Source organism: Alligator mississippiensis, chromosome 1, assembly GCF_030867095.1.
Source record: "Alligator mississippiensis isolate rAllMis1 chromosome 1, rAllMis1, whole genome shotgun sequence".
Classification (NCBI taxonomy): Eukaryota; Metazoa; Chordata; order Crocodylia; family Alligatoridae; genus Alligator; species Alligator mississippiensis.
In genome coordinates this window covers 387,641,915-387,786,093 of record NC_081824.1, presented here as the reverse complement: position 1 = coordinate 387,786,093, position 144,179 = coordinate 387,641,915, and the positions used below count along the sequence as shown (strand labels likewise).

Sequence of the window (144,179 nt, the reverse complement as noted above, 5' to 3'; positions counted from 1 at the left end):
CTCACAGTAGGCTCCCGGTGCAGGCTGCCCCAGCACAAACGGGTAGGGCATGGACCCATGCGGAGTGCTGCAGGGCCAGCCACAGGCTGGATATAGTCACTTGGCAGGCCAGATTCAGCCTGCAGACCATATTTTGCCCACCACTGCTCTAACGCTACCAAAGTGGTGTAGTCATTTTAAACTCATATTGGCCAATCAGTGTGGTATTCCAACATTTTACAACCTCTTGATTTAATCGTCACAATTTCCCTATTTTAAAAGTGAGGAACTGGGGCACTGTGGACTTCAATGACTTGCCTACAGTTACACAGGAACAGTAGCATAACAAGGGAAGGGCAAATGGGGCACCAGCCTTGGGCATTGGCTTAGAGGGGGCACCCAAATGGCAGGCCTCCAAGTCCATGCCACAGCAGCAGTCGCTACAGCTTCAAGTGTGCAGGCTTCACTGCAGAAGCAACCCCCAAGGCACGTAAGGCCCTTGTCACATGGTAATTTTGGGTGGCTCCTGGAGCTCTTAGCACCTGGACTGTCGACATGTTAACACCTGAAACTAATTTTAAGCACATTTTAGGCGGCTAAAAGTAACACTATTCCAGAGATTATCTCTGATCCAAGTTACCCACCCACCTCCTGTTACACTAAGATGTAACAACTCCAGGCTACACCTCTGTGTAAACACCCTACCCACCCCCTCTCCTGCTGACTCAGATAGCACCCATTGCCTCCACCCCACCCTCCCTAGAACCCCAGATCCCTGCTCATGGCCCCTCTGGGGCACCCCATCCTCCATTTACTTGTGGCCTCTACTGTCTGTCCCAGGGGAGCAGGCAGGGAAGAACTAACCCGCTTGCTTGGTTGCTGCTGCTGTTGCTGATCTCTGGGCAGGCTCATTCCAGAAAAGAGCAGCAGCTTGGCAGTAGCAGCAGCAGGGATTTGGCAGGCAGGTTAACCCTTCCCTGACTGTTCCCTTGGGATAAATAGCTCAGGCCACTACAAATAAGCAGCTTGGTTAGCTCCCGTGATGATGGAGGGGAGCAGGGGGGAACCCTGAAGGGTAGGCGGAGAACTACAGGGGAAGAGGGGGGAGAAGTGTGTGTGTGTGTGGGGCGGGGGGGAAGCCTGGAATAGGGGACACTTACCTTTCAGTCCCCCAGGCCCCTGTTTGCTTGAAGTGCAACTGCTCCAAACTTGAGTTAGCACTAATATCAGTCAACGTTTGTGCAACTCGCCACAAAAGGTGGGAGCTACGGGGGCATGGGTGCTAAGGTGCATGGTTGACAGCCCAGAAGTCACAAGTTTAAGGCCATAGCAGAAGTGCTTATGGTGCAGCCATGTCAGATTCAAACAAATCTGCAAATTCTGCTCAATAGCTTGTCATCTGCTGCTCTCCTATACTCTCTGGCATTCAGTGGCTCTCCCACTCAGGGTGCAAAACTTGCTAGTTATGCCTCTGCACAGGAAGGCTTGGCTTGACAGGGCAGAAAATGGACTTAAACAATGTCTGTTAAGACTCAGATTGGTACTGAACTCACTGAAGAGCCAGACTAATTAATCCATTTCAAGAGGCCTGTACTGAATTGTGATCAAAGTTCTTTCTTTCCTTTGATCCTTTGCTTCCTTAAATAAATTTTGCCCTGTGTCTAGAACTATGTAAGGAATAAGGCAAGAGCCATAGAACCGTAGGCACAATGTTACAAATCTACATATTCAATGGAAGCACAAATATAGCTAGATGTTAAAATTGCCCCCAATCATATAGAAACAGGCAATACTAAGGCTTGCTCAAACATGTGACAGAACATGCTTCAAACTCCTTCGAGTAGGTCTGCAGGTACCTCTAACACCCTTCATGAAACCCATCCTGGGACCATGCTAGGGCCCTCCTCCTTCTCATGACCTCAGCCTTTCCTCATTTCCTCTTGAATACACTCTGAATACAGGCCTTAACCCACAGCTACTAACTTTTGTTTTAGCCATGTCTATCCTTACCATTTTAACCTTCCTCTCATTCAGAATCACCTACTTTCCTCCACTTTCCAAAGTTCCCTTCCTTTCCCCCTCACTACACATACACTCGGTGAAGGAAGTCTCATCCTGTCTTGGCTTTACTAAGTAGCGGGCCCATCTACACATTCATTAATGCACCATTGTTACTGAACATTACATTTAATACCTGTATTAGCAGGTACTAAATCAATGCACAATAAGTAGCACATGGTCTTTTTGTGATGCTAATGGCAGTAGACTCATTCTACTGCGCATTAGCACATTGGCATGGCTGGAGCAAATGTAAAATTTTGTAAAGTCTTCCTGTGGGTAACTTCTGTTTGGGCATTTCCAAAGCCTTAACCATTTTTTCTAGATAAATTCATGCAGAAGTCTAAACTCAAGGCTAACTTTGCCTTGAGCGTTAAATGATTGAGAGCCATTAGTCTAAAAGAACTACATCCCCTTTTAGGAAATTAGCCGTGGGATTTGATGGATGGGGAGCACTTCTGAGGATCTGATGCCCTTACATGAGCACTGAGGGCTCTACCACCTATTCTCTTACCAATTCTGGTTTTTGCTCATTTGTTGCTGTTTTTCTTTATTTATAATCTTTTGAGTTAATCTTTTTAAATGGACTCTATCACAGCCCACACTTCTATTTGGGACAGGTCCTGGTGGTGTGATTCTGTTGGATTTGACTATTCTTTAATACTTGATTTCACTGTTTCTGCTTTTAATTTCTTTGGTAAACTTGCTACAGCTTTAGAAAATTATGTATGCTGTCACTAACTTATTCTTTAGTGTTACGGTTATAAACAGAGAATGTGCAAGAAGCCCTCTCATATGTAGTACTGTTCAGGGGACTGTCAAATATGCATTAAGCAGAAGTAAATGTCATTCACAGAAAATGAAAGATCTGTGCAATGTTGGAATATGAGCAAGGTGCAGCGTATAGTTGGCATGCTCAGTACCAAGTGAAAAACCTACAGTAATTCTTGGCAGCAGACTTGCGTGATAGCTGTAAGCCTTTAGCTGACTGAAATTATAGATACCTTTGGATGCTTTAGTCCCTATTTAAAGGGACCAATCACAAACCAGTGCTCTGATCTAATACTATTTTTTCCTAAATATTTCATTGGATGTCCAAGAGGCAGAAGCCAACTGCATATAGTAGGGGCTACATTTCTGATCAAAATATGTTTGAAAACAGTCACTTCCCATATCTACACAGCTTGTCCTGTTGTGGCAGACTGTGTGCTGTTAACAGGTGTGCAATGCTCCATGCCTTCTCAAAACCAGTATTGGTAGATGTTTTTTTCACCCGTGTTGCAGCAAGTCACCCTTGGAATAGGCATTTCAGATATGTTCTTTTCTCTTCACCAGATTGCTTGATATGTATTAGTTTAATTGGATCAGGTTTTCAGAGCATCCAACTCTTTATGGATGTGTACTACAAAAAGGAGAACAGTGCCTTGTTTTGCTAAAAGAGAGTCAGTTTTGCTTTCTTTTGAGAAAAAGACTGGATCATTCTTGTAATCAGTGGTAGATGTGTCATTTATCTGTACAGTGAAATAGGATTCATAGATTCATAGATTCATAGATGTTAGGGTCAGAAGGGACCTCAATAGATCATCGAGTCCGACCCCCTGCACGGGCAAGAAAGAGTGCTGGGTCTAGATGACCCCAGCTAGATGGTTATCTAACCTCCTCTTGAAGACCCCCAGGGTAGGGGAGAGCACCACCTCCCTTGGGAGCCCGTTCCAGACCTTGGCCACTCGAACTGTGAAGAAGTTCTTCCTAATGTTCAATCTAAATCTGCTCTCTGCTAGCTTGTGGCCATTATTTCTTGTAACCCCCGGGGGCGCCTTGGTGAATAAATCCTCACCAATTCCCTTCTGTGCCCCCGTGATGAACTTATAGGCAGCCACAAGGTCGCCTCTCAACCTTCTCTTGCGGAGGCTGAAGAGGTCCAGTTTCTCTAGTCTCTCATCGTAGGGCTTGGTCTGCAGGCCCTTGACCATACGAGTGGCCCTTCTCTGGAACCTCTCCAGGTTATCTGCATCCCTCTTGAATTGTGGCGCCCAGAATTGCACGTAGTACTCCAACTGCGGTCTGACTAGCGCCCGATAGAGGGGAAGTATCACCTCCTTGGACCTATTCGTCATGCATCTGCTGATGCACGATAAAGTGCCATTGGCTTTTCTGATGGCTTCGTCACACTGCTGACTCACGTTCATCTTGGAGTCCACTAGGACTCCAAGATCCCTTTCCACTTCCGTGCCACCCAGCAGGTCATTCCCTAGGCTGTAGGTGTGCTGGACATTTTTCCTTCCTAGGTGCAGCACTTTGCATTTCTCCTTGTTGAACTGCATTCTGTTGTTTTCTGCCCACTTGTCTAACATGTCCAGGTCTGCTTGCAGCTGTTCCCTGCCCTCCGGCGTGTCCACTTCTCCCCATAGCTTTGTGTCATCTGCAAACTTGGACAGAGTACATTTCACTCCCTCGTCCAAGTCGCTGATGAAGACATTAAAGAGTATCGGTCCAAGGACCAAGCCCTGCGGGACCCCACTGCCCACACCCTTCCAGGTCAAAGCCGACCCATCCACCATGACTCTCTGGGTGCGACCCTCCAGCCAATTCGCCACCCACCGGACTGTGTAGTTATCCAAGTCACAGCCTCTTAACTTGTTCACCAGTATGGGGTGGGATACCGTATCGAAGGCCTTCCTGAAGTCTAAGTATACGACATCCACCCCTCCTCCTGTGTCCAGGCATCTCGTAACCTGGTCATAAAAAGAGACTAGATTGGTCAGGCACGATCTGCCTGCCACGAACCCGTGCTGGTTTCCCCTCAGCATAATTTGTCCTGCCGGGCTCTCACATATGTGTGCCTTGATAATTTTTTCAAAGACTTTGCCAAGGATGGAGGTGAGACTGACTGGCCTATAGTTGCCCAGGTCCTCCTTCCTCCCCTTCTTGAAAATGGGGACCACACTGGCCCTTTTCCAGTCCTCCGGGACTTGGCCCGTGCGCCACGAGCGTTCGATCTAGCCTATGGAATCATATGATCTTGAGTGTTTTGTTTTGAGATCAAAATAAGCCAATCTTCTCTTTTAATGACGTACAATGATTTTAGCTGGGTGAGAACAAGAAAAAAATGAAATGGTGAAAAGGAAGCCAAGTAGCATTTTGAGGCTACCTTTCCATACATTTCAGTTATTTCTTATTTTAGATTCAAGCTTGGCTGCAGATGATGCCTGCTGATAAGTAGGGACCTACTTAATTCACAGAGGCTGCCTCTGAATTTCATGGTCCTGGCACAGCATTGGGTGCCATTTTCATGGTGGAACATGATGGCCACTGCCCACCCCTCTGATTGTCTGGGGCCCCCCTGGAAGTCCTGCCCCTTCCCAGAGGTTGACAGATGCCAACCTGTCAATCTTTGAGACAGGGTTGGACTTACCAGGTTCCTCGGCCTATCAGAGGTATGGGGGTGCCTGCCGCACTCTGACACCAAAATTTCACTTCCCCCCCCACCAATTCTTTAGGATGCCAGGGCTTCTCAATTCTGTTTGAAGCTCCATTCCCCCCCCCCCCCCTCCACCGCCCTTTTTCCCTGCTCCTTTACAGTCCCTGTGCTTTTTCATGGAGACCAGGCTTTTTCACAGGGGACCTACGAATTTGCAGCTTCTGCAAAAATTGCATAATCATGAATTTGGTAGGTCCCTACTGACAAATCTCATTGAACTCTCCAGATCTTAAAAGTACTATAAAATGAGCCCTCACAAGGACTTAAAATGTCACATGCCATAGCAATGATACCAGAAGTGACTTTTCTTTTTGGCACCCAAGATAAGACAAAACTTTTCAAAAACTGGCAAGCCAATTGAAACATTTTTGTTTATTTTAAAAAAATGCCTGAAGATTTGTTCAAAATGTTTTTGTGGAGCCATTAGATACTATAGTTTCAGGCTTCCCCCTATAGTGATAGATTCATGTGTTCATGTATTAGATTCAGGTATTCACATGTGTCTCTAGTGGGTTATGGAATAGAGAAGATCCCACACAACTTACTGATTCGTTTGATGTACTGGCTGGGGGAGTATTTAGTTGATTGCACGATTTCACAATGATTACACACTTAATTCATACAACACAGTTTTATTTTAAAATTCTTTGCTACGCATATAAACTGCTTAGCTTTAAGAAATACCACAAACATTAAGAACACAATAACTACATATATCAGAACCAATGCTCCAAATGCACTTCCTTAAAACAATTACAATTACAACTAAAAGTTAAATTTGAATCAATACTATTATTTTTATAATATACTTACAATCCTAGAATTCCGAGAAGCCAAACACCTAAATATGGTTACATTCCTCAGTAGTACAATTTAACGGGTTGGCCTCAGTACTACGGTTCAATGGGCTGGCCTCAGCAATATGGTTCAATGGGCTGGCCTCAGTACTGATAGGACTAAGTCCCCTTCCTTCAGTCCCTTTCGGGCGCTCCGCGGCTTCAGCGTGAATTAAGAGATGCCATGGAGAGGGTGGTTCAGGTGATCAGTCTGATCCGGCCTACACTTGCGATTCTTCCTTCATTGTTCTGCAAGTGAGGTTACCTCCAAATTGGGACAGTAGGTTACAGTATTTATTGAGTGAGTTGCCGTCTTGGACCCCTCCTACCCAAACCTGTCACTACTCCCAAATTTGGGCTCGGATCTTACAACAGATTTCTGCTGGGTTCAGTTTCTTTTGTTGATCATTTTAATTACTTTAGGGAACTTCCATACCACTGCAAGTGACCCTTCTTTCCAATTTTTTCAAAGGCTCTAGGGCTTGATCTCTTGGGATGTTTGCTTAAGGGTCATTTTTAGGTTAACTTTGTTAAAGGCCTCTAAAGATAAAATTCAAGAGTTAAGACTTTGAGCAAAGCTAGGACCTTCCCCATGTAGACCAAAACAATGGCCTAGATAAGAAGATGAATCTTGCCTTTTTCCTAAACTGGCTAATGGGCAACTATTACAAACATTCAAATATTACTTTCAATATGACAACATGCTGTGAATACATGGATCTAAATCAAATCAGGCAATCCACCTTTCCCCAGCCATATTTTTTTATAACACACGTCATCTCTGCTTACCATTGTCCACAGTGCGATTACTAGCAAACATTTGCAAGGGGTATATTCTAGGTTCCCCAGTGCCATACAAATCAGAACCCTTCTGCGGTGTATTGTGGGACAACTTGTCTTTTCTTAATAGTCCCAAGGGTTAATGTTATTTTAGCCAACCAGCAGATATTACTTTGTTAGTCCTGTAGTGCTGCTCAGTTTTGTTTATTTATAGCTCTGGGAAAGAACTATGGATTTGTTGGAGGATCTTCACGTGTTCATGATGCAGGGTAGCCATTCAAAAGGACAAAGGATATTCTTTTAGGATCAACAGAAATGTGGAAGGACACTAGACTGAAGGGCATGGAATTAGCAGACTGTGGATTTGAAAGACATGACACATGTGGTGATTGCTACCCTATCCCTATATGTGCAAGGGTGTTTCTGAAGAAGGAAAATAAAAATATAGTGAGGTGGGGTCATTTTGCAGACCTCGAATGATCAAGAGTGGCTCCTAAACTTCATGAGGAAGCAAGCCTTCACAGACCAGTGTAAGGAACTTCATCCAACCTCCAGAACCAGACCAGATGACTAAGGGAATCCATGTTGGTACAGGCGCAGGTTGGTATCACTCTAGAACAGTGTTTCCCAACCAGTGCGCCATGGCACAAAAGCGTGCCATCAGAAATTACCAGGTGTGCTGCAGAATTTTGCCAGGGCACTGAGCTAGAATGAGCTACAATAGGTATGAGGATGGGGAATGCCTTAAGAAGTGTGCCACAGACAATTTGTATTAATGTAAGTGTGCCTTGGCCTGGAAAAGGTTGGGAAACACTGCTCTAGAAACTAGTTTCCTCACACTCTTACACTTCCTTCTTGCACTGCTAACCAGCTTGGTGTTGGCGTGTCAACTAGAATTAACGGAAAATTGTCATGCTATAATGGAAACCCTTTTTTATGACAGTTGTTTGCACAGAGGCTGTTAGTATCAGGAGTGTGCTTGAAGTAATGGCTTATTTTTCAAACAATTGGGGTTCCCTATCTGTATTGAGGTTACTGTTGTTACCTGTGCCCATAGTTTCCCCTACTTAAGTAACTAGTAAATATATTAAACCAAAAAATACGACTACTCTCTTGTTTTGCAGGGCTTGGTAGAGAGGTTCACAAATGACACTGTAGGAAGTGATGGCAAGATGCATGGTGTCAGGGCTCTGAGGAGGTCAGATTTACATTCTTGGACAAGCTGGACACTTATCCCCATCAGAGGGATGCAAATGTGTAACATCACTTGTCCTTTCCTGCCATGATTTATGGAGCTGTATCCAGTCAACATATGGCCACACAAAATGGAGGTGGAATACATATTTGGAAATTTGAAGGTGTAGTGACATCACCCCAAAATCCTTTGGATGCCTGCTTGAATGCTAGCTCGTTGCACTCTGACCTATGTTGATGAAGCAAGAGATATTTTTTTGCAGGGAGTGGACCATGGGTCCTGACAGACTCCTTGGCTAACTTGCACACCCACAAAATGTCTCTATAAGCAAAACAGTGCATAAGTCAAGGAGGATAGGGAAATTAGGAATGGTATATATGCTCCCATTTTTGCTATGCTTGGTGATCTTACTAAGTAATTTCTTGCTAATGTGCATGTTGTTCTGCAGATGGGGAAATACTGTGCAAAAGTTGTGAAGATTTATTACAGAGCGTTAAATTGCCTGCTGTACTTATTTTCTTAAAACTTCTGGAGTGAGGGGGCTGTTAACCTGCACAGGTTATTTTTTCTCCGATAAAAGTGTATGGATTGCGGTGGATAAGGGTTGATTTTTTTTCTTCACCGAATTACCAGTAAGTATCAATTTAAATGTAAATCTCTGTGCTTGATTGTTTGGGGTCATGGAGTGCCATTTTATAAGCTTGTGTAGATTGCTTGATCTCTTTTATATACTTCATTAGAACCTTTTGGCATACCTGTGGCCTCCTGTGTCCTTACAAGTGTGTGTGGAACCAGAAGTGATTGAACAATTTTCCAACTTTATTAAGCCTACACATACATACAAGTAGAAATTTCTGAACAGTGTAAAGCTGCTGACTGCCAACAGCAGGGAATTTTATTTCTTAATTTTAAAGCCAAGTGCAAACAAAGCCAAAGAAAACTCCAAAGCAAACGAAAACTGCACCTTCTGAAAGCTAAAGTGCAAATAAAAAGTTCAGGTGGCATCAATAGTAGTGCTATTTGCTGCCTGTATTCCCTCTCTTGTTTTCCTTCTGTTGACCCTTAAAGTAGATTTGGGTGTCTGAGGGTTTCTTTTGACAGCCCCTGTTCTTGTGTAAAATGCGTCCTTCAATGGAGTGAATGTATAAGCAAATTTTATTAGAATTTTCAATTATGAATATTACTAGGAAATAAAGAACAACACATCTTGATATACTGCTACATATCTAAATATACTTTTATGAACCAAGCATAATTTTACAATATTACAACTCAGAAACTTATGAATTGGCCAGCCTGTTGTGGAGGTCTTACCCAAAATTAGAGATTAAGTTCTAAGAAGTGTTGGATCTTCATGTCTGCAGATAGGAACCTCAGAAAAAGATGTCTAGAAGGGCCTATCTAAAGCATCAAGCCCCTTTTTATCCCCCTTCTCAAACAAAGGCTATCAACATTACTTGATAGAAACTTCAAAAGATATGGTAACAAGGGGATGCCATTATGTAATTCTGTTAGTCAAGAGAATATACACTGATCTAACCCCTTAATCAAGATCAGATGTCCTAAAACTGACTAGTCTTCTAAGAAGCTTGTCTAGCCGGTTACTCTGTTATAGGGCTGTGCAAAATTTCACCACCAGTTTTGTTTCGATGCTGTTTCACATCATTTCAAGATTGAAACAGTGAAATGAGAATAAAACAGATAACGTCGAAACAGCCTTGAAACAAAATGGGGCAAGTCGAAACGTTTTGCCCATAGGCTATAATGGGGAAGATTGAAACAGCCTATAACTTTGTCATTTCCGGCCTGATTTAGACAAAACTTGCAGGAATGGTAGCCCCTTCTGAGGGCATGAAGCCTGCCAAGTTTCAAGGAGATAGGTGCAGGGGTTTGGGGAAACTGCACTCCAAATTCTTGAAAGCAAAACTCATGTCACGTGTATATTAAGCCACAGTGGGGTCAAAACTGTAGGCATGCTAGCCCCTGCTGAGGCCACAAAGCCTGCCAAGTTTCAAGGAGATAGGTGCAAGGGGTTTGGGGGAACTGCACCTCAAGCTGTAGACAAGCAAAACTCGTGACATGGGTGACACTGTGTGTGTTAAGGGCAGGGTGAAAGCTGCAGGCCTGCTAGCCCTTGCTGAGGCCACGAAGCCTGCCAGCTATCAAGGAGATAGGTGCAGGGGGAGTCCGAGTTCTGGGGCCCTGCACCCCTAGCTGCTCACAGGCAAAACTCGTGACATGGGTGCTTGTGCAACTATTGCCTCTCATCAGGCAGCAGGACGGAAGATCCCCCATCACTTGCCACCACAGACCTGAGGGTAATAATTGACCACAGTATGAACATGAGCCAGCAGTGTGATCCTGTAGCCAGCAGAGCCAACAATACCCTAGCTTGCATCAATTGATGCATCTCTAGCAAAACCAGCAAAACCATTACAAAGAAGTGATTCTCCTGCTCTACTCGGCACTGGTGAGACTGCAGCTGGATTTAACAAGGACGTGGTAAAGCTTGAGAGAGTCCAGAGAAGGGCTACCCATATGATCAGAGACCTGCACGGCAAGCCATACGAGGAAAGGCTGAGGGACCTAGGACTCTTCAGCCTGAAAAAGAGGAGGCTGAGAGGGGACTTGGTAGCAGCTTACCACTACATCAGAAGCATACATCTAGGGCTCGGTGCACAACTGTTCACCAGGGCACCCTTGGGAAAAACTAGGAGTAATGGTCACAAACTCCTTGAAGATCATTTCAGGCTTGTTTCAGGCTCAACATTAGGAAAATCTATTTCATAACTAGGATGTCCAGACTGTGGAATAAGCTCCCTCCAGAGGTGGTGCGATCACCTACCCTGGAAATCTTCAAGAGGAGAATAGACAGTCACCTTGCTGGGGTCGCCTGACCCCCAGTTGTCTTTCATGCTTGGTGCAGAGGTGCAGGGCCCCAGAACCCAGATTCTCCCTGCACCTATCTCCTTGACAGCTGGCAGGCTTCATAGCCTCAGCAGGGGCTAGCAAGCCTGCAGATTTCATCCTGCTGTGCCTTAACACAGACAGTGTCACCCATGTCATGAGTTTTGCTTGTCCACAGCTTGAGGTACAGTTTCCCCAAACCTCTGCACCTATCTCCTTGAAACTTAGCAGGCTTTGTGGCCTTTGCAGGGGCTAGCACATCTGCAGTTTTGACCCATACATGTGACGTGAGTTTTGCTTTCAAGACTTTGAGGTACAGTTTCCCCAAACCCCTACACCTATCTCCTTGAAACTTGGCAGGCTTCATGCCCTCAGAAGTGGCTACCATTCCTGCAAGTTTTGTCCAAATTGGGCCAGAAATGGTAAACTTATAGGCTGTTTCAACCTTCCCAATTATAGCCTATGGGCAAAATGGTGAAACTTTCGGCAGAACGGAACGGAACAGCTGTTTCAAATCGAAACGAAATTTGCCATTTCTCAGAGCCCTACTCTGTTCCTTTTATGTTGCTTCCGTTACAGATAGTACAGGTAAATGCTAAAATTAACATAAGCTACAAGGATACCAGCTCAACATGAAGGTCTACACTTGGCTTTCCTTTCTGCTCTTGTTATGAGCAGAGCAGTGCAGTGCAGCATAGAGTAAAAGGCTCATGAGGTTGCAAGAATTGTTCAAGTCCATCTCCTGAACTGTGTAAAGGTAATGCACAAGGGAAGGCAGAAAAGCAGGAGTTTGAAGTGTGAATGGCTACTCACTTGAAGAAGCACTTCTAATTCAAGGAGCACATGTATGCCCTTGTGGGTATTATCCATGTGTAAGATCCATACATAGTACTTGATCCAATACAGAACACCAGAGAGAGGCTTGGCCCTATAATAGGACTATTGACAGTGCTGGTTCACCTCCCTGTCCAGAGACGTGGCCTTATATGAGGAGCCTTTGAATACTTAGATTTGTTTGTAACCATTCCAGATAGGCTTTCCAAGAGTGTCTGGTTCTGTTCTCTCCACAGTCTCTCTCTTCAAGAATATCACAAAGTTTTTTGCTTCAGTTCTACCTATACAGCAGCAGTTTCTTCAATCCCCCCATGCCTCTCTCTGCCCAAAATTTCCATGATATCATCCCCTGTAAGCTTTCTGTCTGTATGCTCAAGCTCCTGAGTAGGAAAGCAGGTCATCCATTTTCAGTGTGGCTATGAAGAAAAGTTATGATATTATTTATGTGCTGTAGGGGTTTTTTTTAGAAATGTAAGAAATGAACCTCCCTATGTGTGTGTGTATGCACAACACTACTTTTTCATTAAAAGACTACAGTTTATAACTAGGGGCTCCTAGTCCATGTTACTGCAACAGGTACAGGCTGTAAAGTGCAGCAAATACAGCTGCAGTGCTGCAGGTAGCACAGGATTTGTATGGGATGGTTTGGATAGGGATGATCCTGCCTCAGGCAGGGGGCTGGACTAGATGACCTTTGTAGGCCCCTTCCAGCCCTACTTCCCTATGATTCTTCCCTTCCCACACAGGTTCACAGCCTTGTTCCTGGATTCTCTGCTGCACCTATAGCTTCAGATGGCAGCAGTGGCTAGGAGTGGTTGTCTGAGGCAAGCATGTACATAGGACCTAAGCAAAGTCTGCAGATTCTGTCTGTTCTTAAGCCTAAATGTACTAACTGACTATGTAGATGTACCTGCAACTGAAATGTGTAGGTGACATCTACATTTGCAGGGTGGTAAGGATGTTGAAATTGGGTCAACATTAAAGTGATGCTAGTTCTGCTTAATGAATAGAACAAGGGAAAAGCAGAACACCCTCCACAGGTTCTACGCAGCCCCCTACGGCCTCATGCCCAACCGGATGGTCGCTCAGACCACGTTCAGCCCCTACCTGCCCTTGCCCGTCTCCCCAAAGATTTTTTTATTTTCTCCCCAAAGATTAATGGGAATCTACAAAATGTTCTTAAGTTCCATACCTAGTACAAAAATGGAAAGATCCAACTTAAAATGATCTAGCAAAGAAATAAGTAGCATACGTTGACAAACACTGGGTACATGTATATGTGCTATTAATGTGCAGCAATAAACCACAGTTCAGCTTGACCTGGAATCAGTTGCTCCCAGATGCAGCATCTACATGTGCACCTGGTACTACATCAGTGTGACCCAGGGCAAAGCAGCCCCGGGTTTTGGAGGTGGTGTTGGGCAGTGGAGGGGCTGGCAGAAGCCAGGTGTCTGGCCCCTGGCTGCCTGGATTGACTGGGTGCAAATTGCTCCAGGTGGTCACCATCTACATATGTGTTTGGTCACACTTAATGACTCTGCCATAAGATAGTACTGCTCCTGACAGTACTATCTTATGGTGGAGTTATTTACTTTACTATGCCCTAATACTGGTGCACGTGTACATGGTGACACTTTACTGTGGAGCTAATTAGTCAACTGCAGTAAAGAACACATGTAGATGCACCCACTGATTTGAATTTAGGAAAGGATGGAGCATTATTGATTCCTTTTAAACCACACTTAGACCTCATACACTTGGGTCTGTATATTGCTATGGTCCTAGAATATCAGATAAAGATAGTGCCTGATCACGCAAACCTAACTTGTGGTAATAGTGCTTATTCATTTGCAGCCCTTACCTGAGTGTTCAATTCATGGAACCTGCTTCAATGCCTCCAGTTGGCACAGTGACATGGGTTAAGGGTTGCATGAGCCTTAACTTTGAATTTAGTTGCATAGGTCTGTATACCTTGGATTTAGTAGTTGAGTGTGTTTAATTTCTAATGTCCTTGTATTTCAGTGTTAGCACTGAAAAAAATGATGTAAGAAGATATTTCATCAGTCTGCATTGTAGTGCACTGTAATGATTAGAACCAGGGTTGGAATCCTGGCTCTTTTGAAAAAACCTAGTGACTACAATAAGGTCATGATTACACCCTTGACTTTCATTCCCAGCTACACGATTGATCTGATATGTTTCTTAGACAAGTCATTTAACTTCTTTGTGCTCCAGTTTCCCTTTCTGGGAATGGGGATAATGGAGAGGCCATCTGGGTAAAGTGCTTTGAGTCTTTTTCTGATTAAAGTTCTATATTCTATACAAAGTACATTGTAGTCACATGGTGCCATAAATTAGCATGACAGTTGACAGACAATATCCCTGCCTGAAGGCAATAATCATCTAAATTAAATAGATAGCACATCAAGAAAAGACACCAAGATTCCAGTGTTCAGAACAAAACACAAAACCCATTTCTTTGATCAGATATTCCCGCAATAGCTATTCTCCCACATATTTAACTATAGGTTTAAAAAAGAAACAAAGCTACAGACAAGGAGAGGGAAAGTTTGCTACAGTAACGTTTTTATTCATTACTTCTGAAGCTCTTGGGCACTGTGGCGGTGAGGGCTATGAGGGAACCCAAACAGAATGGACTAAGTACCTGTGGGACAGAAACTGGAGAGATAACAGGGCCGGGGGAAAGATAATAATCATGGAACACTATTTTTCTACATTTAAAAATTATTTTTTATTGTATTAGTGAGAGAAGCCTTTACCTTTCATAGTGCATTTGAAATGCCTATAAGCCCTTAGGCCTATTGCCATATAAAACCATGTAGGGATTCTCTTCCTACCTTTGGTGTTTACTACAAAAGCAATACAGGAATACTAAAGACATTTGCCATTTGGCCACAAATCAAATAAAAATTAAATTGGGCTCCGAGTTAGGTTTTCTCTTGGGTGAAGATGAAACACAGCAAAAACTAGAATCTTTGCTTTTTCACTCCTGCTGTTCACAGCCAGCCAGCAATACTGCTTTGATCTTCTTCACATTCATTTAGAAGCCATCCTTGGAGTTCTGTGATTTGGAGCCAATGTTTCTGAGGTCATTTTCACTGGAAGACCTGTTTCAAGACAGCAGGGTTGGAAGTAAAAGACTGTAGTTGAGAATGAGGCAGAATGAAACACTAATCCAGACAAGATTAAGAGCATAAAAAAGAACAATGGAAATTTCTTTCCTCCTGTGATATACCTTACCATAAAGCAATAGAACTCCTTTCTGCGCTAGCCTAAAACATTTTTCTTGAGTAAGAGTTGTGAAACAAAGACGAGACTTGATTACTACTTGTAATGATGGTATCAACCATAAGTACTGCTGTGTAGATGCCAGGAGGCAAAGGCAGGAACTGTACCATTTCACCCTAATGTTATTTAATTAAATAAAATGATAACGTGCAGACAAACAAGGAGTAAGCTAAGGATACCATATTTTAAAAAAGACACAAATAATCTCAGAATTCTTTTTCTCTGTTAACACTGACTTTTAAAGTTAAGGTAAGAAACATAAATGCAGCCTGTCATGCTTCTCAGGCAAAAAAAATCTACTTTTCCTTAATAAAAACTCTCTGTCTGTTCCCACAAGCTATCCTCCCTATTTCCCATAAATGCCCCATGAAGCTTTCACAAAAGACAACGGTCACATTCTTTGTCTCTTTCCAAGGCCATTCATATCAGTGGAAGTCCTTCCATCATCCTTGAGTCAGACCTTTTCCATTCTTAGCTCTTGACTCCAGATTAAATTCAGCACTGTGCAGAGAAACTCAAAATTGATCGATGAATGCTTGAAAGAAGGATCAAAGTGGCTCTTTAGCACTTCCTGGCTCTGCTGCACAGGATGAGTTTTCATCCCTACATCTATGGCAAATATTGCTTGGTCTGCTGATAATTTCCTCTTAAATCCCAAATCTGTATCTGTGCAGACCGTGCTTAGGTGGAGAAACATTTAAACCACTGGGGCTCCCTGCAGAGTCAGGCTTACACCTGTAAAGAAATAGCTGTGTAAGTTAGGAATAAAGTCAGACCTCTTTTGTAAGCTCTTGCTATGAACTTCACTATTGATTAAAATGTGTTTTATATTGAAGATGGATGCCTCCAGCACCCAGTGATGAACTTTCAAGTGGTCCAAGGCAGCTATATGGACTATAACAGCAGTTGGAAAACAAGATTTTCATTAAAATGACAGGGTGTGAATTGTGACACTTAGGATGAATTTGATCATGCTTATTTGAAAGTGTACTGAGATTTGATGGTACTGAGGTTCAGCAGGTAAATACACTGCTGTGGTATTTGAAAAGGCATGATTTGCATATTGAAAGGTACAATTTGCATATGCATGACGTATTTACTATTATGAAAAGGCAAATATTTTAACTCTTTATATTTATTTAAAAATAAAGTTAATTTGTAAATGTAGTTTCCTTTGAAAAATGAGCAAATCAGGTTCAAAGAGAACATAAAAAGTAGAAAATAGTAGAAACTTGGATTGTTGAAAAATGGGATCAAGTACCAAATGCATATAGCATTGCACATTTATTAATTTTTTTTCTATCTGAATAGCATCTTTATTGAAAAGAAATTAGCTGAACATCCTGAAGGAGTTAAGTGAAAGAGTTAAGAAGCTTCTTAGTATGTATAGTAGCAGTGTTTATTTGATCCCCAAATTAACATAAGATATTACCTCCTCTGTTATGAGTAGAATATATAATCTAATGTCCCATTAAGTTCCACACTTTCCATCTCAGTAGGCTCTCTGTACTAACTAATTAACACAAAGGTCATTGTTCTCATTTTTAGAATACCCACAGATCATTAAAACAGCACATCTCTGATTATATTGATAGATGTGGGAAGCCACAGTGGAGACAGAATTTTTAGTTTCACAAAGGATGGAAACAAATCTCATAAATTTAACAAGAGGATCATCTACTGCACAATGTGCTCTTTTTAAAATGGATTTTTCCACAGGAGAAAAAGAGGGAAATAGAGAAACAAGCAGAGAGAGTGAACATAAACGGGCTTCCATGGTTTCATCAAATGTAAATGGTGTTCACCTGAAAATGCCTGTTTTTGTTAAGAAGTGTTAATGGTCTGAGTCAAACTAGTAATGCTGAAACCTCCAAACAGGTGGAGATTCAAAGTGGCAGTTGAGTCAGGCTTATCTGGACCCAACTGGGGTAGACATCTCTTAAGACCTTGTGAGGGGTCCAGGGATGGATCTGGAGGGATGCAGTGACATGGTTGCACCCCATTTCGCACCAGACAGTGGGAGCAGTAGCCAGGGACTTAAAAAAAAAATAAAAAAGGCCCTGAATCAGAGGAATTCCAGACTCCCTTAACCCCCTGCCCCCTCCTGCCCCTGCCCACCACTGCTGCGGATCCAGGGGCAAGGGGAGCTCCAGAGCCATTCCTGTCCTGCTCCAGCAAGGCTGCCTGGGGAGCCAGGCTCAGCCTGGCACAGCGGCAGTGGGCGAGTTCCCTCTCACTACCTAATTTCCTCAAGTCTGGGAGCAGATTCCCGGAGTGGGAACTGCCGACTGCTCAGTGCCGGATTTAGGTTTAAACTACAGTTTAGGACCTCACAATATGAAGAGCCTCTACATAAGAAAAAAAAAAATCCTGACTCAATATCAAGTTTTATAATAATCAGTTAGTAAATAAAGGAGATATGGGGAAATGACTCTCTAAATATGGCCATTTTCTTTCCAATATGACAAAATATACATACACTGAATTATTTTTATTGTATAGGGCCTCTTAAACTGGACATAGTTTAGTGCCTCAGCATGTGATAATCCAGCACTGTGACTACTGCCACCACTGCTGCCGTTGTTTCTGGCTAGGCCCAGCTGGAGTGGGACAGGAGTGGCTCTGGGGCTCCCTGTGCTCCTGGGTCAGCTAGGGAAAGTAGCAGTGGCAGGTAGGGGAGGAGAGAATGAGAGGGGTGAGGAGGTGCGGCTGAGCACAGATTGGAGGAGAGGAGGTGCCAAGAGCAAGAGGCAGACATTTTTGCTTGATTCAGGATCTTAAGGTCCCTGGCTGATGGTTCTGCTGCATGTTCAGCCTATCCCAGTAGGGAGTGGGAAGCTGAAAGCAGGGGTGCAACCACTCCTTCAGCCTTGGTCACTGCTCTTGCACCCCCACTTAAAAATAATCCTGATTCTGCCCAGGGACGGTTCTGAAAGGTCTTTCTTTCATTAAGCTGGAGCTACAGTGAGACTAAAAGAATGTTACTCCTAGTGTATTGACACATTTGGTTTTGGTTCCAGCAGGAATAAGGAAGTGTACAGGCATCTTTTTTTTTTAACCTAATACTTGAATTTTACTTTAAAGGCTTAATTGGCTCTTACTTTAGCTAAATGATTTCTTAAGTAAATAATTTATAGATTTTAAGGCCAGAAGGGATCACCACAATCATTTACCTTGACCTCCTATATTATCCAAGACCTAGAATCTCATCCAGTAATTCCTATATTAGGCAAAACTGTTGGTGGAACTAACAGTTCCTAACTAATCTTTAGTTAGTAATTAACTAATCTTTTAGCTATGCACATAAAATAGAAAACAGCAATGAAGGTGCAGATGAGAAATCTGACTTTGTGCCAGCTTCTATAACTGCAAAAAGGCACAATTTTACTTTCAGTGAATATAAATTGAGATTGTGATTAGTATAGTATTTGTGAACAGAGTGTATGCATTAGCCTACACTATTTGGTGCCTTTTTTTAAAAAGGCTGTAGGTCTAGCTAGAATTGTTCAATTTGTATTTCTTTTGAGTTCTACCTAATGGGAGTTATGAGAAGCTGAAAAAAGGTCAAGTCATCTTTATTTGAATTATTCGTGACAACCCCTCGAAATAGGTTTATTTGTTTAAAAAAAAGACATCTCTCTATAAGTCAGATGTTCATTTCAGCTTCGTTATGTTCAATAAGATTTTTAGCTGAGGAGATGTACTGTACCTTCTCAGGGATGAGCAATCTAATGGGCCTAAGGCAGTAGCTTTAATATGAAACCTTACCAAATTGCTAAGACAAGAGAAAGAAGGATCTGTACTATTTATTCTGTTGTTTTGGAGTGCTGAAATAAAAGGAGCTGCATACCATAAACCAAAGGACAGACAAAATAAATACTTTCCTTTAAGGATAGCAAATTAGCCTGAAGTCAGTGCAAGGAAATTACGTGCCCACTTCTTCTGAAGGCTGATATTATCAGTGTGCTGTCACTACCTGAAATAAAAGCTTTTATTTTTAAATTATACATGACCCCATTACTTCTCATTTGTAATTAATTTAGCATTTTAATTCTTCACCTTTGTGCCCAGCAGCCCATATGGGTTTCTCTTGGGTTTGTTATTAACATGAAACGTAATGTATAAATCAATGGAAGTTTTGTTATAGTGTTCATTTCTGTCTACTTTCTCCAGACAAATATAATAGATATTGAAGGGATATTGAATGTTGTACTACAGTATATGATAGAAGTGTTTATGAACAATGCTACCAATATTAACAGGGACTGTTAGCCATATTCTTACAGGCACTTACATGAAAAGGTCCATGAGGCCTGGGAGACAACCCTCTGCATATTTAACATCAGAGTACTTTGACGCCTGATGCAAGTCTGAAATCTAGTAAACTAGGAAGCCTTGTAGTGCTGTGGGGTGACAGCGGACCCATGTTGAGGAACCACTGACTATATCAAGTTTTTTAGCCCAGTGTGCTCTCCCCAGTAGCCAGGGGTCACTACACATTACAATAAAACAGTTGCTTCAGATACTCTCAGCTGGACAAAGCCACCTCATCTCAAATCCCCTACTTGGTTGAATAAAATATTGAATCCCATGGGCCAGACTGCCAGCTGGGCTGCCTATGGTGGGGCAGTCTTCAGGAAATGCCACACCTATGCCACCCCATTGAAAGATGACGATGGGGCACCATAAAGCCTCAGCCCCTGCTGCCTTGTGGGTACCCTCTGGAGGGGAAAACATAGGGGAACACACCCCGACAAAAGCACAGGTTCTAGGCCCATAGAGTGGGGCCTGAGACAGGGGCCAAGTCCCACAGAGTGGGGGCTGCAGCCTATGGGATGTAGGGCCCTAGAGCCCTATAAGGGGCAGGGTGAGCCCAGTGAGGGCAGAATAGCGGGCCCAGGAGCAGTCCAGAGTAACTATGTGGTCCATAAGCCCAGAGAGTGAGAACAGCTTTTGGAGGGGTCCAAGAGGGCAGACCCATATAGAAGAGAGGGCTGGCTGCACCAGAACCTACCCAGAGAACCTCAACTGGCCCATGCTGGGGCCAGGACCATGATAGTCAAAGGGCAAGAGCACCTACTGCAAGGGACAGCCAGGGCCTGTGAGGCCAAAGGTCCCAGAGCGGGCCACTGCTGAGAAGGAAAGGGGTCTAGGGGGCTTGTGGCCGAGGGTGATGGTGCAGGTTAGGTTTCCTGAGTAGGAGGGATCCAAGTTGGGGTCTGGACATCAGTTGGGGATATAGTATGTTCTAAAGTATCCGATCAGTGGGTCTCGCAGTCTTATTCTAGGGTTTGAAGCATTTTGTATTTTCACAGTACTGCACAGATGTTTAATATCATAAACTGAGTTTGACAAGGGCAGGCTCTACTACTGTGTGAGATGATGTCACAGCTTTTTTCTAAAATGAGGTGCTAGCTTCAAAACAGGACTGAAATGAAAATTAGGCCACTAAAATGCAGTACAGCCACTGCAATTTATTGTACCAATTTATATTCTGCCTGTATCCCAGTTGCAGTTATCAGACCGTCAAAAGAGACCTTATACCTAGATCATAGATCATAGACTTTAGCTTAGTATAGGATATGCAGCTGAACTTTGCATCTAGTATTCTGGTAACTATACTTTCACAATATAAGAACAGTCAAATCAATAAAATCAAACTCAGCTTTGAAAATCTCTTCTATAAGATGTTTTTGTAAATCTATGCAACGCATTATCCCCCATTATGATATAAATATAGCTGCCTCTTAAATAAACTGGGTGGCAATAAAGCCACAGCAGTCTTATAATCTCTCTCTATAGGAATTATTATGTGTTAATAAGGAATCCAGCTTCTGAATATTGCTGAAGTGTGAAGGAAACATCATGGAAGTGCCTATGAAATATTTTATGAACGTTCAGGATGCTCTGTTTCTAAATGTTCCACAGAAAGAACAAGAGTACATAGAAATTCTCTCTGATGGCATAATCAGAGGAAAAAGGAAAAAAAGTTACTGACCCTTTTTCCATGTTTCAGTTTGATACCTAGGTAGTACTTAATTCTATCCTGATTTCTGATGTGTTCTATCCTGATTTCTGTACTATTTTTGTGTGAAAAATCTTCAAAAATACCACTTTGATTGATAAATTTCAAGTGCTAACAAAAATATGGAAAAAAAACTGAAACTCTCCATCAAACACTATTTTCCCTGTTTAGATCCATGGTAATAATGGGTTTATTTAGTTGTACCATCTCTGTCTAATGCTTTTCTTTTTTCACTTGTTTCTTCCACCATTAGATCAGAAAGCATCCAAAACAGCCTTTATATAAGAGTTACTGGCAAAGAAACCTAAGGTTTTAAGGCAGATCTTAATAATTTTGTGAACAGGATTATATAACGTTGTTTGGGACAGCAGGATACCTCATTTGATGACCTAGGGCAGGGGTCAGCAACCTATGCTTCATAGGTCTGATCCTTCATGCTGCATGATTGGATATGAGCCACAAAGCTAGGATGTCTGAAGGAATTCTGCATTGAGGGGAAGTGGCCCTAGGGAGGGGGAAGCAGTGGTACTAGTGGTCAGGGAAGCAGCAGCAACAATGGCAGCTAAGTTAGAGGTGGCAGCCTGTCTTCAGAGCTAATTCCATTATAGTAGCTCTTGCTTTAATATATTGCTGATTCCTGACCTAGGAGGTCCTTTTAGTCCTATGCCCAATGCTCCTGTTACTAGGTCCCTTATTACAATAAAAGTATTTCAAAAGCCTGTAAACCTGAATCATCTTTTAAAACATTAACTAGATTTTAGAAAATCAAATTAAAATCTGGTTTCTAATTCCTTCCTCATAGCTATTTTATGAATTTGGCTTGATGTGCTTCAGTTGCAATGTATTTAAGGAGTTTTCCCTTCACTGCCTATCTCTAAACATGAGAAAACATTTCCAATTTTCCTTCCCAAGCCTGAGTATTTATATTATTTAGAAATTTCATTCTTTTACCAAAACAAAAAACTTTCCTTCCACAGTTTCTTAGGTAATGATCTCTTTCCTTATTTAATGGCCCCCAGTACAGTTACTTCAGTAAGAAACTTGACAACTGGTGGTATCAAACTTTTAATTTTAAAGTAGGGTTTCAGAGATGAAGTACTTTAGTGTCTATATTTTACATTAAAAAGTAAGAAGTCTGTGGATCCTGACTGGACATAGGGTTGAGCTAGGTGTTAGGCTGCTCAGATTGCGGTAGATCTCCCTTCTACTCCCCATAGTCTTTGCCTCTTCGCTTTCCTCACCCCACTCTCCCTTGTTGTCAGATGCTGCTCAGGCTTTATTTCCCCCCCAGAGTAGAGCATGTGGAAGCTGAATCCTTGCCAAGTCATGCAGTGGAAGTGGGCTTATGACTGGCTGAGCAGGAGATAGACTTTGTGCTGGGGAGGGAATCCAACCCCAGCTGGAGCTGAACTGCACCTGACAGTAAATGTGGGGGAGAGAGAGAATGGGGGAGGGTAGAAGCTGCAGAGGGCAGGTGGAGTGGGGCAGGGGGTAGGAGGAGGCTGCTGTGGGTCTGACTCTGGCCCCAGTACAGGCTCAGGGCCAGAGTCAAAGCTGGAGCAGCTGCCTGCCCCTGCCTCCCCCTTCGCTTTATGTGCAAATCTAAAACAAAGGCTTTCTTCCCCTATACTGATCAGAGGTGGGGCATGGCAGGGAACCTCATCTTGGATTTGAGTAAATACAGTAAGTCTTTTTACAGTCAGGTACTTTCAGTAGCTTTACTCTGAGTAGTCTCTTTAACTCACTTGTTGTGCAACATATGAGAATATTGCAGATTAAATCATAACATGCTAGATGCCAAACCAGTTATTCTTGGATAAAAATAGCAGATCAGCCACAAAGTTGTTTGCTCAAATGGCACCTTATTTGTGGCGCAGAAGTATAATTTTAAAGTTTTGATTTGCATATAAATTTTAATAATAATTTGAATAAATATAACGTTAATGTATGGCTAGTTCTCATGGTATGATTTATTATGCAATATTCTCATGATTTGTTATTTGGTATGATTTTTTATGCAATGCAAAACAAATTAACATCCACCAGGGGCCTAACACGATAGGAGAATCAGGCTCTAAAAACAGACTTCTGGCCATTGTACAAAGTTGACAATTTCTAAGAAAATTCTGGTTTCACATTATTTAATTCTGGTTTCACACAGTTTACAATGTCTTTGAACAGTGTATTTTCAAGATTTACATCCATTTTCAAGTACTGTATACACCTCTGTGAACACTGCACCTTTTTTTAAATGGAGATGTGCATTGATTTGCATGTGCAAACTATTGTTTGGGCAAAATTCCACATAAGCTATTATGATATTATAATTAGAGGTGCACTGATACATCAGTCCAATATCCGATTAGTAACGATATAAAGAAAATTGTCTATATCAAATATTGGCCTGATGGGGCCAATAATTTAGTTGATAAATGCCCGTGCTGCGCGCAGCCGCAGTGCAACATGGAGCAGTGCCGGTAGCTTGGAGAGCTGCCTCCAGCTGGTAAGTTTGAAGGAGAGAGGGGAGGGAAAGGGCATGGGGGGGGGAGATCAATGCCCCCTGCAGTGAGGGAGGGGGCAGGGGCAGGTGCTGCCCAGCTGGGGGGGGGGAGTGGGAGGGAGGTGTGGCTCATGGGGGGGTGGCTCCCACTGCTGCTTTCACCACGGGAAGGTGGAGGTGGGGGTGTGCCCCCAGATCTGTGTGGCATGCAGCCTGCCCCTCACCATGCAGATCTGAGCCCCCCTCGCCCCCCGGGGTGCAAGCAGGGGCAGGAGCTACCCCCACCCCATGTGCCACGGCTCCATCCCATGCCCTCCCTGCCCCCTCCTTCACCATAAGAGGAGCTGATCTGCCCCTGCATGCCCCTTCTCTCCCCCATCCCCTTCCACCACAATGAACTTACCAGCTGATGGCAGCTGTATCAGATATCGGATCAGTATTGGCTGATATGCCTCCTTAAATATCGGCTATTGTTATCAGCCCCCCAAATCTCTATTGGTGCACCCCTAATTCTAATAATATCATGTAATATATAATTATATATATATTGTGAATTGAAAATATGGCTTTAGAAACACTTTGAACTCTGGGTATTTTGGACCAAGTACGGGAGACTTCCTCAGAAATCAGTATCGGCTTTAAGTATCTTTTTCAATAGTCTTTTAATCTGAAGACAAAACCAATTGGGCTGGAAAATTATCTTCTATTGTAAATGCATTAACTTAACATTAATTGTGCTCCTGGGCTTCAAGTTTGATTTTACGTCACAGCACTCTCTCCAGAAGATTTATATAGAAATAAAAGATGGTATTTGTTGCTTTGACAACAATAGATCCAAATTTTTCATTTCTAAATAATAAAAAATTAATTGAATCATACAGCATTTTCATTCTGACATTTCCTGAAGCCAATCTTTCATGCATACTGCATACCTCAACTTATAGCATTATCTTCTCCAACAGAAATTTTTGTTTTGCTTCCTCCTCTATGTTGTGGTAATTTGTTCACTTGCTGATGTCTTGATTAGTACCCTAACTATTGCTTTTAGCTTAAGCTGGGTCACTGTCCAACGTTATTTCACCACTGCAAAATAAAAGTGTTGTTTTGGGTCCAGTAGGATTTCATGTCTCTTCAGTTAGTTTTGCAGTACCATGATTATTTCTTGGTTCCCTGGAAGTTAAATGAGTTTGCAAGATGCCTTGCCAAGGCCTCACAAAGTCTTGCTTTAGAATTCAAATATAGACAGACATGATAATAATATGCATCTTCATCATTCATTTGTTCATTGCCCTTTTCTCCTATGGCTAATTTTAAAAAGTATTCCCGGAATTGCTTTTATTTGCAATATCACTTGAGTTCAATGATGCTGTACAACAGTTTGCATAAAGAATTTTTCCATTCTAGGATATTGGATCCTTAGATAGTAGTGTCAGTTCATTTATGTTGTCATTATACAGTTCTTGTTACAAACTCCATCTTGACATGACTGTTTCAGTTCAGTAAGCTCATAATAGGTTATCTATTTTTTATTATAAGAGGAAAAAGTCTTAGATATTTAACTATGTGAGTTCTCTTGAAATATATCTTCCGGTCCTACAAGGGAAAAAAAGTGAAGCTAACTCTTCAGCTTCTGAAGTAAGTTTAATGTGGTTTAATGTGCAAAGTTAGTTTCATGTAGAAGGATGTTTCAAATGAAATCTTTAAAAAATTAAAATAAAAAGCATCCTTGGCTTAATATGGAAATTTCATGTAATGGGCTTTTATTGAAATACTGGGATTTTTAAAATAGTACATACATGTAAAATATTGTGCAATTTAAATCCCATTATACTTCTTACTCAATTTCAATTTCCCTCACATATGTCGTTCCATATTCCCAAATGTCCTCTTTGAGTCATTTTATATTAAAAAAATCCTTTGAAAAGCTGCTTCCTTCCCATGATGGCTACTTCTGATCTGAATCATTGTATTCCTCATAGTATATTTTCCAAAGAAAGCAGGGGAATCCCTTCTGTAAGGGTGCATGTCTATGTGCATGATCTCTTCTCTCTCTCTCTCTCTCTCTCACACACACACACACACCCATGTGATTAAATTATTTTAATTTTTTTCTGCATTTCCAGATTTCAAGCAGTAATTTGAAACCATCAGCTCAGAATGTTCAGTTAAAGGGAAGTTAGCCTTTATTATTCTGATCTGTCATTTCTTTTATGTAACAAGCCAGCTGTTATTTGAACAGCATCATTCATTTCCTCAATAGAATGATGACACTACAATCAGCTTTCATTATCTTCCCATGCTCTTATATGAGAACTAAGTGCAAAGGAAATACTTTGTAATTACTCTAGGCAGATTTCCCACATGTTAGAGATGCCATAGATGGGATTAATGAATATCACTTGAAAAAGTTGAAGTAGACAGAAACAAAATTAGACTCCAGTAATCGCAACATGCAGATGGGTTGGAATGCTAGTGGGGAAAAAATCCCATCAGCAATTAAACTCATTTCTTGTAAAAGCAGATGTGCATAGTCTCTTACTGAATACTGAGTACTCTTGAAATAAATTTGTAGAGGAAGAGTGGTGAAATATGTAAAGTTTTGCTTAGCCAAGTGAAATGTTGTGATTATTTTGGTTAGCAGATTTCAGCTCCTCCAACTCCTCCTTCCCTCTTCTCTGCTCAAAGGAACTGAATCCTAAACCTTTGTTGGTTGATGAGTTCTGTCCTTTTAATTTTTCAATTCTGCTGTACTCAGCTGGGATTTTTTTTCTTCTGTCATCAGAAACCCTTAAGATGCCTGATCTAATAGACAAATGTTATGGTACAGATTGACCCCAAAAGAAGAGTTTTTGAAGCTTTATTTTTTAGACAGCATTAACTACAAGAATGTAAGAATTGTCATGCTGGGTCAGACCAAGGGTCTTGCTAGCCCAATATCCTGTCTTAAATGGCACTAGCATATGCTCTTCCTGTAAAGCATCTAAACAGTTCACACACACTTTCTCGCATGCCACCTGCCCCCAGATAAGACATGCACTTTGTTTTTGGAAGGCAGGTACAGGAGAAATGTTTTTAGCGGGGTCATGGCCAAATGAACGCAGTAGCTCACTCACCCTTAGCCAGCACAATGACTGGTTCAAGCACCAGCTTGATGTTAACCGTCTCACAGCTGCTAAGGAATTGGTAGCAGCTTTTGGGTGCTCAGCAAGTACCTACTGCCAATTTCCTACCAGCTATTAGAGGGTTACACTGGACTCTGCCCTAACTGTTTGCTGTGCCAGAGACAAGTGGCAGCCATTAGAGCAAAGTATCTCCATGCTTCAATTCCAGAAAAAATACAAAATCCAGTTTCCCCATTTTGGAGGGCTGATTTTGGTGAAAAAAGGTGTGTAGTATGTGAGTAAATACATCATATAGAGTGGTTCATACCTTTTTTGGAACCTACCATCATGGTTTAAAAAACTCAGAGGGGTGCATCTTTGATTGTTATAACTACTAATGGAAATATCTACTATAAATTTGTCTGTTATTAATTGTTATTAACCAAGTCCCAGAGTACAAGAAGTAGGGTGTACCCATTGAAATTAGCAGGGGACAGGTTTAAAACAAACAAGAGAAAGTATTTTTCATGTAGTAGATAGTTAACTTGTGGAACTCGTTGCCACAGAAGATTGTAGAGGCAGGCAGTAAACCAGGTTTGAAAAGGGATTAGACAAATTCATGATCTGTTAGTATCAATTAAATAGAACAATCAGGGATGTGTCCTCTGATATCCCATAACCAAAAATGGTGGATGCCAGAGAGGGTATATCCTTGGTGAGGGACCTTGTCAAAAGCTTTTTGAAAATCTAGATATATTATCTGTATACTTGTTAACAGCCTCAAAAATCTCAGTGACTGGTGATACAGAATTTCCTTTTATAAAAATCATGACAATCCTTCCCCAATAGATCATACATATCTGTGTGACTGATGATTTTATTCTTTATTATAGATTCTACCAACTAGCCAGGGATGGAAGTGAGATTCACTAGTTTGTAGTTCTCAGGATCACCTCTGGAGTCCTTTTTGAAGATGGATGTTATGTTGGCAATCAACCGGTCCTCTGACACAGAAGCTATTTATAACAGTAGGTTACATGTTATTGCCAAGAGTTCTGCAATTTCACAACTGAGTTCCTTCACTACACTCAGATGAATGCCATGCATTCCTGGTTTAATTTACTGATTTGTTCTAAAACCTCCTCTATTGTCACTCTAATGAGATCCAACTCTTCAGGCATATAAAATCCCCTCTCAGTCTTCTCTTCTATAGACTAAATAACCCTAGTTCTTTTAGTCTTTCCTCATAACTCGTGTTTCTAAGGCCTCAAATAATTTTTGTTGCTTCTACTGGACTCTTTCCAATCTGTTCACATCTTTCTGGAAGTGTGGGGCTCAAAACTGGACACAGTGCTCCAGGTGAGGCCTTACCAATGCTGGACAATGGGCCATGTGTTTCACTCAGTGAAGTGAATCAACTGTACCAGGACACATCCTAGCACAACTGATCCACTTCAGTTGGCTACTTCTATCTCTAGTCCTAGAGAATATTACAACTTTGTAAATTATATTTAGGAATCCCAACTTTTACCACCTAATTCATCAAACTTTGGAGTGGAGCAGCAAACAGCAATACAATTCAACAGTTGAAGACAAGAAGTTAAGAAAATATATATGGAGAAAATTATAAGTAGCAGAGTAATCATATTTTATGGTCCACCTAAGGATGAAGTTACATGTTACACTTAGATCATACTAAGGCCACTTAAAACATGAGCATCCACACATTGAAGCTCATTAACTTTTGCTAAGTGTCCTCTGAGCATCTCAAAATTATGCCACTTCAGGTAAGGGTTTAACTTTGGGCTGTGCTACCTAGCTTGCGGTAGCGTAACTTCAGTCTGCTACACAGAAATAAAACGAGCAATTTGTAGTCCTCTCGGATCCCAGGATGCAATGCTTCTAGGCCCTCTCCCCTCCTTGGCAGGGATAGAGCCCATGTGTCCTGGCTCTTAGCCAGTCTTCTAGTGGCAAGTCAGAGCTGTGTCAGCAAGAAGCAGTGTTAATCCTTACTGTGCAATTAATTGTTCACAGCATAACACCACTTAACATTCCACAGCTTTAATGTCGTCTAAGTGTAATGTGTAATTTTACCAGAATACAACACCTAGACTATGCTCCTCAAATACTTGGAATCAAGGGGCTCCTATACATGTGCAAGGAGGCAGCTCTGATGTGCTGTAATTCCAGAGCTTTGGAGAAGACTCAATTAATCTGCCAGCAGGTTAATCGAGTCTGCTGGAGTGTGGTAATTACTATGCTCCAACAGACTCCAGCATCATGTGTATCAGTGTCCCCATGCTGAAAAATAGCAGTGGGGCACTTTAAAACTCATTTGATGAGCTTTAGTTCAAAATGCCCCACTGCCATTTTTTCAGTGCAGGAATGCTGATACATGTGACACTCCAGGAGCTTTTAATTAGCGAGGCTCTTGAAGCTGCACTACTTAAATCGTGCCCCCTCCCCCACCTAATTCATCATAATTTCAACTGACTGGCATTTTCCTTGAGAAAGAAATGTCCTCAACATATCCGTTGTCAGAATTTTATTTCTTCATCAATATACAGTTAGAAGAGATTAACCCTTGAGGGTGAGAGCCACAAAAGGATTTATGTATGACTCTGCTGAGCATTTCTGAGCCTAAAAGTTTGGCTGTCAGCTGCAGGTACAGAATTCAGCAACCCAAAATAAAAAGGCTCTAAATTCCCTGTATTTTAAATGGGGAGGAGTTATATGTCATGGAGTGGGATTCAGATTGCTCTTCATGATGAGCATTGGGAAGCCAAAGCTAGCCAAGAGGAAATGCCAAAAAGATGTATCTGAACCCCTACCTCTCATCCAGAGTTAAGCACCTACATGAAATTGGGTTCACTGCCTAAAACTCAATTTGTGACTGATTCAGTTATTTCAGTGGTCTTCTAGTGAAAATGTAGGTACCCAGGGCTTTCCTGGTAGTAAGTGGGATTTCTGTGAATAGCTCTCTTGGGTTTAGGTGCCTAAAGTCTCATTTTAGGTGCCTAAATTCAATTTTTAAATCCCCCCTTACTTACTGCATCAGTATCTTTTTAGATCTGTATTTGCATCACAATATGTATTTTATACTTGGCTAACACCTAATTAATGAAAGCACCAGTTTTAGAAATGCATCATTGGCAATGATAATGACATCCCATAAGAAGTCTGTTTTCAGTCCCTGTAGAAGGGTAACCAGTGTAACAATTGGACTCCCATGAGTAAAGCCCAATGAATATCTGCCATGCTTACTTGGTTTTGTCTATAGATTTGCACACAATTTCCCAACTCTGCATAAGTTTTCAAGCATAGATAATGAGTTCATTGCAGAGATCAGGAGCTGGTTTTCATTATCATTTTTCCTTGCAACACCAATAAATGCTTAAATCAGTGAGCAGGCTCAAGAATCATATTTCCCCCTCTAATTCCAGGGGGGTGAGAGTTTTGAAAGTCATTTTAACATCTCCAGATTCTCAGATTAGTCTTAGTCTGTGGTTCATGTATTTCACCAATGCCTTAATAAGAGAAAGTGCAAGTTCTGCTTCAGGCTTTCTCACTTCCTCTCTGTCTTTTTTTGCTGGCAGAGGCTTTGACATTTATCATGAGTACATCTCTAAACTTTCTTTTTTTGTCTCCGATTATTAGTTGCATTTAAAATATGTCAAGTAATAATATACAATTAAGAAAATATTATGAGTGGGTGTGGTGGCACCACTTTTTATAAAGGCTGCCCTGCCCAACACTTTCCTCTATAAAGCCTTGTTTTCAGTTACATGTAATGTTTCTAAAATGTAACCATTTGGGCTAAATTTTTCCATGCTGGCCTTAATCTGATTTTTTTTTTTAAGATGTAAGCTAAAAAGCATAGCCATGATTAAGAACAAGGCTGGGGAAAATGGATTGTTTTGCTCAAGTTAGAAAAAAAACAAACAACTGTGGTCACCTTTCTTTGAGGAGCTCCAATGATTCCATGATTTGGAGGAAGAGTTTGAAATTTGTAAGGAATGTCCCAAAATCTATTCAAATTTGGCTAAGCTAACCCTTTGAAAAAAATCATAGATCTATAGTCCTATGCAGCTGAAATACCAAAAGATGTATGGGACATGCACCAACCTTTGGCTGCAGAGAGTTGAGTAGGACTTTCTGTCAAATCCAGTCGCCAAGCCCAGGCATCAGAATTCAGAGCAAGGATGCTTTCCCTCCTGTGCTCTCAGTATCCCCATCCCTTTCCCCAACCAGCCTGGTTCTGGGGAAAACTGCCTGAATAAAATGTGTGTGTGTGGGGGGGTGTGGGGGTAGGCAGAGGGGGCAAGAGGTAACACAAGGGTAGTGTGGGGGGTAAGGGGCAAAGGTTGGCATTAAGAAAGTAGAGTATAACATGGAAATTGATGGGGAACTGAGGATTGAACCTGCTATGATGAGAGAAGGGAAATTGGGACTTGGATCTGAGGGGAAAGATTCAAGGACTACTTGGTCATAGAGTCTGGGACTGGGAGCTTGATGGAAATATGAAGGGGGTAGAATTGGGACAGCGATATTTTATGTGGAGCTTGGGAGGGACTGAAGCTAGTTGAACAAGAGTCTCAGGTTGTATGCCAATAGTACTTAGGAAAAAATAAGGCATAACTGGTCTGACGAGGATCCAGGGTGGGTGAGGAATGAAACCCTCTGAGCAAAAAGACTAGGATAAAGAGCTAGATGGGAAGGTTGAGGCACGAGTGGGAATGCAAAGGGTGGACTGGAAGCCGTGAGGGTCAGAGAGGGCATTCACGTGAGGAGCTGGACCATGAGGCCTAGGAGTGGATGGGAAAGGCTGGAAGTGCTGGAAGAAACTTGAATTAAACAAAGATACTAGGACTGGGAATGATTAGGGGAGTCAGGAAATGGTACAGGAAGTCTAGGTGAGGAAAATAGGACTGACTGAGAGACTGCAACTGGAATTAAAAGCCTAAAGAATTTAAACAGGTACTGGCTAGTTGGGGATAATGGGGATGTGATGAGCAAAGAGTAGGGACCTTTGTGGTGGATAAAATGTTCAAGCCCTATTGGAACTCATGTGGGTGTTAATAATAAATAGGCCACAGGACCACAAACTAGATTTTTTGTTTAGTTTGCTTTTTAAAAAAGCTTGACAATTACATATGCACGTGCAGGTGCACATACATGTTAAAATAATTTTAAGGTTGCAAAGTCAGGCATTCAGTTTTGGGTAATGGGAGAGTTAATGTTGCCTTTCTGGGGTTTGACAAAGAAAATGTCACCTGTTTATTTTTTTCTCTTAACATGGTTAAAACAACACTTTTCCTTAGCAAGAGGCAAGGATTTTTGTGGGTGATCCTTCTGTAGGTGGGCCAGCTATATGGTTGAGAAAGAATGATATATGTTTTCAGTGCAGAAGAATGCACTCCATTTGATTGCTTGTTTAAATCAATCCCAGCCATGCAGTTGGTCCTATATAAGCTATCATCCACAAAAATACTTGCCTCTTATGTATATTCTGGATCATAATGACTGGAACATCATTCCAGCATAACCATTTTTCCTTATCAGTGTTCTCATTACTGCCTAAATCAACTGCCTGGGAACCTAGGGTCCTGGGACAGTGGCCTTGGGTAGAGGGGCCGAGCCAGAGTAAAGTGGGCCAAGGCCAGGGGGCATCATCCTAGACAAAGACCTAAGAACTGAAATAAAACATCCCTGCCCCCTAGGGGTAGCCTCCTTCTCCCATTGTAACACCAAAACATGCTAAGTGAGACAAGAGGGTAGGACACTGAGACGCCAGAGGTGGCAGGATCCAGGTAGCCACTAGGGGATGACTTTGCTATCCCAACAACAGACCCTTTTACAAAGGCACTGAAAATAGAGTAGTTTAATGAGAAATGTTGAGCAACCTTACTAATAGATGGTGTGTGCTACCAGCACCACCTATAATAGAAGTTAGCTATAGGTAGATCATGTTCATTCGGTATCTCTGTGCACTCTGAATGCTGATATGATTTCTTTATTAATGAAGAACTGTGCTGCATGCTGATTTTTTTCATTGTAATTTTCATTTGTTTTTTACTGAATAGTATGAGCAATCCTGAATCCTGCACATCCCCACAGAGTAACTCCTAGCTTTCTTGCAGCATTCCAATGATCTACTATTTTTCTCTTTTAAAGGAATCACCTCTAGCCATGAGGAGATGGACCAATCTGTTCCCTATTCAGTCCTTGCTCTCACTGCCAAAACAGTTGCCAGTTACTGTTGTTTTTGATGATGTTTTGCATTTTATGACAACTGTGTACTAGGACTTGGATTAAAATCATCAGTTCATTTCACATAGACATAAGACTTCCAGCTCATATTCACAAATTTCCAGCACCAATAACTTGCAAAGGATTTAACCTTGCAACCTGCAAATGAAAGCCACTTATCCCATTTCTATTCCCTTAAAAGCATGTAGTGTCTCTCCAGTAATATATTCTACTTTTTGCCATTTCTAGAGACTATGCCTAAACTACATCTGTTGATGTGGTAAACTGTCCTGGCTTCTAATACACGTTAGTGTTTAGTCTTTTTTTTGTAATATCTAATTTATTTTCTTTCCCTTTTATTAGTTTCATTTTGTATTGCCATCCTAAACCATGTTAAATAATTCATTCTCCCTTGTATGTTATCTCTCAACTATTTATAGAACACAATCAAAATCCCAATTCACCCTGTTTTCTTTAGATTATTATGTTAACTTCCAGTAGTTTCCTCCAGTTTGCCTATTTATTAAAAATGGAAAGCTCTAAACTATAAGCAGCATTCATTGTAGTCAAAGCAAGCTATATACAGAGCAATTATTACCACAGACAAGCACATTTTATTCAAAATAAGACTCAGCATGAATCTCTAATCTAGTGTTCTACTCCACCCACGTACCTTGGCAGAAGAACATTGATCAGCAAGCTGTAGGGCTCTGAGAGGGATGAGAAGAGCATAAGAACTGCCATTTATTGGGTCAGACCAGACCAAAGGTCCATCTTGCCTAGTATTGTGTCACACAGGGGCAGAGAGTGAATGCTGAAAAGGAGAGTGGACAGGGGTATGACCAAGTTTTTTTTACTGTTCCAATTGCACTTGCATCCTCCAGCATCGAAGGTCTAGGAAGTTCTGATTCAGAGCCTGTACCCGTAACACTCATGCTCAATAGCTACTTATGTACCTTCCCTCCAAAAATTTATCCAGTCCCTTTCTGTGTCTGGCTAAATTGTCAGTTTCCACAATATCTGGTGGCAATGAGTTTGGCACTTTAAGTATACACTGTGTGAAATAAAACCTCCTTTTGATAGTTTTAAACTTAGTACCTACTATTTTTATGACCCTTAGTTCTTGTATTGTGAGAGATAGTAAATAATAAAACCCTATTTATTTCCCCTCCCTGAAGTATCTCTTTTCTAAACGGAATAGGCCTAGCATCTGTGGTCCCTCCTCATATGGAAGCCACTCCATACCACTAATCTTCCTTGTTGCCCTTCTCTGTACCTGCTATAGTTCTTCTATATCCTTTTCAAGGTGTGGGGACCAGAACTGGGCACAGTATTCGAAGTGTGGATGCTCCATGGATTTAGAAGTGGTATAATGATACTTTCTGTTTTGTTTACAATTCCCTTCTTAATATTCCCTAACATTTTCCTCTCTCATGGCATTACCTGCTGCTAATTACATAGTAATAAGCAAACTCTGTCAATATTAACATCCTGGGGCACTCCAAAGAACTTTTACAACCTCAAGGTATTATCAGAAATAGAATTTGGCCTTAAAATGACAGAGGTTCTGAGTGTTTCTGGCTATTATGTATACCTTGGACAATAAGGGTTTGTTCAAAGCTTATTGTAAAGTATATTGTGATCTGTAATTTTCCTTGTAAAACTAATAATTAAGAACAGATACAAACATAGAAAATTAAAGTCGGAAGGGACCTGAGGAGGTCATGTAGTCCAGCTCAAAGCAGGACCATCCCCAATAAGATCATTCCAGCCAGGGCTTTGTCAAACTGGGACTTAAAAACCTCCAAGAATGGAGACTCCATTGTCTCTAGGTAACCCATTCCAGTGCAATGGATTTTCTCTTTGCTGTCAAATGTAATTTAGCCTGTTTTTTGCAGAAATTGTAGCAGACATTTGTGCCATCTTCATTTGTGCAGTGGTGTTGTTTGAGTCATTTCACAGCAATGTGTGTGTATGCCTTAACCCAGGGCAGGCAAATATTTCAGCTGGAGGCCACTAAATGAGTTTTGGTGTGGTGTTGAGGGCTGCAATAGTCCCACCCCTTGACAGGTGCCCTGTTCCCTGTTTGTCATCTTGTGACTGGAAGTCCCATCCCCTAATCCCTGGTCTTCACCACTGGAAGTCTCTTCCATTGCCCAGGAAGTACTCCTTTAAGGAGGGTTTGCTTGTATATTGTGCATGGAGGGGTGTGGGGGCTGTGTGTGTGTTTGGGGAAGTATGTGGATGGGGTGTGTGTGGGTGTGTAAGGAGTGTGGATAAGGTGTGGGTGGGGTGTGTGGGGATGTGGGAGGTGTGTGTGGGGTGTGGGTGTGGGGTGTGAGTGTGGGTATGGATGAGGTGTGGGGTATGTGGGACTGTTGGGGGTGAGTGTGGGTATGATAGGGGGTGGGGTGCGTGGGATGTGGGTATGGTACAGGTGAGGTGTGTGTCTGGAGGGATGTGTGTGGGGTGTATAGGTGTGGGGATGTGTGGGATGTGTGCTTCGGGTGTGGGGTCTGTCAGAAAATGTTGAATGTGTGTGTGGGTATGGGGGCAATGAGGTATGTGAGAGGGTGTGGGTCCATGTGTGGGGGTGTAGGTGTGTGTGTGGCATGTGGGTATATGTGTGTGGGGGTGTGGTTGGGGGGTGGGCTGTGTGTGGGGGTATGGTTACTGGACTTACAGCTCACTTTGGTCCTGCTCATGCATGGCTGGGTGGGGGAGAATGTGCATGGAGAGGAAGGGCATGAAGGAGCTCAGCTGCTTACATAGCCCTGCTGGGCAGGCACGGGGGACAGGTGGTGTGTGGGGGAGGGTGGGGGGGGTCTGGGTATATGTGCGTATGTGGGATGTCTGTGGGGCAGTGCAGGTGGTGTGTGTGGGTATGGTGTGGTGAATGATTGGGTTGTGGGGTGTGTGGGCCAGTGATGGGTGTGTGTGTGGGTATGGTGGGGGTGGGGCATGTGATGGGGTGTTGGTGCATTGTGTGGTTGGGGTGTGGGTGGGTTGGGTGTGTGTGCATGGGGGGCTTTCTCCCCCCTTCTGGTTTCTCCCCTGCTCGCTCTTTGCGATGTGGCTGAGCCCAGCCCCTCCGTAGGTCAGGGGAGGGGGAAGAGGTTGCCTGCCTGGCTCACAGAGTGCTGAGAAGGGTGGGAAAGCAGCTGCTGCTGGCAGGCAGCAAGAGAAGCCCCTAGGAGAGGGGCAAGGGGGACAAGGAGCTGATCCTGCCATCCTGGGTCTGTCCCACACCTGCCCAGTGGGGCTGCAGCCAAGCCTGCACTGGCTCCCTCTGCTGCTGCTGCTTCCATCCCACACGCCTGCCTGGTGGGGCTGCACCAAGCCCACCCTGGCTCCTGCTGCTGCTCCCACCACACCTGCCTGTCCCATGCCTGCCTGGTGGGGAGCTGTGAGCAGCCAAGCTCCTTCACACCCCCCCCACCATCCACATGCTCCCCTGCCCAGCTGTACACAAACAGGGCCAAAGTGAACTGCAGGCAGAGCCCACCCCCCTCCCTTCAATGCTGCAGCTGGAACAGGAGGAGGAGTCGCTGGAGGCCAGGGGAGCCCAGCAGTTGCAGCAGCAGCTCTGCCCAGAAGCTGTGCCTGCTGGCTGGGCTGGGGGTCTCAAGGGAAGCTGGGAGTGTAGCACGTGCTGCCCCAAGTGGGAGCAGGCGGGATTCAGCTACATGCAGAGCACAGCAGGGGCAGCTGCCAGCAGGGCTGGATACAGTTAGTTGGTGGGTGCCAGCCTGTGGGCCAGATCCAATTAGCTGGCGGGCTGTATTCAGCCTGCAGGCCATATTTTGCCCACCCCTGCCTTAACTAACCCCTGATTGCTGAAAGTACCAATTTAGGAATGCTTCACTGGAAATTAAAGTGAGCCCCCTTGAGTAACTGTTTGTAGTCCCTATGGGGAAATCAGATTCCTATGAGTAAAGCACTATGATCATCTGCCACAATTACCTTCTTGCTATCTGCAAGCTGTACCTGGTTTCCTTTTTAATTTTTGCAGTTCTGTCAAGTATAAAGAGATGATTTCAGATCTTAGGAGATGGCTTTCCTCATTGTAGTTCCTATTGACTTCAAAGATGCTCAAGTCCATGTGCACTGGAACTTGCTTCTCCATTATTTTTGTAGTTCCACTTTGGGTTTTCTTTCTAAGCCTCCAAGACTGTCGGCATATGCTAATTATAACATTATTTAATATTAATTTATACTAATACACACTTCTTAATAACACTTAGCACCTACATCGTGTTTTACATTTTAAAAGCCCTATGCAATCCCTAGAGCCCACTGGTGATCTAATTAATGGAAATAAAACACAAGACTCATAAGGCTCAGATTGTATCCCTGCCAGGGGAGAGACATGAAACCTGCCTTTTAACCCAATAGCCTCATGGTTCTAGCACCTGCCCAAAAGTGGGAGAGATCCAGGTTCTAAATTGTGTTCAGCCAGAGAGGGGTTGAGCCCACACCTTAAAAACTCCAGAGACTGTTGAAAGTGACCCACTGAGCCATCAAGAGAGACCAAAAGGAGAGCAAACAAGAGGAAGCCAACACACTGCTGGTTTGTCAGGATAGTGCCCTGGATTCTGACTCTGCTCCCATCTCCTAATCCTGCTTCTGCATCTTTCACTAGTCATTAGAGAAGCTGCACTGGAAGTAGAAGCATCTTTCCTCTATGTCTAGTCCCACCAGACTCCTTGTCTCCATCTACTCCTAATGCCATCCTTCTCTGCCAGTATGGATATTGTACCTTCTATATTTAAATCAGATGGATTTCTCCAATCGCTCAGTGTAAATGCTGATTGGGATTTCATGGAAAGTGCAGGAGACGAGAGCAGCTCCCTGTTCTCAGCTCCATTTGCCCAGCCCCACCTCAGCCCAGAGGTGTCAAAAGCAGCAACTAGAGAGAAATGTGTCTTTACCCTAATGCCCTGGGCAGGAACATAAGCAGGCTGGTTGTACACAGAAGCTTGTTGTTGAATGTTGTCAGCATCAGGTGCTAAGAAGACTTCTGAGATTTTAGCAGGTGAGGTTTAAAAGAGACTTTAATGAACATTTTGAACATTTAATGTTCAAACTGCTGTTTCTCACAGGCTTCTGCCTTGGTTAAACTGAGGTAGATTTTCATGGGGAGAGCAAAAAGCACATTCCTGACAAAAAGTCCATCTTCCTTCCAAAGTTCATGTTCATTCAAGAGCACGGTAGGCTTTTTTTTTAACCATGAGCCAGACAAGGTATTTTCACTTAGTCCATGTGTGTGTAGGAAAAAAAATGTCAGTCCAAGGCAGATACATAGCAGGGAAACTTTAAACCCTATTGGTTAAAAGCAAGTAAAATTATCATCAACTGACAATAAAGTATAATGGCAACTGTTGGATGACTACTAATAACCATGTCAGGTCAGGGCAGCAAGCAAACCAACTAGCCCCCAGCTGGCCCTAGTTATCCAAGTGGGCCTGGCTGCCAGTGTCCTAACTGCCCTGCGTCCTGCTTTTTGGTTTCCTGGTTCCTGGCATCATCCTTGTTCCTGATTTCTGCTTATTGATTCCTGGTTCCTGCTTGCCAACTCCTTATTCCAGACTCCAATCCGGACCCCTTTGCTCCAGCCTGATTTACCAGCTCCTGCTGCTTCCTTCCCTCTTTTCTCCCCCCAAATCCCTTATTTCTGACTTCACTCCAGAATGCAGTCTTATAGATGTTAGGGTCGGAAGGGACCTCAATAGATCATTGAGTCCAACCCCCTGCATAGGCAGGAAAGAGTGCTGGGTTTAGATGACCCCAGCTAGATGCTTATCTAACCTCCTCTTGAAGACCCCCAGGGTAGGGGAGAGCACCACCTCCCTTGGGAGCCCGTTCCAGACCTTGGCCACTCTAACTGTGAAAAAGTTCTTCCTAATGTCCAGTCTAAATCTGGTCTCTGCTAGCTTGTGCCCATTATTTCTTGTAACCCCCAGGGGCGCCTTGGTGAGTAAAGTCTCACCAATTCCCTTCTGTGCCCCCATGATGAACTTATAGGCAGCCACAAGGTCGCCTCTCAGCCTTCTCTTGCGGAGGCTGAAGAGGTCCAGGTGCCCTAGTCTCTCCTCATAGGGCTTGGCCTGCAGGCCCTTAACCATACGAGTGGCCCTTCTCTGGACCCTCTCCAGGTTATCCACATCCCTCTTGAAGTGCGGTGCCCAAAACTGCATGCAGTACTCCAACTGCGGTCTGACCAGCGCCCGATAGAGGGGAAGTATCACCTCCTTGGATCTGTTCATCATGCATCTGCTGATGCACGATAAAGTGCCATTAGCTTTTCTGATAACTTCATCACACTGACGACTCATGTTCATCTTGGAGTCCACTAGGACTCCAAGATCCCTTTCCGCTTCCATGGCTCCAAGCAGGTCATTTCCTAGGCAGTAGGTATGCCGGACATTTTTCCTCCCTAGGTGCAGCACTTTGCATTTCTCCTTGTTGAATTGCATTCTGTTGTTTTCCGCCCATATGTCCAACCTGTCCAGGTCTGCTTGCAGCTGTTCCCTGCCCCCCTGCGTGTCCACTTCTCCCCACAGTTTTGTGTCATCCGCAAACTTTGACAGAGTACACTTCACTCCCTCGTCCAAGTCGCTGATGAAGACATTGAAGAGTATCGGTCCAAGGACCGAACCCTGCGGGACCCCACTGCCCACACCCTTCCAGGTCGAAACCGACCCATCCACCACGACTCTCTGGGTACAACCCTCTAGCCAATTCGCCACCCACCGGACTGTGTAGTCATCCAAGTCACAGCCTCTTAACTTGTTTACCATTATGGTGTGGGATACCGTATTGAAGGCCTTCCTGAAGTCTAAGTATATGACATCAACCCCTACTCCTGCATCCAGGCGTTTTGTAACCTGGTCATAAAAAGAGACTAGATTAGTCAGGCACGATCTGCCTGCTATGAACCCGTGCTGGTTTCCCCTCAGCATAATTTGTCCTGCCAGGCTCTCGCAAATGTGAGCCTTGATAACTTTTTCAAAGACTTTGCCTAGGAAGGAGGTGAGACTGACTGGCCTATAGTTGCCTGGGTTCTCCTTCCTCCCCTTCCTGAAAATGGGGACAACATTGGCCCTTTTCCAGTCCTGCCTGCTCAAGATGGCCTCACAAGTGACTCTGGTCTGGATTTCTGGATTCCTGCTCCTGATTCCACTGACTCAAGGCTCTCGCATAATGACAGCTACATCTTGGTCCCTTACAGACCTCAACCTCCTAATCTGCCTGCTCCTGACCCCTACCTCTACACTCTAGCTGGGACTGTAGCTTTATTCATGATCCCTTAGGCTCTGATCCTTTGGCATCATGCCCTGATCGTTCACATCCCAGTCATATTCCAGACAAATCAAGCCTATCAGCCCTGCCTAGAAATTCCTGGAGGAATTTAAATTCAGTTCCTTGAAGATTCCTAACTCATTCTGCAATGTAGTTCATATTTCTTTAAGGGAAACTAGACACTCCATTTCATGTAAGGTTTTGTTCCTTACAAACTGTTTGGATAAAAATTCCTCTAAAATACCACTATTTTGGAGGGGAAAGTGGGGTGGAAGTGAAGGAGCTTCTTTTATTTTTCCTTTTATTTTCTCCTTAATATGAGCTGTCATTTAGACCAAGGAAGGTTGGATACAGTTTCCTTCAGAGCTTAGCCATATGACTCTTTTTTTAGACAGAGGATTGCACAACAGTGACACAAAAGTGACAGAATATATTGCCTTTGCTCTACTTATAGTAGTACTCTGAGTACTACTACTCCTTCACAGAGGGTGCATCTACACATGAAATTAATATGCATAAAGCTTACTGCACAGTAAAATACTACGTAGTAAACTTTCCCTGAGAGCACATATGCACATGCTCCCGCCCATTGGGAGCAAATTGGCTCCTGACGGGAACAGTTCAGGCAAGGATACTCCTGCCTTTCTCTGCTGCCAAATAGCAGCCAGGGGGAGCTCTAGGCTTCCCTGGGTGCCAGCCCTGGGCTGGCAGCGAGCACCAGGGTCAGGCCTGGACTCCAGGGGGTTGGGGGAGCTGTTCCACCTCTGCAGCAGCTGCCTCCCACCACACACCCCTGCCCCAGGCACTGACTTGCAGGGCAACCTGCACTCTGATCTCAAAGCGGTGGCTGGGACAATATTCCTTGCCCCAGGGCCATCCCAGGGGGGCGGGGAGTGAATTCGGGCAACCGCCCCAGGCCCCATGCTTTGGGGGCCCCCATGGAGCTGGAAGGAGCAGCAGTAGTGTGGAGCTGGGCAGAGCGGTAGCTCTGCATCCAGCCACTCACTACCCTACCCCCCCACCCCACCCACTGCTGACGCTGCTGCTGCAAATGGCGGCTGCAGTTTCTTCAGGTCTGGGGCTCATGGGATCAGAGTGGGGGTGGAGCCCCACACGGGGTGATTTGTCCTGGGTCCTGCACTCTACTCAGGTCGGCTCTGCCCTGCCCACAGAGTAGGCAGTTCCCAGGCCCTGGCTCTGAGATCAGAGCTGGGGCTGGGACATTGTTCCCTGCCCTGGGTAGCTGCCTACTGCTGGGGGCCGCCTCTGATTTCAGAGCCTGGGTGGGGACAAAGTCCCCTGTCCCCGCAGCAGGCAGCTCTTGGACCCTGGCTCTGAGATTGGAGCTGGGGCCTGGGAGCTGCCTGCTGTGGGGACAGGGGGAGTTGTCCCAACCCCATCTCTGATTGGCCAATTGGAGTGGGGTCTGGGAAGCAGGCAGCTGCCCAAGCAATTTGCTCCCAGTCAGCTATGTAACCATGTGCTACTGTGCATAATGCACAGTAAATCTACTATTTGCATTTACAGATAGTAGCTTATTTTAATGCACAGTAGTTGCTGCACACAGTTACATAGTGATGCTTTACTGTGCAGTAGACTAGAGGGAAGTGGCCACATCTGTGGGAAGTGACCCCGCATTAATGAAACATGAGCTGGGTAACACAGATCAGAGATCAACGTGTCCTAGAATGGCATGACTTTAAGCTGCCTAGCATGTGTTTAAAACCAGTTCCAGGTGTTAATGTGTGGATAATCCAGGGGTTAAAAGCTCCAGGAGCCACCTAAAATTAATTTGTAACAAGACCCTAATATTACTTTCTTAACTCACATGGATGTTGTGATAATAAATTCATTAATATTTATGATGTGCTCAGATGTTGTAATGATGAAAATGATGGGAAAGTAGTAGTTCTGTCCTCAGAACAGTGTATGGATAGTGTGCAGGAAATAAGTCACAGGTCAGCATACTACATAAGATAAAGAAAAATGTCAGATAACTGCATTTTGTACTGAAGGAGGCAGGGTTTGTGAAAAAAAAAAAAGTATATGACCATGCAATTAAAGTTGCTATCATCATTTTGCCCTGTGGTTAGATTGCTACAAACTGTGGGGGGTTTTGCCTTCCTCTGTATCGGGGTCATGGTCCTCTTTCTTGGATCTCTCAAGCATATTTTAACAACACTTGCTGCAGCAGGACGCTGGCCACCATTGTTCTCCTGCTTTACCTGGGGCAGTTTAGGGTGCTATGCCTTGTGGTTGTGAGACAGGATTGCCCATGTAATTTTAGTAATAGATTAGACAAGGATGTGCTTGGCATGGTCTAGATAGGGATGATCCTGCCTTGAGCAGGGGGTTGGACTAGAAGACCTCCAGAGGTCCCTTCCAGTCCTGCTTTTCTATGATTCTGTGATAATGCACATGAACAAGAGAACTAAACTGGAATGCCACAGGAGATCTTAATAATGGCTTTTTTCTTATAATGTAAGTGCTTGATTTCACAGTCTTAATAACATATATATATATATATATATATATATATATATATATATATATATATATATATATTAATTTTCTGGGTGTCATTTTTCTGTATAACATGTACCTGTAATGCTTTACTGATATTCAAATGAACACAAAACATTTTTTCCACAGATACTTTTTGTCTCTAGGAACTGTTCATGAGTCTAAAATGGGTAAGTTCCTGCTTACAATGTTTATACTATAAATGAAACTGAAGAGTTGTCTTGTTTATTTGAACATTTTCTTGAGGAGGACAAAAAGGGGTAGTGAAGGAAATAAAACACAATTAATTACTTGTACTTGGTACAATTACTTTACCTGGTTTCACTAAAGTCAGTGGGGCTTTCGCTATTGACTTCAATTGGGTCAGGATTTTGTGTTTAGACTTAAGGAACATAATAAATTAAGTAACCAGACTCTGAACACTTTCTCACAGTATATTAGGACTGATGGATGGAACTCATGCTAACTTTCCAAATTTGGGCATAATTTAGTAATGTTCTTCCTGATTGTTTAAGAAGCTGAACATCCCCTTCATTTACCTGTCAATAGGTTTATGCTTGTGTTTTTGTATTCAGTGAAATAAATTTGAATGACAGGAGTTGGAAATTAAAATATGGAAGCTGTCTGAAATAAAATCTCATAGTAACTAAGTACCACTAGGAAGAAGAGATCATTTTTAGGATTATTTCCTTTAGCACAGTGGTGCCCGAACTTTTGGCCCCATGAGCCAGATGAGTGGGCCCAATCCAGCACACATGAGACTGGAACCCAACCCAATGCACACTGAATTGGGCCCCAATCCCACATGCCATATTGCAGCCATAGCTATAGCATCAGGCTCTCACTGGATTGGGCCTGCTGCCTCATCCCCAGCCAGCATATGCTGGTTCAAGCCCTGCCACCCCAGCTCTGCACACCAGATCAGGCCCCTGTCTCAGACCCAGCCTTGGCCCTGTGTATGTTGGATCAGGCACACGCCTTAGCTCTGGCCCTAGCCTTACATGTTGGTGGGATCCCACACATACAGCCATATCATTTGGCCTTTAGGACTTGGAAGTTTGGCAGTGAGGGAGCAGTGGAAGCATTAATTGCCACTGTTTCCCTCCCCACCAAATTTCCTGACCCTTGATGAGCCCCGCAGGCCAGATCACACAGCTCTGTGGGCTGGATCTGGCTACAGGCTGGAGGTTGAGCACTTCTGCTTTAGGATATGAAATACCACATGAGATTGAGATAGGATAATCATACTAACTGTTAAAGGAATTGTATTACTCTCTCTAAATAAATTGAGTTTTTAATTGTGAGCATGATATTCTACTTGTTAAAGGTAACACTCTTAAGATTTAAAGATGTATATATATTTGGTAAATGACTTACCTCAGTGCCAGAATGTTTTTTATATCTGAACTTCCCGTTGTGAATGGTTTTAATATCACAAAGCATTCATGGTGGGATTGCATTAAATGAATCAAGCATAAGGCTGAATTGTGATCTGCTATTTATGTTAGGACCCGCACCTGAAACACTTAGGACTAATTCAGTGACTGCATATCAAGGAGTTTCAAAATCAGTCCTTTTACATTTGTGGGCTGGCCCTACTCCACTCCTCTACACTAAGGTGCATAAGTGCAGTCCTATTCCACTCTGCTTGAATCTCTGAAAAAAACTTAAAATGTGGGTGGGTCATCCTTCTTACTGCTTTTTCTGACTGTTTAAGGCTGACAGCAAGGTACAAAAAGAGATGCATTAATGAATTTTCAAAGCTTGAACCAGGCTCGAATAATACTACCCTTAGGTGCCTAAATCCACTTACTAGGGTCTGACTGAAACATTCGGTCAGCTGCCCCTTTGTGACGTTTCACGGTGCTCATACACCACCAAGGCTGTCCTTCAGACCCAAACCCTTCTCCTCCATCTGTTGTTTTACCACTAAGAATGTACCAGAGGCCAGCTCCTTGGCCTACAGCATGTCAGCTTTACCTATCTCACCCAGATGTGGGCAGTATTTAGCAGAAATTTTGCCAGCTTAAGGAATCACTCCTTTGGACCAGCTCATGCTCAAAAATTACAGATCACCTCCTCCAGAGAAAAGGCCTGCCTGTAGGGGTCAAATGCTCTGAAATCATACTTACCACTGACAATTAATACATTATAAAAGATAACAAAAAGATATATTATAAAAAACAAACCAATCATAAGAAATCAGTAACCATTTGTTGACATACAGACAGAGAGATAAGAACAAACAAACAAAAGAAAATATCAGAACAATGATTTCAACCTTAGCCCTGCATCTTACTCTAAGCCAGGCTTGTCCAACATACGGCCCGTGGGCTGCTACGCTGACCGCCAAGGCATTTTCTGAGGCCCACGGTGCTGCGACGGGAAATGAAAGTAAACACAGTTTACTTTCGTTCCCACCCTCAGCAGCTTCCTAATGGCTGATGAAGGGCTAGGGAAGAGATAAGGTTCCCACACGCACCGCATCAGCTTGACGTTGCTGACGTGATGTGTGTGGAAAAAGGAGTGGCCATGTGCCTCTCGGGACAGAATGAGCCCAGCTGGAGCAGCAGGGGCTCAGCTGCACTTTCCCCCTACCTGTGCTGGTCAGTCCTGAACAGCACACGGCTCCACCACTGCCTCTGCTGTGTGGTGCTGACCTGGGCGGGTTTGTCCCATCCAGAGCAGCATGCAGCTGAAGCCGGATTCCCACGTGCTGCTGGGGATGGGAGCAAGCCGGCCAGGTCGGCACCAGCCAGCAGAAGCGGCAGCGGAGTCATGTGCTGCTTGGGACTGACCGGTGCACGCAGGGGGAAAATGCAGCTGAACCCCTGCCACTCCAGCTGGGCTCATCCCATCCCGAGTGGCACACGGCTCTGCCGCCACTTCTGCTGGCTGGTGCAGACCCAGCCGGCCTCCTCCTGTTCCCAGCAGCATGTGGGAAGATGGCTTCAGCTGCATGCTGCTCTGGATAGGATGGACCCAGCCAGGTCTGCACCGGCCAGCAGAAGGCTCGGGACGGGACGAGCCTGGCCGGAGCGGCAGGGACTCAGCTGCATTTTCCCCCTGCCTGCACCAGTCAGTCCCGAGTGACACGTGGCTCCGCCGCTGCTTCTGCTGGCTGGTGCCAACCTGGCTGGCCTCCTCCCGTCCCCAGCAGCACATGGGAAGCTGGCTTCAGCTGCATACTGCTTTTCCTGGCTAGTGCCGACCCAGGTGGGTGGGGCAGCATGCGGCCAAAGCTGCCTTCCCACGTGATGCTGGGGATGCCCAGCTGGGTTGGCACTGGCCAGCAGAAGCGGCGGTGAAGCCTCCTGCCTTTTGGGATCAGCTGGCACAGGTAGGGGGAAAGTGCAGCAACATGTGGGGAAGCCACCGCTTGATAGGGAATGGGATGGGCTGGCTGGGTTGCACCAGGGAGGGAAAGCTGTGGCTGAGCCCCCTGCAGCTGTGCTGTATGCTCCTTTAAGACTGAACAATATGTTCAAGAATAGAGCATGAATGATCTGGGCTCCAATGTAAATTTGGAGCAGGTAAAAATCTTCGTAAAAATGCTGTCCAGTGTTTGGATTGTGTTTGCTTCTGTTTCTCTTTGTGGGGGATTGGGGGTTCAACTTGTTACTACTTGTTAAAGATGTGTTACTAACAAGTTATTAATTCAATAACAGTAAATCTTGAAGATTATTCTCAAAAATGCCCATATTTTGTTGCTTTGATTAGTTTCCACTCTGGCTGATATCTTTTCCACATTTGATCTGTCGACTTGCATTATGCTTCTTTCATTCATTGAGAAGTGAGTAGAAGTGAAAGTGTTTATTTTAGTCAAGTGTTTGGTATTATTTCATTGTTGCTTTTATATTGTTTTTATTTTGGATTTTAAACCACATTTCATTTTCACTTCCTGCAACTTCATTGGTGTCAAAGGTCATGTGACATCACTTCCTGATGTGATACCGCTTCCTGTGAGGTCTTTGAATATGGCTCACTGGCCCACTAGGTGATAAAAAGTTCATGATCCAGCCCCATATTCAAAAAGGTTGGACACCCCTGCTCTAAGCTCTAAGAATGTCTAAGCTCTAAGAAAAGTCATATATCTTGACTTCAAAAAAGCCTTCAATCTGGTTTCCCATGTTCACCTCTTGGAGAAACTGGCCAATTGTTGCCTTGGGTCCTCCACGATCCACTGGCTGGAAAATTGGCTCCAGGGTCAGACCCAGAGGGTAGTAATTGATGGAAGTCACTCATCGTGGTGTCCTGTGACCAGTGGGGTCCCCCAAGGCTCTGTCCTTGGACCCATACTGTTCAACATCTTCATTAATGATGTGGACACTGGAGTCAGAAGCAGACTGGCCAAGTTCGCCGATGACACCAAACTTTGGGGCAAAGCATCCACACCAGAAGACAGGCGGATGATCCAGGCTGACCTGGACAGGCTCAGCAAGTGGGCGGATGAGAATCTGATGGTGTTCAACGCCGATAAATGCAAGGTTCTCCACCTTGGGAAGAAAAACCCGCAGCATCCTTATAGGCTCGGCAGTGCTATGTTGGAAAGCACTAAGGAAGATAGAGACTTGGGGATCATCATTGACCACAAGATGAACATGAGCCTGCAGTGCGATGCTGCGGCTAGTAAAGCGACCAAAACGCTGGCTTGCATCCATAGATGCTTCTCAAGCAAATCCCAGGACGTCATTCTCCCCTTGTACTCGGCCTTAGTGAGGCCGCAGCTGGAGTACTGCATCCAGTTCTGGGCTCCACAATTCAAAAAGGATGTGGAGAAGCTTGAGAGAGTCCAGAGAAGAGCCACGCACATGATCAGAGGTCAGGGAAGCAGATCCTACAATGACAGGCTGAGAGCCCTGGGGCTCTTTAGCCTGGAAAAGCGCAGGCTCAGGGGCGATCTGATGGCCACCTGCAAGTTTATCAGGGGTGACCACCAGTATCTGGGGGAACGTTTGTTCACCAGAGCACCCCAAGGGATGATGACTAGTTTGAATGGTCATAAACTACTACAAGACCATTTCAGGCTGGACATAAGGAAGAATTTCTTTACTGTCCAAGCCCCCAAGGTTTGGAACAGCCTGCCACCGGAGGTGGTTCAAGCGCCTACATTGAACACCTTGAAGAGCAAACTGGATGCTTATCTTACTGGGATCCTATGACCCCAGCTGACTTCCTGCCCTTTGGGCAGGGGGCTGGACTCGATGATCTTCTGAGGTCTCTTCCAACCCTCATGTCTATGAAAATCTATGAAATCTATGAAATGGAGCTTTCACATCTGATGAAGCCAAAGTCTTCAAGCACCCTAAGCCCAGGAAACTAGCCAAAAACTTGCTTTTACTGGAATGCTTGCTCTCATGACAATGATACTTGTTCTTATCTAGCCATTTATGTACTTCTATTCTTAGGGAACTTATACTAATCAGATGACTTCCAGCCCCCAGATGTGCTTCTGTTTATCAGACTAGAAGTCTTTCCTGATCCAATTATAATTAGGAAATGTTTACATCCTTTTAGCCTAATTCAGTATCCCCAGTTATCAATTGCCAGGAAGACAGTTACAGTCTCTCACTTATTTCTCCAACTGTGGGAAATCTATTTCCTTGAATAACATGTCATTATTGCTAGAGGCCTCACCTTTTAAAATGTAAATTCATTATTGCCTAGAAAGCCTGCCCTCTGTACCTTGGATCACATCCACAGGGGCCTATCTGGCTGACCATGACACATACTCATGTTGAATGCTAATTAATGGGGGGCAGCCAGAAGTTACAGTTTTTGCACAATCAGGCCCCTGAAAGTGCTCTACAGCCATGCCGTGACACACATGCATGGCTCTAGAGTACTTTTAAAGTGGTGGATTGCTCAAAAAGTAACCCTCCTCAAATGTGGTATAAGATTTAGGTGCTCTATTTTAGAACACCTTAGGGAACTTGTGTTCCCTAGGGTTAATTCAGTTTTTAACCTTTTGGACTCAAGGTCCCCCTCACTCCAAGCTGCAGCCCCCTGGCCCTGCTGGTGCTCCTCACTCCCTACCCACACCTCTCATCCCTGCTTGTGCCCCTCACTCCCCACCCACAGCAGGGAGAGTATATAGGGCAGGGGAGGACATGACCCAGATGTTGCTGCTCCCCTCAGGCCACCCATGCTGCCCCCCCCCCCACCTCCTCTCCAGTGGTGGGAGGAGGTGAGGGCAGGGAAGTCTCCCCCTAACCCGGATCTGTTACTCATAGATTCATAGATGCTAGGGTCAGAAAAGACGTCAACAGATCATCAAGTCCAACCCTGTGCCTAGGCAGGAAGGAGTGCTAGGGTCATCTTTCTATCCAGATGCCTATCCAGCCTTCTCTTAAAGACCCCCAAGGTAGGGAGAGCACCACCTCCCTTGGAAGCCCATTCCAAATTTTGGCCACCCTTACCGTGAAGAAGTTTTTCCTGATATCTAGCTTAAATCTGCTCTCTGTCAGTTTGTGACCATTGTTCCTTGTTACCCCAAGAGGTGCCCTCCTGAACAGAGCATCTCCGATCCCTTGCTGCGTCCCCCTAATGAATTTGTAGGCGGCCACAAGATCACCTCTCAGCCTTCTCTTGCAGAGGCTGAAGAGGTCCAGGTACCTCAGTCTCTCCTCATAGGGCTTGTCCTGTAAGCCCCAAACCATATGAGTGGCCCTCCTCTGGGCCCTCTTGAGTCTATCAACATCCTTCTTGAAGTATGGTGCCCAAAACTGGATGCAGTACTCCAACTGCGGTCTGACCAATGTCACATAGAGGGGAAGTATCACCTCCTTGGTTCTATTCGTGATGCATCTGATGTTGCATGATAAAGTGCGGTTAGCTTTGCAGATGATTTCGTCACACTGGTGACTCATGTTCATCTTGGAGTCTACTATGACTCCGAGATCCCTTTCTGCTTCTGTGCTGCTGAGACGGCCACTTCCCAGCCAGTAGGTGTGCTGGATATTTTTGCGCCCTAGGTGCAGCACTCTGCACTTGTCTTTGTTGCACTGCATCCTATTGTGTACTGCCCACTTTTCTAACTTGTCCAGGTCTGCCTGCAATCGTTCGCTACCCTCCGGAGTGTGCACTTCACCCCACAATTTAGTATTGGCTGCAAACTTGGACAGAGTACACTTCACACCCACATCCAAGTCACTGATGAAGATATTGAAGAGTACGGGTCCAAGGACTGAACCCTGCGGGACCCCACTACCCACATCCTTCCAGGTTGATACCAACCCATCTACTACCACTCTCCAGGTTGTTACGTCTCAGCTGTGTGTTTGTGTGTCCTGTGCCCCAAGCTGTCTGACTCACAAAGAATTCCCCCCCACACACCTAAACGAAACTGATTAAGATGCAGTGGGAGACGCACCTAAAACTCTCCAGATAAGGCTGACAAAAGTGAAACAACTGCCCTAGGTCTCATTTGCAAGATGGAACCAGATGACCATTTATTTACATGAGAGATGGAGAACAGAAAGCCTGAAGCAGAGACTGCAGTGAATTCTGGGATCAGAGAAGCAGGGGAGCACTGCATGATGGGGAATCTGTGCTCCAAATGCTAATCAACCCACATTTATACACACCCAGCTCAGCATTTATCAGACCAGTTTTAATCTGGATTTACAAAGGACTTCCCCCCCCCCCCCCAAGTTGAATAGGCATCTCGGGCCGCACATTCCCTGGTCCCACTATGGGAGGCCTATTTAAACTTGATTGACTAAAACTCGGTTGCCAGGTTAGGGAATGCTGAGGCAAGAGACCGAGTCAGAGCGGGTATGGGCAACATTTGAACAATGGTAAAGGGTTCATCACAGCGTCCAGCCCGTTAGAGACCTGACCACAGGTGTTGTCATACTTTTCCCGGGATGACTGGTGGAAGTCCTCCTGCCCAAAGGTTATAAATACTCCAATAATTGCCTTAAGTCTGTTAAAAGACTATAGTAAGATCTGGAAAAGTCATGCTAAGCTGAGGCTTGTTCACAACAAGTGAAAATCCCAAACCCTGATGCTGCAAGCTATCTATTGTTTCTGAAGAAACCATGAGATATCCCATCAGTATATCTGCTATCCATAGGAATTTCAAACTGGCTTCCAAGTATCTGGTTACTCCCTAACCTTATGTGTTTCCTGATTATTAATCAATTTCTTGAGATGTTCCAAACCAGATAACCCCTTGTCAAGAGACAAGACAATGATTTACACTATTGAGAATGCTTTGAAGAAGCTGAACTGAGGGTATAAAAATCTGTAAAAAAAAGCATCAGTGTGTGTGCTGACACCATCCCCTGTTGTTCTTGGGACGCTGGAAGAACAGATCATCTCCCTTCAAGGATTGTGCTATGAACTTTACCTGTCAGCTTTGCAACCCGAGTACCTTGGACTGGTGAGATCCCAGCGCTCTCTCTCTCTTTTCTCTCTAGGCATAAATTTCTGAACCTGAACTGTATTAGTTAAGCTTGTGCTAAGTTTCCCCATATACTTAGTGAAACCAGGGTAGTATTGTAATTGTTTGTGTTTGTTTTTCCTTTGCATGTCTGTTACTATTAGTACCATTATATATTTCATAGACTTAGCAATAAGTAACTTTTATAGTCAAACTGATAGTAACTGAGTACATTTTTCCTTCTTTACTTTTCCTTCCTCCCATGCTCTGCGGCAATGCTTCTTTTACCTAAGCTAAAGATCCCTGTGAAGCCCAAAAATACCTTGGGGTCTGCTCATCAAGAGGCCAAAGATTGGGACGTGCTGAGTTTGAAACACATAAAGGGATCAGCTTGTACAGGCTGATTGACCCAGTTTAACTCAGATGTGCCCTTATGAACTGAATGCTGGCCCATGAGGGTGTCAGCTGGACACCCAGCTGGATTCAGAGGGATTCTGTTACCTGTGTGCTTGTGTCTGCCTGCAGTTTGTTGTTGCTCTGATGAACTGATTCTTGGCATATAAGAGTGTCAGCCTGTCCATGATGATCAACCCAGCTGGGTCAGGCATGTCACGTTATTTTGTGTGTTTTTGTGTGGGTATGACTGATTTGGTGACTGGAGGAACCCAGCCCCATTGAAACTAAGTCCTGCAAGATAGCTCCATTGGGGGGTGAGGACTTGCAGAAGGGAGATATACAGCTCTGTATAGAAACACAAGCAGTACATTGACAGAATTACCAAGACCCTAGAAATGTGTCCCCAATAAATGAGCACACCCCAAAGTAATGGGCAAATCTGGTAACAGGGTGCGACCCTTAAACCAGTTTTCCACCCACTGAACTGTGTACTCCTCCTGCTGCTAGCAGTACAGTTGGCACAGGGGTTCCAGAGGTGGCAGCAGTGAGTCTTGCCACCCTGCTCTGCCCACCGACCCTGGTTCCTGCTGGCTTGTCTGGCCACACTACAGCCCTATGTCCGTGCAGGCACAGAAATGCAGTGGGGGTTACATGTTCCCCTGATGCATTGCCTATGCTCCCCCACAATTTACCTGCAAGGAGCTGCTCTCCACCACTGCCTGGCTGCCATGTGCATGTGTGTGTGTGTGTGTGTGTGTGTGTGTGTGTGTGTGTGCGTGTGTGTGTGTACATGCACATGGCACCCCCTGCTGTATTGGTCTCCTCCCGGGCCCTCCAGCCCCAAGCAGTCCTTTGCAGGCTGGAATGCTGCCAGTCTGCAAGGGGAAACCCACAGTTTTCTACACTTTCCTCCTTTAAAGATAAATCTGTGATTTTCTCCTTTAACACAGAAAATCTGTGTTTGTCCATGAGACTGGTGGCAGCACCAGCAGTGGGGTCAGCCTGGGTGTGGGCTGCCCCAGCTGACCTCTGAGATCATGATCACGCTAGATCCACAGCTCCCACAGACCCCCTGAAACCTGCTGGGGGGCTGCAGCCCCCTGGTTGAGAACTGATGGGTTAACTTGTTGTGCAATTGGGGCTGGTCTGTGCCATGTCCCTGGATGTCAGCAGGAAAGGAGGGGAGAGGGGAAAGCCAGCAGCAGCAAGCCATGCAGCCCCTCCAAGCCCCTCCCTCCAGCTTAGGCTGGGCAAACCTCAGCTGGCAGTTCACTGCTGCTGGATTCCCCCTCCCTTCCTACTGACAGTGCCAGAGCCCCATTATCTTATTACTCAATCCTGGCCATAACATAAAAGTATCAAAATACATTAATATCAAGTACCCTAACTCATACAAATTTGTAAGTGACAAAACCAGACACTACTTATCTTTAGCCACTTGCAGAGACTATAAATCAGATAGGACATCCAAACATAGATTTCAATTTCATAGACATTAGGGATGGAAGGGACCTCACAAGTTCATCGGGTCCAGCCCCCTGGCCAAGGGGCAGGAAGTCAGCTGGGGTCAAATGATCCCAGAAAGATAGGCATCCAAGTGTTTCTTGAAAGTGTCCAGAGTAGGTGCTTGCGCCACATCTGGGGGGAGTCTGTTCCAGGCTCTGCGGACATGGACAGTAGTTTTTTCTTATGTTCAGCCTAAAAGGGTCTTCCCAGAGTTTGTGACCATTAGTTCCTGATGTACACCCCTTATATACTTATAGGCAGTCACCAAATCCCCCCTGAGACTACGCTTCTCCAGAATGAAGACTACCATGCCTCTCAGCCTCTCCTCATAAGGCCTGTTCTCTTGTTCTCTAATCATGTGCATGACTCTCCTCTAGACTCTCTCAAGCTTCTCCACATCCTTTCTAAAGTGCAGAGCCCAGAACTGGATAGAGTATTCCAGCTGTGGCCTCACCAGGGCCGAGTAAAGTGGGAGGACAACTTCCTGGGTCTTGCTTGAGATGCATTGGTAGATACAAGCCAGGGTTCTGTTTGCTTTGCCAGCCGTGCCATTGCATTGGTGGCTTATGTTCATCTTGTGGTCAGTCATAACCCTCAAGTCTCTTTCAATCATGGTACTAGTGAGTGTAGCACTGCCGAGCCTACAAGTATGATGTGGGTTTTTTCTCCTGAGGTGGAGGATCTTGTATTTCTCCATGTTGAATGCCATCAGGTTTTGATCTGCTCACCTTGTGAGCCTGTCCAGGTCTTCCAGGAGGTATAAACAGAGGCTATCCCCTGTATCAGGAGTCCTGATTCATGAAACCATCTATGATATTCCATGACCCTCCAAAATGGGTTTGAGATATTGGCCCTTAAAACTTGAGCATTATTTTTCAATACTATTTCTAGTATGTCCTTTGGAAATTCAAATATAAGCCATAACGCTTGTAAAGAAAAAATATAACTAGTCAGATTATTTCCCTCTCTCCTCTTTTGATATTTCAGAAATCAGAGATTCCAAAATACAGTTCTTGGCAGGTGAGTAAAACAGGAACCTATTTTCAAATATTTGGATTTAGAAATGACAAACACATTTCCAATCCTGAATTATAATATCAGCATTAGAATATCAATATACACTTCCTTACCTACCTAGTTTTTTTCTTGACTCTGTTGTTTTTATAGTAGTTCAGAATGATGGGGCTACATTATTATACCAATATGCACAAAGGCAACTAAAACTCTCACCCCCCGGATTGAGCATCTGGGGGGTAAGAGGGTTATCAGCTATTTCAGTTCAAACAGAAAATCCTTATTAAAAGTCTTCGCAAACAAAATAAATAACCTTCTAATATTTAGCTTTATTATAGATGTTTGCTTGCAGGTTTTAGGATTGCATGCATGTTGATTTCAAATTTTTTTAATGTTTAATTTTTATCCTTAAAAATGCTTTGCTGTTTGCACTGAGTATTTGGTCTTGTGTCACAGGACAGCTTAATATAACCTATAATCTAAGTATTAAGTGACCCAATTCTGCAGCCATTTTACCCAAAGAAAGTCATTTTAACTATTTTTGTGATTAAGGGTTATCAGTTTTGTGTCCTACTACAGCAGAATCTATGGGACCGAGGCAGACATTGCACTTAAAATGCAATTAAACAGTTAATTGTGTTTTAAAGTGTAAACTGGCCACATGTTCAGGGGATTAATGGTGCAATACAACAGGAAACTTTTACAAAGTTATTACAAAAAATATGTATAATACCTTTGTGGATGGTTTCCGTTGTGCTTTAATCTGAATGTGTGGCCCTAGAGCAGTCCTGATCAGCTGATCGTCAGCTGGCAGGAATGCCCCTGGGACTTGAGCACTGAGGCAGTTCTGTTTGTGCCAATAATCAGCTGATTGGGACTGCTCTAGGGCTGGGTCCCAAGAGTGGTCCTAATCAGCTGATTGTTGGCAGATCAGGACTGCCCCAGGACTTGAATCCTGAGGTAGTCCTGACCTCCTGATGATCAGCTGATCATCAGGGATCCTGCTTTTCTATGATAAAAATTATCCCCAATTTTTGGATTAAAAAAATTAACCCAAAATCTACATTTTTCTGATTAAAATGAAACACCACTAACATATATATATATATTACATTAATCCACATTTTCCCATGATTGAAACAAAAACAAAACACCACTCTATTCTATATCTATAAAATCATGTTGAAATGTGGATTTTGGGTTACATTTTTAATCTGAAAATTGGGGATTTTTTTTATCAAAGAAAACCAGGATCCCTGCTAATCATCCACTGGCTCCAAGGACCACAGAGGGGCCTGAATGGCCCTGTGAGTCCCTGGAGTCAGACAATGATCAGCTGATTGTTGGGCACCACACCTGCCAGTGCAGGGGGAGTCCAGAATCATGATCCTGAGCTTTTGCTGCACCAAGAATACGGCATGATTGGGATCTAATTCATGATCCCATAGTTGTGCTTCCTGCCATGCACATGTGGCACATCAAGAGGTGTGATATTTGGGATCGGGGACCAGATCCCATCATGCCTTCAAGTGAGTCTCTATCAGGAGCCATAGTGCATTCATTTAAGGTGCACAAGACTATTTTGGACCTGATTCAAATCCTACTGAAGACAAGTCTTTCCATCAAAGAGCTCTGGATTAGGACTTCTGTGACTTGATTATTTGCAGATATCAAATACATTCTAATTACATCAGTCCTGAATAATTTAATAACTTCACCTGCTGTAATATTGACTGTAGTTTAAACAAATAGCTGATTGAATCAGCTTTAGATAAAAGCACCAAAAAGCCTGGCTGAAGCACCTGATCTGTACAGATGCTGCAGAGTAGGATGTAACATGCTGTTTCTCCTGGTAAAGCACATTTTGGGGTTTCTTTTTCCATGCCTGTGAGCACTCCTAGAGTTTTAAAAAAGTTTGGTGTTGGAGTTTGTATTGCTCGGTAGATAGATCCCACATCATACTTGCATTTGGTAAACTGACTAATCTCATAAAAGACTGATGAGAATCACTCTTCAAAGGACTGTTTGAAAGTTGAATGTCAGATATGCAGCATGCCTATTATCGTTAGTGATAACTGACCCAGTAATGGTCAAATAGTGGCAAAATACTATGACACACAATATCAACACAAAACATAGGCAGGTGCAGGAAAGACAGAGGCTCTTTTTTGCAAGCTAATTGAAATGATGCACATCTTGCTGCTATGGCAACTATCTGTCCTCTATGAGCTTGTGTGCCTAAAAATGAGTCTGTGAAAAGATGAATGTCTGTTTTTGTGCCATTTGGGCTTTTTGCTTGGTCCACCTATTTTGTTGCAAGTGAATTGCTTCAAGTAATTACTTTTATATGTTCATCTAAAAGTAACTTGGCATTATTGTCATTTAATATTTATTCCTGAATGCTACTTCTATTGTTTTGTGCCTTATTTCTACTTGAGGTTATTAAAAGACAATTCAAAAGCAGTCCCTTAAATTAAATGCATTGCAATATTATGTAATTTTCTTTTTTTCCCAAAAGTGTGTTAGAGGTGTGAAAAGAAATGAACCAGAAATCTTGTTAAAAACGATTTTGCTTATATTATGTTTTCCAAATCCTTGATAGGTTTCAAATAAAAAGCATGTGCTGACATAAGTCCCATTTTCTTTTGTTTGATGTTGAACAGATTCTTAACCATTACTGTGCTGTCTTTTCAACTTTTTGTTTTCATCTGTATTGCTAAATTTATTTTTAAATTAAATTCAACATTTGTCTTTACAGTGTAAGGTATTTAGTAAAAACTGAAGATTTTAATGTAAGTTAGAACCCACATCACTACTAAAAACAGTTCTTCTGAGATCAAACCTTCTAACTTGGCATTTTAAAGTCAAACACAAGTTTTTGGGTATAACAGAAAAGAAACTAAATGTGAACTGGTCTGGTTATTTACCAGTTCGCATAAAGCCTTTTCTCCAATGGAAATTTCCACTAGCCAAATCTTTGTTATCTTCTATTGCCAACATAGCTGCATTGTCACAGTGCATACACAGTTGGCTGCATATGCCAGCCCAGGATATCCTGACTATCTGTATTTATGGCAGTTAATGCCATGGTACATCATAGGTTGCCATCCCAGTCTCTCTGGTGCCATGCTCTGCTACAGTGACCTGTATGGTAATTTTGCAATATATTCTGGCATTCTGGTACAGCACTTACATGTTTCCAGGACTCATAACTTTTGTGTTGTGTTTTGAAATCCTATCTCTCTGCCATTAGTATGGAAGCTGCATGTGTCTGCTTTACAGCAGACTTAATGATTCTTTTTGTATATGCAGTACTTCACTGAAAACTACTACATCAATGACTAGTGATTTAATGAAGATGTCAAAGGCATTGTGAAGAGGATAATGCAGACAGTTAGGTTGCAGACGTTTCCCAGTCAATTGTAAAAGGTGAGATGGAACATTTAATTCTGAGAAATGAGTGTTCAGTTGTCAGACTGGATATAGATCTGGGATGAAGCAGACCTTTCAAATGTGGAAGGCCACACTCTAGAGCTCTGTGTAAGCTCAACTCAACTCTGCCCTCCAGCACTGAGACACCAAATAAGAAATGCCTTGACAGTGAAGAAACATATGGAATATACAGTACCATGGACTGCTGTTGATTAGTGGGCAGTCAATTTGGGACTGGAAAACCCACACTAGTAGTGGTGCTAATTCGTGAGGGCAAGACCATTATCTGTATCCTGGTACACACAATTGTGAGTCTGGGCAATGTGCAAGGAATAACAGAGGGATATGAAGTAACTGACTTCTGGAACTTTGATTGGGCAGTAGATCAACATGTGAGTATGTGTGCAGTAATGTTTATAAACATTAATGTTGACCGGCCTGGAAAGTCACACTATAATCACAGCTTTAGGAACACAGAATTTTTCCAGAAGATATGAGCATGGACTTTTTCACATTGATGGGGTTGAGATATTAATAGTGATTCTGTGGGACCTGTCCTACTTGTTGCATGTGTGGCTTGTGGCAGTGCACCTGTAGTGCCTGCCACTTTAAGGGCTGAGTCAAGCAGCCAGCAGGTGCTTGATTGCGGCAGCCATTTTAAAACACTGGCTTCCTATATAAACACAGCAGTTTTCTGGTTTGCTGCTGGTAGTTCAGGTGGAAACATTGCCTGGTTGAAAGACTGTATGAAACTTCTTGCAGGTAAGAGCAGGAAGCTCTTGGTCCTGGGTATGACCTAAAACTGCACCCTGGGGATAGGTGGCCTGGTGGGGCTCCTAGTGGCATGGGAAATGCCAGGCCAGTTACCACCCTGGTGAAAGGTGGCTCAGGGTGCCTTAATTAACCCCAGCTCCCACAACTGGGTGGGTAACCCCATAGTAGGGCTGAGAAAGTGAATCCATGAGAGAGACTGGGCTAGATGCCCAAGAAGCCTGACTTGGGGCACCCTTGACTGGTCAATGCTGGGGCCAGGACCAGAAGGGCCAGTTGCCCACCGTGAGGGATGCCCAGAGCCGAGGGCCTGGGGTTCTGACTGGCCTTGGAGGTGAGGCCAGGGTCTGTGGCCAAAGGTCCCGGGAGGTGGGGGGCACGCCCAAGATGGGAAAGTACAGGGAGCTAAGTAGCCCAGTATGAGGGTGGAGTAGGCTGCCTGATGGAAGAGATTGAGTTGAGGTCCAGACTGGAGGATTATGGGGCCCAGTGTGGGGCTGGAGATGTTAAGAACTGTGATGTCATCTACAAGGCATGGGTCTCTTCCATTTACCACCCGTTTAAGGAAACAGCAAAGTCGTGGCAGAAGAGACAGGGTGGTCTGCCCCATAGAGACAGGTGGGCAGGCCGGCACAAGACCCAGCCCTGAGCTTGCCCCCTGTCACACTGGTGATACCTCAACTGCAGAAGGGAACAATATCACTGCTGTCCAAGCAGCTCCAGGATGATTCTAAAGCATGCTTTTGGTAGACTGGGAGGATGTTCACTGTTCATTACTAGGCGAGTTCTTTATCAAGCGAAGGGTTCCTATTGTTATTGCTACTTCTTGTGTATCATATAACATGTATGAGGCAAAGAAGGGAATCTTACTGACAAGGCAGAGAAGCAAAGTGGAAAAACTGTTAATTTTGAATAGCTAGACACAGCTAACTGAGGAGCCATACAGATGAAGGAGGCATTAAAAGATTGCACTGAAAGGATGTTACAGTATTAAAGTATATGCTACTTTTGTACTACTTTGGTATGCACAGGTTGTTGAATTTAAATAATTTATAAACAACTGTTAGGATGATTTTGGGAGGAGTGGTACTTTGGTGTTCAGTATTTCCCAATAAATTTACTGTGACTATCAAATAATATTTCTACTGCATGCAAATAAAAACAGTAAATGCCCTGCAAACAGTAAAAAGAGCTGTAAATGTTGATGGTATATTTGAGTATAAATGTTGAGGTCATTGTTGCATTACTAAGGAAAGTTTAAGATGCCTGTTGATCCAATATTAATCAAAATTGTTGCAAGTATTAGGCATAGCTTTCCTCATTTTCTATTGCCATTAAGTGGAATGAATAAGGACATGGGTTATGCCTACACTTTGTATGAAAGGGGGATGTATTGCTCATTGAACAGCAAATTGTGATTGGGGCACAAAGGCTGTAGAGGAAATGCTCCTTTGGGTATTTTTCCATGACATCCAATTTTTCTTGCATATAACACTCTGGAGCAAGAGTTTTTGAAAGGAAGAGTGAAGAAAAAAAGATCTTTCCTCATGGGTGGATCCAGGATTTTCTGAAGTGGGGTACACCACACAACTCTTCAGACCATGGGGCAATGAGAATGAGGTATGGCTGAAGTCTCTGGACTGGCAAGGGGCACAGGGAAGTTAGGAATGAAGCAAGCACATAAAGGGAGGTTGGACCTGCCCTCCACCACCGTTGCTATCCTCAGATGACCCCAGGCCAGGGGAAGGCCAAGAGTCATGCCTGCTGTATAGGGAGTGACTGAGCAAGGAGCTGGGCTTAGCCAGGGGCAGTAGTAGAGGCATGCAGTTTTCTTCTTCCAGTCCCTGCTCCTTGCCCACTTCTGCAGCTGTCCCCTGCTGGCTGAAAGCAAATGCTCAAAGGAGGAACCTGCATGCTGCTGCTATGGTCCTCAGCCAAGCCCAGCTCCTCACACACTTCTCCCTGCAGCCTGAAGCTAGAGTAGGGCAGGAGTGCCTCTGTGCCTCCCCCCATGCCTGAGTCAGTCAGGGACAGTGGAAGCAGCAGGGGGTAGGTTCCTCCTTTCAGTATCTACTGAGTTGCATGATGGGCCATGGGATCTTAAGGTGGAATGCGTTTTGGTGTGTATGTCCTAGGGTAGGAGGGGACACCAGGCACATGAAGGGTCAGGGAGAGGCGAGACGGTTGCTAGCTCATGTTACGAGTTGTGATGGTTCTGGCTGACTTGTATCACTCTTGAGGGTAACAACAGCCCAGAGAGAGGCTTTAGGCAGTTTGGTGTCACCATGGCTCATTTGCTGCCAGGCATTTAAAGCAATGGTCCCAGCAGAGCCCGTTGTAGAGGGCATAGGAAGGTGTCTTATTCAGATGGAAAGAACAAATCGAGATTCCTCATACTGACAGAAGAAGGCTCAAAGAGTATGTGCTGAAAATGTGGTCAAGATCATCCTCAAAGTCTGATGGATTGACAAAATACTCTTCAAAGAGAGAAGATTTGACCTTGCCATCTAGCAAGAAACAAAAGGAAAGAAACTCCCTTTGAGCCAAAAATATTTCTTCTACTTCTTTCCTCTCCAGCCAAGTATGGCATGGGAATAATTTGTTGGGACTATGGAAATCAAGCTTCAAAGGGAAGGCAGTGTCTTTAAGTTTACATTAAATGTATGCTGTGAAAGTTTACTCAAAAAAACACAAAACAACCCCCCCCCCCCCCAAAGTACAAAAAAGAAAAAACCTTTAAGTTCTGACCAAATAGACACTGAATTGCCTCCTGGAAATGGGGGGGGGGGGGGGGGAGGTTTGTCCATGTTTAGCTGCTTTAGTTGTGCTTGGATATCTGGATCAGCATATTTTTATGATCCTTAAGCACATTGAATTTCTGATATATTGGTGTTTTATGATAGCTAAAATTCCATTTTGATGCCAAGTTATGCTAGCTACCAAATGGTTTTAATAGTGTCTTATTTTATTGTTGAAAGATGGTTGTAAAATAACCTGCCTGCTTTAAATATCAGTCTTTGTTATTTGTTCTCTGACTCTGTGAAAGGGGGCCATTCTTAGAAACAAGGAAGGGGGGAGTTTTGGACAGCACAACATTAAAAACAACCCAAAACACTTAAACTATGTGGTATTGCTCAAATTTAATCTTGCTTTCTTTTCCTTCTGGGCTCATTTTGGCTATTCTGGATTTGCAGTTTTACTGTGTATCAAAGAGTCCCTGGCTCTCTATGAAGTTTGAACTTCACTCCACATCTTTCTCCTGTCACTGCTCCTTTTTCTTGGACACTTCTGTGGTTTCCCTACTCTTGTCACACAAAGGTGTAAAAAGTCACTCTCAGATAAAGGGTAAGGTTCTCAGCAAGCATGGCATAATTCTCCTCATCATAGACCTGGCAGGTCTCTGAGAGAGCCAAGAACTTCAGTCAGCTGCTTGCATTCTTGAGTTGGCCTGTGAAAGATCCTGTGCATATGTCTAACATATTCTGTTCTGAAAAGTGGTTTGCACTGTAATTTGTTGCTCCTTCAGGCTTTTCTGGGGCAATGGCTCCTGCCTTGCTTGCCAGATCTTTGAAACTCCTTCCTTATGGTCCCTCTCTGGTCTCCCCCGAGTCAACCGCGCTGCCCCTTTTATCCTCCTCCAGGTGACCCAAGGGGCCAATCAGGGGACATGGAGGGTGAGTCTCTGGGGCCTGACTGGTGAGGAAAGGGAATCCCAAGTCCTCCAATCATCTTTTGCCCTTTCAAAACCCCTGGGCTAAGTCACTGCCACCTAGCCTGTCACAATCATATGTCCAGCACAACACAACACAACACAACAACTTTACTTCTTGCTGTCAATTTCTTTATAAAAAGAAAGGCTCTGCGACAGTTCCATTAGCGTACCTTTGCTGTTGCTGCTGTTACTGGTGTTGAGCTGGCTAAGTTATTTTACCTGTTGTCATGTAAAGTGGTGGACCAGGCATGAGGCTGTAGGGGAGGAGGAGGCATTACTGGGGCACACTGCCATGTTGTGCAGAGGCCCCAGCACCAGGAAGGGTGCACCTTAACACACACACACACACACACACACACACACACACACACACACACACACAGTCACCCACCCACATCACGAGTTTTGCCTGTTAGCAGCCAGAGGTGCAGGGCCTCAGAGGACAGACTCCCCCAGCAAGACACACACAGCTGCCAGGCTTTGTGGCCTGGCAGGGCCCAGCACCCCTGCAGTTTTCAGCCCACTGTGCCTTAACACACACAGGATCATCTGTGTCATGAGTTTTGCCTGTCAGCAGCTTGAGGTGCAGATCCCACCCCCCCCCCCCCCCAAACCCCTGTACTTATCTTCTTGAAACTTGGCAGGCTTTGTGGCCTTAGCAGAGGCCACCACCTCTGCAATTTTCACCCCCCTGTGGTGTAACACATACACGTGACATGAGTTTTGCTTTCAGAAATTTGGGGTGCAGTTTCCCTCAAACCCCTAAATCTACTTCTTGAAACTTAGAAGGCTTCATGCGCTCTGCAGAAGCTACCATTCCTGCAAGTTTCACCCATATCAGAGACAAAACAACAAAGTTATAGATATTTAATTGATCCCCCATTATACCCTATGGCCGGATCTCCAAGGCGGCTCTGAAGCTTTGGAGACACTTTGGCTGGATCAAAGCAGCAAACCAATCCAGAGCTCCAGATCAGATCACTGACATCTGAAGCAGCTGGATCTGAAACCAGATCGAATACCTAACTACTCGCACAGGCCTAGTAATCAGCAGAAATAAAGTTACAGTCTGCAGAACGCATTCATTTGATACAATTTCTTGTTTTAACTAAGGAGCCTTCAAGCAGAATGCATCTCAAATATTGGGCCTTACAAGAAAAGCTGGTCATAACTCATTTAAAAATACTGTCTTCAGTAAAATGTTCATTTAGCAGTAATGAATGAGTTCTTTATTTTAATGAAAGAGAAGATTACTGTCAGACCTGGCTAATCCAGAGTTGCTTTATCTGTTTATATAGTCATTTTATCATAAAGATTTAATGACAGCTTTTCAAATTAAAGTGATGTGTCATGGATATCTAAAGACCCCTATAATTCAGAAGAATATAGGGTTTGGTTTTTTTAGGCCTATCCAGATTGGCCAAACCTGACTATAAACTAAACTTAAGTTGCAAGTTAGTTTGTTTCTTTATTCTTTCTTCAAAATTTCACAGCTTTTGCATTGGCTCTTCTAACACACTTTTGCAAGTTACACTATAATATGCTTTTACTGTCATTTCTAGCTTTATATCTGCACAATTGTCCTGTCTTCTCCAAAGAAAAGAATGAAATGTAGAGGAGAGCAGGAAAGAAACCCTCCTCACTTGAGCACTAGCCCGTCTGCTATCCCCTGCACCTGGATTGCCTTCTGTTCTCTTCCAACCCACTGGCTGTGTGAGATGCTAACTGTGCAGTTATTACTGTGCAGTCATTTAGTACTTGCATTCACAAGTACTAAGTGACTGTGCAGGAACTGGAGTTACTGCACAGTAGTGTCCCCAAGTGGCTTGATGGTGATGCTGACTGCTTGTTACTAATGCACACTAGTATCTTATCAGACTTTGTGCCACACAATGCTACTGTGCAGTAGTAATGTTGGGGAATCTCCTTCAGTAACAAGCTACTGTGCAGTCAACATTTCATGTAGACACTGCCACTTACACTCAAAATTGCACCTTCAACATCTTCCGGGTCTTAATTCGATGGGATAGATATTTGCTACCTTATTGAATTTTGGCATGTGGAAATTAGGGTTAGAGCATTTTGTGAGCAAGGGCCTGGACAGGTTTGCGTGAATGGAAGCCTGGAGCAGTGCCACCTTATGCATGAAAGCCTATGGAAGAAAGGGAGATGCTTTTTGCACCTTTTTCCACCTTGTGGAGTCATCAGAGCTAGGCTGTATTTGTATTTCAGTACTCTGATTTGTATTTCATTACCTCAAAATGATGTAACCCTTCCCATATAGCCTGATATTTGTCACCCTAATACTTTGTACATTAAGTAAGTGTTGGAAAAATTGTGCCCTTAATAGGCAGCGGCTGAGCCCAGTGCACATCTGGGCTTTAAGCAGCGGTTCCTACAGAGAAAGTTAGTAGTGCTTGCCTTTTGTTTTTGTTTTTTATTGGTTTGATTTTTTTGAAGTAGGGGTGGGAGATAGGGAAGGTTTTTAAAATCTTAACTAAAATGTATGCAGGCAAACTCCATAGCCAGGCTTTTGTGTCATTTCTGAACTGGGCTTCTAGTTTCTCTGCTACACACACATGGCTTTGAGGTCAAACAAGGCAGAAGAGAGTTTAACAAGGTACAAGGCTTTGACATTTGCAATAAAAATATCCAGAGTTTGGGAATGAGAAGGTTTACGTGTAAAATATCAACTGCTCCTCTATGAAGAAATACAATCATGTTTTTCTTGTGACCACTTCCTGATAGATGTTGAGGTGGATTTTCCCACCACATTTTTTTTGTGCACGTGTCATCTCCGAACCAGTTACAAAGACCAGATCTTTTCTTGCCTTCAACCTTTTGCTTATGCAACATTATGAATTGATGGGTTTTTTGTGCCTCTTTTGTAAGTGCTATGCTGTTTCTTTTTTTAAGAAGCACAAATAAAGTAACTTGTGTTTTCTTGAGACATTGTGTACAAAAGCAGTTAGCTGGGGTGGGGGGAGGTTATTAATGATCACCTGTGATCAAAAGGGATATTTTAGGACAAAAGTTTTAATATCTACATGGATTGTAACATGCATTGGGACCAGTAGGAACTTATTTACTGTCCAATATTTTCAGACAGTGCTTATCAATAGCTATGCAGTTTAAATATGCTAATTTAAACATTCAGCAGTCTGTGTCCAGTCCAGGCACTGATGGGTGTGTGCAGAATATCTTATTTTGGATTTGATTATGAGTTGCTATGGTGCTGTTCATAGTCCAGCAGTACAAAGTTGGGAATGGGCTCCGTGGACAGTCTCATGACAGAAACACTACTTGAGATGCCCTATCGCTGATGGTAAATTGCCCAGGGGGATGAGGTGTAGCCAAATGATCTTTTCATTCCAGTCATTCCTGATACATTCCCAGTCCTAACAGTACCAGCTATCTGGGTGGTAACTTGATGATGTCTCTCACCAGAATTCTGGTGATACCCCCAAACCTTTTTTTTTTTTGGCCCTTGTCCTTGTATTTGTTTGGGGGGCACAGTTCCTGTGAGTCACAAAATCAAAGCATTCTCCCTGCTCAACATGGGCTGCAGCCTTACCCCTTCAGTTCCTCTCAGTCTCAGCAAAGAAGCCAGCCCTTTCCAGTAAATGATGTGCCAGGCAAATAGGTTGTAATTCTTCCTTTAGTACATTCATGCTGGTATAAATTAGAGCACAGGTCAGAGATCTGAAAATGTACTAATGTTGTTGTCAACTATAAATGTTTAAAACATGGGAGACGGCATTTTGAAATTGAAATTTCCCTTGTATCCTCACAAAGACAAAGGTTTTCGAGAGAGGTTTCCAATTTTTGATTACCAAGAGAGGAGGAGATAGAAAAATAAAGGGCAGTACAGTGGTATAGGCCAAGAGAAGTATTCCTGCCATGGTTTAATGGATGACAAAATGTCTCAATCTGATAAACATAAGAGATCAATCATATGAAACTATCATCAAAAAAGGGAAACCCCCCCCACAGAAAGAGTGTATGTTGCATTCCAGCTATTGACAAAATAAAAGATTCATAGATTAAAGCCAGAAATTGTTTATAATCAGTAAATCCAATGATGCTCAAAATTTTGGGGGTTGCACGCCCTTTTGTCATACTGCTGTGTACTTCTATGATTCCGTATGATGGATGATACAAAAAGTAACATTTGATGCCATGACAACCACACTGTACCTCTCTAGCAATCTAAGTGATATTGTAGAGGTGTTCCTTTTTTTCTTTTCCTCCTTTTCCCTCCATTTGTCTTTCCCCTTTCCTTTCTTTTGTTTGTCTACTTTTTCCTTTTCCTTATCCTCTAGCGCAGGGGTAGGCAAAATGGTGAATCCAGCCAGCAGCCAGACTCCATTTCCCAGCAGCCCCCGTTTCTCTTGCTGAGGCTGGTTTCCATGGAGACCCCAAGAGCAGCAGGGTCGTGACTGTGGGTGCCCAGGGTTTCCACAGAGACTGGCTCCATCAGTGCTGGCAGGGCATGCAGATGGGCAGGGAGGTGCTCTGGGACCAGGGCTAGGATCTTGCAGCAGTGACAGTATGGTCCAGAGCTGGGGCAGATGTGTGGTCTGCTGTCCGCACACCCCTGCCTGGGGCGTGCGGGCAGCAGATCGGAGCTTTGCCCCGGCTCCGGACCAAACTGTCACTGCCACCAGATTCCAGCCCCAGAGCAGCTCCCTGCCCAGCCATGTGCCTCGCCAGCACTGCTGGGGCCGTTCTCCATGGAAACCCTGGCCCTGGGCTGCCATTGCCTGGCCACTTTTGTGGTCTCCATGGAAACTGGCTGCAGCAATGCAGGCAGGGGCTTCTGGGAGATGGAGTTCACCGTGGGCCCACGGCCCGGACTTTGCCCACCCCTGCTCTAGCAGTTTACTGCTTACTCCAGTTTGAGAAACAATGAACTAATTTAACCTCCTGTATAACAGGGCAAAGATGTTTACAAAGAGATTGACCATACCTAAATAAAAAATCAGGCAACAGTGGGGCACTAGCATCTATGAGTGCTCGTAGAGCTGTGCCAGGGGTCCTGCAATGACCTCTGCTAATTCCCTCAGCACTCTGGGGTGGAGATCATCAGGACCTGCTGATTTAAATACATCCAGTCCCTCCAGAAGTTCCCTGACCAGGTCCTCACCGACCCTAGGCCTGGGTGTGCCTTTCCTGGGTCCTATGGGGGTCCCGGTGGGAGCAGGGTGGTGACCCAGTCCCTGCTCAGAAAAATGGAGGCAAAGAAATTGTTAAATAAGTTAGCTTTGCTGTCTGGTGCGATGACAAGATTTCCTAGCGTGTCCTGCAGAGGCCGCACATTATATGTGTGTCTCTATAGATATAGATGTATGTATGCTGTTTCATGTAAAGCATGGGAAAATGTGGATTTGAGATGGCCTTTTTTAACTAGAAATTGGGGATTTTTGTAAGTCAGAGAAAACCAGGATCCCTGTTGGTGAGGCTTGTGGTGTGGAAACAACACTTTATTATTTACAGGAACTAAATAAAGAATAATTGGCAGTAAAGAAGTAACAGTGTTGCTACTTCCCTTGCAAGGATCTGCAGCCTAGCCTTGTGGCTCTTCTGCTATACCAGGAAATTCCTTCTGCCTCATCCAAACTGTCTCTGGGGATGCTGGGATGCCATATTTCCTGAACACTCTCTGTTTCCGGGTCTTATTCTATGACACAATGGGTCATAGCTCCATTTCTACATTCTGACTTCCAAAAACAAGATGCATATCTTTTTTTGTGGGCATGTGACATGCAACAGTGCTTGAAGATCGTTAAATAATTCTATGAGAGTAATGCTTATGTAATATCATCACTATGAGTTGTCCATAATTCAGGTCTTTTTGCAATGAAAAGTTTTGTCACATACAAAATAGAAGTGGATTAACTCGTATAACCAGTTCTAATTTAAAAACCAGTGTTTTGTTCCTGCAAGACTGGGCTTTCAGCACACTTGGGGTGTGTCTATATGTGCCATTAATGCACAGCAATAAACTACAAGGCTACCAGAAAACGCTTGGGCATGCCATTTAAATGTATGCCCAGTACACTGAGCCAGGCCACAGCAGCTGAGGCTGGCAGGGGACCAGGGGCTCAGTGTGCTACGGAGGAGCTGACTGGGGCATGAGGGTGCTTCAGCATAGAGCTACTGTATTTATAAGTACTACTCTGCTGCAGAGTTTATCCATTTCCTGCACTCTAATAGGGGCACATGCGTAGATGCCAAGACATTTATTGTACAGTTAATTAGTCAATGGCATAATAAATGTCTCGTGTAGAATCACCGTGGGAAAGCTATATATTTTAGTACTTTGGGGCCTTTGTACACACCACAAAATTGGCCTTTAAAGTGGCTTAAATGCCCTTTTGCACTGCTTTAATGGTGTTGCTGTTTGCACCCTTGGCAGCGTATTCTCCTTTAAATGACTTTGGTACATAGCAAGATAAAATACCTCTGAGGTGTTTTAGTATGCTGCCTAACAAAGTGCAACAGTGCATGGGATGCTGGAAGCTGTTGTGCTCGGGGCTTGGCAGGCACCACGTAGCTCAGGGGCTATGGGACCCAGGGGTAGCCCATGCAGGCAAGCTCCACTGAAGAAAAAAAAAAAAGCAGCAAACCTGATCCTTTTCTTTCTTTCAAGATGGCCGCCGACAGCTGAAGCCCTTCTAAGCTCCTCCAGCTCAGGTGCCTTCAGCTTGTTGCCTCGCACTCCCTGCCCCCCTTTTCCTGTCCCCCCCCAAAAAAACCGTTGCCTCTCCCCACCCTGTCCCTGGGGACCCCCTCCCTGCCCCTTCCCCCCACTTTCTGAGCCTTTTTCCCCTGGGCTCTGGCAGCCTCGTTTGCCTCTGCCCCTCCCCCACCCCCGCCTGAGTTGTCCCTTTGATTTCTGCTGCCTCCCTCCCCCAGGGCCCCTTCCCTTGGTCCCTGCCATCTGCCCCTGCCTTGGGGCTTGCCCTGAGCCCCTGCGGGGTTGCTCTGCCCCCCCTCAGGCCGATTTTGGGGCGTTTTCAGCCCCCTCCCAGTCCCAGTCCCCCCTGTCAGCCTGAGGCTTTTTTTTGCTGCGCTTCGCAGTTTAACCCTGTCCTGGCGAGGAATGGCGGCTCCTACGCCTGGCAGCTGGCATGAGGATGTCTCTCAGGACCTCCCACTGTCTCATGGCCTGAGGGTTCATGCCCCTCTCCATGTGGGGCTCGAGGCTTGCGTGGAGGCTCTGGCCGCCCTCCTGGGATGGCGTACCATCCGCTACGCGGGGCGCGTGAACACGGTCCCGATGATCTATTTGAGCAAGCCCGCCTTGGTTGACAGGGTGTGTGCGGAGGGCCTGGACATTGCGGGCATCCACTACCCTGTCACGCCCCTAGAGACTCAGGCAGTGAGGGTGGTGATTTCCAACGTCCCACCGCACGTTTCCAATCGGGAGCTGGCCAGGGGACTCGAGGCCTATGGGCTTCCTGCGAGTCCTTTTCGCCGCCTGCCGATGGGAAACAAGAACCCTCAGGGCAAGCACGTCCTGTCCTTTCGGAGGCAGGTCTTCATGCTCCTCAAGGAGGGCCCCCAGTCGCTGCCTCGCTCCCTGAGTCTCACGCTCGAGGGGCGGCGGTTTATTATCTATCTGTCTGTGGGAGAGACCACGTGCTTCAAGTGCGGGGGCTCCTCCCACCTGGCCGCGCAGTGCCCTCGGAGCAAGGCGGCCGGACCATCGCCGCCTGCGGCAGCGCCGAGAGATGGCGCGTCGACCTCTGGGGCACGCGACAGGCCCAGGGAGGCTGGGAGCTCTTCCTCCCGTCCTCCTTCCCCCTCCGTTCCATCTCAGGGGACCGGGGTCTCCAGCGGGAAGCCATCGTCCAGCCGAGGGGCTGGTGCTGCTACCATGGCCCCGCCGCCCCCTCCCCCGTCTGTGGCGCCCCCTGCCCTCGGTGCAGCAGCCCCACCGGGTGGAGAGGCGGACGCCTCCCCTTGCCCCCTGCCTGCCCCGGCCGAAGTGGCTGGGGTGGCCGGGGACTGCGGTGCTGGAGCCTCATCGCATGATGGGGCTCGGGCATCCTCCCTACCACCCGAAAAAGAGAGGGAGATGAGGGGGGCCTCTCAGGACACCCCATCCCTGACAGACCCCTCCTCGGCCAGTGCCGAGGACCCCCCCACTACAGAGCCGGACCCCGTTCCGGCTGCCACACCACCCGCCCCGTCGGATGTAGCCACCGACGAGGCAGACTTAGCGGGTGGGGGGGAGGGGCCTTCAGGGGTCCCCCTCCCCTCGCCTGTCCCCCAGCCCCCGGAGTCAGGCGGCAGCAGGGATAGTGGCGAATGTCTCTCTTCCGGTGGCCTGGCCCCGGGGGTGGCGGGAGAGCCCGCTGCCCCTTTGGTCACGCCCCAGCCTACCGGAGCAGATGGGGACGTTAGCGAGATGGAGATCCAGCTCTCGGAGTCTCGCAAGAGACGTCGTGAGCGGGATGGCCCCTCCCCCCCCAAGAAGATAGGGAATGTCCTCGCGGAGCCGGTCCTCGACTCGGACGACGAGAGGCGGCTGATGTGCCTGGACATCGAGGGGGTCGACGCTGCAGTTGCGGGCGAGCTCCCGCCGGGGGTGTGGCCTCGCCGCTCTTCAGTAGGCAACATCCACCCCAAGCTGGCGGAGCCCCCCTGGGTCTCTCCTGACTATGGGGGACTCCTGTCCTTGCTGAAGCTAACCAAGGGGCAGAAAAATGTAGCGGGGCACATCACCCAGTGGTGTGCGGACCCCAAAGTGTTTGTCAAGGCTGCCAGGGCGGCAGTCAAGCTCATGAAGCAAGATCGGGGCACACGTCAGATGGCCTACCGTCTGGACAAGCTTGCCCAGAGGGTGAGAGTGGAGTGGGGCCTGGGCGGGTCCCTCGACTAGAGTAGGGCACAGTAGGCCTTCCCTGACCTGTCTGTATTGCCTTGCTCTGCTCTTGGGTGCTCGCTCTTCCACCGGCACTCTGCTTTGCTCCTCCTCTCCCACACCCACCCCCATGGCAGCCACAACCATTGGCACTTTCAACGTCAACGGCTGTCGAGACGCGGTGAAGCGCGAGGCCGTCCTGGAGCTCCTGCGACAGAAGAGGCTGGCCATCGCCTTCCTACAAGAGACCCACTCTGACAGGTTCAACCAGGCGGCCTGGCGGGCTGCCTGGCGAGGACAGGTGTTCCTGAGCCACGGCACCAGCCTCCGCGCGGGGGTCGCGACACTCTTATCGCCGCAGCTGCAGCTTGACGCGGCGGTGCCGCGGGAGGTCGTCCCCGGCCGCCTGCTGACCGTCCGCGTCACCCTCGCGCAACACCGTCTGCTGCTCGTCAACATCTACGCGCCCTCCGATGGCCAGGAGAGGGTCGCTTTCTTTGAGAGCTTGGCTGCCCTCCTGCGCGACGCTAGCGAGGATGATGACCTGCTCCTCCTCGGGGGCGATTTCAATTGCACCACTGCCCCGCGCCTCGACCGCACAGGGCCTGAGCCCCACCTGCCCTCCGCTCGCAAGCTGCAAGCTGCCCTGGAGGGGGCAGACCTCGTGGACGTCTGGCGAGCCCTGCATCCCGATGCGCGCCAGTACACCTGGGCCAAGACGAGCGCCGGCGGTCTCACCATGGCTCGCCTCGACCGCCTTTATATCACCAGGCACCACCTGCCACTCCTGCGCAGCAGCCGCATCGCTCCCTCGGGTCTATCAGATCATGGCCTGGCCTTCAGCGAACTGAGCCTGCCGGGGAGAGCCTGTGCACGGGCACCGTATTGGTGTTTGAACATTAGTCTGCTCCAGGACTCTTATTTCCGGGACTGCTTTGCCCACTTTTGGCGGAGGTGGGAGGCTGCGAGACCGAGCCACTCCTCCTGGAAGCTGTGGTGGGACGTGGGCAAGGTCCAGACCCGAGCCTTCTGCCAGCAGTACACCCAGCTGGCCGCGAACGAGACGCGCCGCCGTGTCCGGGAGTTGGAGGAGGACGTGGCGGAGCTCGAGGCTGCTCTGCTGGCCGCCGGCAGCGACGCGGCACTGAGCGAGAGCCTCCGGCTCCGCAGGAAATGCCTGCGCGACTTGGCGGAGAGCGCGGCCCGCGGCGCGAGGATCCGCGCCCGCTGCCAGGAGCTGGTGGAAACCGACGCCCCGACCCGCTTCTTTTTCGACCTGGAGCGGCGGCGGGCAGCGAGCAAAGTCTTGGACCATCTCAAGACTCCTGAGGGCCGGGTCATTACAGAGCCGGGCGAAGTCCGCGAACGTGCCGTCGCCTTCTATCGCGACCTGTTCGCGGCCGAGCCGTCGTGCCCCGAGGCCACGCGGGAACTCCACGAGGGCCTACCGCGTCTCGATGCCCTGGAGGCCGGCGAGCTGGAGCGGGACTTGTCCCTGGAAGAGCTGGCGGCCGCCACGGCCGGCCTCGCCTCCGGCAAAGCCCCGGGCCTCGACGGGCTGCCTGCCGAGTTCTACAAGACCTTCTGGCCTCTCCTCGGCCCCAGCCTCCTGCGCGTTTTCCAGGAGAGCCTCGCCGACAAGGTCTTGCCGATCAGCTGCCGCCGAGCGGTGCTGACCCTGCTGCCCAAGAAGGGAGACCTGGGCTACATGAAGAACTGGCGGCCGGTCTCCCTGCTGTGCGCGGACTACAAGATTCTGGCCAAAGCGCTGGCCACCCGCCTCCGCGCGGTCATGGCCTCTCTCACCGGGCCCGAGCAGAGCTACTGCGTGCCGGGCAGGACCATACAAGACAACCTGTTCCTGCTGCGGGACCTGCTCACGGCCAGCGAGCTCTTTGGCCTCGACGTCGGCCTCCTCTCTCTCGACCAGGAGAAGGCCTTTGACCGCGTGGGCCACGCCTACCTCTTCCGCACGCTGGAGGCCTTTGGCTTTGGGCCCCTCTTCACCGGGGCCCTCCGGGTCTTGTACCGGGACATTTCCAGCCTGCTCAAGGTGAACGGGGTGCTTTGCGCTCCGTTCCCCGCGCGCAGGGGCATTCGCCAGGGCTGTCCGCTGTCGGGCATGCTCTACGCCCTGGCCATCGAGCCGCTGTTACACGCGCTGCGCCGCCGCCTGAGTGGGGTGGCCCTGCCATCGGGCACGGGCCCGTCCGCTGGCCCTCGTCTCCGGCTGTCGGCCTACGCGGACGACGTCACCGTCTTCCTCGCCACCCGGGAAGACGTGCGGGCTCTGGCAGATTGCCAGCGGGCCTACGAGCGCGCCTCCTCCGCCCGCATCAACTGGGGCAAGAGTGACACTCTGCTGCTTGGCGCATGGACTGGCAGGCCTCCGCCGGACTTGCCGGGGGGCCTCGCCTGGCGCCGCGAGGGCCTCAAGGTCTTGGGCGTGTTCCTGGGGCCGACGACCTTCATGGCGCGCAACTGGGACGGCCTCGAGGAGGGAGTGGAGGCCCGCCTGCAGCGGTGGCGCTGGCGCCTGCCCAGCCTTTCCTACCGGGGGCGCGTCCTCGTCATCAATAACCTGGCGGCGGCCACCCTGTGGCACCGCTGCGCGGTGCTGGACCCTCCGCCGGAGCTACTGGAGCGACTGCAGCGGCTCCTGGTCGATTTCCTGTGGGACGGACGCCACTGGCTCCCACGAGCTGCCCTCTACCTGCCCACCGGCGAGGGGGGCCAGGGCCTGATCGATCTGGCCAGCAGGGTGGCCGCCTATCGGCTGCAGGCCCTCCAGCGGCTCCTGTACACCGAAGGCCACCTCCCGTGGCGACAGCTGGCGTGCCGATTCCTGCGGCGAGTGGGGGGCCTCGGCTTTGACCGGGAGCTGTTTCAACTGGACCTCACCTTCCTGAACGGGGCGGTCCTTCCCCCGTTCTACCGCAGCGTGGTGCGGGCCTGGCGGGCGGCCTTCCATCTCTGTCCCCAGGCCAGGCACCTGCGGTTCCCGCAGCTCCTTCGAGAGCCCTTGGTCCACAACCCGGCCCTGCACCGTGTCGTGCCGAGCCTGGCCTCCGCCAGCCTCACGGCAGCTCTCGTCGAGGCGCGCTCCACCCGCCTGGAGCACCTCCTGGACCCCGCTCGGTCGGACTGGCTGTCACCCGAGGCCCTGGCTGCCCGGCTGGCCATGCGCTCCGTCCGCACCGCGGGGCGGCTTCTGCGGGCCGTTAGGGCCGCCCTCCCGACGGAGGCAGCGACCGCCCTGGAAGCCCATCTCCAGACTCGCCGGCCCCTCCCCGCCGCAGACGCCGCAGAAGACGCCTTCCCACCGCTACCCGTCATCCCAGCGGTACCCGGCGAGCTGGCCGAGCGGCCCAACACGCTGCTCAGGCTCCCGGTGCCCCCCAGCAGCAATACGGGCTGCCCTTTTGGCACCCTGCCCCGCAAGGGCCTCTACATGTGGGTGGTGCGCACCCGGCACGCCCAGGTGCTCGCCGGCCGCCCTGACACCGCGTGGCGGCGGCGCCTGGCGCGGCCCGGGACCCCGGCGTGGCGCACGCTGTATAAGGCGCCCATCGCCAAGAAGACCGGCGACCTGCAGTGGCGGCTCGTGCACGGCATCCTGGCCACCGGCACCTTTGTGCGTCACTTGGACCCAGCGGCCTCGGCGGCCTGCCCCTTCTGCCCGGGGGTGCTGGACGAGGACATTTTCCACGCCTTCCTCGACTGCCCCCGGCTGCAGCCTCTCTTTGCCGCCCTGGGCGCACTGCTTCGGGTACTGGGCCGAGACCTCTCCGAAGACGCTTACGTCCACTCCTTTCCGTACCGGGCGGCCGAGCGGGCCACGGTCAGCCTGGCCAACTTCCTGCTGGGCCAGGCCAAGATGGCCACCCTGAAGAGCCGGCGAAACCAGCTCAGCGGCACCGGGATGGTCGACGCCCTGCAGCTCTTCCGCCTGCTGGTGCGGGCCCGCCTCTCGCTCGAGTTTGAGCACGCTGTCCTCCGGCGGACGGTGCCCGCCTTTGAGGAGCGCTGGGCCCTCGAGGGGGTGCTGTGCCGGGTCGAGGCGGGACGCCTGATCCTCGTTCTGTGATGCCACCGGCTGCTCAAGCCGCAGAGACGCGTCAAGCGGGCCGAGGCCCTGGACTTTTGCTCGTGCGGGTCGACCCCGGAGGCCTCCATGGGTGTCCCTGCTGGCAGAACTGTAAATACTGTAAATAGTCCTTATGTTCGTTGTGTTGGTTGTTTTTTTTTTTGTCTAGAGTGTACGGGCAGGCCTTGCAGGCCACGAGCCCAGACTTTGTACATGAGGCCCAGAGCTTCGGGCAACCTTGTACATGCTTTTGACTGGCTCCGAGTCATCACCCTCCGGGGAATAAAGGTCTCTTAAAAGTCAAAAGTCTTTCTTTCTTTCTTTCTTTCTTTCTTTCTTTCTTTCTTTCTTTCTTTCTTTCTTTCTTTCTTTCTTTCTTTCTTTCTTTCTTTCTTTCTTTCTTTCTTTCTTTCTTTCTTTCTTTCTTTCTTTCTTTCTTTCTTTCTTTCTTTCTTTTAGTTTGTGTAAGTCTGAGATGATTTTAGTCCTCATTAAAGTGGAAAAATGAATGAATCTTTCTTTCTTTCTTTCTTTCTTTCTTTCTTTCTTTCTTTCTTTCTTTCTTTCTTTCTTTCTTTCTTTCTTTCTTTCTTTCTCTCTTTCTCTCTTTCTCTCTTTCTCTCTCTCTCCAGAGCCTGCCTGCCTGCCTGAGCTATGTGGGAGCCTAATGCTTCCCTCCATGGCTGCTAGGGGGCCAGTGCTTCCCTCCACGGCTGCGGCACCCCCCAGGACTGCCTGGGCCAGGTGCCAGCAGGTGGGTGCTGCTTAGGGGGCCCCCACACAACTTGAGGACTGCTCAGCCCACTGGCAGGTCACTGCTCCCCCCCACCCCCTTACCCTGCTGCCAAAAAGGCAGGTAAGGATCAGGTCCCCGACCTTGTGTACATGCCATAGGGGTTTAGTTCAGTTTAATTCTCCCTAAATTGAAGCGGTGTTTTTAAAAAACCCACCGATTCAATTTAGGGAGAACTAAACCAAATTTAACCCCCATGGTATGTGCAAGCAGCCCTGGTATGTAGTGATTATTTTCCTTCTAATTTGTTTCATAACCCTTTGTCTATTTAGGAAGAGTGGGAAAATGGAAGGACAGTACTAGGGTGGCAAAGACAGCAGGAGGGACACACAGAAATGGCACTGGGAGTATAAAGGAAAAGAACATAGAGAAGATCAGAAAAACATGGGGAGAGAAATATGAGGGGACAGCAGAGAGAATGATAAGCATGGTAAGGAAGAGAGCTTTGGTGATGGACAGAGCTGTGTAGGAGAGAGTGAGCTAGGAAGGTAGGGGAAATTTGGACTGAAAGGAAAGGAGAGAAAGGCTGCAGAGAAAAAGCAAAATGCAAAACAGACACAAAATAATTTCTTACTGAATTATTTTTAGCAGTTTCTAACAGCAACATAATTGAGATAATCCCCGAAGATGTTAGTATTAAGCTAAACAAAAAGGAGAGGTTGGAAAGTGTTGTATAGACGGGACCTTGGAAACACAATGGACCTGAAAGGGGAAAAAGAATTATGTAAATCTGCTCAGGCTGTGTTAAGTATCCAGAAGTCTGAGGATTTCCTCATTATGGAGAAACTTAAAGTTATGTGAAACCTGTGTATCTTTGTGCTACCTGCTAGCCACTCTTGATACAGAAACTAAAATAGAACAGTTGTCTGTGTGCTGCTCCACAATTAAAGTTTGTTGTTCTTTCATTCATTTTTATTTGTTATTGTATCTGAGCACTACACATTGTCAGCAGTGGAAAATGAGAAGCAAATTGGATAGTGTTAGTGTGATGATGTAGCCATGATGGTCCAGGAATTCTGAGGGGCAAGAATTTTTTGGGTCATGTAACCGGCTGCAGGCTTGCAGCCTGGAGCAATTAGCCAGCTGGTTAGCAAGGTGCCCACCTAAGGGGCTGCAGCTGGCTCAGCCAGTTAGTAAATGGGGGGAAGTTGACTGGCTGACCCAGAAACAGAAGGGAACAGGAAGATGAAGTGTGAGAGGGGACCTACAAGGGGAATTGACTGCATGAGGAGCAGGGATCCTGGTTTTCTCTGATAAAAAGTCCAGACCTGAGAGTTAGTTTAAGGGTTTAAGGACTGATTTTGAGCTTGGTGGCCCACTGCAGGTGGTATCTTTTATTGGATCAACTGTATAATTGGGATAAAGTTAGTTTTCCTTGCAAAAAGACCTGAACTATGGACACCCCATAGTTACAATATTGCCTAAGCATTACTCTCATAGAGTTATTTAGCAATTTAAAAGCGCTGTTGCATGCCACAATAATAGTTTCTTTCCTTTTGTTCATGTGTAACTTGCAAAATCATCCATTTCTACAAATTTAATTACAAACTCATCCCTGGCATCTGACCTGAAGAAGAATGCTTTGCATTCAAAATCTTGTCTAGCTTTTCCCAAAGTACACACTTGGTCCAATAAAAGATATCACCCCAAAAAAATCCTTGCCTCAAGGAGATCTGGGAGAATTTGAGATTCAAATCTATGAAGTTGGAAGCACATGTAAAAACACAACCAAATGGAAGAACAAAGATGGTTTTAAGACTTCTCTATGTGTTCTATCTGCACAGCCATAGTTGAATTCAATGAGGAAGAAAGTCTCTTAGTCACAGAATTGTTGCAACCTCCTTCTGGCCTTCTGTTGTCAGGCAAAAATGCAAAAAACTAAAGGGAATTCAGACAAAGGTTTGAGTAGTATGTAACAGCCATAGGGGCAGATGAGAAAAATAATAAAGTCAAATCCTTAGTCTTCTTGCATATTGTAGGGGAGGAAGTCCTGACTGTTTTATAACAACTTTATCTTCATAGAAAATCAAAGTATGCAGGGAATTGAAATACTGACCAAATTTGAAGAATATAGCCTGCCTAAAAGGAATGAGATCTTTGAAAGATGCGTAATTGTTTATGAACAAGCAAAAACCAGAAAAAGTATTGCAGACAATGCTTTGCAAGAGAGGCTATTGTGTAGTGGAGACTTGTCCCTAGATAAGACTATCCATATTTACAAGATAGCCAAAGCTATACCAAAAGAGGTTATTTCTGCATTAGACATGACAGAATAAGCCACCTCACAGATTGAAATCATTTGATGAGAAGTAGACTGCTGAGAGAGAGAGAGAGAGAGAGAACTTACAGGCATGCATGCAGCAAGTGAAAAAGGCAGCATAGCCCCAAAGAATAAGAGTAACTATTTGCCACATGCTGCAGATCCCCCTAACATAAAAAAAATGTCTCCTATATACAGTTGAGCATATAGGCTATGGACAGACATTCAAAAAGCCTGATCCTGAATTGATTCAATCTTTGCAGGTGAGTCTAACCTGGCTAGGCTGAACTGGTTTGAAACTAGACAGACATTCTCTCTAGACAGAGGAAATCCAGGCACATGCCTGCAGTGGCTCAAGCTAGAAGCCTGGGGGCACTAGAGCAGTCCTCCCTTCCCTTCTGCAGGGAGCTGAGCTGATGGGGGCATGGTCAGGCCCTGACAGGACTCTCTCATTAAGGAGGTCTGCCTGCAGGGTCGCAGGCTTTTCCCCGCTAGCTGCTCAAGGAGAAGGAGTGTTGCTAGCCCCCTGCTAGCACTCTGAGGCAAGGGCAGGGGGTGTGCAGTGCATGTATCTGTTGATAATACAGAGCTTTTCAATCTCCCTCCCTGTTTTGTCATACTGTCTGCAGCAATCTGACAGTCTTTATAACCCGATTAGCAAAACAATAGCCTCTCTCCATTACTTCAAGCTTCTTTAACAGCTTACTGGCTGACCTGTTGATTAGCTCCAAACAGCCCTAAGCAGTCACTGTTCTGTCTGCTTGCCCTAGTGAAATTGGCGAGAGAGACATACACAAACACCTCTTGGCATTGGCTACCACATGCCTAGGGTCCCTGGGGCTGAGGTCCCTGCTGTGGGAGGGGGTGGATTTCCTGCTTGAGCAGCGAGGGGGTAGGGCTGGGGGAAGCCAGGCAGACCCTGCTGTGTCTGTAGTCTCTACTGGAGCCTCACACAGCATTAGCTAGCATACCACATGCTGGCTATGGTCTATGCTGTGGCAGAGAGGAGGAAGGGATCCCTGCTTAAGCAGTGAATGGTGAGGGGGCGGGGAGAGTGGGGCATGGGGAAGCCAGCAGACCTTGCTGTGCCTGCCAGTCTGCTGGAGCTCTGGCCAGCGAGCAGAGAGCCCTGAGATCGTACCAGGACACTGGGGGACTCTGAGTTAACTTAAACCAGCAACGGGTCTGGGACAGAGGCTGCATAAATCGGTTGGACTCAAATCAGTTAAACCTGGTTCAATGTAGTATCAGACTTATCTCAAACCGGTTTCAGTCATTTTCAAACTGGTTTATGTGCACTGAATGTCTGTTCTGTTACAGGTTTAAACCAGTTTCTGCTCACTTAAACTGGTTTATGTGTAATGTCTGTCCCTAACCAGACTGAAGGACATGTTATATATAGATACAGTGAAATCCAGCAGAACCAATGAGGGGGACTGGATTCTGCCAGTGAAAGTGCAAGGACCAATGGTTTCATTTAAACTGGACACTAGATCTCAAGTTAATAGTTTTCCAGTAATTAAAATTGAGAAAAAAAGTGAGTCCAACAAATATCACTGGCTATTCAGGAACATATACCAGCAAAGGGAATATGCATTGTTTGTATCCAGTATAAAACTAGAATATACAGATGCCCCTTCATTTTCATACCTAGGTGACACCAATTTTGGTCTGACAGCTTGTGAAAAATGTAATCTAGTTAAGCTCCTGCCTGCAGTACAAAAAGGGACAGATGTGGGATATAAGACACTCATGTCAAAGTGCAAGGATTTATTTGAAGGGCTGAGGGCTACTGGAGGGCAGTGGCAAGTGTGGGGGGTTGTGGGGAATTGACAGTGGAAAGGATTTGCTGCTGAGTTGGATGGGGAAAGATTCTTACCTGATTTGCAGGTAAGAAAAAAAAATCCCCAGCTGATGTTCCTGTGGTATGGTTTGAAAGGGTGTGTGTGACTGTGCTACTGTACCACCTCTGGATTCACCCAAGTTCTTCCTGTTTTTATCCATGCAGAAAAGTACCATGTGCTCTCCAGGAGAACCATAAGGCAAAGTTAGCAAGGATAGATTCATTACAACGCATACAGAAAATTCAGGAACCTACAGAATGGGTAAGCTCCTTACTTACTGTGGAGATATATGAAGTTGCATTTGTGTCTGAATCCAAGGGAATCAACAAGGCTATCAAATGAGAACATTTTTAAATTGCCAACTAGAAAAGAGAAGAGTGGCTGAATTTGCAAACGCGTGATTTTTTAACTAAATTGGATGCCTCCTCAAGATTTTGGCAGCTGAAGCTAACTAATGTACATTTAATACTCCATTCAGGAGGTACAGATGTCTGCATCTACCTTTTGGCATTGCTTCTGCTCCCAAAGTGTATCATGAAAGAATACTCATGCCTTATGAACATATTCCTTGTGTGGACACCATTAAGAGTGATATTATTTTGAGCTCTGATGAAAAGAACATGATCACAGGCTTTGGGAAGTGTTGGAGGCAATGATTTTTGCCAATTTGAAACCAGTGTGAAATGTGTGCTGGGTGTCACAGGGTTGTTTTTTGTGGGGGATATCTCCACTTAAAGGGTGAACGGGACAAGATAAAAATTATGGACATTGAAATGATGTCACATCCCTAGTCAAAGAAAGAGTTGCAATGTCTTCTGAGAATGGCAAATTACCTGGGCAAATTTATACTTAAGTTGTCTGCAAAAACAACAGCTTTGAGGAAACTTCTTGCAAGTAAAAATGGGTGGTGCTAGAATGAAGAACTGAAGGAATAATACATTGCTTTGAAGCAACAGCTGTTGTAAGAACCAGTATTGAAATTCCATATTCCTAGAAATCTGATCAAAATTCCAGTGGATGCAGCTCAGTCTGGGGTCAGTGCAGTGATTCTGTATATACAACTGTTGGTAGCCATTTTTGTCTCTGAATTGATGGCAGAAGCAGAAACCCAGTAGCCTAATTAAGAAGGGGCAACAAGGGCAGCTGTCCCATGTGCTTCCTTTGTTGGGGTGTGCAAAAATAGCCACTTCTGCAGCAGCAGCTGATAACACCTCTGCAGTCAGCATAGCTGTAGCCCATGCTGCCCTGTGCGTCGTAGCTGCCCCAGGCAGAGAGCTGCCCTGCTATGCCTCTACAGAAACCTGATATACACAAATCGAGGAGCCATTATGGGGAATATTGTTTGCCTGTGAGAAATTCCCCAAATATGGTCAGATATGTATGTGGAAACATACCACAAGCCTTGTTATCACTGTATAGCAAATCATTAAATGACTGTACTTTAATGATTTAAAGAATGATGTTCAGGCTATAAAACTATGACTTAGTTGTGGCCTACACACCAGGTGAATTATGTTTATTGTGAATACACTCTCTAGGACTATACACTCTGCTCTGAAAGCAGTGAAGACATTTCAGACAGAAGTACAAGCCTACATAGTTTTGTTGAGTTACCCCTTATAGCTAATAGGAAACTACAGCAAACAAAAGCAAAAATAGAGAAGCACAATTCATTTGGACTTTTGAAAGAAGTGATAATTAAAAGTTGGCCAGAATAAAAAGGTAACCGCAACTTAGCTATAAGGGATTACTGGAATTGCGGATATGAATTTTCAGTAATAGAAGAAAGAGTTGTTAAGAGCAGTTGGTTGGTGACACCAAAGAGCCACTGAAATAAAATGCTGTAGAAGACCCATGAGAGCCATTTAGTCAGCAGTATAAGAATGTAGCTGGGTGCCTAGGGTGGCTGCCACACAAAGGGGCAGCGATAACTTTCAGTTGCTCTATGATCGCAATCACAATTGCACAGTTGCAGCAAAAGCTATATCTTTTGCCACCCCTCTCCATCAGCACTCAGGACTATCGCCCTTGTCACCCCACCCTAGTTACACCACTGAAATAAAGAAGTGTAAAAAATGAACACGAAAAGTGATGTTATGGCCCAGGATCAATAGAAACACAGCAAATATAGTAGGAAACAGTTGCATCTGTTTGAAGTTTCAACCATGTCAGCAGGTGGAGTATCATGCACATTGGATCATCTTTGAGACATGGATTTAGCGGACCAAATCATTTACCTGCTGTAAATTGAAGTGTCAAAAGGGGTGTGAGATATGCAATAAGTTTGAAATGGACTGACCTGGCAAATCTGTTTGTTAGAATTAGCAGAAGGTTTATTTGTCCAAGAACATTAGCAACCACATTCTAATTTTGCCTTTATCATCTGTCCTAGTAACTTATTTGACATATATGTCTGCTTTATTTAACATGGTGTGTTGAAGCCCCCATTGAACCCTAAATACTTGCATCTCAGGGGTGATTTCACCATCATTTTATGTTTATCACGAAAGTGGAATGATTACACACAAAGAAAACAATTTCTCTTGCTTAAACAGCTGGTTCATTCACCTTTGGGATTAACCCTCACTGGGCTAGTGAGAAAAGAAATGACTCATGTAGTTTATGAATCATAATAGGAAAGTAGTGAATATATAAAACTGTTATTAGCCAGAGATAAGCTTGTAATTAAATTAGTAGAAATGTATGGTTTTGCAAGTTAGGCATGAGCAAAAGGAAAGAAACTATTACTGCACATTCAGCGCTTTCTGCCATGCATCTGCATGATACTTGAGCAGCATGGGTTTGGGATAAGCCCACTGAAGCCATTGGGATGGTCGCCATAGCTAAGGTTACAGGTTCTTGAATGGGGTATGCTGGTGCTCTTATCAGTATCTGGAAAATCCAGATACTCTTGATTAGAAGATCTTACACTTTGGCTCAGAGTCAATTGTCAATTGTCTAATTTGGTGTTTCATATATTGAGATTCACAATGGTGTTTGAGGGTTTGAAGTAGTGGTTTTGGGGGTTCCAAAGAGTAACAATTACCAGTGAATGAAGACGATTGAATTCTATGGCCCAAGAAGGCTCTTCCAGTACTATGATCTAAATCTGAAACTATGATGAAAGCAGTGAATTTACGGCATCATTGAATTTTAAGAATTGGATCAACCACTAGCATTGGTTTCAGTGACTTGAATTCACCAAACTTATCTTTATAAAACCTTTATGACCAGAATGGGACTACCAATTTATAAATGCTTCACAGTTCATTTAGTCTAGTGGCTTCCTTAATAATGGTCTAAATGTTGTTGTCTAGTTCTTCTTACCCTCATTCTAAAGTCAGACATGAGGACGGAGGTAGATTTTGACCCTACAAAGAGCAAGTATACTGTATTTTAGAATACAGGATTTTAGAAATGCAGTAGTGGCTCAGGAAACAGTACTGAAGCAAGGAGACAGAGAATACAGCATTTTCCTATCATCAGCCCTGCAGAATAGCAAAAAAGAGCACTTAATGCAATCAGAGTAGTATTCTAAGACAAGAGTCTCTTGACATCAGTTATGTTTTCTGTAGAATTCCATTTAGTTCATCCTGTTCTGTGAGCGGATCTGAGTAAAGAAACTTCCACCATCCAATAAGAAAATGATCGCACAAGAAAATGAAGATTTTCTTGAGATATTAACAAACTCATTTTATAGATTAGATGAGTCTAAGGATTTAGTGTGCATCTCATTCCAGATCTGTGCAAATAAGGAAGGGCACAAAAAAGGCATGAGGAGTCTACTTACTTTCTCCTTCTTTTGTCCTTGCAAAGGGGTCTGACAAAACTGTAATCCTCATACCTCCAAAGTATTCTGAGCACAATAATACCAATAAATGCTGAGAAAGGATAGGGTCTACCACCCTCCATTTCATGCTTCACTAGTATCATGACAGAACATACTGTCTGACGCTGTCAAAAAGTAGCAATTAATTCAGGATCACTATTCTAGTTAGTTTTTCTTTCCATTAACACATTCAGAAATTTGATCAGATATTTTTTTTTTTTTAACTAGTCCTCAAGATTTTGACTAAAAACCTGAAGGAAAAAGATGGCTTAAATAGAGAGCTTGCAAGAATATCACATCAAAGAAAAACTCCTTCAGGAGATGAGATCAATAGACTCCATCTAGCATATAAGATAAGAACCAGTGAACCTGATCAATAATCTTAGGTAAATTCCAATGTGAAAATAAGTTTGTTTTTGGGGGTTTTATTCCTCTAGAGGAACTTGTCATAAGTTATTAATGTTGAATGGCAGCTACTACACAAGTAGATCCATTGAACCTAGTAGGGTTATATACAGATGGAAGAACTATGTACAAAGAATTAATGTGTCACAATTTGAGACAGTTAAAGCAAACAGGATTGAGCTAAAACATTGTATTTTATCCAGACATTGTTTCTGCTGCACCCAAGAAGAGTATTCAGTTGAATACCAGTTGAATGGAGCTGGTGAGGAATTACCTCCAGTGAGCAGTTAGCATCCAGCTCCAGCTACAAATGACATACATGGCAGAGCCTGAACAGATTGGGAGCTAGTCTCAGAAGATGCACATTTCTCATGAAATCATGGGTCCTCTATGCAACTGACCAATGTGTTTGTCAGGACAAGCAAACCATGAATCATCTCCTGAGATGTACCACAATGTACCCCATAAAATCTGGCAACACCAACACTAGAAGCAGCGGCCTGTGCAGAATATTGGGAACAGAACATATAGAAAGGTTGGATTGGAGACATGATGATGAAAAAGAAATTGAATACCTACAGCTTTTGGTCACATACCAATGTAACAGTAGGTAGCATGATACACCTGGGAAGAGAGATCACCCTAGAAACTCCAGTTAGATTTTAGGCCCTGGCACAATAGATAGTCATAAGCAGAGACCCAAAGGTCACTGAGATGTAGTTCAAATACAAGGATAATTCAATTTGTGATTATAGTCAGTAGACAGACTAACAGAATGATAAGGAGAACAATTAATAGAATTTGTGAGATTAAAGTCCTAAAAGATGACCCAAGAGCTAAGAATAAAGAAAAGGGAATATTTGTCTAACTTAGTTCATAGATTTTATAGACATTAGGGCTGGAAAGGACTTCATGAGATCATCTGGTCCAGCCCCGTGCCCAAGGGGCAGGAAGTCAGCTGGAGTCAGATCACCCAGCAAGATAAGCATCCAAGCATTTCTTAAAGGTATGCAGAGTGGGTGCCTGCACCACTTCTGGGGTGAGGCTATTCCAGACTCAGGAGACTCAAACAGTAAAAAAGATTTTCCTTATGTCCAGTCTAAAATGGTCTTCCAGCAGTTTGTGACCATTAGACCTTGATTTCCCTTGGGGTTCCCTGGTGAACAGATGTTCTCCCAGTTCCTGATGCACATCCCTTATATACTTATAGTTTGCCACCAAGTCACCCCTGAGTCTTCATTTCTCCAGCCCCATGCCTCTCAGCCTCTCCGCATAAGTCCTGTTCTCTTGCCCTCTAATCATGTGCGTGGCTCTCCTCTGGACTCTCTCAAGCTTCTCCATGTCCTTTCTAAAGTGTGGAGCCCAGAGTTGGATGCAGTATTTCAGCTGTGGCCTCACGAAGGCCAAGTAAAGTTAATTGAAATGACTAATTTACAGAGAGTTTGAGAGATTTAATTTCCGATATTCCTGTCACTTATAAAGGTAACACTTCCTAGTCATGGCATCACTAGAAGTGAGACCATGAAAATCCTTTTATCATCAGATAGTGGGTTACACTACTTTCAGTCTCACTTAAACTACTAAAGAAATACTGCGGTCAGCAGTTGTAAAATGTAATTTTAAGAGATATGCTGTCCTAAATAATTCTTTAGAAAAGGCTTCAGGAAGGTCCAAACAGAAAAGTGAGATGCTCATAAAGATAAAGGCATCTCAATAAACATGTCATGGATTCTGTGTAGGATGACCCTTCATAGACCCTTTTCATATGCCCCAAGTACATACCTTTCAAGTGAAAAGCCTATTCTTCCACCTCTCTTTCAGGAAAGACACTGATCCAACCTTTCTCCTACTGGGTCTGAGAGTTACAGCCTTCTAGCTTTTAACTGGGACACATAGGGTTAACGGATTTCACACCTGCATGGGCTTCCCTTTGGGAACCTATATGCAGTAATAGTCTACAGGGATTCAGAAACAACTTCTTTGGCAAATAAATTATACTTTGCTTCTCTTTACAATAGAGAAACACATTTAAAACAGCAAGAGACCATGTTAAGTATGCTTGTTATTTTAATTTTTTTTAGGTTCAAGGCTCCCCTCATTAGACTCAAGGCACCACTCCATAACTTCTATGAACTGAGCGGTGCTTACTTTAAAAAACAAATGTATTTATTACAGGGCTTACCTCCTTGCAGAAGGAGCAGGCAGTGGGGGAGGGGAAGCACCTAGGCTTGTATTCTCAGCACCCTGGCTGAGAATCACTGCCTTAGGTAGGCATGTGTTAGATGTGGCACCCTTGTTCTTGAGGACCACACTGCAACCTGCTTGCTGCATATCCTGGCATTCATGTAGCCTGTGTCAGCCTGCATCAGTCAACAATTTCCCCTTCCCTACATTTTGTAGAGTAGTTTTTATTAGGTTATGGTATCTCCTTTGATCTTACATTTGACCTGGAATAAGTTTGGAGTCAGTCAGGTAAAGTGTTAGTCAACCCATGGCTTGCCTTTTGTTTTCTCAAAGTCCTTTGGTGTTCCTCCTTGCAGTATCTTATTTTTGCCCTTGTTTCATTTTGTATTGGTTTCCATCTAACACTCCAGTGTGATTTAACTGTGTCATTTCAGGCAGGATAATATCATGTAAGTAAAATAAATTACTTATACAACAGGCAGGGCATGCTGGCATGTTATAGACTACCTTATTCAAAGAGGCATGTGCTTTAATAGGCTATAGCAGGGGTTCTCAAAGAATGTGATACTGCAACCCCATAAAATAATATATAAATTTACATAATCCCCCATGTTTAAAGCTATTGATTTCATAAAGATTAGGTAGCAGATAAATAAAGCACATTTACCTTTGTATATTTAATGTAATGTATTTGTAAAAAAAATACTTTATAAAGTTTATCAAATTAAAAACTGTTTCACTGAAAAAAACCCCCACTGTCAAATTTAAAACTGTCAATAGTATTCAATGAGAAGGATAAGCTTGCTTGGTAGTGCTTAGTTTTTCAAAACTGGGCTTTATTTTTGAGACTACCATTCTTATTTCGTGCTCCACATTTATTTTTTATCAGTATTTGCTCTTTATGGCAGCTACTGCTGAAAACCCTGATTCACACAAGTAGGATGTTGCAAAGGGCATCAGTATTTTCATAGCTTTCTCCACTCCAGGAGATTTGCACTCATAGCTATCAATAATATTGAAAAGGTCCTCAGCTTTGCTTGTTCCTGTAATTTTTTTCAGAAGAGTAAATTCTCTTTTATTTTATCCTCATCAACAAATCTTATGTATGTTTTTAAATGAGCATCCTTAGCGTTATCTGTTGCTTCAACTATCTGAATGGCAGATAGTTTGCTTCTCATCTTTTCATGTAACTGCTCATTTAAATCCTCTGCTATATCTGCGATTCAGCAGGACACAGTGTCATTGGACAATGGGATGCTTAAAAGTTGTCTCATGCTAGACTCCCTCAGCATAGTAGTAACCATGTCAATAGCTGCTGGAAGAATTAAATTTTCTCCAATTGTGTGGGGCTTTTTACACTGTGCAATTCTGTATGCAACTTGATAAGAGGCAAAAAGAGCTTTTGAAGAGATGCTACTATATTTAACTAGACTCGCTTTTTGCTGCTTAATTTCATCGCATTTTCAGACAAAAAAATCACGAAGTTTGTTAGCTAGCTCTTTATGACTTGTTTCTAGATGTGGTTTTAATTTGCTCGGTTTCATACTCTCAGCAGAAAGAGTTCTGTGACAAATTACGCACTGAGGCCATTCCTTGCCACTGATACAAACACGTGTGAAGCCAAGAGATAAATAGCTTTCATCATACTTTCTTGACTTACGCATACTTTAATTTGTATTACTGGTAGCTGTGGCATCTTTGGCTTTTCTCTTAACACCCCTCAAAAACTTTTCCATTTTAGCCAAAAGTTTGAAATAACTAATAACTCAACTCAATAGAACAAAAATTTAAGAACAATTTTTAAGATTATGAAAAAAACTTGCACTCAGTTGCATGCAGTCAATCGAACTGTTGACAAATAAATACTGAGCTTCAGTAACTCATACTTGTCGAGATTAGAAAACACTTCCAATGTGGATGAGTCAAAGAACACGTGATGCCACTGGGGGAGGGAAGCAGACAGAGTGTTTGCATGTTTGGGAAGGGAAGAGAAGTTTGCAACCCCCTTTTTAAGTTGCTTACAACCCCCAGGGGGTCATGACCCACAGTTTGAGAACCCCTGGGCTACAGCCTACTTTGTCACATGCTATTAATTAACTTGCAGAGAGCAGAGGTACTAAACAGAAAGGAATAAGATCATTTAAATACAAATGAATACAATACTCCTGAATGACAATGATTATTGTCGCAGGGCACCTCAGTGCCTGCTCCTAGAGAGGAGAAACTGCCAGGGAGAGAGCCCTGGCAGAGCCAATTGAGCACAGCTGCAGGTTGCCAGGGTAACAAGCACAGCTGCAGGTTGCCGGATCAACTAAGGGGAGCCAGCTGCCTGTAGGGGGCAGGGCCTGGCCCTTATAAAGCCCAGGGCTGAGGCCAGGCTTGCAGTTTCCTGCCAGTAGCTGGAGAGGCAGGAGCTCCCTCAGCCAAGATATGGGAAGAAGCCTGAGTTGCAAGTATAGCTCATGATAGCCCTGGAGGCTCGAGCCACGATACTAAGTTAGGGTCATGCGGCTTGTAGTTATGTTATAGCCTAGAGGCTTGTACTTTGAGTTTATGTTTGGCTCTGTTTATTACACCGGAGGTTTGGGTGAGGCTGTAGGGGTTGGAGGAGGCCTCATATAGGGACCCCAGAGAGTGTGGGGTGCCCTAGCGCCAAGAGGATGCAGTGTTCTCATAAAGGGCCCCACGGGAGTGTGGGGGCCCCAGCACCCGAGGAGGGTGCAGTATCCTCATAGGGACCCCAGAGAGTGTGGGGTGCCCTAGCGCCAGTGAGGGAATGGGCTATCGCCAGGAGGGCGCATCATTCTTATAGCGCCAGTGAAGGCGCAGTTTACGCGCCAGTGCAGGAGCAACTGGCATCAAGGAGCGCAACCAGCGGGTTGCGGGTGCAACCAGTGGGTTGTGGGCGGGGAACGAAGACCCCGGGTTGTGTGCGGGGTACGTAGACCCCAACCCCGGAGAGGGGCAGCTTTGTGAGGCCCCAGTGTGGGCATGACGAGCCCCAGAAGGGGGCACTGCTAGGAAGCCCTAGCATAGACGTGGCGAGCCCCAGGAAGGGGGAGCGCACTTTAGAGGAGCCCAGCGTGGGCCCAACGAGTCCCCGAGAAAGGGGGGGACTATTGAGAAGCCCAAGGTGGGCACGGCAAGCCCCGAAGAGGGGGGAGCGCCATATGGAGAAGCCCGAGACGGGCATAGCAAGCCCAGCCGTAGGCTAGTGCGGCAACACCCCTCAGACAGAGGCAAGGTGCTGCGGTTGTCCCTGAGGAGAGGGGATAGCAGTGCAACGAGCCTGGATCAGAGAGGGTACCCGTGCAGTTGGCCTGAAGGACCGGAGGCCCGCTAGAGGGTCCGTGAGCGGGACCACACTTTCAGAGAAGGCCCAGAGTGGGCTTGATGAGAGTCCCAGTGAGAGGCTGGGTATTAGAGAGAGCCCAGGAGTGGGCTAGACTACAGGGGAGGCCCAGGAGTGGGCGAGATTACAGAGGAGGCCCGGGAGAACGGGCATGTAACGTGACAGACCAACGTCCAGCACATCTGCGAGGCTTGGGGCGTGGTATTAGGGGTGGTAGGAGCCATGCGCAGCCCATAAGGCTAGGTGCCTGGGGGGCACCCAGTACACCGGGAGACCACAGGAGTCCGGAAGAACCGCGGGGACAGAGGGCCCGAGTAGCCGTGCCCAGGGAGTCATAGGCAGCCTCCCAACTATATATATATATATATATATATATATATATATATATATATAACATCAAAGACGTGGCGGGCGAGAATAAGAGGGTGCCTTGGGCCGGCCTTGACACGGAGCGAGGGACCTCGAGGAGATCACGGCCCTCCTGCAGGACCCCGCCGTGACAATTATGATCTTGTGGGGATAACGGAGACCTGGTGGGACTCCACTTACAACTGGTCTATAGGTATAGAAGACTATAGAGGAGAGACCATGTTGGGAAGAAGGGTAGGGGTGTAGCTCTCTACATGAAGGAGCAATACACTTCCCTTCCAGCTGACACTAGCAACCAAGGAGGGTGTCTTGAAACCCTCTGGCTTAAAATACGGGGGGAGCATGGGGAAGAGCACATAACTGTAGGCATCTATTACGGACCTCCCAATGAAGAGGAAGAGCTGAACCAAGAATTCACTAGGGTACAAGGCTGAGTCTGCTTGCTCCTGATGCTTGGTTGTCATGGGGGACTTCAATGTCCCCAACATCTCGTGGGAAGAACACACAGCCAAATCTGACCAGTCGTGTAGCTTACTCACTTGCATTGATGAACTCTACCTAACACAAGAGGTCCACGGGGAGAGACACTGCGGGATCTGGATCTAGCCAAAGGGGACGATCTGGTGAACAATCTGAGGGTTGAGGGGAAGCTTGGTGACAGTGGCCATGAACTGATCACTTTCTCTGTCCAACACAGGGCAGGAAAGTCTCTCAGTAAAACACATATCCTCAATTTTAAGAAGGCTGACTTTCAAAAACTCAGAAGACTGGTCAACTAGGCACTTAGAGTCCATGGCCCCTTAGAAAGGGGAGCCCATGAGGAATGTTGTTCCTTAAGAATGCAATCCTCAAAGCACAAGGAAAGTCCATTCCATCCCAAAAGAAGTTCAGTCAATGGGCCAGGGTGCTCCTTGGCTCAGTAGGGAACTGTTGGACCTCCTGAAGCTAAAAAGAGAAGCCTATTCCAGATGGAAAATGGGAGTCATCACCAAGGAGGACTATACAGCACTAGCCTGCACCTGTAGAGAGCAGACCAGAAGAGCCAAGGCAGACAGTTAACTCAGGCTAGCCGTGGGAATCAAGGACAACAAAATGTCCTTCTTCACATATTTGGGAAGTTGGAGGAAGAACAAAGGCAACATTGGACCCCTGCTAAATCAAATGAGGCAGCTGACATTTGACGCTCAGGAAAAGGCGAATCTCATAAATGACTACTTTGCATCAGTCTTCCACCCATCCAAAGGGGTCACTCTGTCAGATAGGATCCAAAGCATCCAGGGGGCAGGAGATGGGCCCACAACTGATATAGATCAAGTGGGGGAACACCTTGAGAGACTTGACATCCACAAGTCTGCAGGCCCAGATGATGTGCACCCAAGAGTACTGAAGGAGCTGGTAGACATCATAGCACACCCTATGGTGACGATATCTGAGAACTCATGGCACTCAGGAGAGGTACTGGAGGATTGGAAAAGAGCCAGCATGGTCCCAATCTTCAAGAAAGGAAGGTATAAGACCCAGGGAATTACAGACCAATCAGTCTGACATCCATCTCTGGAAAGATTCTGGAGAAAATTATCAAGAGTTCCATCAGCAGCAGGCTAATGGAAGGCAACTTCTGAGTCCCAGCGAACATGGCTTTGTTGCTGGAAGGTCTTGTCTGACCAAGCTCGTCTCCTTCTATGACCAGGTGACGCATTGCCTGGACAAGGAAGACGAGGTTGATGTCATATATCTAGATTTTAAGATAGCCTTTGACTTGGTCTCCCATGATATCCTCATGGCTAAGCTGGAAAACTGCAGCCTTGACCATCTCATGGTCTGATAGCTGTGGAACTGGTTCTGGGGTCAGACCCAAAGAGTACTGATTGATGAGAGCAAATCAACATGGCATGAGGTGACTTGTGGTGTCTCTCAGGGCTCAGTACTTGGGCTAGTACTCTTCAACATTTTTGTTAATGATCTGGATTTGGGCATTAGATGTGAACTGGCAAAGTTCGCTGATGACACTAAACTATGGGGGAAGGCAGTCACATTGGAGAACAAGTTTGGGATACAGGCCAACCTGGACAGGCTTGTAAGGTGAGTGGACCAAAACCTGGTGGCATTTAATGCAGAGAAGTGCAGGGTGCTCCACCTTGAGAGAAAAAAATAGCAACATACTTATAGGTTCAGCAGTGCTACACTCACTAGCACCATGACCGAAAGAGACTTGGGGGTCTTGATTAACCACAAGATGAGCATGAGCCACCAATGCAATGCTGTGGCTGGCAAAGCAAACTAAACTCTGGCATGCATCCAACAATGCATCTCAATCAAAACCAGGGACATCGTCCTCCTGCTTTACTCGGCCTTAGTGAAGCTGCAGCTGGAGTACTGCGGTGTCCAGTTTTGGACCCCCCACTTCAGGAGGGACGTGGATAAGCTTGAGAAAGTCCAGAGGAGAGCCACCCATATGATCAAAGGCCAAGAGAGCAAGCCTTATGAGGAGAGGCTGAAGGACATGGGACTCTTAAGCTGGAGAAGTGAAGGCTCAGGGGGGACTTGGTGGCAGCCTATAAGTACATAAGCGGGGTGCACCAGGATCTGGGAGAACAGTTGTTTACCAGGTCTTCCCAAGGGATAACAAAGTCTAACGGCCACAAACTTCTGGAAGGCCAGTTTAGACTGGACATAAAGAAAAACTTCTTTATGGTCTGAGTGTCCAGGGTCTGGAACAGATTCCCCCCAGAGGTGGTGCAAGCACCTACTCTGGACTCATTCAGATGGCATTTGGATGCTTATCTTCTGGGGGTCATTTGACCCCAGCAAACTTCCTGCCTATGGCAGTGGGGCTGGACTTGATGATCTTGCGAGGTCTGTTCCAGCCCCTAAAGTCTATGAATCTGGTAAGGGGCAGAGAGCTTGCAGAGAGGCAGGCTGGGGGTGCAGGTCCCAGAAAGGCAAGCTCCAGAGCAATAAACCTGCTGTTTAGTAGTGAGAGACCCTTGTGCCCCATTCAGGAAGAGAAGCCTACTGACTGAAAGGGGTAGAGCCAGGCAGGGGATATATACAGAGTTCCTAGCCTGAAGAGTCAGATTGGCCCACACTAAGCTCAGCAAAGGAGTGCTACAGGCCAGAAGATACTTTTTTTTTTATAAAGGTCAAAACAGTTTTTAAAGTGTTTTAAAAATCACCAGTTAAAAGCAACCAATTAAAAGCACAGAGCCTCACAAGTGGCTGGGCATAAAGCCAAACACCAAGCAAAAAAGAACAATTAAAAAAGTGACCACAAAGAAAAATCTTACTTTTCTCTGTTCCCACACACCCATGATCATACTTTAAGGAGCAGCTGGCCCTTTTTCACAGTATTTAGGACCCCCCTCAAGGGCCCAGTGGGATGCAAATTAGTCAATGTTTTACTTTAGGGAAAAATGTCTAACCTCAATGTTCAGACTCATCTGAACAAAGGAGCCAAAAGAGGCAGAGGGGACCGTCAGAGCCAGACCTGGCAAGCCAGTTCTGGTGGCTCTGCAGTCTTTGTCACTGCTACCATCTTAACCTACCTAAGGAGGAAGTTGACTAGGCAGATGACATGCCCCTCAGCTATCTAGTATGGGACTGAAAAGATGTGTCTTCCTGCTGAAGTTTAAGTGCAGTGTGACAAAGAGGGCACCAAGGGTAGTAAAGAGTGCCACAGCTGGGGGCAATCAAGTAAAGCATGGTAGAGGGTTTCCAACACCGCCTCCTCACAGAAGGGACAAGCCACTGATGCCACCAGGTCCAGGTGGTTGACAAAGATGCTGGTGGCTAGGGTCCCTTGCAGTAGTTGCCACTGGAGGTCACCACTACTCTTCATGGAGGGCAGTTTGTATACGGTGCAAGATGAAGATAAATGGATCGGATGTTGCGTTCAGTGAATGAAGCAAAAGTTGGACTATTTGTTAAATCCCTTACTGGTATGGAGCAATGAAACAAGGAAATGGAAGAGACTTGCAGTTTCTGCAGGCAGGAGAGGGCAATTGGCTCCCTTCACAAGAGTTGTCTCATTCTCTGTCACTTCCTGTAACAGGTGGTAACTCCCTGGGAGAGAAAACACAGCTGTTTGCCATATGCTCAGAAATTATCCAACACTTGCATACCATGATAATTCAAAGGAGCAAAATAGTTAAAATGCTTCAAACTACATTGTGAGATAGTGCTTTACATTAAAGCGACAGCAGGCATGAGATTAATTTGTTCAGATATTTTATCCATAAAGACAAATTCTTGGCCTGCTGTTGAAACACCATTCTTTCTGTGGGATGAAATATTCTGTATGCTTTGTTCAATTGAACCACTTCTAAATAACTGACACTCTAGTTTTAAGACATACTAGCACAATCCTCCTTCCTTTGCGTGTGTTTACATGTCGCCCTACAGCGACATTGTTATAGCACCTTGCTTTAGTACCCTTTGGAAGTACTATGGCACATTGCAGTAACCACCTGTATGTGCAGTTAGTTTTTGCTGCTACTTTGCTGTAGTGACATGCTAAGACAGGGGAGCGCGCCACTATGGTGAAGTAGCTGCTGATCATGTGTAAACTTACATGATAGCTATGTGACTGTAGCATGTTGTATGGCGATGTAGGGCAACGTGTAGATGTGCTCACTGAGACTTGGGAAAACTCCTGTCAATTTAAACAGAAGTATGATAAAGTATTATGATTATAATGAGGAGTTGGGGCTAAATTATGCCACCTGCTGATCAGCCAGTAGTCTCTTGTACTTTGTTGTTGTTGTTGTTCCATATGGAATAACAGAGCATAGAAGTCTGTCATCTCACAATAATTTGACTCTGAGGCTACTAAGTGATTCTCCCACGTAGAATGCTTTCCTGCATTCCTCTTACACTGCGTAATGCCAGCCATACATTTTACCAGCACCTTCATTAAGCACTTTGACTACTGAATGAAATTGAGTTAGGTATTTATGGTATCCTTAGTTAACTATATTAAAAACACTAAATGTTTGTAAATAACTTTGAGCTCATGAAAAGCATTCTGACAGGTTATTTGAGAGAACATTGAATGTTTGCAGTGAAGTAGCTTTATTGCAATTGCCTAGGGTTTTATAGTTGTTCCATAAAGCCTTTTAATTTAGCAGCACAGCTGATATTTCAACCATCTTTCTTTTCTTAAAAAAATAGCTAAATAAAGCAATTTAAAATATAGCCACCTCTTCTGCATCAAAAACAGGCGTTGAATTATCTTCATGCCTCCCGCAAACTTGTGAAACAGCAAAAACATAGTTTCATTGTTTCATAGTTTGTAGGGTTGGAAGGGACCTTGACAGATCATCAAGTCCGACCCCCTGCCATGGCAGGAAAGAGCACTGGGGTCAAACGACCCCAGCAAGGTGTTCATCTAGCCTCCTCTTAAAGACCCCCAGGTTAGGAGCCAGCACCACTTCTCTTGGAAGTTGGTTCCAGATCCTAGCCACCCTGACTGTGAAGTAGCGCCTCCTGATGTCTAGTCTAAATCCACCCTCTGCCAGCTTGTGACCGTTATTTCTAGTCACTCCTGGTAGTGCTTGGGGGAACAGGGACTCCCCCAATGCCTGCTGGTCTCCCCTGACTAGTTTGTAACAGGCCACTAGATCCCCCCTCAGCCTTCTCTTGTGGAGGCTGAACAGGTTCAGATCCCTTAGCCTCTCCTCGAAGGGCCTGCCCTGCTGCCCCCGATCATACGGGTGGCCCTCCTCTGGACCCTCTCAATGCTGTCCACATCCCTCCTGAAGTGTGGCACCCAGAACTGGATGCAGTACTCCAACTGTGGCCTGACCAGTGTTGCATAGAGGGGGAGGATCATCTCCTTGGACCTGCTTAAGATGCCTCTGTGGATGCATGACAAGGTACGGTTGGCCTTCCTGGCCGCGTCTCCACACTGTCGGCCCATGTTCATTTTGGTATCAATAATGATTCCAAGATCCTTTTCTGCCTCTGCCCTGATGAGAAGGGAGTTCCCCAGCCTGTAGGTATGCTGCTGGTTCTTTCTCCCCAGGTGCAGCACCTTGCACTTGTCAGTGTTGAAACCCATCCTGTTCTCATCCACCCACCCCCATAACCTGTCTAGGTCTGATTGCAGCCTATTCCTCCCTTCTAGTGTGCCCACTTCCCCCTACATCTTTGTGTCATCTGCAAATTTGAACAGGGTGCTTTTTACTCCCTCATCCAAGTCGCTGATGAAGATGTTGAACAGTGTGGATCTGAGGACCGAGCCCTGGGGGACCCCACTGCCCACATCCCTCCAGGTCAAAAATGACCTGTCCACAACCAGTCTCTGGGTGCAGCCCTCCAGCCAGTTAGTGACCCGTCTGACCGTGTAGGTGTCGACACCACAGTCCCCTAGTTTTTTAATGAGAATGGGGTGAGAGACAGTGTTGAAGACCTTCCTGAAGTCCAGAAAGGCTATGTCCACTGCTTCCCCTGCGTCTAAGGATTTTGTGACCTGGTCATAGAAGGCTACCAGTTTGGTCTGACAGGACCTGCCTCTAATGAACCCATGTTGGTTGCCCCTATGCATAACCTCCCCTGCTGGCCCCTCGTGGACATGTGCCAGGATAATTATCTCAAAACCTTATCCAGGACTGAGGTAAGACTAACTGGCCTATAGTTCCCTGGGTCCTCCTTCCTCCCTTTTTGAAAATGAGAACCACAATGGCCCTTTTCCAGTCCTCTGGCACCACACCAGAGCACCACAAGTGCTCGTAAAGCCGTGCCAGGGATCAATGCTAATTCATTAGCAATGACCTCTGCTAATTCCCTCAGCACTCTGGGATGGAGGTCGTCAGGACCAACTGATTTAAATACGTCCGATCCCTCCATAAGTTCCCTGACTAGATCCTCACTGACCCTGGGCCTGGGTGCACCTCCCCCGGGGCCTGAGGGGGTCCTGGTGGATGGGCTGATCTGGTCCCTGTTGAGGAAAATGGAGGCAAAGAAATTGTTAAATAGGTTAGCCTTGTCGTGTGGTGCGACAACCAGATTTCCTAGCATCCTGCAGAGACCCCACATTACCGGGTACCTTCTTTTTGCCCCCTATGTATTTAAAAAAGGGGTTCTTGTTGTCCTTAATCTGGGTAGCTAGTCCCAGTTCCATCTCCGCCTTTGCCTTCCTGACCGCCCCCCTACAGCCCCGAGCTACCGAGGTATAGTCTTCCCTGGTGATGTCCCCTCCCTTCCATTGGGTGTACGCCTCCCTTTTAGCCAGGAGATGTTCCCGTATGCTTTTGGTGAGCCATGGAAGCTTTTGTGCCCTCTTGCCCCACTTTGACCCTTGTTGGGATTACCTCCCTTTGGGCATGGAGGATCGTCTCCTTAAGGATCGACCACTCCTCTTGGACACCCGACTCCCCTCCCCTCTGGGACCTCAGTACTTCCCCAACTATTCTTCTTACCTCATTGAAATCCGCCCTCCTGAAGTCCAGGGCTGCTGCCTTGCTGCTGGCTTTTGCCACCTCTCGCTGGATGGTGAATTCCAGCAGGTGATGATCGCTGTTGCCCAGGTGGTCGAGTACCCGCAGCCCCCCTAAGAGGTAGTCGCCTGTGGCCAGGACCAGATCCAATGAGGCGTTTCCCCTGGTGGGGCTGTGCACCTCCTGGGTTAGATGGAGGTTCTGTATCTCGGCTAGGAACCTACTTGAGCAGTCAGACGTGCCTGACTGCTCTTCCCAGCAGATGTCTGGAAAGTTCAGGTCCCCCATGATGACCACGTCTTTTGACCTAACTACCTCCGTGAGCTGACTTAAGAATTCCCGGTCTAGCTCTTCCCCTTGGTTGGGTGGTCTGTAGTAGACCCCCACCGTTAAGTCCCTTTCCCCCCAACTTCCTTGTATTCTAACCCAGAGCACTTCAGTGTGCCCCTCATCTGACCTTGTGCTACTCGTTGAAGATGTGTATTCCTCCTTGACGTAAAGCGCCACACCCCCACCTTTCCTCCCTGTCCTGTCCCTCCTATACAACCTATAGCCCTTGATATTCACTGCCCAGTCGTGCATTGTGTCCCACCACGTTTCTGTGAGCCCAACTATGTCTGGCTTGGTGTCAGCTAGCAGGAGGGCAAGCTCCTCCTGCTTGTTTCCCATACTAAGAGCGTCTGTGTAGAGGCATTTGAGGCCTCCTGAAGATATGTGCACTGGCCTCCTAAGCTCAGTACTACCGGGGCCCCTGTTGCTTTCCTGGGTATTTGTTCTGCTCGTTGTCACTCTACGCTGAGCTGTCCTTGTGGGTTTGTGCATATTTTAAAAGTCCTTGTCATAACAATTAAACAACTGTGGGTGTGTCTACACATGCAAATGATCCAGGAGCGGTTTACTCTAGAGTAAACTCTCCCAGGCGCACACATACACATGTAGGGACATGGGAGCAGATTTGCTGCTCCTAGCAGCAGACTGCTTCTGCTCCCTGGGGCCCTGCACTGGCCCCCTGACACCACCAGGGGGAGCTGGAGGCTCTGGCTGCAGCTGCCTGAGGCCAGTGACCATCTTTAAAAGGCAGCTCCACACTCTGCTTCCTAGCCAGCTGCACATGGTGGCTCTCTTGCCACAGCATCTGCCTCCCTTTGTCATGGCTACTTCAGTCCCACCCCAGCAGTGGCATCCAGCACCCCAGGCTCCTGCTTACCACCATGCTGGCCCTGCTGGCCTGTCACGGTGACCACCATCTAGCCGAAGGCAGTCTGGGCCCTGCTGGTTCCCTTATGGGCAGTGTCCACCTGGCTGCCTTTACCATGCTATCCCAGGCCCCCTGCCACTACACAGCTGCTGGCCAGACCCCATTCTGCCACCCAGCCTCTGGCAGGGACACCAATGACTCACTCCTGAACGCCACTACTGTGACTGTCTGTGTCCTCCTGGGCCTCCAGCCTGGCCTCCTTTGGGCTGATTGGGCCAGCCAGGAGTGGTGGCTGCACATTGTCCAGACCACCTGAAATGATGGTCAGTGGCTGGAGGCATTCCAGATAACCCAGGCCACCTTCCAGGACCTTCTCAAGGAGCTCCACCCCAACCTGGAGTGGCAGGACACTACTATGTGGCAGCCCTTCCCCGCAGACACCCAGGTGGCCATCGCCCTGTTCAACCTGGCCATGCCCACCAGCCTCCACTATGTCAGCCATCTCTTTGGGGTGGGCAAGGCCACTGCCAGGGAGGCCATCTTGGAAGTGTGTGGCACCCTCCAAGACATGGTGCGGCACACTGTGCTCTGCATGCACAACCCCTTGGCAGTGGTGGCAGGGTTCCATGCCCTGGGCTTCCCCCAGTGCATCGGGGCCCTGGATGGGAGCCACATCCCAACCACCTGCCCACCCCATGGTGACCACTCCCACTACAGCTGGCGGGGCTTCCACTCCATCATGCCCCAGGCCATCGTTGACCACTGTGGTGCCTTCACAAACATAAGTGCTGGCTGGATAGGCAGTACCAACAACACCCTCATATTCTGCAACTCCACCCTGCCAGCCCTGGTGGGGAGTGGGTGCTTTGCACTGGCGGGTGTTGGACCTCCAGCTAGGTGTGGTGGTGGTCCTGCCCCTCCTCACTGGGGACACTGCATATCCACTCCTCCTCTGGCTCATAGAGCCCTACACTGGCTAGTTGAACCCCCTTCAAGCATACCTCAACTGGTGCCTTGGCCAGACCCACACCCTCGTTGAGTATGCCTTTGGTCAGCTGAAGGGACATTGGCGCACCTTGCCATCCACCTTGAAGTTGCCAAAGCCAACATCCCCTGGGTCATGGTCACAGCCTGCATGATGCATAACATCTGTGAGGCCCAGTGGGAGCTGTTTTGTGAGACCTGAGTGGTGGAGGTGCAGCGGGTGGAGGACGCCTGGGACTGGGAGCACTAGCAGCAGTGGCAGCAACAGCAGCAGCCCCCCTCGGTGAGGCCCTGGGCAAGTTGTATATCCTTCAATGGGAGCCAAAGTACCAGGTGTGAGAGGCACTGGCAGACCATCTCCTCCTGCGCTCCCCACTGTAGCCCACCTGGATAGCTGCCCGTGGACACCAACCCCACTGTGCACCCCCAGCACCATGCTCACTGTTGACACTGGATTTTGACCCAGCACTTATACCTTTGTTCTGGGAGGGTACAACCCTCAGACTGACCACAACACTTGCCAGTTGATAATAGGTGAGTTTATTGATACAGAGTAAGAACAAAAAAGCAACAATACAAACAATAAAACAATTATATATCTACCAATCCTAGGGCTGTCATCAGAGTCAAAGTACCTCTGGTCAGGATGCAGGCTCCACTCTGAGGCTGTCTCTCTTAGGTGTCAGCAGTCTGGAGGTGGGATACTGAGGCCCACAGCCCCCACCCCCAGTAGGATGTGTGAGATGGGCTACTGTTATGCCGTCAGTCCATGGTGGCCTCAGGACCCTTCCTCAGGGACAAGGATGGGGATGGGGACCCCTCTCAGGGAGCAAAACAGGGAGGGATGGGACAAAGGGAGGGATGGGAGGGATGCTTTGTTAATCTCAAGTCTCTGCTTTTGTATTCTCCTTCCCCCTTGATGACTCCTGATGACTCTTCATCCATGGCTATCTCTGGTGGTTGTTTCTCTGTGGTCACATGTCCACATAGCCTTCCAGGCCTTTTCCTAATTTGGTCTGTTCCTCCAAAACCGGGACTCAGGCCCCTCTGCTCTCTGAAGCCTTGTTGCTGGTGTCACTTATCTCATTTTATGGGACAATATGGTACATACTTTTTTGGTTCCCAGGATTCATAGATTCATAGATGTTAGGGTCGGAAGGGACCTCAATAGATCATCGAGTCCGACCCCCTGCATAGGCAGGAAAGAGTGCTGGGTCTAGATCACCCGAGCTAGATGCATATCCAACCTCCTCTTGAAGACCCCCAGGGTAGGGGAGAGCACCACCTCCCTTGGGAGCCCGTTCCAGACCTTGGTCACTCTAACTGTGAAGAAGTTCTTCCTAATGTCCAGTCTAAATCTGCTCTCTGCTAGCTTGTGGCCATTATTTCTTGTAACCCCCGGGGGCGCCTTGGTGAATAAAAACTCACCAATTCCCTTCTGTGCCCCCGTGATGAACTTATAGGCAGCCACAAGGTCGCCTCTCAACCTTCTCTTGAAGAGGCTGAAAAGGTCCAGGTTCTCTAGTCTCTCCTCGTAGGGCTTGGTCTGCAGGCCCTTAACCATACGAGTGGTCCTTCTCTGGACCCTCTCCAGGTTATCCGCATCCCTCTTGAAGTGCGGTGCCCAGAATTGCACGCAGTACTCCAACTGCGGTCTGACCAGCTACCGATAGAGGGGAAGTATCACCTCCTTGGACCTATTCGTCATGCATCTGCTGATGCACAATAAAGTGCCATTGGCCTTTCTGATGGCTTCGTCACACTGCCGACTCATGTTCATCTTGGAGTCCACTAGGACTCCAAGATCCCTTTCCACTTCCGTGCCACCCAGCAGGTCATTCCCTAGGCTGTAGGTGTGCTGGACGTTTTTCCTCCCTAGGTGCAGCACTTTGCATTTCTCCTTGTTGAACTGCATTCTGTTGTTTTCTGCCCACTTGTCTAACCTGTCCAGGTCTGCTTGCAGCTGTTCCCTGCCCTCCGGCATGTCCACTTCTCCCCATAGCTTTGTGTCATCTGCAAACTTGGACAGAGTACATTTCACTCCCTCGTCCAAGTCGCTGATGAAGACATTCAAGAGTATTGGTCCAAGGACCGAGCCCTGCGGGACCCCACTGCCCACACCCTTCCAGGTCGAAACCGACCCATCCACCACGACTCTCTGAGTGCGACCCTCCAGCCAATTCGCCACCCACTGGACTGTGTAGTCATCCAAGTCACAGCCTCTTAACTTGTTCACCAGTATGGGGTGGGATACCGTATCGAAGGCCTTCCTGAAGTCTAAGTATACGACATCCACCCCTCCTCCTGTGTCCAGGCGTTTCGTAACCTGATCATAAAAAGAGACTAGATTAGTCATGCACGATCTGCCTGCTATGAACCCATGCTGGTTTCCCCTCAGCATAATTTGTCCTGCTGGGCTCTCGCAAATGTGAGCCTTGATAATTTTTTTAAAGATTTTGCCAAGGATGGAGGTGAGACTGACTGGCCTATAGTTGCCTGGGTCCTCCTTCCTCCCCTTCTTGAAGATGGGGACCACATTGGCCCTTTTCCAGTCCTCCGGGACTTTGCCTGTGCGCCACGAGCGTTCAAATATTCCCGCCAGTGACTCTGCAATGATGTCGGCCAGTGCCTTCAGCACCCTCGGATGGAGCTCATCCGGGCCTGCCAACTTAAAGGCATCCAGTTCCTCCAAGTGATTCTGCACCATCTCAGGGTCTACGCATGGTAGTCTGGCGCCTTGCTGCTGCCTCTCTACAATCCCAGTGAGAGACTTGTCATGCCCCTCACTTAGGAACACTGAGGCAAAGAACTCATTGAGGAGTTCAGCCTTGTCCCCCCTGTCTGTCACCAATTGTTTCTGCCCATTTAGCAGGGGTCCTATTCCTCCCTGGGCCTTCCTTTTACTCCCTATATATCTAAAAAACAATTTCTTGTTGTCCTTTACTTGGGATGCCATCCTCAGCTCCATGGTAGCTTTGGCCCATCTAACTGCCTCCCTACAAGCACGAGCAGAGGAGGTATATTCATCTTTGGTGATCTCTCCCTGTTTCCACTTTTTATGTGCTCCCCTTTTGGCCCTTAGGCTACCCTGGATTTCTCTGGTCAGCCAAGGAAGCCTTCTGGCCCCTTTCCCTCTTTTTCCTCGCATCGGGATCGTCTCACTTTGTGCCCAAAGGATCGTTTCCTTAAGGCACAGCCACCCTTCTTGGGCTCCCATCTCTTCAAAACTCCTACTCTGCAGTGCGTCCTTGACTAATCGCCTAGTTCATTGAAATCAGCTTTCCTAAAGTCTAGCACTTTCACCCTACTAGTTACCTTACCCACTCGATGTCTTATGGTGAATTCTATTATTAGGTGATCACTGTCCCCCAGATGGCTACCGATCTGTAGGTCCCCTACCATGTCATCCCCTGTTGCCAATACCAGATCCAGTATGGCATTCCCCCTAGTGGGACCATGTACCTCCTGTGTCAGGTGGAGGTCCTGTACACAGGTTAGCAACCTGCGTGACCGGTGGGACTTTGCCGTCTGCGTCTCCCAGCAGATGTCTGGGTAGTTTAGGTCCCTCATAACTACTGCCTCTTTAGCTTTTATGGTCTCCGAGAACTGCCTCAGGAGCCCCGAATCTATTTCTTCCCCTTGGTGTGGGGTCTGTAGCAGATCCCTACCACCAAATCCCTTTCTCCTTGCCCCCCATTTAGCCTAACCCACAATCCTTCTACTTCCTCATCCTTTGATTCCGTCTTGATGAGGGTCGATGTATATTGCTCATTGACATAGAGCGCAACCCCTCCCCCTTTTTTCCCCACCCTGTCCTTTCTGTACAATCTATAACCCTCAATATGTACTGCCCAGTCGTGGGACGAATCCCACCAGGTTTCAGATAGCCCTACTAAGTTGTAGGTGTTTTCTGCAAGCAGGAGTGCTAGTTCATCCTGTTTGTTCCCCATGCTCCTAGCATTAGTATATAGGCACTTGAGCCCTGCGACTGGTGCCTTTGCTGCCCCCCTGCTCCGAGTCCCAAGGGGCCCCTTATTTCTTACCTTCTCGTTGTTTACCTGTGCTGTAGTGCTGGCCGCCCCATGGCTTGCAGGTTCCCAATGTTCTTTCTTCAGGCTGGGCTGTCCTTGTGGATGCCACATGGTTTGGTGGTCCACAGCTTCCCCTGCCCTCATCTTCCCCTCCCCCCGATAAGCCTAGTTTAAAGCCTGCCAGAGGAGATCCGCCAACCTAGAAGAAAACACACACTTACCTTTGGGGGACAGATGAAGCCCATCCCAACTGAGCATGTCCCTCGTCGTAATGTGCGGGTCATTGTCCAGGAAGCCGAAGCCTGCCTCGAGACACCACTGCCAAAGCCGCCAGTTGGTCTCTCTGATGCAGTTCTCAAGGACAAGGATGTGTGTCCTTGTTGTGTAAGACAACCTGTCTGCCTTGAAGGCTGTGATCTTGTGTTATGGCTATGTCCATCTGTTGGCCTTGTTGTGTTAGACAGCTCGTCTACTTCCAGGGCCATGAAAAGCTGTGTGTGTGTCTCCCAAGCTCTTTAGGAATCCATTTAACCCCTGCTGCACATCTTGACCCCTTATAATGCATATATCTATACCTGTAAGCCAATTCCCACAAAACAGGTGTTTAAATACCATTTTTTAAGCCAACACTCACTGCAAACAGTTCTCTAAAAAGCAGGTTATTCCCCTCCACAGACACAGGCCCTCCCTTTCAGCTGAGTCGCCCTTCTCCACTTGTTCTGCAGGGGCTGGTGGGCCATTAGGTGCTAGCTGCAGGCAGCCTGACTCCCCCTCTCTGTTCCCAGGATGGGCCAGGCCTGGCTCCTGGCAGTCACACAGCTCCAGAGACACTCCCCCCCGCCACTTCTCCTGTAGGCCAGCTTGTCTCCTGTGCAGCTGCCAAGCTCACAGTGCCTGGGCTTGGAGGGTGTGGGGCTCCCCAACTGGAATGTGGAGCTGCTGGTCCCTCCACCCTCCCGGCAAGAGGGCCTCTCTGTGGAGGTGCCCCAAGGCCAACCTTATCTCCACACCTGCTCTGTGCTCTCAGTGTGCCTCTTCTGCGAGTGTCTCAGGCATAGCATGAGCAGATATATATGCAGACCAAGGGGTGTCTGAGCAACTGTACCCTGCTGATGATGATGGCCATGGTGCCCTGGGTGCATCTGCACACTTGGAATGGGACCCTGAGCTTCAACAGTGTGGCAGGCAAAGCTTCCCTGCCCCACAACCTTTGCCACCAGCTGGAGGACTATCTCTGGCTGTGCTAGAGGTCCCTGGACCCTGCAGCTGAGGAGGGCATTGCTGCCAGCCTTGACATATTCCTCAGCATATGGAAGGTCTGTGGCCACCAAGCTGCAGGGTCACACACTACTCAATAAATTTATGCACTGTCTCCCACCTCCCTGTGTGCTGTGGGGTGGGGGGACCCATGGGCCTAGGGAGTGCAAGCAGGGAGCGGGGGGTAAGGACAGAGACAGGAGCCAGGGAAGGGGGGGTCCTCCCTCCAGTGCGGGGCTTACCATGTGGGTGGGGCTGACATTCCTGACATCCTAGGTTGGTCCCAGGTCTGCCCAGGGGGACAGTGGGCAGATGGGCAAGTTGGTGGCAAGGATGTGCAGCTCCCAGCTGTGTGCTGGGTTGCAGAGGCATGGTGTCCAGCTGCCTGGACAAGGAGGAGCTGGAGCTGCTGGCCAGTGGTGCCCTGGCTGGCCTAGCCTTGTGGGTGGGACTAAGCCCAGGGAACTGGTGGAGCAGGCACTGGCCTGGGCTCCCAGATCTACTTGATGATGCTGAGGTGGGGATCATGGTGGGATGGGCTCCTGGAGGGTCGAGGGGCTCTCCCCCGGTGACACATCACTGCAAGTGCCAGGCCACAACAGAGGCTCAGGCAGGCCACCCTGCTGCCAGGGTTCTGGGGTATAAAGATCTCATCTAGCTGCTGTATAAAGGGCATGAACTTTTGGGCAGCCCCCAACCAGTGATTGTGGTCAGTGACTGTGATCCACTGTGCCCTCAAGGCCTTGACCTTTATGTGGCACTGGTACACCAACTAGTTGTGCTCATGTTCCTGCATGTGGTCTGACAGCCCCTTGTAAATGTGGGCATTGGAGTGCCTGCCCCATGCAAACTGGCTGAGGACCTCAGCCTTGCCCCACAGTGCCATAAGGTCCCTACTGTCCTCCAGGGACCAACTGGGGCCCTGGAAGGCAGCATGTGGCACTGGGAAGGATGCAAGCATGGCTCACTTGATGGCTCACTGGGTCTCTATGTGGCAGTCTGGGTGCTGTCAGGCCTGGGCAGCTGCCTGCAGCACCCAGCTCAGGGGCATGGTTCAGGACAGGTAGGCAGGAATGTGGGGCTGCAGTTCTAGGCACCAGCCTCAGGATCTGGGCAGGCTGCTGTGGGTCACTTGGGGCCAGCTGCCATGGGACCCAGTGGCCACAAGCTGGCTGCAGGTGGGTGCAGGAGCTGCCATGGTGCCAGCCCCTTTTGCAGCTAGATGGTGCAGCCCTGGCCAGGGAGTGGTGTTGAGGTGCAGGCAGGCTACTGCAGCTTCCCTGGGGCCTGTCCTGGGGGATACAGTGGCCAGCAGTGGCCACAGGCTGCCAGCACATGCTCCAGGGCCCCCGCGTCCCCTCAGGCTCATAAGAGCCAGCCCAGGCCTGGAGCAGGAAAAGCTCCCAGCTCCAGAGCCCTGGGGCTAGCCTGAGGTTGGCCCCCTAGTGATGGGGCTGACAAAGAGAAAATATGCTTCTGGTCAGTGTTTATACATGCACAACTGCTCAGTAACTAATTACAAGTAAATTTGCTACTTGCATTTGCAGGTAGCAAATTTATTCATGATTAGAGCAATTTACTGCACAGTAAGCTTTTTCATGTGTAGATGTGGATACTTACTCTGCACTAAAGTGTCTCATATAGATGTACACAGTGGGCATGAAATATGGAAGCTAAACATGTCATAGAAAGGAATATGGAAAAGACAGACAGATATATACATTCAGCACATAGTTCTTGTTCAAGAACATTTCCACAGCATGAAATACGCTACTCTGCATCCTTCCTCTACTGATATTTCTCAGGAACTACTATATTGGATTTCTTTCTCCAACCCTTCCACAGAAAGTCTACACAGCTATGCTATGTACATTCATTTCTTGCATGGATGGAACCTACTTTCATCATAGCTTTTCATTTACACAGACTAAGAAGGGTGGTGTCCTTAAGTGCCTGAAGACAATCCACCCTAGAAATGGCTCCTAAAAGAGGGGATTTCAGTACATTGCAGAAGAGCTGTCCCGCTGACTGAAGTGATTCTTACAATGACCATAGCAACAAGGAAGGGGTGGAAAGAAAAGCAGAAGAAGCTGCAAAGGGAGGAGAATACAGAGATTTCCAGTAGTTGTATTGTGCTTTTTGCTGCATGGTTTTAAAGCAGGACTCCCAAAAGAGCCTTTTCAACATGAGTTACTGCAAACAAAGATGGGAGAATATGGCCTTTAAAATTTTGGTCTTTCCCAAGGTATACCATTGTTGTAATCTCCTTATTGCTGTATTTTGAAGGGAAATTTTTGGCATTTGGACTTTACATAGAGGTGTATGGCTGCTAACTTATGTGCTCTTAACATGTGCAGCTGCAGAAACATCTGGACTGGTTTTACTAGAACACCATTTATAACCAAACACTTAACTGACTGTTCTGAGCACAACACATGTTCTAGAAGTTTCTCAGTTTGTCATATATTAGAAAAAGAAAAGACTCCCTTGATCTTATACAGTATAATAATTGAAAGCATGAAGCAGAGCCCTGAGATTTAACAGTCCCTAGGAATCCTTACTTATACAAGACTACAGGCTCATTTTGCAAGAGAGTCTGCTTTGAGCATTAGTCTCTCCCTCTCCACAGGCATGACATCCTTTATGAGCTTAGTCCTGAGGCCACTTGTAACTAAAATTGCTTTGCTTTCAGAAGGCTTTATCATGGCTAAGACCTGCCACCTTGTGTGGTTCAACTTAAGTGAATACTTTAAATGAATTTTCTGAAGGCACCACATAATTAATAGCACTGAGTTATAACATTCCCTTCACCACACACACACACACACACACACACACACACACACACACACACACACACACACACACACACACACACACACACACACAAAAGGTTAGCTGCCAGATCTGCCACATTATTTCATTAATTATAAAGACCAGAGGGACCATGAGGATCCTGCATAGAACAGACCTCAGAATGGCAGTCAGTATATTGCTGCATGAACAAGTTATCATCAGTTAAACCAGGATATGAATTTAACACCTTAGTTACTCCGCAGTAACTACCCATGTGCCAGCTCTTGCCCTCTGATAAATTTGTTGTAGTTTATCCCATTTTCATTGAGAGGCAACTACCTCACAGTTGTCATGGATTAAGAGCATGCACATGAGCAGTTACTGTGGAGCAGTGGGCATGCTGTAAATTCATAGCCTGCCTTACCTCACAGTAATCTGCTCATATGACCACACTTCCAAAAGTTTCTGCAGTGAAGTATGCTATTTTTTCCTGCTAACAGTTGAACATTGTTGAATTAAATAGTTTATGGTTGAACTAGAGTGTATTTTAGGAAGACTTTCAATCATGGTTTAAAGATTTTAAGTGATAATGAATTTACCATACACTCTGGCAAACTCTTCTAATGATTACAATTTTAACTTTGTATTTTATTTCCTTCGGAACTTTTTTGTTTGCTTGTTTGTTTGTTTTGGTTTCTACAAGTTGAAACACAAATCCCAAGTTGTTGGAGGCATGGGTGACATGCCCCTTCCAATGACCAGTCAGCAACCAAGGGGTGTCCCCCTGTGGCCAATCTTGCCAACTGGGGGGAGGTGAGGTGTCCCCCATGGCTGATCGCGCCAACCGGGAAGTGGCTGCAGTGCTCCCAGAAGTGTCTGTGGCACTCCCAGAAGTGGCCGTGGCACTTAATCCAGCACTTGCACTCCCCAGCTGGTGCTTGTAGAGCGGGCACCGGTGCTCCTGCCTGCCCCCCCTGCCCATCACCTAAGTTGGGAGTGCGGCCTGTTGGGGAGTGCGCCAGTACTCTCAGGGGGTGCACATGCACCCCCCCATGCACCCTGTACACATCGCCACTGGTTGGAGGTGATTTATGTTTTAAGAGCATGAGCAAACCAGTTGGGATAAAATAGAGCTACCAGTATTTGAAACTTCACTCACATGTCAATCCAAATTCTTTGAGAACTGAAAAATATTTATGTAATTTTGTATTTATTTTAATGCATTGCCTGGTTCTTTGGTTCTACTGAGAACCAGCATTATAATACTTCCTTGCATTAACACTTCCTATTATGCAGTGGATTGGTATGAGCAAAGTTGGCTGCATGTTGTACAATAAATCAGGTTATAAATGTAAAATGTTGTTCAGATTCTACATACCTTTAAGTCATTTTTCTCTCTTTTTGACATGTTTTGTCATTGTCAACTTAAAACAAAAAAAATACCATCAATTTACAGAGTTGCTTGTGATATCCACAATGTATTGTTTTGATGCACAGTCTTGTCCTATGGGATGTTTAAAAAGATACTCTGAATTAAATTACCCTTGCAATCCGTACGATGAAAAATTGATTTTAAGTGTGTTTTTTATAAAGTATATCAAGATGACTTAAAAGAACGATAGTTGGCTCCAAGATGTAATATTTTTGGACTGGTTTAGGCTTGCCGGGGTGATTAGGTATGGCAAGTTTTAGGATTTTTGTAAAGGAAAGAAAGAAGATTCTGTACATGTCAGTGATCACAGGGACATCGCTTTTGTAGCAAGTGATGCAGATCAAATTGGAGTTCCCACTCAGGTTTGATTGGAAAGAAGTTTCTGGGAAAAAAGTAGCATACAGGAAGTGGAAGCAACTGGTAGCTAGCAAGGAGAAGTTCCCTTCCTCAGCCCGCAACTGCAGGGAGTCAGTCAGGAAGGCCAAGGCAGCTCTAGAACTCAGGTTAGCGGCAGGGATTAAAGACAATAAAAAGGCCTTCTTTAGGTATGTTGGGAGCAAAAAGTGGGTACAGGGTAGCATAGGACACCTACAGGACAGGCGGGGGGCTTAGTGACAGATAGCAGGGACAAGGCAGAGCTCTTCAATGAGTTTTTTTTCCTCTGTCTTCTTAAATAGGTATCTCGTTGAACCCTGAATATGCATCACTGACGCCAACAAGGGGAACATCAGCTGACCAACGGTCAGTGCCAACACAGTAAAAGGACACTTGGAGGGACTGGACGTGTTCAAATCACCGGGACCAGAGGGACTCCACCCATGGGTAATGAAGGTATTAGCGAGTATCATAGCTGAACCACTAGCAAGGATATATGAGTGCTCATGGTTCTTGGGTCAGGTCCCAGAGGATTGGAAGAGGGCCAATGTCATCCCAATCTTTAAGAAGGGGAGGAAGGAAGATCCGGGGAACTATAGACTGGTCAGCCTTACATCTATCCCAGGGAAAATCCTTGAAAAAATTATCAATGAACACATCTGTGGGAACCCACTGGCTAATGTGATGTGGAGGGGTAACCAACATGGGTTTATAGCAGGCAGGTCCTAGCTGACTAACCTAGTTTCTTTTTATGACAAGGCCACCAAATGTTTAGATGCAAGAGTCAAGGTAAATGTTGTCTATATGGACTTCAAGAAGGCTTTTGATACCATATCCCATACCATCCTTATTAATAAACTGAGGAGATTTGCCTTGGATGATTATACAGTAGAATGGGTAGCAAACTGGCTCAGGGGTTGCACTCAGGGAGTGGTGGTGGATGGGTCAGTGTCAAGCTGGAAAGATGTGTGCAGTGGAGTCCCTCAGAGCTCAGTTCTGGGGCTGGTGCTGTTCAACATCTTTATCAGTGATCTGGACAAGGGAGTAGGAAGCAACCTGTCCAAATGCGTGGATGACACAAAAATATAGGATGAAGCTAACACCCTGGAGAGGAGGAACCAGATCCAGGCTGACCTCAACAGGTTGGGGAAATGGGCAGAGAACAGCAGGATGCAATTCAATAAGGACAAATGCAAAGTGCTGCATCTAGGGAGAAAGAACTGCCATCATACCTACAGGCTGGTGGGTGACCTTCTCAGCACCGCTGAGGCAGAAGGACTCCAGGATGAACATGAGTCATCAATGTGATGAAGTAGTCGGCAGAGCCAGTCGCACCTTGTCGTTCATCCATAGGTGCTTCACAAACAGGTCCAGGGAGTTGATTCTCTCTCTCTATGCTGCACTGATCAGACCACAGCTGGAGTACTATGTCCAGTTCTGCACGCAGCAGTTCAAGTGGGATGCGGACAACCTGGAGAGGGTCCAACGAAGAGCCACTCATCTGATTAGGGCCTTCCCTGCAGGCCTCCATGAGGAAAGGCTAAGGGACCTTAACCTCTTCAGCCTCTCCAAGAGAAGGCTGAGAGGGGACCTTGTGGCAGTGTACAAATTCATAAGGGGAGAGCAACATGAAGTAGGCAATGATCGGTTTACCAGGGCACTCCCTGGAACAACAAGGAGCAATGGCCGTAAGTATTAGAGAGTAGGTTTAAACTGGACATTAGAAAAATGTTCTTCACAGTCAGGGTTGCCAGGATCTGGAATGGGCTCCTAAGGGAGGTGGTGCTCGCCCCATCCTTGGGGGTCTTCAGAGGAGACTGGACAGGCACCTGGCTGGGATCACATGACCTCAGGTATGGTGACCCTTTTCTTGCCTGTCAGGGGTAGGGGGTTCAGACTAGATGGCCCACTGAGGTCCCTTCTGACTCTAGGAATCTATGAAAACTCTTTCTCCAGAAGAACTGTTCTTCAAATTCTGTCTTCCACATGGCATGAATTTGGAATTTTAATAGTTAATATTCTTTTTACAGTTATGCAGCGGTCACTCCATTGATTGAAGATTTCCATCAGAATAACTGACAGTAGAGTCTGTTCCTAGCTTCTTAGGAAAGATGCACTTCCAAACATCATGTAGTGTCAAAATGCAGGAAATGCTGACCATTCTCTTGCCATCTCACTCTTTTGAGTTGTCAACAGAGAGGGCTGCCATACTATACTCGTAAACCTCACAGGAATGGTAATACTTGTGTAGCCCATCAAGGTCATGCCTGTACAATAAACTGGTTAAATTTCAATGACATCCTTGAAGTCACATTGCTCCATGTCACGGCAGGGTCCTCACGGAGGGCCGTGATCTCCTTAAGGTCCCTCGCTCCATGTCAGGCCGGCCCAAGGCACCCTCTAATTCTCGCCCGCCACGTCTTGTTGGAAAATGTAATAGGGAGGCTGCCTATGACTCCCTGGGCACGGCTACTCGGGACCTCTGTCTCCGCAGTTCTTCCGGACCCCCTGGGGGTCTCCCGATATGGTGGGTGTTCCCCGGACACCCTAGCCTTATGGGCTATGCGTGGCTCCAACCTCCCCTGATACCACGCCCCAAGCCTCGCAGATGTAATAGACGTTGGTATGTCTGTACGCCCGCTTCCCGGGCCTCCTCTATAGTGTAGCCCACTCTGGGCTCTCTCTCTCGTGCCCAGCCTCCCGCTGGGCCTCCCCTGATGGTATGGTCCCGCTCAGGGACTCCCTAGCGGGCCCCGGCCCTTCCCTGGCCAACCGCACGGATACCCTCTCTGACCCCGGCTCACCGCGCTGCTACTCCCTGTCTTCTCGGGGCAACCGCAGCACCCTGCCTCGGTCTGAGGGGTATTGCCGCACTAGCCTGCGGCCGGGCTCGCTATGCCCGTCTCGGGCTCCTCAGTAATTGCCCCTCTCTCTAGGGCTCCTCAGTATGGCGCTTATCCTCTTTGGGGCTCGCCGTGCCCACACGGGGCTTCTCAATAATGTACTATGGTGCTCCCCCTCTTCGGGGCTCGCTGTGCCCACCCTGGGCTTCTCAATATGGCCCCTCCCTGGGGCCGAGGTCTATGTCCCCCGCATGCGATCCGGGGTCTATGTCCTCCGTCTGCAACCTACCAGATGCGCCCGCAACCTACTGGTCGCACTCCTCGCCACCAGTCGCTCCAGCTCTGGCGTGCGAGCTGCGCCTTCACCGGCGCTGTGAAATTAATGCGCCCTCTTGGCGCTAGCCAGCGCCCTCACTGGCGCTAAGGCACCCCACACTCTCTGGGGCCCCTATGACTGAGGTCAACCGCTCCTCTCCGAGCTCAACTGAGCCCACAACTCCTCCCTGTAAATCTCAGGGCCTAGCGCGCCCTCACTGGTGCCGGGGTCTCACACTCCCCTGTGCATCCCCGATGAGGCCTCCTCCAACCCCTACAGCCTCACCCAAACCTCCGGGTGTAATATCACAACGTCAAAACAAAACCACAAGCCCCTAGGCTGTAACACAAATGCAAGCTCAAGCCATCTGGCTGTAATTCAAACCCGAAGCCCTATGGCCATAACAACATTGCTCCATATGACCATGGTACTTGCTGCTAGGCTCCTTTCCACATCCTCACTCCCAGAGCTCCTGCCTCCTAGGCTGCTGGCAGAGAACTGCTAGCCCGGCTTCAGCCCGGGGCTTCATAAGGGCCAGGCCCTGCCCCCTACAGGCAGCTGGCTCCCCTTAGTTGCTCCGGCAACTCGCAGCTGTGCTCAATTGGCTCTGCCAGGGCTCTCTCCCTGGCAGTTTCTCCTCTCTAGGAGCAGGCACTAAGGTGCCCTGCGACACTCCACAATGATTGCTTTCTAAATCATATAAATTGTGACATTGTAGCCATAGTTTCCAAGTGCTAATTCGCAACCTTGTGTGATAGTGCCTGCTTATTAGCCCACTTGTTGTTCTGTGTGGGTATGACTACATTGCTTCCAGTTTAGGAAGCAGAAAACTAGGAGAAGTACAACAAGCTTAAGATGCTGCTGTAGGAAAGTTAATGCTGTAAACTTGATCCAAGAAAAACTTAATTTGTTAATTAAATATTTTTATTGTAAATACTGGTTACAGATGACATTAGCAGGCAGATTCTGGCAGTTTAATACCCAGAATTTCACCAGGGAACTAAGCTGAGAGATATCAGTGAAGCAAAGCATGGAAATGCCCATTGGTTCTCCATTCCATACCTAAAGAGAGCTTTTCTAAATCTCATGAGCACTAAATCCACTTCAAAACATATTTTCTTTTCAAAGCCAATCTCTCAATCTTTCTCCAGATTTCATGGCCTGAATCTTTTCTGCCAAATAAGGTCCCCTCATAAGTAAATCGTACACATGTCAAAAAATACTTTTGATATCAAATCCTTTCATTTCTCCAATTTTTTTAATAAACAGGATAGAGTCACTTGAGACTGATGTGCTGACACATGAGAATTTTACTAAAAGGAGCCAATATCAATTAACATGCTCTTTGTAGGGATAGTATTTTTTTGTTTATTAAGATGCATAGAAAAAAAAGACTCTAATTTTCTATTTTACCAGAAGTTTTATATATTTTAAATAAAGATTCAAAATTTACAATATGTCAGCTACATCAGTACTGCAGCTCCACCCATATTCTGATTGCAAAAACTTGTGTCATTCCCCTTTCTAAGGCAAATAAGTTCTCATGACCTTTTTGCAACTTATACTGTGATCTCGTGAAAAATCAAGTAAATCTCATGACAAGTGTGAAGCTATCATGTCACTAAAATAGCTACAGAAATAATTTAAAGCTCCCTACATTCTAATGGCAGAAAATTTGTAAGGTGTCTCTTCATTGTCAGTTAAATTTTACAAGTGAATTCTTACATTATAAAAAATGAAAAAAAGTTGAATATGAGCATTGATTACCGCCATCATTATGTTTTATAGTATAAGTAAATCTCTGAAAATAATTATTTTTCAGGTCAGAAGGCAACATCATTCTCTCCCCAAAACCATCAGTCCTGATGGAATGTATTATTATTGTTGTTGTTGTTGTTGTTTTTTCTCTTGCTGAGGAAAAAAAAGAAAAAGGGATGGTTTCAGAAAATTGGAGAAGGATCTGTTTCCATCCTCTTAGCTCATGTTAGAACTCTCATCAAGGAGGCATGAGCCACAAGTTAAATTCTCCCCTTTGCCTGAAGGGATTTGAACCAATAAGTTATACTTCACATGGGAATGCCCTAATCATTAGGCTATACTGTATTAGTGGGAAGGAGAAGTGGGGCAAGGATTCTCTCATCCTCCTGTACTGGCACTGCTTCACTTTGCCTAACTAACTAACCATTGGAGCCCAAGGCTGAGTGTAGATGAAACGAGGGGCGTATGTGCGTGACACTTTAAAGCAGGCTAAATGCTTTTCCACTACTTTAATTGTGTCAGTGTTTGCACACCTTGGCGGCGTGTTGTGCATTAATTCCAGCTGCTGTAGGAAATTCAGCGATATAATGCACGTTAAATGATTTGGGGTGCAGCAAATTAAAACTCCTTCAAGGAGTTTTAGTTTGCTGCCCCTACAGCTGTGAAGTGAAGCACTGGGCTATGTGCAGCTCAGGGGCTCTGCAGGAAGCCCTGCAGCAGCTTGGGGAAGCAGGCTCTACCCAAAAAAAGCAGCAAGCCTGATTCTCCCCCTCCCCTGGAGCCTGCCTGACTGCATGTGTGTGGGGGCCTGGTGCAATCCAGGTGCCTATGGGCAGGTGCTGTGGGGGGGGGGGGGGGGGGGCGGTGTGCAGCAGCCTCCGACCTGCAGCCCAGGGACCGCTCCACCCACTGGCAGCTCACCCTCCCCTCCCCGCTGCCGGAGAGGCAGGTAAGTGCAGGGTGTGTACATGGCACGTGGGTTTTAAGGGCCCTAAATTGAAGCGGTAGGTTTAAAAACCCACAGCTTCAATTTAGGGCCCTCATTTTGTCTACACATGCCCCAAGTGTCCCACATCCCAGGTGTGTATCAGCCTCCAGTATATTGTCATTTGCATGCTCCTGTTTGCTTCCTCACAGACTATTTAAATATTTTATACACAATGGCACAAGTTAAATGGAAGGGCTTAAGGGAGCTTCAGCTCAGAATACCCTAGAGCAGTGGGTTTCAACCTGTGGTCCATGGACCCCTGGGGGTCTGCAAGCTATATCTTAAGAGGCCAAGAAAAATGACTATGAGTCATCAATCAAAAGTATGTGAATAACCACACTTACAATTCAAGGGTGTTTGCACCACCATTCCAAATTTCCAAAGGGGTTTCCATTCAAATTTTTTTAGGGGTCCACAAATGAAAAAAGATTGAAAACCACTGCTCTACAGGGTTAGAGAATTCACCTGCATTGTCAGGCACCAGCATTCAGGATCCCTGCCCAGGGGATGTTTAATTATTTATACAAAGTGAAATGATGTCAACAGGAGAGATTGAAAAGACCTTAGCTTAAAATACCTTTATAGCCTAGTTGTTAGAGTACCTTCCTTGGAGAATGGAGATGTGGCTTTAAATTCCCCACAGACAGAAGACAGAATTAAACCTGTCTCCCACAAAGTGAATCTAGTGAACTGTTGAGTAAAAAGGAAGCTTCTGCCTTTTCCTCATCTACACTTCATTTTTTTCTTCCAGACAAAACTATCTGATTGCAGACGACTTAAACTACATTTTTTAGCGATTCTGCTATTCACTGAAAAAATGCATCAAATCTAAATAGCAGTGCAGTAGAAATGAAATACATTCTAACTGTCAACACCAGCCTGTAAAATATTAGGCTAAGTATAGTATTCACTTGAGATGTCAAAGCACATTTATATTTCTTAAATACTGTAAAGGCCTGATTTCCAAAGTTAGGAAATTACAATTGTTCACCAATTTTTTTCTATGGAGTTACTCTCAGCGCCTTAACAACCACTTTGTTCTGTATTGCTTTGTGGGTCTAAGATGACTCCCATTATCAAAGTGTTTGAGTGCCTAACCCTGTTAAGCCTATTTGACTGATCTGCAGCTGAGGCATTAGGAAATGGAGGGCTATGCCCTATTCTAGTTACGTGTCAAAGTTACACTTAGATGCGCAAGCCCTATTCCACCTACAACATGTCAAAATGGCCCTGATGAGCAGGGATCCTGGTTTTCTCTAAAAAAATCCCAATTTTGGGGTTAAAAAAGTAACCCAAAATCCACATTTTTATCTGATTAAAATGAAACACCACTAGATACATAGATATATATATGGTGGTGTTTCATTTGGATCACAGAAAAATGTGGATTTTTGGGTTACTTTTTTAAATCCAAAAATTGGGGATTTTTTTTAAATCAGAGAAAACCAGGATCCCTGCTGATGAGGCTTTGGATATCTAATGCCATATCTATGTTGCCTCTCTGAAGACCATGGTAGCTGCCAAAAAATAAGCCCCATGCAAATGATCCTGCTCAATTATGCCCAAACCCAGCAAACAAGCAGATTATATGGTCTCGTTCCCCAACTGGTAAGGTTTTGGGTTTCTGCCCCAGTGCTTGAAATGTCATATACTGAAAGCTAAACCCTGTTCCACTTTCTATGCCTAAGTGTGAACCTGCATCTTCTTTCTACTAAAATATTTTAGCCACAGGCCATCGACTAGGCATTGCTGAGGCCTCCCTGAAGCCCTTGTCTTGAAGATGGCCCAGTGCACTTCTCATTTAACATTTTTGGGTCAAATGAATAAATGTCATTGGGAAAGTTTTCTGCCCCACTGGGAGGAGGAACCCAAGCTAAAACTCAGGGCCTTCCTGCTTTCCAGGGCAGTACCCATCTTATTAAACCACACAGACTTTGGCTTGTAGGTTTCCTCCTGGCTTCATATTTATCCCTCTCTTAGTAGCCCAGTGGACCAACTTCAAAAGGATGCTAGTCCATGCCTAAACTTTGGTAAGATCACTTTGCCATGAAGCAGGAGATGCAGGTTCAACTCTCTTCTATGTTTAAGAGGCCTAGAATATGTGTCTTAACCCCAAGATTACTTGGCCATGAATGGATTACTGGTCATCCATTTGTTGTGGGTTTGCCTAACTAAAATATTGGAATTAGCCTGACCTTATAAGCGTATCTGGGCAATTTTGTTTCCCTGTGCAACCATCTGGCCAGAGCACAACTCTACTGAACAAGGTCAGTAGGCTTGTGTAGCCAATGCTGATTCACAAACAACAAGAGTGCCAAAAACTGCCGTTGCAAAGCTATGTACATGCCCAAGTACAACAGGATTAACCCTGCAGCTGTCATCAGGGCATTGATATTAATGGACATATTTCCTTTTGAAAAAGAATCTAATTTAAGTTTAATGGAAGAGAAAGCATGAATTAATTAATTATGAATATGATAAATTAACCATAGTCTTGAAACATTTAAATAATTAAAATTAACAGAATTTACTTAGATTTTATTCAGGAAAAATGCCCATTTTCCTCATAATTAATTCCAAGAATTTAAACAAATTCAGAGTTAGTAGAAGCTAGAATTTTTGTCTTGCTTTTCAGTGAAATAACACCTTGTTTTGCTTGGTATCAGTAGGTGGCGGTGTTACACAAATCTTCCCATTTCCTTTACTTAGTGCGTGAGCAAATGGTCAGACCAGGGAAAAAAACATGCTGTCTCCATTTTACATTATGCCTGGTTCTGACTGAAGCAGAGCTGGGGATGGGGCATCTAAAAGCAACAGAACAATTTGCTCTCCGTGTTGATATATGATCAAAATCTGTTCTTAAAGCAGATAGACAGTATCTCTAGGCAGTAGGTGGTATTGCTACTGTGATTCATGAATAAATATATTGCATGCATGTTATTCACTATGATCTCCGTCCCTGGGCTGGCATATGTTTGTATGTAAATGAAACCAGTTGAAGTTAGAATATGAACAGACTCTATGGTTTAAATCCTGCTTTACTTTATGTGGCTAAGTGTCACATATGCAACCACATAAAGCAGTTTTTGTCCTGCATGGTTTGCTATTCAACTCTGGGTCACAAATGTGTATGCATCTACCACACATGTCCATTGTCGCTACACTCTGGTTAGGCACCTATGAAGTGAAATAGGATTGCCCAGGTAGGCATGTGAGGCCAGGTGAGTCTTGAAATGCTATCTAGGCATGATTGCTGGGTGTTAGAGAAGGAGAAAGGCCTTTATAGAATGTTGAAACATAGAATCATAGAAAATTAGGGTTGGATGGGACTGTTCCAGTGGTTTACTACCCTCCTGGTGAGAGTTTTTCCTATATATCTAACCTAAACTTCCCTTGCTGCAGCTTGAGACTGTTGCTTCTTGTTCTGTCATCTGCCACCACTGAGAAGAGTGTAGCTCCATCCTCTTTGGAACCATACCTTTAGGTAGTTGAAGGCTGCTATTAATTCCTTCCCCCCGCCCCTTCTATTCTCCAGACTAAATAAGTCTAGTTTCTTCAGCTTCTCCTCCTATATCATGTGCTCCAGCCCCCTCACCATTTTCATTGTCTTCCTCTGGACTCTGTCTCCTGTTTGTCCACAACCTTTCTGTAGTGGGAGGCCCAAAACTGGACCAGGAGACCCAAGTCTGAAGTGGCATTTCCTACTTTCCAGCCAAGTTGTCTAATTACCAGGTCACAGGTTAGATATTTTTAATTAGCATATTTTTCATGGGTTGTCTCTTTTCCAGACTCCTTTAAGAAATATTTAATTATGCTATTATTTTAATTGTATTTAATGTGAAATTTATAAAATACAACCCATTATACCCTAACACATTCCTATCTCTGTATCCTATGGAAATAACTGCATTTGTTGAGAAGAAAGTGCTTAGTTTGGAAAAAGAAATGTTTGTACAGACTGACTTTATTATAAGGAAACTGATTAGGTGTTCTCTTGTGAGCTGGGTCTTTAAAGTTAGATATGTGACTATTCCAAAAGTTAGTTATACATGTGGAGCCAAGTGATAAAGTATGTGTAGTGAACAAAAAAAGATCAGTTTTCCAGTTTGTAGGAGGGCTATTGCACAAAGAATATTTTTAAACTATGACTAATGTAAAATTATTTTCAACAGTTCATAAAATATACTCAATACATAACGAAGCAAAAATGAATCCAAGAAACCATATCAAGAATGAAAAGTTGAAAATATTTTCAATATCCTAAGCCTCTGATCCTATGTAGCACCAAAAAACAGAGTGAAGAAACTAGCAAACCACCTTGACTTGATCTATTTCAGCTCCTCACCACCTCACATCTCTGCAAAGTCAGGACCTGGCCCCAGAAGTCTTCCTTCGGGGTATGAGAGAACAGTACTTCCTCAGCTTCAGGAGATAATGTCAGCAGTTCTGGACTCTGTATGTTTTGTTGGGTTAAGTGATAGCCTTGCAATGGACCCAAGTTCTTGCTGTGCCCCCACATCAGTACAGATCACATCATCACTGGACCTAATAAAAGGGGTACAATATCCAAGGTTAAACATGTGCAATTCTACCAACATCATATACATTACCTGCTTCTCTACATCTGATAGACAGGGCAATCTCTATAAGTAAGAATGAATCAACACTGGCATCACTGGAAGAAAGACAGAAATGCCTGTAGCAGAACTTTTCAACTTCTGTGGACACTCCATCACTGACCTCAGGACTGTTGTTTTCAAGCAACATACATTTAGAAATTTAGTTTGAACAGGAAATTGCAGAACAAAAATCATCCACAAACTGGACTGTGTTAAATATGCTTTTTAAAAGGGACTACAGATTCTTATCTCATTTCTTGGATTAGCTTTGTGATCCCTTTTTTCCTATGGGTTTACTGCCTGTTCAGCTTTCTTTCCTAGTGCTGCCCAATTTCTTGCTCTCTTCTCCCCTCTCCACCACCACCTCTCTCCTCTCTTTATCTCCCATCGCCCATGTCTTTTGTATTCTAATTTCTTTCTCCTTATATTCTGCTTTCTGCATGCCTTTTCACAGCATCTGATGAAGTGACCTCTAATTCACAAAAACTTGTGCTCATTAGTTAGTGTATAAAGGTGTAGATCTACCCAGCTTTCCAGCTAAATTCTAACTAATGTCAATGCAGAAAACGCCACTTAATTAAAAAAAGATACTCTGGATTTTTACCAGTGTAAAACAGATCCCAGTATGTTTTTCCTGTTGGGCAAAGGAATGGTGGGAAGAGGCAGGCATCTGAGTATCGTGATGGTAATAGAAAGATCCTTCCATGACCACAAATCAGAGTAATGTCAAAGAATACACTCAGCTGTTAGCCAATGGATGCTTGAACCCAACCACCAGCAGGACCTTGCTCCGATCCTCTGACCAGTAGCAAGAAGAGGAGTTGAGAAAATTAGGGGCCAATTTATATTTAAAAGTAACCCTCTGAACAGGAACTATTGATAGCATGTACAGAGAAGGCTGGCACTGAAAAGGAGAAGAAAGGAGAAATACATCAATAATCTAATATAAGTAAAAGACTTTGATGCCAGACTCAGTATTCTAGGGGGAAAGAGAAATGCCAAAGGAGCAGATGTAAATAGAATATATTTTTGAGTGGGGAATAATCTTGACTCAAGAGTCTCATCTGTAAACTCTCTTCAAAGTACACAAATCAGGTCAGTCCTTTGTCATGGAAAAACAGAGACCATGCCCCATTATAGTCAATATGCAGTAGTAAGGATAAAAATAACTATTTTCAGATTTCCACTCTAGAGCTGAGACAACAGTCCAAACCTCCTTCATCTAAAGAAACAGCCTTTACTGCAAGGCTATTGGTATCCTGAGGTAGGGCTTTCTCAATTTTCCTTGTTGGAGCTGTTCCCCAGTAAGCAACTAATTCAATATTAATTTCAGCTGTACAGAGAGAACATGGCAGATTGACTCTATAATTCAGTGGTTAGTGATCTCTTTGCTTTACTTTGTATATATTTTTGTATCAAGTAGAACAGGTATCCCACCTCCAAAGTTAGTCACCTAAGCATTGAGTTCCTGGGTAGAAGTGGGGGAAGGGAACAAACCAGATGCAAAGGCCTTGTTTCTGATTGTCTTTTGTACATGGCCTAATCTATTAAGTACAGTCTGAATGTGACTAGCAGAAAGTCCCCACAGGCCAGATTGGTGAGACAGTGCCTAATTTAAGAATCCTGCTGGGACTCAGGCTAAGCCAGAGTTCCAAGCAGCCCAAGGGCATCAGGTTATAGACAGTTCCGAGTATGCCCAGGTAGAAACTTAGTTACCTAAATGATTTTAGATTTTACCAGCAGAACTTTAGGGAGCCAATGAGCCTACAGGATTAGGTGGCAGGAGAGTAGGGATTTGAGAATGTTAGTAGAACCAAGGTGTTCCGACACTGAATCTCTTTATTTCAAATCATCTAAGTATGTCTAAGAATTGCATCCTAATTGGCTTACTAAAGTCTGTAGAAGAGGAGGCAATTCAATGTAACTGTCCTGAGCTCCAAGAGCTGTCATTTATCCATCAGACTGTCCTTCCTCCTGAGCCCCATGAGCTGTCATCTAGTCATCAGATCATCCTTCCTCTGCATCTGTTTTTACTGAATCATGTAAGTTGTACATTAATTATTTTTTGAAATTCAAAAGAGCTGGAAGTTTCTGTGTGCTGCTAGTGGTTATTAGAATATTTTTTCACTTTTGGGAAAACACATTTAGTATCCTACTAACGTGCCCAATCCAAAGTTGACTGATGCCTGCAGGAGTCAGTCTTTGACTTTGTTGGGCTTTGGATTAGGATGCACAGATGCAATGGCACTTAAAAATCTTAACAGAAATCTTATCAAATCATAAAGTAAAAATAGTAAAAATCTTAGAAAATTTTTAATCTATTATTGTACAGAAATATAAGGCTTGGTGTATACACAAAGTATTTGCAACTAGAGCTACATCAGGAAGAAATATTAAATAAATGTGTAGATAAGCCTTGACTTAGATATCCAAATTAATTATTTTACTAGATTCAAGAGAAAAAAATATGCCTAGTGTATCTATCCATAGACTTTTGGACTGTATTTCATAACATAATAGGAAGGGATCTTACTAGGTCAGTCCAGTCCCCTGCTCAAGGAAGGATCATCCCTGAATAATCCATCCCAGCCAAAAGTCTGTCTAAACTGTTGAAAACTTCCAAAGATCAAGATTCCACAATTTCCCTGGATAGTTTATTCCAATGTTTGACCACCCTCATAGTCAGAAAGTTCCTCCTAATCTCCAAATGAAATTTCTCCTGCTGAAGCATGAGGCCATTACTCCTAGCCTTGTCCCCTACAGAGAAAAGTCCATTTCCATCCTCTCTGTAATAGTGCTTCAGATATTTCAAGACTGTTATAATATCTCCCACTTCTCCAGCCTAAATAACCCTACTTCTTTCAGCCTTTCCACATAATTCTTGCCTCCCAGGCCCCTAGTCATTTTTGGTGCTCTGTGCGGGACTCTTTCAAACTGTTCACATCCTTCTTGAAGTGTGGGGCTGAAAATCGGGTATAGTACTTGAGGTGAGGTCTCACCATTGCTGAACAGAGTGGAAGAATTGCTTCCCTTGATCTAAAAGTGATGCTTCTGTTAATACAACCCACTTTGCCACTGGCCTTTTCTTCACGACAAAAGCACACTGTTGGTTCATATTCAGCTGATAGTCTACTGTAACCACCAGGACTTTCTTTGTGGTATTTCAGCTGAGCCAGGAATTCCCCAATCTGTATTTGTACCTGCAATTATTCCATTCAAAGTGCAGGACTTTGAACTTGTGCTTGTTGAATCTCATCCAATTAATTGTGAACTATTTCTCCAATCTATCCAGGTCATTCTGAATCCTGGCCCTACCCTCTGGTATACCTGCAACTCCATCCAACTGGGTATTTTCCATAAATTTGCAAAGCATACACTTGATCCCATTGTCCAAATTATTTATGAAGCTATTAAGCAATACTAGACCCAGGTCAGACCCCTTGGGAGCCCCACTTGATACTTCCTCCCATCTAGATATTGAGCCATTAATGACTACTCACTGGGTGTGTCTACACATGCATTTGATGCCGGAGCAGTTTTCTCATGAGTAAAGGCTTCCGGGCATATGTCTACATGCACAGGGAAGTGGGAGCGGGTTTGCTGCTAATGACAGCAAACTGCTTCTGCTTCCTGGGTCCCTGCAATTAGCCGCCACTGCCACCAAGGGAAGCTGAAAGATGGAGACCATCTTGAAAAGCCAGCTCCATTTCCTGCTCAACGGTCAGCCACTTCCCCACTTTAACTGGTTCCTGGGCTGGACCCACGCCCTGGTGGAATGCATTTTTGTTCACCTCCAGGGACACTGGTGCAAGCTCACTGCCCCTTCAAGTTTACTGAGGTGAATATCCACCAGGTCATCATTGGAGCCTCTATCTTGCATATCATTTCTGATGGCCAGGGGAGCTCTTTTGTGAGATGCGGGTGGAAGAAGCATAGTTCGTGGAGGATGTCTAGGAGTGGGAATACCACCTGCAGTGGCAGCCATAGCAGCGGGGGCCCCCCACCGAGGCCCCTGGTGAGCTGCACACCTGTCAGCAAGGGCTAGGACACTGGGTGCAAGAGGTGTTGGCCACCCACCTCCTCCTGCATTCCCTGCTGTAGCCTAGCTGGACAGCTGCCCATGGACCCCTATCCATCCACCCCCAGCACCACACTCTCTTTATTCCCCTCAACAAACAGACCCTGCCTTCCCCCTCCCTCCCCAACAACAGAGCCCCTCCACCACCCACCCCACCCACCAACAATAAAACATCCTCTTTTCTGTGCAAACTATTTTCAATGTGGTGGTTTGTGTGGGTGTGTTCCAGGGGTGTTCAGCAATGGGGTGGGGGCAGAGCCTGGTGACAGGCAGCTAGCACCCTCGCCTCTGGCCATTCCCCCATGGGTATGTATGCCATGACAAACCTGGAAGGTGGGGGTCTTGCCCACGGTTGACTGTGAACCTTGGTACCCCATTGCGGGTGGCTCCCTCTCCAGCAGCCGATGTCCAGGACCAGCAGTGCTGGTGTGCAGTCCTGGAACTGCTGCAGGCAGCTCCTTCTCCACGCCTGCATGAAGCCAGGATGAGTGGCAGGGGGACTCAGGATGGGGGCCGGGGCAAGGAAGACTTCTGGCCCATGGAGGTGGTGCTGGACTTCCACCCAGGCCTATGAGGGGGATTGCTGCTGAGCAGTGGGCAGCTGCCAGGGTCCACACAGAGATACAATTTGGGACTACACAGCGGGCAGCATGTAGCAACTACCAGGGCCTGAATGGTGTCCAGCTCCCAGCAGTCATCCTCTGTGGCCTCCACTGCCCTAGTCATGAGTGTACCCTGCTCCTACAGGGTCTCCATGTGCTCCCACTCCAGGGCCAGAAGCTGCACCCTGAATTCATAGTCCACCTTGTCCTGCACATCCTCATGGCTGGCATCCTCTGCCCGCCACACCTGTGCATCTGCCAGACAGTGCTCTGCAGCCTTTACCAGCCAGTCCAGGAGAAGGGTCTGGTCCCGGGTCCTCCTTCTGTGGAGCTGGCACCAGGCATGGGCAGTGGTGACCCTGAGGCTGCATCCCATCTGCCAACTGCAGCCTCTCCCCTGCATGCAGCTTCAGGGCCTAAAGAACCATGAGAAAGAAGGTGATTGTGAGAGTTTGAAGCATTTCTAAGATAAGATGCCCTGTATCGGGGCAGGAGGGGGGCAGCCTCAGATCAGGGATCAGTTGTGCACAGATTCCCAGAGACCATGGTAAATCAGTTGGGCAGGCCTGGGTCCAGGTGGCTGCCAACCAAGCCCTGTGTCCCCGCTCGCTCCCCAGTGCCCGGTGGGCTGCTGGGTGCTGGCCATGGGCAGCCTGCCTCCCCTGTCCCCATCCCAGGCTGGGAAAGGTCAGGCTCCTGGCAGCATGTACTGCTGCAGTTCCAGAACCCACTCCCACACTTCTCCTCCTGCAGGCCAGGCTGTCACCTGTGCTGCCACCAGGTCCATGGTGCCCAGGCTGAGGAGTGCGGGGCTCCCAGATGACTGGGATGTGGAGCTGCCTGTGCCCCCTCCCTTCCCACAGGGGGCCTCTTCAGCCACACACCCCCCATGGCCAGCCCCCATACCAGCTCCTCCCATTGCTCTCTGCACTCCAAGCATGACCCTGCTGCTTGTGCCCTGGGAGCAGCACAAAGATCTGTTTGCATCAACCAAGGGGTACCTGACCCACTATGCCTTCCTGCTGCTAATGGCCATGGTGCCCCAAGCACACCTGTGCACTTAGCATGGGATGCTGAGCTTCAACAGTGCAGGGGGCAAGCAGAGTCTGCCCTGCAACCTCCATTGTTGCCTGAAGGGATGTGGATGTGCTACATGTCCCTGCCCCCCATAGCTGAGGAGGACATCAGCACCAGCATTGACACATTCCTTGGCATATGAGAGGCCCATGGCTGCCTAGCTGTGGGGGCACAGGCTACTCAATAAAGTTTTGTACTGTCTCCCACCTCCCTGCCTGCTGAGGGGGAGGAACCTGGGATCCAGGAGAGCATGGCTGAGCCAGGCAGGGAGGGAGGCAGAAATCAGGTCCAAGGCCAGGGCTCAGGTGCTGGCAGGCCTGGCAGGAGCCTGCAGCAGGCTGCAGGACTGGACAGTACAGCTCTGGCAGCTGTGTGGCACTGCAGTTCCAGGCAGTGGCTCTGGGGTGCAGACAGGCTGCCACAGGTAGCTTGTGGCCTGTGCAGGGGGAGCAGAGGCCAGAAGTTGCCTCACGTTCTGTGTTCTTGTGCCCCAGGGCTCAAACTTGCAGGCTTTTAAGGGCCTGAGGCTGTGGCTGCCAGAGAGCTGGGCCAGCCCTGGGGCAAGAGAGGCTCCCAGCCTGAGGCCCTGGGGCTGAGCTCAGGCTGGCCCCATGGTGACAAATTTGCTCCTGGTTCGTGTCTACACATGTGTTAGTATGCGGTAAGTACTCGCAAGTAAAATTTGCTACTCGCATTTGCAGATAGAAAATTTACTCATAAGTAGCAAAGTTTACTGTACAGTAAGTGTGTGTGCATGTAGACTTGCACACTTACTGTGCAGTATATGTGCTACTACGCAGTAAAGCATCTTGTGTAGATGCACCCACTGAGTATGATGATCCAACCAGTTATGTATGCATCTTACCATACTTTTATCTAGTCTGTGATTCTTTACTTTGTTAATGAGAATGTCATGAGAGACAATATCAGAAGCCTTGCCAAAGTCAAGTTACATCACATGGACCACTCTTCCTCCATCCCCAGAGCCTGCCTAGTTATTGTAGAAGGAAATCTGGTTGGTCAGGCATGACTTGCTCTTGTTGAATCCATACTGGCTGTTCCTAATCACCTTGATATTTTCTAGGTGCTTCATAATAGCTTCCTGGAGAATCTGCTCCATGATCTTCCCATGTATCAAAGTCAGGCTGACTCGTCTTTAGTTCCCTAGATCCTCCTTCTTCCCTTTCTTATAGGTGAAGACTATGTATCCTGTTTGATAGTCATCCAAGACCTCACTCACCTCCATGATTTCTCAAAGACGATAGACAATGGCTCTGAAATCACCTCAGCCAATTCCTTCAATACCTTAGGGTGCATCACATCCAATGTTATCCTGCTGATTTGAAAGCATCAAGCTTCTCCAAGTGAATCCTAACCTGTTCTTCTGCTGCTCTAGGTTGTTTGTCTCTTCCCCTATTTTTGCTGCCAACTGTACTCATCACCTATTTGTTGCTCCTATTTGTGTAGACAGAAGCAAAAAATGCATTAAATACTTCAGTCTTCTCTGCATCATAGTTTCATAGTTTCCTAGTTGGTAGGGTTGGAAGGGACCTGATGAGATCATCTAGTCCGACCCCCTGCCATGGCAGGAAAGAGTACTGGGGTCAAACGACCCCGGCCAGATGTTCGACCAGCCTTTTTTTTTAAAGACCTCCAGGGTAGGAGCCAGCACCACTTCTTTTGGAAGTTGGTTCCAGGTCCTAGCCACCCTGTCAGTGAAATAGCTCCTTCTAATGTCTAGCCTGAAACTACCCTCCACCAGCTTGTGTCCATTGTTTCTTGTAACTCTTGGGAGTGCTCAGGGGAACAGGGACTCTCCCAGTGCCTGCTGGTCCTCCTTGACTAGTTTGTAGACTGCCACTAGATCCCCTCTCAGTCTTCTCTTTTGGATGCTGAACAGGTTCTGGTCCCTCAGTCTCTCCTCGTAGGACCTACCCTGCTGACCCCTGATCATGTGGGTGGCCCTCCTTTGGACCCTCTCCATATTGGCCACATCCCTCCTGAAGTTAGACGCGGGAGCGGCGAGCGACGCGCGGGTGAAAGCTTGCTGCGCCCCCGCTCCCCCGAAACCCCCCAGAAACCCTCCAGCAGCCGCAGAGCCCCCCACTGACCCCCAGTGCAGCCGGGGTAAGCGGGGCCCGTGGAGAGAAGGGGCTAACCCCTTAGTGTGTGTGTGGGAGGCGGCAGCTGAGTGGAGCCGGGCCGGGTCAAGCCCCGCCCAGGCCCCTACTTCGCCCAGCCCCCCAGGGAGCCACGCGACCGGAGCCGCGCGAACAGGCTGCACAAACAGGCGCGCTTCTCTGCCGGCGCGTGAGTTAGCGCGGAGTTCGCGCGGGAGGGCGTGCGGGAGGGCGCCAGACCCTGCCTGCGCACCCCCCAGGGTAGACAGTCCCAGCTGTAGCCAGCCTACCAGAGGCATGACACGGATGGGCACGCGCCACACCCCGAGGGTCCCCTCGGGCTCCGCGGCCCCCCCCTCTGGCACCTCAGAGACGGCCACCCAGACGGAGCCCCTGGTTCCGGGCTCCACGCAGACGGAGCCCCTGGCTCTCGGCTGCGGGGGCTGCCTGTCCCTTTTTCAGGCTCTGGGGCCTGGGAGCATGGCGACCTCCCCTTGCGGGGTCTGCTCCCTTTTGGGGTCTCTGGCACGCCAGCTGGAGGAGCTCCAGGCCACAGTCCACAGACTGCGTGCCATCAGGGACTGCGAGCAGGAGATAGACTCCTACTGCCAGGCCCTTCTCCCCCGGGAGGCAGAGGGTGGATCACAGTCTCCCTCCAGGCCAGAGGAGGACTCTGGGACCTCCTGCTGTGTCCAGCCAGGGGCATGGACCAAGGTGGTCAAGGGCCCTAAGGCCCGCCGCACCAAGGCCCCACCCCCGCCACAACTGAGCAACAGGTATGCACCTCTTGCTGCCCCAGCAGAGCCTGCTGAGTTGCCGGCCCCCACAGGCAACATGGGCCCAACTGCAACTCCCGCCCTTGCTCTCCCCAAGACAAAACGTAAGGTGTTTGTTGTGGGAGACTCCCTCCTGAGGGGGACGGAGGGGCCAATCTGCCACCCTGACCCCTTAGCCCGGCAAGTCTGCTGCTTCCCAGGGGCCCGCATCCGGGACATTGCGGAGAGGATCCCCAAGCTCCTCAAACCCACAGACCGCTATCCCATGCTCCTTATTCATGTGGGCACCAATGACACGGCTCGGAGCACTCCCAGCCAGGTCATGAGGCGCTACAGGGATTTGGGAGCGGGGCTTAAGGGTCTGGGGGCACAGGTGGTGTTCTCGTCGATCCTCCCAGTCTCAGGCTATGGGCTGAGAAGGGACAGGAGGATCTATGTGGTCAACCAAAGACTGCGGCGCTGGTGTCGTCAGGAAGGCTTTGGCTTTCATGACCACAGCCCGCTCTTTGGCGAGAGAGGCAGCGAGCTGCTGGGAAGAGATGGTCTCCACCTCTCTCCCCTAGGGAGGAGGCTCTTCTCAGCCAGACTGGCTGACCTGCTCCACCGGGCTTTAAACTAAGCCCGCTGGGGGACGGGGGCACGACCGCCACTGCTGGCCCGCTGAGCAGATCTTGCAAAGCCAGCGGATCATGGCACTCAAGGGAGCCCGCCCCAGCCCCAGCCCTGGTAAAATCTGTGGGCAAGGAAGGAGCTCCCCAGGGGGCGCTTGCCTGCCTGTACACAAATGCGAGGAGCTTGGGGAATAAGCAGGAGGAGCTCATCCTCCTGCTCAGTGCAAACAATTACGATGTCATAGGGATCACGGAGACCTGGTGGGACTCCACCCATGACTGGACCACGGGGATAGATGGCTATACCCTGTACAGGAGGGATCGTGTAGAGAAAAGGGGCGGGGGTGTAGCTCTCTATGTTAAGGAAAGCTACGCGTCCCTGCAAGCCGATATTGGCAACCAGGGTGGACGGCTGGAGACCCTCTGGGTTAAAATCCGTGGGGAACACGGCACAGGGGACACAATGGTGGGAGTCTATTACAGACCTCCCACCCAAAGTCCTGAGCCTAGACCAGGAGTTTGCCCAGGAACTGGCTGAGGCAGCTTGCTCCAGGACCATGGTTGTCATGGGTGACTTCAATTACCCAGACATCTCGTGGGAGGATCGCTCAGCAAAATCTGAGCGGTCGCAGAGCTTCCTCTCGTGCGTGGATGACCTCTACCTGACTCAAGAAGTCTATGGGCCAACGAGAGGCAAAGCGCTGCTCGACCTGGTGCTGGCTACTGGGGAGGACCTAGTCGGCGACCTAGTGATCGATGGGAAGCTGGGTGTCAGCGACCACGAGCTGATCACCTTCACCATCCGCCGAAAAGCTGGCAAGTCGGTCAGCAACACGCAAGTCCTTGACTTCAGGAAAGCCGACTTTGACAAGCTCAGGAGGCTTGTCAGTGAGGCCCTAAGGGACTGTGACCACAGGGAGAGGGGAGTTCAAGAAGAGTGGTTGCTCCTCAAGGGAGCGATCCTCAATGCACAAACTAAGTCTATTCCATCTCGGAGGAAAGGCAGCAAGAGGGCACAGCAGCCCCCCTGGCTCTCCAGGGACCTAGCAGACCTCCTGAGGCTAAAAAGAAAGGCCTACAAAGGATGGAGGATGGGAGTCACCTCCAAGGAGGATTATTCTGCGCTGGTCCGGTCCTGTAGGGAGCAGACCAGGAAAGCCAAGGCTGCAACTGAACTCCAGCTAGCTTTGAGCATCAAGGACAATAAAAAGTCCTTTTTCAGATATGTGGGGAGCCGGAGGAAAAGCAGGGGCAACGTTGGACCCCTGCTGAACCAGATGGGGCAACTGACAACTGACGCCCAGGAAAAAGCCAACCTATTAAATAGGTACTTTGCGTCGGTCTTTCATCAGCCCCATGGGACGCCTGTGCCTGCTACAGGGCCGGGAATTCCGGGTGAGGGTGATCCCCTGCCCTCCATTAATGCTGACTTTGTGAAGGAACATCTTGAGAAGCTGGATACCTTCAAGTCAGCCGGCCCTGACAATCTTCACCCCAGGGTACTCAAGGAGCTGGCAAGCATCATAGCCCAGCCTCTAGCGCGGATCTTTGAAAACTCTTGGCGCTCTGGTGTAGTGCCCGAAGACTGGAAGAAGGCCAACGTGGTGCCTATCTTCAAGAAAGGGAGGAAAGTGGATCCGGCTAACTATAGGCCCATCAGCCTGACTTCTATCCCGGGGAAGATCTTAGAAAAGTTTATTAAGGAGGCCATCCTTAATGGACTGGCCGACGCCAACATCTTAAGGGATAGCCAGCACGGGTTTGTTGCGGGTAGGTCTTGCTTGACCAATCTCATTTCCTTCTACGACCAGGTGACCTATCACCTGGACAAGGGAGATGAGATTGATGTCATATATCTTGACTTCAAAAAAGCCTTCGATCTGGTGTCCCATGATCATCTCTTGGAGAAACTGGCCAATTGTCGCCTTGGGTCCCCCACGATCCACTGGCTGGAAAATTGGCTCCGGGGTCGGACCCAGAGGGTAGTAATTGATGGAAGTCACTCATCGTGGTGTCCTGTGACCAGTGGGGTCCCCCAGGGCTCTGTCCTTGGACCCATACTGTTCAACATCTTCATTAACGATGTGGACACTGGAGTCAGAAGCGGACTGGCCAAGTTCGCCGATGACACCAAACTTTGGGGCAAAGCATCCACGCCAGAAGACAGGCGGGTGATCCAGGCTGACCTGGACAGGCTCAGCAAGTGGGCGGATGAGAATCTGATGGTGTTCAACGCCGATAAATGCAAGGTTCTCCACCTTGGGAAGAAAAACCCGCAGCATCCTTATAGACTCGGCAGTGCTATGTTGGTTAGCACTATGGAAGAAAGAGACTTGGGGGTCATCATTGACCACAAGATGAACATGAGCCTGCAATGCGATGCTGCGGCTAGTAAAGCGACCAAAACGCTGGCTTGCATCCATAGATGCTTCTCAAGCAAATCCCGGGACGTCATTCTCCCCCTGTACTCGGCCTTAGTGAGGCTGCAGCTGGAGTACTGCGTCCAGTTTTGGGCTCCACAATTCAAAAAGGATGTGGAGAAGCTTGAGAGTCCAGAGAAGAGCCACGCGCATGATCAGGGGTCAGGGAAGCAGACCCTACGATGACAGGCTGAGAGCCCTGGGGCTCTTTAGCCTGGAAAAGCGCAGGCTCAGGGGTGATCTGATGGCCACCTACAAGTTTATCAGGGGTGATCACCAGTATCTAGGGGAACGTTTGTTCACCAGAGCGCCCCAAGGGATGACGAGGACGAATGGTCACAAACTACTACAAGATCGTTTCAGGCTGGACATAAGGAAGAATTTCTTTACTGTCCGAGCCCCCAAGGTCTGGAACAGCCTGCCGCCGGAGGTTGTTCAAGCGCCTTCATTGAACACCTTCAAGATGAAACTGGATGCTTATCTTGCTGGGATCCTATGACCCCAGCTGACGTCCTGCCCTTTGGGCGGGGGGCTGGACTCGATGATCTTCCGAGGTCCCTTCCAGCCCTAATGTCTATGAAATCTATGAAATCTATGAAGTGCAGCGCCCAGAACTTGATGCAGTACTCCAGCTGTGGCCTGACCAGTGTTGCATAGATGGGGAGGATCACCTCCTTGGACCTGCTTGAGATGAATCTGTGGATGCATGACAAGGTATGGTTGGCCTTCCTGACTGCATCCCCACTTTGTCGGCCTATGTTCATTGTGGCATCAATGATGACTCCAAGATCCTTTTCTGTCTCGACACTGGCAAGAAGGGAGTTCCCCAGCCTGTAGGTGTGCCGCTGGTTCTTCCTCCCCAGGTGCATTACCCTGCACTTGTCAGTGTTGAACCCCATCCTCTTCTCATCGGCCCACCCCTGTAACCTGTCTAGATCTGCTTACAGTCTGTTCCTTCCTACTAGTGTGCCCACTTCACCCCACATCTTAGTGTCATCTGCAAATTTGAACAGGGTGCTTTCTACCCCCTCGCCCAAGTCACTGATGAAGATATTGAATAGTGCGGGCCGAAGGACTGAGCCCTGGGGAACCCCACTGCCCACCTCCCTCCAGGTTGAATAAGACCTCTCCACCACCACCCTCTGGGTGTGGCCCTCCAGCCAGTTAGCGACCCATCTGACCGTGTAGGCATCATCCTTTACTAGATTGCCTTCCTCATTTTGTGAAAAAAAAAAAAATCTATGCTTTCTCTGGTCTTCCTTTTACTTTTGACATACCTATAGAATCTCTTTTTATTGCCTTTTATGTCCCTTGCCAAGTGCATCTCAAATTATGCCTTGGCCATCCTAATTTTCTCCCTGCATGCCTGTGTAATACCTATACTCTTCCCTAGTATTACGACCAAGTTTAAACTTTTTATAGGATTCCTTTTTGAGTTTCAACTCATTTAAGAGATTGCTGTTTATCCAGACTGTTCTCCTGTTGTACTTCCTGTTAATCCTTTAAATCAGGATAGCTTGGTCCTGTGCCCTTAAGAGGGACTCCTTAAAGTACAGCCAGCTCTCTTGGACTCCTTTTCCCCTCAAAGTTGCCACCAAAGGAATCCTGCCCAGCAGTTGCCTGAGTGTGTTAAAGTCTGCTTTTCTGAAGTCCAGTGGCTTTAATCTGCTACTCTTCATCCTCCCCTTAGGATCTTGAAATCTATCACTTTATGGTCACTGTCACCCAAGTTACCTTCCACCTCCACATGTCAGCATTTCTCCTGCTGCAAGAAAGTTCAGGAAGCACAAGTCTGTGGCTGTAGACAATGAGGTAGTGACAGACCTCTGCAACTACCATTTACTCATAGTAGTTTCCAATTTCTTGCTCTTTTCTGCTAGATATTAATTTCCTGATACTCTGTCATGGTGACAGGTAATTTTATCTAGGGAGAATGTGGTAATGATTTACTAGTATTCTTTTCATAGTAAAACTGAGGACCACTGGGAAATAAATGCTATACTTCCTTGACAAATATTTATAATTTACTGGTTGTAATTTACTATTAGAAATGTAATTTCCTTACTAAGTATCATTTCAGGTTTGTCAGAGTAATGATTGGAGGAGAAACACTGGAGGCAGTTAAAAGGTTCATGTACTGCACAGTTGAGTTATAGGACGCATTGAGACCTGAGAAGTAATAACAAGACAGTGAATTCCCATAGCTTTTGGTGTAATAATAGGGTTTCAAGATTAAGATTTTAAAAAAGCAAACTGAATAGCAGTAACTTTTAAAAACTTATTTAGGAAGCAGATGCAGGCTAACCTATTGAGTAAGAAAAAGGTGGCAAAATACTTTACAGGAATCATCTGAGGAGTTTTCCCAAGGTGAAATGGCAGAGTAATCATTAAATAAAGCTATATTTGTATCAAACACTTTCTAGTGGGAAAGACTGACAGTCTATAATCACCTGAGGATAAGTCTCTTCCCTTGAAGACAACTGCTTACATGGTAATTGGAAGGAAACTAAATTGGAAGGCAAGAAAATCAGCATAGCAGGGAAAATGCAGTGGAATTAAGGCTTTAAACTTTCTGCAGGTTTCATATGTCTGTGATGAGCTGGCTGGCAGTGACCTAGCCCAGGGGTTTTGAAAGGGCAAAAGATGATTGGAGGACTTGGGATTCCCTTTCCTCACCAATCAGGCCCCAGAGACTCACCCCTCCTGTCCCCTGATTGGCCCCTTGGGTCACCTGGAGGGTGATAAAAAGGGCAGCACAGCTGACTCAGGGAAGAGACCAGTGAGGGACCACGAGGAAGGAGCTTCAAAGAGCTGGCAAGAGCTGAGCCAGCGGGGCAGAAGCAGAAGCAGTTGCCGTTGCCCCAGAAGAGCCTGAAGGAGCAGGACCTGCAGGCAGCAGTTGGACCCTCAGCAGCACGGCGTGTGGCCGGCAGGAGAGGCTTCCTGCTGGGCTCCAGGATCCCCTATGAGAGGCTGTGGCCAGCAGGAGAGGCTTCCCACTTCAGCAAGGATCTGAGCAGCGACCTGAGGGGTTCCCAGCTCGGCTTCCAGCTCCTCCAATCAGAGACCAGGCAGCTCAACGTGAGGCCGGGGCTCCAGGAAGGTCAAGACCCCAAGTAGCTTGGAGTAGTACCAGTGCTGGTGGCTGTGAGGCAGTGCTTCTGCCTACCATGTGGGAAATCCAAGTTTGAGTCCCAGCTTTGGTGACTTGGGGTGAGTAAGCTAACAAGGAAAAATTTCTCTTGCAGAAAAAGAGGCCATTGTGTTTTCTCCCCTTCAAGGGTACCTAGGCCCTATATTTTTTTGTCCTTTGACATTTTGTATTTTGTGCCTTTTTATATTTCCCCAACCAGTATTGTTTGCTCTGCTGTTTGTGTTTTATATTTTGTTAACCCTGTCTTTTGTCAATGATTGTAAGTGTCTAACCTTTGTTGAATCCTGCCCCCTTGGAGCATTGTATTGTCCACTATACCCCCTGATTTATGCCTGTTATGTTACCAGTATTGTTCCCTCATTAAAAGGTATATGGTTACGTCCCCAGTGGTGGTCTGGCTCTGCTCTATAGGGGGAGGAGAATCCCTACACCTCCCACAGCACTTGTGCTCCTGCTTTGATCCCTTCAATTGGAGAGGGAGTACCTTTTGCAGTACCGCCCAGGTTACATATCCATGTTAGGTGATCTGCAACAAGCTGTAATAGCAGCCCATCCATACTGAGGTGCCACCCCTGGCTAAAGGATTTCCTGCACAGAAGGCTCATCTACACAAGACACTACGTCGCCATAGCAATGAGCTACAGAGATGTAGCTCATTGCTATGGCACCATAGTGTCATCAGGTACTAACCATGATGCCACTGCTACTGTGCAGTAGGGCTGAAAATGACCTGTGCACCAGCGGGACTGTGCAGTATTGGCAGATACCACGTAGTGGTAAAGCAAGTACTAAATGACTACGTAGAACAAAATGTGCAGTCAGGGGCACGTGTAGACATGCCCAGACACTCAGAAAAATTAATCTGAATAAACTGTAGGTCTGATTTTAAGATGATTAGTTAACCTTTGTTAAATCCCAGTTTGCAGATTTTTACTCAGAAATAAACTGACCATAATTCAATTGAAGTGATTTCACTTTGTGAGACATTCACTTCACTTTCTGAAAAACTAAATAAGATGAAGGCAACTTAAATTCTAATTGAAACTGTGTCTAGATAGAACTTGAATGTAGTTTTTACTAAGATACTTCACATTTATGTGTAACAGGGGGCCTTCTCTGGGCTGATTTCCCTGTGGCCTGCCAACCTGTTTCTGGGCTAACTGCCTGCCATGCCTTGTTGTTATTTAATTAATAGTTGTTAATTAAGCAGGGCTGCTCATTTCTTGCCCTGATGCCAGGGGGTGCTGTCTGTATCTCCCCTACAGAGCAGCCCATGCCTCACAGATGGCATCCTTTGTTGACAACATCACCAGCCCCACTCATCCTACTGTTTGAGCCCCACCTGGATCCTTTCATTCAGGCAGCCTATTTCACCTTCATTCTAGGCTGCATAGCTCCCTGAGCTGTTCCCCTTATGGGTGTGGTCCCCCCTGGACCTTTGGCTACACTGGCCCTGGCCCACCTCCAGGCCAGTCAGACCCCAGGCCCTCAGCTCTGGGCATCCCTTGTGATGAGCCCCTGGTCCTTTGACCTTTCTTGTCCTGGCCCCAGCATTGACCAGTTGGGGGATTTCAAGACAGGTTTATGAGTCTATGGCCCCACTGTCTCACTGGGGTCCACCTTCTGGACCCTACAAGGGGGTAACCCACCCAGTTCACTGGGGTGGTAACTGGCCTGGCAGTTCCTGGGGGCTCCCATGCCACTGAGAGCCCCATCAGGCCACCCACTTCTGGCAGAGTGTAGTTTTAGGTCATGCCCAGGATCAGGAGCCTCCTGACCCTCCCCTACAGCTCCTCCCTTACCTCCAGAGTGTTCCATGAAGCCTCACAGCCAGCTGATGTTGCTGCACCTCCAGCCAGCAGCAAAATGCCCTGCTTTTATAGGCAACCCTGAAAATGACTACCTTAATCAGGCACCTGCTGGCTGCTTGGCTTCAGTCCTTAAAGTGGCAGGCACAAACAGTGCCCTGCCACAACGTGGCAGATCAATGAGGGAGGTAAGGGGAGTGTGACCACATAATATAAGTTTTCAAGGTCACACATTTTTATATCTAGAAAGGGATCAAAACTGTCCCTCCCCTACTGGGTGAGTGGAGGCAGCTAAAAGGCCAGCATCTTGTGGGTGAAGGAGTTAATGTACAGTGGCAAAACTCCCTATTTCTTTGTAGAGTAGGATGTCTAGTAAAGAACCCAATTCTAAGTGTTGCTGTATAGAAAGCTATGCCTCAAAATGTGGAGGTTTCAGAGGTAGAGGGCTGCAGAGCACTTGCAGGCAGTGGTGTTGTCTTTGGACAGAGAGCTGTCATGTCCTCCAAGAAGGTTGTTTTCTTCTGTATCATCTCAGCTGCTTTTGTGAAGACCTAGCTTATCCTTTGCTCACCAGTGCCTTGTTTCAGAAACCCTTACTGCCACTCTATTTTTTCTACCCCTATCTTGGTGGATAAAATAGTTCTTTGGCTATATCACCTTTTGAGCCCCTTTTACCCCTATATAAATTGTCATCTACTGGGGAGATGGACAAGCAATTGTTTGCTTATGTGCCATATCCTCTGTGCCAACAGTACTAAAATGCTGATTTCTCCTTTATTTTTAACTTCCATTTCCATAGTTTCTTCCCACTTTTGAGTCAGCTTAGAAATAATAACTGTTCCACAATTGTTTGAGACCCCTTAGTCAGTGATGTGAGGGGAGCATCAAAGAAAATTAGGTTTTGAAGGGACCACAGGAGGTCATCTAGTTCAACCCCTTGTCCAAAGTAGGACTGTACCCAACTAGATCACCCCAGCCAAAGCTTTATATAGCCAGGTTTTGTAAACCTCCAAGGATGGAGATTTCACAACCTTTCTGGGTAGCCTGTTCCAGTGCTTTACTATTCTCCTTGTGGAAAAGTTTTTCTCAATATCTAACCTAAACTTCCTTTGCTGCAACTTAAAGGTGCTCATGTGATACCTTTAAAAAACCTGTATTTCCTTAAAATAGACATTGAGAGATATATAGGGGTTTGTTTTTTTTATTGCAACTTAAGGAAGGGTTGTTAGATGCCAAGACAGGCTGTAGGCTTTTGTGACTTGACTGGTAACCAATTTATATAAACATTTATATATTATTGTGCTTACAGCCTTGCCGAGGGCCTAGGGAATGTGGGTGGGGAATTAGCCAGGGACAAACCTGGGCCTTTGCTTATCTATTTACATCTCATGACACCCTTTAAGGACCTGGGAACCAATCACTGATGGTTAAGAATCACTGCTATAGGAATTCCTGGGGTGGAAATCAAAGAATGGTATAACAGAGGCAGCTCAGTAATAACATGGTTAATGATCAGATGGGGTTTGATGGGTAGACTGCTCAAGCACATGTCAAAGTTGAGGTTGATGTCCGTCAGGCTTAATGGGTCCTCAGGTGACTGAGGAGCCCAATTCTGGATGCACACATTTTTCAGCAATAGGGGAACGTTGTTGCTCAGGGTAGTGGGATTTTCAGCCCCAGGTTGGTCTCTGTGCCCGCCTCCATTCTAATAGGTGCTCCCGCGCGGCTTTCACCCAGGCCAAAGGTCGCGTCTGCCCAGGGTTTATGGGCGGGCCCCACAGGTTGCCCCTGCTGACGACAGGAGAACCCCTTAACTCTCCTGCCACGACTTGTGATGGTATCTCAGTGGGGGGTTCCCCCTTGGGGCATCCTCCAGGGCCGTCACGCCTCCCGGTGGGCACTCTCGGGGCTCTGACCTCCCCTACACCCCGGCCACTAGCCACCTTAGGCTCTCCCTCTTCAGGTCTGCTCGGTGTCTTCAGCTTCCCCCCTTCTTGCCCACAGCTAGTCTGCCAACCGTCTAGGTCTTCGGGCCTGACGTATAGTCTGCTGTGGCCATCAACCCCACCCTTTCACAGCGGCTCCTAATACTCTATCCTAATCATCCCGTGACGAAGTGTGCCTAACCCACCACTGAAATTAACCAGGTCTCCTACTCTAATTGGGCCCGGAGATTCACAAAGGGACCTCTGGCCTCCGGGTTGTGCAGTCCTCTTTCTGGGCTCAGACCCCGCCGTCCAGCCAGCTCTCCCAATGAGGTGTCAAATCCCCTTTCTTCTCTCCAGGCTGCTGGGGTCGTGAGGGTCAACTATACGGCCCCGATTCGAGTCACCGTCCATCTGCTAACTCCGCCCGATGAGGGCTCGTTGGCTTGGCCCCGATGTTATCTCTCTTCCGGTCCCTCTGCTGGCGCTGCTGCTGACTCTGCCGCAGGCTCAACCCTGGCTTTGTCCCATTGGCGCTATCCCAGCCTTTCTCACTGCCTCTACGGCCGCCTATACTGAGGGTTTCTCAGCCGGTGCTGCAGTCGGTGGGTCCCCAGCCAGTTTCTGTGTCAATATCGCTTCTAGCCTCCCTGCCGGCTCTGCAGCCGGCTTCTGCGTGTATTGCGCAACCAGCTTCACTGGCTCTGCTGAACGTTGAGCAACTGGCTCTCTCGGAGCCTTCCATAGCTCCGCCTCCGGCTTTCCCCGCTGCTGGGTGCGGTGGCTGATTCCCCCTGCACGAGGGCTCGCTCCTCCAGTCTCCTCGCATCAGCCGTCCCGTCACCTCACTGGGGCTGCTTTTTAAACCTTCCGGGGAGCGTCCTCCGCCCCCGCTGCTCTTCCGCAGCTGTATAAATGCCTGGCTGATTACCCACGCCGGCGTTTTCGCTGCGCACCCCTCCTCCGGCTCCTCCAGCTCTACAGGAGGTAAGTGGGGCTCTTTACCGTCCTGGGGTTCTTCTGTCTCCCCAGCTCCCCTGGGACAGTCTCCTTTTCCTTCCTCTGTTGCTGCTGTTCTGCCTTGGTATTGAGTCATTGGGCCACAAAGTGGCATGCGCCTTGGTAGACCAGGTGGTGTCACACCGAATGGTCAGTGGCTTGCTCCTCCCAGCCATTGGTGTTGATGCCTTTGTGCTTGAGGGCAACCTTGAGCATGTCTTTGTACCATTTTCTTTGGCTGCCCTTTAAGCATTGGCTAACAGAGAGCTGAGTGAAGAGAATCTGGTGAGGGAGGCAGTTCTTGGACATCCAGACACGGTGACCCATCCATCAGGGTTGATTTCTCAAGAGCAGGGCTTCGATGTCGGTGGACACAGCTTCATGGAGTACACTCATGCTGGTCCAGAGGTCCTTCCATTTGATTCCCAGAATTAGACACAAGCAGTGCTGGTGAAAGCTCTCAAGAGTGTTACTGTGGCATCAGTAGATGGTCCAGGCTTCACTGAAGTAAAGGAGGGTGATCAACCTGACAGCCTTATAAACCAGGACCTTTGTTGACTTCTGAAGATCTCTATTTTCAAAGACACATTGTTGCAGCTTGAAGAAGGTGGCACTGGCACAGTTGACCCGATGCTCAACTTCTTCATCAATGGTAGCTCATTAAGAGAGATGGTACTCCAGGGCCTTCCTGTCTACATAGATAGTGTGAGGGATGTTCAGCTGGCCTGAGGAGGGTTGGTGGAGAACCTTCATCTTGGCGAAGTTCAAGGACAGGCCAAGTCTCTTATACAAAGCATTGAAGAGATCCAGGGCCGCTTCCACTTCCTATGCATAGTGAGCCATCACGCAGAACTCATCCACAAACTGAAGGTCATGGATGTCCTTGGTGGTGAGTATTGTTTTTGCCCAGAAGCACCCAAGATTCCTGTTCAGTCAATACTGGATACTGATGCCAGATGGTAGATCATCTCAGATGACGTAGATGATGACAGTCAGGTAGGTGGAAAACAGGGTGGGGGCTATCATGCAACTTTGTTTGACCCTGGTCTGGGTGCAGAAGGCCTCAGTTTCAGATCTTCCACTCAGGATGGTGGTGGTCATATCATCATGCAGGAGTCTCAGCATGGTGACAAACTTCAGTGGGCAACCAAGGCATTGGAGGATGATCCACAGAGATTCACAATTTAAGGAATTGAATGCCTTGGTCAGGTCAATAAAGGTGATGAACAGTTCTTGGTTTTGCTCCAGACAGTTTTCTTGGATCTGCCTGGCAATCAAAACCATGCCCACAGTGCCCTGGGATGGTCAAAATCCACACTGGGTTTGCAGAAGGATCTCCTTGGAGATGGGACAAAGGTGGCTCATGAGGATGTGGGCCAGGATCTTATCTGCAATAGCAGGAGGGAAATCCCCCTGTAGTTCCCACAGTCAAAATTGTCCCCCTTTTTGTAGATGGTCATGATGGTCATATTCTTGAGATCCCCAGGGATGTCGTCTTCATTCCAAAGGCAGAGAATAAGCTGATGGAGTCATGATGTGAACTAGAAGCTGCCAGCATGGTAGACCTCTGCGGCTATACCAACTGGCCCACAGGTTTTGTTGGTTTTCATCTGTTGGATGGCACGCTTCAGCTCTCTGGTGGTTGATGGATCACCAAGGGAATCCACCACAGGGCATTGTGAGACAGCTTGGAGGGTTTCCTGCAATATGGTGGACTCCTCCGATATGGTTAAATAGGGAGTTCAAAATGCTCCCTCCAATGCAGACAGATGGCATCATCGTCCTTAAGGAGCCAGAAGCCAACCTGTGATTGGAGGAGGTTTTGTCCAATGGAGTGGGGTCCGTAGGCTATCTTGGTATCCTGGAAGAAGTTACACATATCATGCTGGTCAGCGTAGCCTTGGATCACCCACGCCTTCTCCACCTACCAGTTGTTCTTCATGTCACGGATGCGTCATTGGACCTCAGCCTTCAGCTGGTGGCACACTGCTGTTTGTGGGTGGCTTTGCCAGGCGATGAAGGCTGTACACTTTCGCTTGAGGAGATTTCAAATATGAGTGTCACTGGCATCGTACCAGTCTTGGTTCCAACATGATGCAAGCCCAATAGTCTGGGCACAGGTGTCTTGGACAGCAGACTTGAGTTGCTCCCAGTGTGCCTGGATGGAGATGTCATCAATGGTAGGGACTTGCTCCAGTTCACTATACAACTGGGCCTGGAACTCCTCCCACTGTTCGGGGTCCTTCAAATCTACAATGTTCACCCATTTCTGGGTGGCCTTCTGGGTCTTCCAGTGTCTTGGCACCAGGTGGATATTCATCACCTAGTGCACAAGTAGGTGGTCCATCCAACAGTCCTCAGAGCCCTTCATGGCCCTCATAACAAGCACATCCCTCGGGTCTCTACCTCAGATGATGATGTAGTCCAAGAGGTGCCTGTGCTCTGACCTCAGATGCCTCCATGTGGTCTTGAGCGGTCTTTCTGGTGGAAGACGGTGTTCATCACAATCAAACCATGTTGGGTGCATTTGGTCAGGAGCAGGATACTGTTAGCATTGGCAAGATACTATTCTTGCCAATAGTTCCACTCCAGATTTCATGGTCACATCCAACCCATGCACTGAAGGTGCCCAGGAGAATGATCTTGTTGTCCCTGGAGATGGATGCAAGGACATTGTTGAGATTAGAGTACAACTTTTCCATGACTTCATCATCAGAATCCAACATTGGAGCATATGCACTGATGACAGTAGCACGTTGGTTTTGGCTGAGGTGCAGGTGAAGAAATCATCAGCCTTTCATTGACACCTGAAGGGAGTTCAGGGAGCATGTCAGCGATCTAGTCCCTGATGATGAAACCGACTCCATGGATACAGGGGTTGCATTCTGGTTTCCCTTTTCAGAAAAAGATGTACCCTCCGCTGACCTCTCTCAGCTGTCCTTCCCCAGTGAGCTGGGTGTCACTGAGAGCAGCATTGTTGATGTTATGTCTCACTAACTCCCGAGCCACAATGGCAGTTCATCTTTCTAGGCAATCACGCTTTGGGTTATCAATAAGCATTCTCACATTTCAGGTTCTGAAGTTTAGCTTTTTCTTATTTTGACTGCAGGCATGGTGATCCCTCTGGTTGTGGTTTCCCAGCCAGGAGAGATAGGACAGCCTATTTTTGCGGCACCTTTTCTAGCCCCCTCCCCATCGGGGTGAGCAGAGGGTATCCTAAAAAGGGCTGCTCAGTCATGGATGCAGCTGCCAAAGGACACCCATGTCTCAACACAGGTGCCCAATGGCAATCATGCATCCACCGCCTGTGTGCAGACTCTTGGCTGGGGGCCTCTAGGTATCACAGCCCTGCCCCAGTCACCAATCCTCCATCACCACAGGGCTTTTGGACCTGATGAAAGCCTGTGTGTGGCATGTTTAGAGTGAGTCCCCACTCCGGTGCACAGTTGGGTCCACATGGTCTTGATGGTTGGTGGCTAGGTTCAGTAGCATGGTAAACAATGATTACTGGGGCCACTTATCCATTGCAGCCTTCTTTTCCCTTCAAAGCCATTGGGGCCACAGGCTTCCTCTGCCTGCTCCACCATTGATAACTTCTTGAATCATTGTCTGGAATCTCCTTCTTGATCTTACCACCATGGGTGGTCCTACTAGGAGCATGAGCTCCAGATGCTATTGCTCTTGGGGTTATTGGAATATGCAAGCCTCTCCACCACAACAAGGTGATGATCCTCAGAGACAAGCACATACACATCTGCTGGCTGTCCTTATTTTAAAGGAGTTTGCTTTGAGTCATGTCCCTAAGATGCAGGGAAGGATTCTGTTTCAAAAAAGCATTGGGCAAACTGGCAAGTATGTTGTACCACTAACAGCCATGACAGTGCCCTCAGAGCTAGTGCCAGAGTGGAATGGAGCTACCAGCTATACTAGTTGTGGTGAGAAAGCTGTCTTGTCATGCAAACTCTGCCCAATTACAGCAGTCTCTGTTTTTTAAATACTTCTGGATTAGCATAAAGTGCCTTGCAAAACTAAACAATGTTATAATGAGGGATGAATTTCTAATGTGTCTTTAAAAATATTTTATTTAGGAAATGTTTGCATAGCAGGACTGAGCTACTTTATCCCAGATTGACTAAAAGATGAGTGCATTAATGAAACCATGAGTCAAAAAAGAAAAGAAAAGAAAAGAAAAGAAAAGAAAAGAAAAGAAAAGAAAAGAAAAGGCTTGAGTGCTTTTTTATTCAACAGCATCTACTATCCCCAGGTCTCCTCTCTCCCATTAACC

General features: G+C 46.7%; 1 long non-coding RNA gene across 2 annotated transcripts; it reads left to right on the top strand.

Moving 5' to 3' along the window:
• The first annotated feature begins 58,503 nt into the window (after positions 1 to 58,503).
• On the top strand, positions 58,504 to 112,087 carry LOC132247669 (uncharacterized). 2 transcript variants are annotated; one of them, XR_009458952.1, is made up of 4 exons: positions 58,504 to 58,575; positions 80,317 to 80,413; positions 110,103 to 110,247; positions 111,831 to 112,087. It is a non-coding gene; the product is annotated as an uncharacterized LOC132247669 (long non-coding RNA). The 2 variants fall into 2 exon arrangements; XR_009458946.1 differs by having other exon boundaries at positions 110,103 to 110,256.
• Positions 112,088 to 144,179: the final 32,092 nt, after the last annotated feature.